Here is a 110,281-nt window from a genome sequence, read left to right as displayed (position 1 = left end):
CATAACTGCCCTCCACACCGTATAATGCACCCCATAACTGCCTCCACACAGTATAATGTCCCCATAACTGCCCTCCATACAGTATAATGCCCCCATAACTGCCTCTACACAGTATAATTCCCCCCATAACTGCATCCACACAGTATAATGACCCCATAACTGCCCCCACACAGTATAATCCCCCCATAACTGCCCCCACACAGTATAATGCCCCCATAACTGCCCTCCACACCGTATAATGCACCCCATAACTGCCTCCACACAGTATAATGTCCCCATAACTGCCCTCCATACAGTATAATGCCCCCATAACTGCCCCCACACAGTATAATGCTCCCATAACTGCCCCCACACAGTATAATGCTCCCATAACTGCCCCCACACAGTATAATACCCCCATAACTGTCCTCCACACAGTATAATGACCCCATAACTGCCTCCACACTGTATAAATTCCCCCATAGCTGCCCCCACACTGTATAATGCCCCCATAACTGCCTCCACACAGTATAATGCCTCCATAACTGCTCTCCACACAGTATAATCCCCCCATAACTGCCCCCACACAGTATAATACCCCCATAACTGCCCTCCACTCAGTATAATGCCCCTATAACTGCCCTCCACACAGTATAATGCCCCCATAACTGCCTCCACACAGTATAATGCCCCCATAACGGCCCTCCACACAGTATAATGCCCCCATAACTGCCCCCACACAGTATAATGCCCCATTACTGCCCCCCCCACAGTATAATGCCCCCATAACTGCCCCCACACAGTATAATGCCCCATAACTGCCCTCCACACAGTATAATGCCCCCATAACTGCCTCCACACAGTATAATGCCCCCATAACTGCCTCCACACAGTATATTCCCCCCATAACTGTCCTCCACACAGTATAATGCCCGCATAACTGCCTCCACACAGTATAATGCCCCCATAACTGCCTCCACACAGTATAATGCCCCCATAACTGTCCTCCATACAGTATAATGCCCCCATAACTGCCTCCACACAGTATAATGCCCCCATAACTGCCCTCCACACAGTATAATGCCCCCATAACTGCCCTCCACACAGTATAATGCCCCCATAACTGCCTCCACACAGTATAATGCCCCCATAACTGCCTCCACACAGTATAATGCCCCCATAACTGCCTCCACACAGTATAATGCCCCCATAACTGCCTCCACACAGTATAATGCCCCCATAACTGCCCCCACACAGTATAATGCCCCCATAACTGCCTCCACACAGTATAATGCCCCCATAACTGCCCCACACTGTATAATGCCCCCATAACTGTCCTCCACACAGTATAATGCCCCATAACTGCCCTCCACACAGTATAATGCCCCCATAACTGCCTCCACACAGTATAATGCCCCCATAACTGCCTCCACACAGTATAATGCCCCTATAACTGCCTCCACACAGTATAATGCCCCCATAACTGCCCTCCACACAGTATAATGCCCCATAACTGCCCTCCACACAGTATAATACCCCCATAACTGCCCCACACAGTATAATGCCCCCATAACTGCCCCCACACAGTATAATGCCCCCATAACTGCCCCCACACAGTATAATGCCCCCCATAGGTGCCCCCACACAGTATAATGCCCCCATAACTGTCCTCCACACAGTATAATGACCCATAACTGCCCTCTACACAGTATAATGACCCATAACTGCCCTCCACACAGTATAATGCCCCCATAACTGCCCCCACACAGTATAATGCCCCCATAACTGTCCTCCACACAGTATAATGTCCCCATAACTGCCCCCATACAGTATTAATCCCCCATAACTGCCCCCATACAGTATTAATCCCCCATAACTGCCCCCATACAGTATAATGCCCCCATAACTGCCCCCATACAGTATAATGCCCCCATAACTTCCCACACACAGTATAATGCCCCTATAACTGTCCTCCACACAGTATAATGTCCCCATAACTGCCCCCACACAGTATAATGCCCCTATAACTGCTCCCACACAGTATAATGCCCCCATAACTGCCCTCCCCACAGTATAATGACCCATAACTGCCCCCACACAGTATAATGCTCCATAACTGCCCCCACACAGTATAATGCCCCATAACTGCCCCCACACAGTATAATGCCCCATAACTGCCCCCACACAGTATAATGCCCCATAACTGCCCCCACACAGTATAATGCCCCATAACTGCCTCCAAACAGTATAATGCCCCATAACTGCCTCCACACAGTATAATGCCCCCATAGCTGCCTCCACACAGTATAATGCCCCCATAACTGCCCTCCACACAGTATAATGTCCCCATAACTGTCCTCCACACAGTATAATGCCCCCATAACTGCCCTCCACACAGTATAATGCCCCCATAACTGCCCTCCACACAGTATAATGCCCCCATAACTGCCCTCCACACAGTATAATGCCCCCATAACTGTCCTCCACACAGTATAATGCCCCCATAACTGCCCCCACACAGTATAATGCCCCCATAACTGCCCCCACACAGTATAATGCCCCCATAACTGCCCCCACACAGTATAATGCCCCCATAACTGCCTCCACACAGTATAATGCCCCCATAACTGCCCCCACACAGTATAATGCCCCCATAACTGCCCTCCACACAGTATAATTCCCCCATAACTGCCCCCACACTGCATAATGCCCCATAACTGCCCCCACAATGCATAATGCCGCATAACTGCCCCCACACTGCATAATGCCCCATAACTGCCCCCACACAGTATAATACCCCCATAACTGCCCTCCACACAGTATAATGCCCCCATAACTGCCCCCACACAGTATAATGCCCCCATAACTGTCCCCACACAGTATAATGCCCCATAACTGCCCTCCACACAGTATGATGCCCCCATAACTGCCCTCCACACAGTATAATGCCCCCATAACTGCCCTCCACACAGTATAATGCCCCCATAACTGCCCCCACACAGTATAATGCCCCCATAGCTGCCTCTACATCGTATAATGCCCCCATAACTGCTCTCCACACAGTATAAAGTCCCCCATAGCTGCCACCACGCTGTGTAATGCCTCCACAGCTGACCCCAATAGTGCCTGATAAAAAAAATATATATACATACTCGCCTAACCCCGTTCCAATGACGAGTGGAGGAGATCCCTCGGCTTCTCTGGTCTGTGCGGCTCGGTGCAGACAGGCGCGATGACGTCACTGCCTCGTGTCCAGCGGTACATAGTGATCGGTAGAGCAGGGACCTCACAGCTCCCTGCTCTACCATTTGATTCAGCTGTATCTGCGTCCTGAAGATGCAGATACAGTGTAAACCGGGGAAAAAATTATTGATAAAACCAAAATTTGCAAGATGACGTAGATTAATTCCGCTGAATTTCATTTTCGATTAATTGCCCAGCCCTAGGTCAGGGTGTGAGAAGTAAAAACATGACATTGGTCTGAACCGTTTTTCATTGCGAGCAGGGTACGCTAACAGATGGGGGATTCCACCTCCGGGATCCCCACCGATAATGGGACTGGATATCAGGAGCTCATTCTGCAGAATCGAATTAGGTTGATGTTTTTTACGTGGATTTGGGCCTTGTTGTTGGCTTGATGTACATTGTACTCACGTGGTAGCGCCAAGAGTTAAAATTCAAAAATGATAACCTAATAAAGTTGTGAAGGAGTTCTGCTGTTTCGGAGGAGTAATTTTATTTATGTTCTTTTACTTTGAGCTCCAGATACTAAACTGAAGAGAGGAAATCCTCTGTAATACAATGCGGGACAGAAGTGACAGGCTGCGAAGTGCTTTAATTTTTGCCGCCAAGCTTAGACAGCTACTGACTGGAGAGGTGAGTCTTGTGGGAAATCTTTTGGGGAGAAGGAGGAAAGTACTTTTAAAGGGGTTGTCCTGGCACGGGGCAGTTTTTCATACTGATGATAGGTCATCAGTATATGATCGGTGAGGTCCGACCCCGATCAGTTGCTCCGGATGTCCGTACCAGCAGCAGATGGCTCCGGTTACAGTATAGTGGCCATGCTTCCAAGTGAATAGGAGCGGAGTTGAAGCACGGCTGCTATGCAGTGTACAGAGCCATCTGCTTTCGACACCCGCCACTGTATAACATCCGGAACAGCTGATCGGTGCAGGTGTCAGGTCCGTATTTCACACCGAATAACCACCTCTGTAAATTGAAAGCTGAAGGCATGCCTGGAAAGAAGTACACCACACAGAGTAATGTTGGTAGACATTCCCTCCCTCAGCCAGGACTGAAACTCTTTATTCAGAACAAAGAAACACAGAAAGAGACACATGCCTCCTCCCCAGAGATGTGGGAGTGCCCAAGCCCCCACCGGTTTCACAGCTGTAAGTACGCAGACTCACTCTTCTTGCATTCCAGGGGGCGGTGTCTTCCATAGGTGTGTCCGACATGAACAAAGAACTTATTATATATCAGTATATTACACAAAGAACTGAAATGTATATACATATGTGTGAGGATAATATTTTTCAAACAATATACATAGTAATGATCCCTGACAGTCCCCTCTAAAAATATTATTACTCTATCCCTGAGTCTTGCCTATGAACCTACCACTGACAACTCGAACCAGGCGGGTAGGGGTTTTGGATTTCTTCATCAGCTTGAGACGAGCTACTCCTTATAAGTAACCCCCCTTTGTACCTGGACTTCCAAGGTTTCGGAGTGGTCCTAACTGTCCCTATTCTCCTCTGGATACAGGATGGTTGTCTTGATATAATCTACAAACCGCTGCTGGTTGTAATATATATATATAATTAATCCGGTCTACATTTTTATTAACAGTAATAATTGTCGCACTGTCACTTACTGTTCTAATGAGACTTTACCTCTGCAGATATGACAGGTCATGGGCAGCACAGTGACCTTCACCTCACACCTTCACATAAAACTCCTCAGATTGTAATTTGCAGCACCGTGGCATATTTACACACATTATAATTATAAACCTCAGACATTATAAACAATAGGGCCTCAACTAATAACATAATGCTATCACCCATCTCATGCTATCACCCTCAGGTTTCGGGTCCCATAACTTCATCGCCAGTCCTGTACACCATCGTCCCCTTCTTCTCCTGTCTTCTGCTCTTCACTGACTGTCACCCTCAGGGTAACCCACACAATTGTGGAGACAGACTACGTTGGTGTCCAGTGGGGGAGTTATTATTACCCCCTCCTAGCCACTTACTTATCAAAACACTTGATCCTGCTGACGGATTCACTCAGGTCTTTGGTCTTTACTTTGATCTTTGCTGATGTCATCAGGACTTGGTTTGGTCCTTCTCATCTGTCCGACACCGTCTCCTTTAGTTTACGTCACCGGGCTGTACATAGCACCTCATGCTGTGAGCCTGGAGTGAGATCCCACATAGGCGGATTAGTGGAGTTGTATTGTGACTATCACAAACCCTCCGCATCTGTACTCTTCCTCTGGCAAGTTACTTGTCTGGGCGGCTGCTTAGAATTGTGACACTGCCGTCAGTTCATGATAAACGTGTTGTACTGGCTCCGGCTGCGCCTGCCGCATCTCAGTGATGGAGTTCATCGTGTTAAAAGTCTTTTAGTTCATATTTACTGGCACTTGCTGGGGACCCCCAACCCTTGTCAATTGTTAAAATAAATACTAATCTCGTGATAACATCATCCGCATACATTATAAACGTTGTTCTAAGTACATACAATAATGTCAGGCCCTTAAATGACATCAAACACCTTTATATATATATATATATATATATATATGGAAAAACTTCTCTGTTACAATGGACAGTGCACCTAGAATATGTTTGATTACTGGGTACATTTCATTTGCACTTGGTGATACTCTTTCAGCAGGATTTGTACCATGATCTCAGCTGATTGCCTAGAACATCTCCACCTCACAGAAATATACACAGATTCCACATGTTTATCTGACAAGCGTCTTAAACCAATTTTTCTTACTCTAATCTGGTTCGTTCTACCTGGGAAGGCCTCTCAAGGTCTGTTCTCTTCGTGGGAGGTGGGTATGATAAGGTTGGCACCGGTCTGCCAGGACTGTTCTGTAGGCAAATCAAACAGCTCTAACAGAATTTAGCAGCAACATCTGTAAAGCCTGGGACATACCAATTAGATCTTACCACGTCGATCCTTGCAGTCTTGGGGCATATGTGAGGTCATACACCATCAATACAAGTGCTATCAAGAATGCATTGGGCACTACTGGTTTACCTTCCTTTATCCGTCCACACTCTGTTAGAATCTGGTTCTCACGCCTCCGCTCCCAGTTGGACTCTTCCTGTGAAGAACAAGCTTTTCATAGCCTAATCAGTAATTGATCTTAATCAGATAATTAACTTGAAGAAAAACATTAACAATGACAGATTTATTTTAAACGTTCACACTGGTCAGTAACTAAAACTTACAAACTGATTCTTCTTCTTTATATATATCTATACATACACATATACACTGCACAGAATTCTCTGCTCTAAATTTCCCTTTCACAATAATAACAACAAAAATAAACAAATAAAAATGTTTTCGAATGGGAATATTCCGCTTCTGTACCTTTTATCTGACGCCTCCAATAGTCCAATGCTAAGGCTGGTCTAGAACTTTACATAAAACTTAACCTCAGTATTTAATATTCCCACAACCCTTCTTAAATACAGTTATTAAACAAACTAACTTTGGGACAACGTCTAGAGAACTGCTAATATCTTATCATTGTACAAACATCAGTTCAATACTTGGGATAACATTGTTCCCCTGTCACTTACACACAACGTCTGCAGTGGGGAAGATACCGGCCGGGCTTCAGGCCCCCCCTGAGAACAGATCTACACACACGAGCACATTGTCATACACTTCTACCTCGGGTAGTTGTATGTTCTGCAGTCGCTGGGACGGATAATCTGGCCGGGCTGCACTTTTCACAGGTACCTTTGCTGTTTTACCTATGTCATGCCGTGCGCACATCATGCCGGCTGCTACAAACCTAGTGGTGGCATTATTGTATCCAGGGACAAGCCAATTTACTGACACCTGGCCGCACATACTCTTGTTGTCAGGTCTGTCTTCTCTCGCTCTCTCAATTGGCTTACCCGATGATCCAATAAAGTTCCTACTACCAATGGGCCCATAATTGTGGGGGATGCCAAAAGCGTACCTAGAGTCAGTGTAAATGTCGGCCGTCTTACCTTTCGTCAGGTTACAAGTCTCAGCGAGCACCTCCAGCTCCGCTCCTTGAGATGAACAAGAAGGTGAGAGTGGTTTCTGGGTAATTTACCTGGTGCCTCGTATCCTGTCTTGTACATACTGTATAATAAAATCTCTTTATTACAAATTTACATTAAAAACCCATGTCACATATAGATAGAACATCTCAAAGGGGTGGCGTCTTCATTCTCTAAAATAAAACCAAATGTTATACACTTCTCCACACTCATCTGATAATCCAGAACACTTTGAGAATCTCACTTTTATCAGGTTCTGCAAATACTTGATTAATACAAAAACAAATAAAAAATTCCTAAAAACTTTACATCAAATTAACAATGTCCAGACAATTTTTGTTTTGCCTTCTCCCCCATCTAAATCCATAAAGACTCGTGTGGGTGACGTCACCTCTGCCTCTTGTGTAAATTTGCTGGAGGGGGATGGTCTCTTACACAATACCTCATATTGGGTGGAGACTACAGCACAGCTTACCCAGTGCCATATTTATTGTTCTGGAAGGATCTACACAGAAAAACCTCAAAATGTAGGTTACTCTCATACAGATTTAATCTGGATTACTCATTGGGGTCTCATACACATTTTTAGATCTCCTGAAACCAAATTAATTAACACAAAACAAGCCAAAATTTTACCTGATCAGTCCCTTCACCATTCCCCCCTTTGTGGACTCTGCGAAAGTAATGTAGCAGAGTTCAAAACTACATCTCAACATAACAAAGTCGGGCACTAGTTTAACCCCCTGTAATGTACAACAGCCTGGAACAAAAATGACTTTTTCCTGACAAAAATATATCTTTACAATGACATAACTCATGTGTGAAATCAAAAACAAAACAATTGTAGTTAGTTATTCAATAAAACAGAAAATATTATCTCTGATAACATTAATTACTGCAAACCAATAAACTGTATATAAAAATAGGGAACGGTGGGGGCACATACATTTTCAAAACCCCGTGTCTCACAGTATCTGTAGTTTAATACATCTGAATTAACCTCTTAACGCCGAAGGACGGATATATCCGTCCTCTGCAGCTGCTAGTTCGCGCAGGAGGACGGATATATCCGTCCTGTGATGGCGCGGGTACTGTCACTGTACCCATGCGATCAGCGGCAGGAGCACGGCTGTTATACACAGCCTGGATCCTTCTGCAACTGCCGGAATCGAAGCGCGCTCCGATTCCGGCAGTTTAACCCATTAAATGCCACTGTCAATAGTGACAGCGGCATCTAATGTGTTTGACAGAGGGAGGGAGCTCCCTCTGTCACCCGATCGGCGCCCCCGCAAACAAACCGCGGGTCGCCGTCGGGTTTCCATGACAGCCGGGGGTCTAACAAAGACCCCCAGGTCTGTCTTCCGCAACTGCCTGTTAGGGGATGCCGGAGGCATGACCTAACAGGTTGCCTGTCAGTTTTACACTGACAGGCAATAATGCTTTGGTATACTAAGTATACCAAAGCATTATATATGCGATCGGCACATCGCATAGTGAAGTCCCCTGGTGGGACTAAAAAAAAATATGTCAATCAGTTAAATAAAGTTTGTGATAAAAATAAAAATTACAGTGAAAATCAAATAAAACTACTTTTTTTGCCCAAAAAGTGGTTTTATTTAGTAAAAGTGTCAAAACAAATCACACATACACATATATGGTATCCCCGCATTGGCCTGCAAAAATCAAGCCCACATACGGCCACATTGATGGAAAAATAAAAACGTTACGGCTCTTGGAATGCGGCGATGCAAAAACAAGTAATATTTTTCTAAAAGGCTTTTTATTGTGCAAACGTAGAAAAAACATATAAAACCCTTACATATTTGGTATCCCCGTAATCGTGCCAACCCATAGAATAAAGTTAACATGTTATTTACGCTGCATAGTAAACGGCGTCAATTTATAACGTGAAAATCAATGCTGGAATAGCTGCTTATTTTCAATACTCTCCTAAAATAAAGTTAATAAAAGTTAATCAATATATTATAAGCATCTAAAAATGGTACAATTACAAAATACAACTCGTCCCGCAAAAAACAAGCCCTTATACGGCTATGTCGACGGAATAAAAAAAAAATTATGACTCTTGGAATGCGACCGTGAAAAAACAAAAAATAATCCTTGGTCATTAACGTGCAAAATGGCCCGGTCATTAAGGGGTTAACATCAAAACACATGAAATCTGATCACATCATAACACATAAATATCGTAACTTTTATAAACAACAGCGCATGCGCAAAGATAAGAAATTTATTTAGGTTTGTAGACATTACTGATATATATATATCTAGCAGTGCATATTGAAATCCTTTGTCTCATCAGCCCTGCAGACTGCACCCAGTCAGCCCCCCCTCCTCCTCCCAAACACAGCATACTACAGGGGGGAGGGAGGGGGGTCACACACTCACAGCGTCTAGTCTCACAATCTTAACACTTTCAATGCCGGCAAAACAACGTACGTATCTGCGATCATTCATCACACCATTGTATAGGAATTATCTACGTTCAAATCATCAAACACATAATCTGTAACAGTCCAATCTGTCGGCCACCATCTCTATATTATGATGACGTGTTGTTTCATCAGTGAACAGCGTCCTGCACACTAGAATGGAACTTCTGTAAATAGAAAAGACACTACAAATGACAAAATTAACAAGGCGATTATTTCATACTGATTTGGTTGGGCCGGGCGTGGCCACATCAGGGGCGGGGGGGCAGCCTCTCCCATTGGAAACACAGTGCGCAGCTGTGAGGGGGGGGGGGTTCCCACCCACAATGAGGACACACTCAACATGAGGTACGGACGCCATTACCGGGCGTCGGCTGGTCCTGTGTTTTCTAATAAATACAATACCTTTCTTATTCCTAACTAACTCTTCTGAAAATCCCTCTAAAGCACTTTACATCAACTTACTACCTTCCAACTTCACTTTGTTCTCCAGAATACCTTTTGCCCAATCTCCGGCTTGCAGCCGCCCTCCTCTATGGATTCCACACACTTCCATCAATTTCTTCATTTTACTCACATACTGCTTCCCTTCTCTTCGCTTCACTAAATCATACGAATAGGACTGTCCGGAAACGGACGATCCTGGAGATTTGAATATGGACCGCAAACTATCCATTCTAACAGTCTATATTATACACGTATTATACACGTAATTTATATAACAATTTTCGATCTGCAACTCTTGGTCTGGCTGGAAATATTACAATTTCACAGTCTGCAACGCTAAGTCTCGCCGAAATACTATAATCTCTAGTCTGCAATGTATTTATTACATCTCGCTAGGATATACAAATCTTTATTTAGACTCTCTGGCCTCGCTGGAAATATTAAAATTTGCAGTCTGCAGCTCTCCGGTCTGTTATATAATCTTTAGCTAGTCCCTAATTATCCAGAGGATGGTTAGTCGGGCGCGACTAAGGTCTCACAGGTTTTCGACCTCACAGCGGAAAATATCACCTCTGTCGCCTGAGATAATCCAGGAAATCAACAAAAGGGTTCTACAGATCGCCACAAGACTGTCCACTAACACAGATAAGACGAAGATTTATAAAATCAATTTGCTTACCGTGTTATTGCGGAGGTGATCAAATTCCTTCAGTGGGCAACTTTGAGTCCTCTGTTTCACCCTGTGATTGTCGATTGTCCGGATTTTGATATTTCCTCGAGTGAGGCCCCACGTTCGGGCGCCAAATGTCAGGTCCGTATTTCACACCGAATAACCACCTCTGTAAATTGAAAGCTGAAGGCATGCCTGGAAAGAAGTACACCACACAGAGTAATGTTGGTAGACATTCCCTCCCTCAGCCAGGAGGAAGACTGAAACTCTTTATTCAGAACAAAGAAACACAGAAAGAGACACATGCCTCCTCCCCAGAGATGTGGGAGTGCCCAAGCCCCCACCGGTTTCACAGCTGTAAGTACTCAGACTCACTCTTCTTGCATTCCAGGGGGCGGTGTCTTCCATAGGTGTGTCCGACATGAACAAAGAACTTATTATATATCAGTATATTACACAAAGAACTGAAATGTATATACATATGTGTGAGGATAATATTTTTCAAACAATATACATAGTAATGATCCCTGACACAGGGTCCAGGTGTCGGACCCCTACATCATACAGTATGAAAAAACACCCCGTGCCCGGACAACCCCTTTAACATGAGTGCCCCGATTTAATCTGCTATTGTTCCTAGTGTCGTCATGGAAAAACTTCCTTGTAGGTGCAGTGATTCTGTATATGGGGAGTGCTAAAGAGTAAATTCACCAGAAAAATCTCACTCATTTCCATTTAAGTCATTCGTTTCAAAATTAGGTGCTCTACTTCAATTCTTGGGTAAAGCTAAAACTGGCTTTGGAGCGGCAAAATGCTGGGACTCCCCAAAAATTTCCAGGACAACCATTTTCCATTTAACAGGTGCCTGGTCGGGCGGGGGCTTCCAAAGTCGGCTGGTTTTGGCTAGGTGACTGCCCCAACACAGACTAATTTTCCTGGAATTTTTTTTGCCCTTTATACACCCAAATCAATAGGCCTCCATGTGATGTAGGGACACCAATGCTGCTCCATGCAGTGGCCTTTTTCTCTGGTTGATAGAATCGGGACCTTGTCAGGGGACCCCCTCGATTGCTTTCATCTGCCCATATAGGGCATGTAGAAATGGTTTGTCATTTTTAGTAGTGAAATTGTGGAGATAACTCATCCAAAAGTTATTCTTGAACTGTTCGACCCCGGCCAAGCCTAGTTTGTTTGTTTTTGCAAAATTAGGGTTATGTTCTCTTGAAGATCTTTGGGGACTCAGGAGGATGCAGCTGGATTACAGGACCAGCAACAGTAAGAAGGACTCATAACTCCACTCCATCATCGATACAAGAGAAAAAGATTGATCAGACGATCCTAGACCTCACCAGAGAGATCAATCATCTGCTGACTGGAGAGGTGAGCGCTGCTTGCACATTCCACTATAACACTTCGAGCGGGCTTGATGACGAATATATCATTGTGTATCAGGTTCCTATAAGATATGAGGACATCACCGTCTGTTTCTCCTCGGAGGAGTGGGAGTATATAGGAGGACACAGGGATCGGTACAAGGACATCATGATGGAGAATACCATTCTTCTTAACTCTATAGGTAAGAACCTTATGATATGAGGTATCAAAAAGCCCATCCATACAGGGCGCTCCCTTGTGTCAGATGTATACAGCATCACCCACCTTCACGCTCTGCTGTATCCTCGGCTTCATTAATAGAAACGCGGAGACCTTAAAGAAGACCTCTAGTGATAACACAACTTTCCATGTCTGCACCACCCACCTGACTGTATATACGTCTTTTATGTATACTCTACTTACTTTTTGGACTGCTGCCTTGAAGGTGCTTTATAAGGGACTCCATCTTTATTCCTGGATTTCCCCAGCTTTCTCTTCCTCTCTGCTTTGCTATCAATCCCATGACCAGCTAAAGACCATACCATGTCTGCATTCTGGGGGGGATTCCTATATCCTCCTAAATATGCTGAGAAACCAGAGGTATACAGACAGGGAGGCTGCACTATATTCTTCTACACCTATGTGACCTGCACCTGTCTAAGTATCACTGGTGGCTGATGATAGAAGTTTCTGTCCCCCCCACCTGTGCTGAAGCCTGTGATGGGTGACACATAGATCTCCATAGACCCAAGTAGAGAAAGTAGTCACCGAGCCGGATTCACACTGCTGCTAAGCAACCGTCCCGGTCTGATATATAGAGATAAATAACAGGGGAGAGACTGACACATGGAATACCAGAATGGAGCACATGGGAAAGGTCAGTTTTGGCCGGAGTGTCCCTTTAAAGGGGTTTTCCGAGTCATTAAAAAAATTGGCCAGGGGTAGGAGGGATGCCAAAAAAAAAAAAGAGCCATCGCTCAATTCACGAATCCCCGTCGTTCCAGCGCCACCGCTTCCGTTCCTCCTCGCTGCTGTGTATTGAATAGCTTCAGCAATGATGTAATTGTATGCCCACATGATCGCTATAGCCAATCACAGGTCTCAGTGGGTATACGGGAACGTTATCGCTGCAGCTATGTCAATACACATCGGCGGGGAGGAACGGTGCGGCGACAGGGATCTGTGGGGTCAGTAATGGCTCTTTTTTTATTATTTTTTTTGCATCTCTTCTGCATTGGCCAATGTTTTAACTAACTCGGAGAAACCCTTTAATTCAGCAATAGAAATTGATATTGTCATTTCTTGTGGTAAGGCGACCAGAATATTAAAATCTTCCATAATACAACATTGGAGAAGATAAGAGACTTAAAGACCAGGGATCGAGACGGGAATCACATATTGCATCTCACCGAAGAAATTATTCACCTGCTTACTGAAGAGGTGAGGGATTCTGGGAACTATGGATGAATCTTTTGACATTTAATTTGTAGCATGAGTTTGACGCTGTACGCACCTGTAGGACAGATGTATACGAATATCTTGTTAGGGAGATTATAGAGTTATGATGTCACGTCTGTCCGTTGCAGTACTACTTGCCACCACTGGAGGCAGCAAACACCATAGACACATAAACCTGTTCTGAAAGGATAAAATAAAAAAGCCTTCAATTCATTGTACCCACATTTTAATCCCTTAATGGCACAGCCAATTTTTCAGTTTTTCAGTTTCGTTTTTTCCTCCCCGCATTCCAAAAGCCATAACTTTTTATTTTTCCGTGGCCGTATGAGAGCTTGTTTTTTGCGGTTGAGTTGTAGTTTTTCATGACTCCATTTAATGTACCATATAACGTACTGGGGAACTAAGAAAAGTTCTTTGTGGGGTGAAATGGGCAAAAAACAGCAATTCCGGCCTTTGTTTTTTTGGTTTCGTTTTTATGGCGTTCATCGTGCGGTTGAAACAACATTTTAACTTTATTCTACGGGTTGATACGATGACAGCGATACCAAATTGATATCGTTTTTTTTGCGTTTTACTACTTTTACGATTAAAAAACGAATTGTTAAAGAAAAAAATTTGCTTTCTTTCGCCATATTCTGAGAGCCGGAACTTTTTTTATTTTTTCGTCGAGGGCTTATTTTTTGCGGGACGAGCTGTAGGTTTTATTGGTACCATTTTAGGCTACATCTGACTTTTTTGATCACTTTCTATTTGATATTTTTTGCGAGATAAACTGACCAAAAACAGCAATTCTGATGTTTTAAATTTATTTAATTTTTTTTAAATGTTCACCGTGCGGATTATATATTGTTATGTTGTAATAGTTCAGACTTTTATAGACACAGCGATACCAGTTATCTTTAATTTTTATATTTTTTAACATTACTTTAGAGAAAAAATGTAAAACTTTTTTTAGTTTTACTTTTAGTATTTATTTTTGGACATGAATTTTTTTTTTAACTGTATTTAACTTTTATATTAGTCTCCCTAGGGGACTTGAACCAGCGAGCGTTGGAGCGCTTGCACTATATACTGCAATGTTAATGTATTGCAGTATATCGCTCCAATTACTATTAAGGCTTCGTTCACATCTGCGTCAAGACTCCATTCATGGGTTCCGTCTGAGCTTTCCGTCCGGGGGAACCGATGAACGGGATCCAAAGTGAAACAAACGGAAACCGTATTGATTTCAATGGTGACGGATCCGAAGCCAATGGTTTCCGTTTGTCACCGTTGTGTAAGGGTTCGGTCGTTTTGACGGAATAAATAGCGCAGTCGACTACGGCAAAACTACGGAATCCTTACACGGTGAGAAATGGAAACCCATTGCTCCGGATCCGTCCTCATTGAAACCTATGGTTTCCGTTTGGATCCTGTTCATGGGTTCCCCTGACAAAAAGGTCCGACAGAACCCATGAACGGAGTCCTGACGCAGATGTGAACGCAGCCTAAACCGTGCTTCTGGCAGGACTAAATAGGAGCACAAAGATTGCAGATCTGGGAGCCTTCCTTAGGCCCCCAGGCTGCCATGACAACCATCGGCACTCCGCGATCTTGTCTCGGGGAGGCCGATAGGCTGTTGGATGGGTCCACAGCCTCTTTCTAATGCCACAGTCGCTTGTTGACAGTGGCATCTAAGTGGATAAACAGGTGGAATAAAAGTGATCTTTGATTCAGCCCCTTGCAGTGAGGTGTCGGCTGTATTCCACAGCCGACACCCGCTGAGTATGGAGTGAGCTCAACCTGTGAGCACGCTCCATACTTCTCTTTAATGCTTGTCACGTACATGGATTGCTTTGAACGAGTTTAAGTACATAGTTCTATAAAAGTAAGTGATTAAGATTTTTTTTATAGTATTATATATTATATTGTATAGAAATATATACTAATATGGAATCATGGTAATCACACCACACCCAGTGGTACGGATCAAGTGTTAGGAGGATTGATCACGGAACCTTCACCCCCATCGCTGATACATGAGTGGAAGAACGATGAGAAGATCCTGGACCTCACCAACAAGATCGTTCATCTGCTGACGGGGGAGGTGAGCCGGGGGCTGGGATATCGGGACATTATAGAGGGACACCCGGGGAGGTGTCTGGGTGATGACTGTATCATTGTGTGTCAGGTTCCTGTAAGACATGAGGACATCACCGTCTGCTTCTCCATGGAGGAGTGGGAGTATATAGAAGGACACAGGGATCTCTACAAGGACGTCATGATGGAGGACCACCGGGACCGCACACCACCGGGTAAGAGGAATCTGTACAAGGACGTGATGATGGACAATGGAATAGTTCAGTCTTACGGTAAGTGAACACTAATATTTGAGGCCGATAGAATTTCAGAATGACCGATCTGGTCCAAGTACCGGAGGACGGGTGGTAAACCGTTATGGCAGAGTGGGCACAAATTTGCGATCATAGTTCTTGAGGGCTAGGGCACCAATAAAATAGAACCCCCATACCAGTCATAATAAAAAAAATACCTTGAAGGCGGTTCTGTCTCTGGGCGGAAGACTAACGACTGTGGTGCAGTGGCGGGACAAGCGCAGCCAGTGAAGTTGTGCGCTCAGTGACGCCAGCTCAGCGCATCCTCTGACGTCCCAGCCGGGCTCAGGAAAAGTCTCACGCGCTATTTTAGACATGAATGCCACTTTTTCGCCGCCTGTTTAATAAGAATTTTATATTCCCCCACTGTCTTATGGAAATATGAGAGCGTGGTGGTTATTGCCGCTACCTTGCTCCTCCGGGCCGATATGTTTGATTTTCTTCACCAACCTGCAAGAAGTTGATGGGAGATTCTACAATACAAAATGGGGTGCTAGTTCTTTTCTCTTAGAAAAGCTGAGATGACCTATTCATGAAGACATTTTATGCTTTTTTTTTTGTTAGAGACACACTCTAGTTTTCTTGTCTCATCCGGTGAAAAAAAATGCATCCTGTCGTCTTCTGGGTCGCAAAATGTCTGCAGAACGAGGTTAAATTTTAATGTAATCAAGATATTTGATTAAAGGAAATCCCCATAAAAACAGGGAGTGACCAGAATGTTACCCAAAAAAGAGGAACAGATGCCAAAGGCAATATCATAATATCGATATATATATATATATATATATATATATATATGTCACGCAAGTCATCAACCCATCAAGGAATAAAGACAAAATGTCATACTAATAATATATAGATATGTTCCCACCCAGATACATAAGGCATGTGCCACAGGTAAAGCACTAGGTACACCCACCGCACACGACGTTCGTTTCGACAACGACTTTATTTGGGGTACCATGTGCTTGCCAAAGCAGTTGACTACACAAATGCAACATCAAATACTTTTGTAGGCACCAACTGCAGTACATTACAACTAATATACCCCATGGTCAGTGTAGATTATGGTGTGCTGATGAGAGTGATGCCTCAGGTCGAGAATAATCTTGTACTAATTCTCACATCCTGTAATGGGGGGGGGGGTTGATATCTCGTTTACATACTCATACCTATATACTTCTTATCTACAGATAATTCATCTCTAAAATTCATAGGAGAAAATCCATTTGAATGTCCTAAACTTGGCAAAGATTCCTCCGAGAGCTCCGGTCTCCTGGCACACAACCCACCACCACACCGAGAGGTGAAGTCCACAAAATCTTTTCATAATCAGCCAAATAGCAGAAAACATGAGAAAAGCCAAAAAGAACAGACAGTAGGTCCTTGCTGTATATGTGGAAAACCACTTCAAGGAACTGCTGCCTCTAGTGGAAGCAAAAAGTTCTGCGGAAAATGTCTATCAGACAAGAGAAGTAATGAAACAAAGAGGCAATTCTCTTGTTTGGAGTGTGGTAGTACTTTTTCTAATAAGGGCAGTCTTGAAGTTCATCTAAGGGTACACACTTTGTCAAAAATCTTCCCATGTTCAGAATGTAAAAATGTTTTCACGAACAACACCAGCCTTGAGACTCATATGAGAGTCCACACTGGAGAGAAGCCCTACACGTGTTCAGAATGTGGCAAATGTTTTCGTAATACTGGAAACCTTCAGGCCCATTACAGATTTCACACCGGTGAGAGACCCTTCCCTTGCACGGAGTGTAACAAGACCTTTCGGTATAAGTCGCACCTCGTTGCCCATCTAAGATATCACACGGGGCAAACCCTGCCGTGTTCCGAGTGTGGAAAATGCTTTGTCTACCAGTCACATCTTGTGAAACATCTCCGAATTCACACAGGGGAGAAACCATATAAATGTTTGGAATGTGGGAAAAGTTTTCATCGAACTTCACAGCTCAGCCAACATGCCATGATCCACACAGGAGAGTCACCGTTTAAGTGTGACGGATGTGACAAGTGTTTTCGGTTCCCCTCTGACCTTTTTAGACATCAGAAGATTCATACTGGTGAGAAGTCATTTTCTTGTTCTGAATGTGGTAAAGGTTTTACACGCAGAACAAGCCTCGCCCAACATCAGATGATCCATACGGGGGAGAAGCCATACTCCTGTCCAGAATGTGGAAAACCTTTTATGACGTATAACTACATGCTCAGGCATCTGAGGACACATAATCGGAAGGTTTAGATGATCGGCAGATTAGTAACAGACTTGTCCAAAAATGAAAGCCAAGAACCGCAGTCCAATCAGATTACAGCTATTTCTATTCCAGGACACAGAATGAAATTGGTCATATTGGCTGCTTAGCCATGACCACTGTTCGTCTGCACTCGATTTTATAAACCATTGTTCTTTGCACTGTGCGTAGTTCTTTAATAAGTTGAGCTTTTTATTATGTTTTCAACCATCAAATACGAACATCAGTAGTTGTTAATAAATCTCTATCATCTGTGGGATGGTCTGAAAAGTCCATCTATGTGCCTAGATACTATAGAGACCCCTTAAAAACATTGGTAAGTATGGAAGTTTCCCATTGCAGATTTCAGTGAGGGAGGGCTCCTGCTGCAACCAGTTGCCTTACAGGAAGATACGGGTATAATCCTATGTTGTTGTTTTTTTTTTATGTGGATCCGTGTGTCCGTTCCGCAAATTAATTAACAGGTCCTATTTTTTATCTGTAGTTGTGGTCCGTCTCACCCATTCTAGTGTCTGGGTCTGCAAAAAAAGAAGCCACTAGAATCCGTGTTTAGCAAAACGAAAATAAGACGACTTCTAGTTTTTATTGGTATCATTTTGTAAGGCAGAAGGAACAGAAAACTGTAATACTAGCATTGTTTTTTCACCGTGCGAGTTAAATACTGCAATCGTTTTATAGTTTTGGGTCATTACGATCGCGGCAATAACAATTATTTGTAGCTTTTTTTTTTTTTTCATAATAAAGCATTTTAGGGAAAAAGTGAGTTTTTAATTTATTATAAACTTTATTAAACTATTTATTTTTAGACCCACTATGGGACTTCACTATGCGATCGCTTTTATAATACACTGCAATATTTCTGTATTATACCTGTCAGTGTAAAACTGCCTCTGGCAGGACCTAATGGGCATACACTGATGGCAGACCTGAGGGCCTTTGTTAGGCCCCTGGCTGCCATGGAAATCAGGGGCTCCCGCTGTCACCCCATTGGTGCGATCGCAGGGGTGCCGATAGGGTGACAGAGGGTGCTCCCTCCCTCTGAAACCACCTAGATGCCGCGGTCACTAATGACCACGGCATCTAAGTGGTTAAACAGCCAGGATCTGAGGTAATCTGATCCCGGCCGTTAGAGCAGGAGCCTGCCTGTCTTCAAACAGCCCGACACCCGTTCGGGCTTATGACACAGTGGTGTGAAAAGGTGTTGCTGTGGCATAAGTACCCTTAATGACCACCGTGGGAAGGCGTATGGGCAGTCATTAACCCTTTCCCACTTTGGCCACTTTTGACCTTCCTGACAGAGCCTCATTTTTCAAATCTGACATGGGTCACTTTATGTGGTAATAACTTCAGAATACTTTCACCTATCCAAGCAATTCTGAGAGTGTTTTCTCGTAACACATTGGACTTTATGTTACTGTTAAAATTTGCTCGGTACAGTTAGTGTTTAATTGTGAAAAACACCCAAATTTTGTGAAAAATTGCAAAAATGAACGTTTTTCTAAATGTAAATGTATCTGCTTGTAAGACAGGCAGTTATACCACACAAAATAGTCGCTAATTAACATCCCCCATATGTCTACATTAGATTGGCATCATTTTTTGAACATCCTTTTATTTTTCTAGGACGTTACAAGGCTTAGAACTTTAGCAGCAATTTCTCACATTTTCAAGAAAATTCCAAAAGGCTATTTTTTACAGGGGCCAGTTCAGTTGTGAAGTGACTTTTAGGGCCTTATATATTATAAACTCCCAATAAGTCACCCCATTTTAAAAACTGCACCCCTCAAAGTATTCAAAACAGCATTTAGAAAGCTTCTTAACCCTTTAGACTTTTCACAGGAATTAAACCAAAGTAGAGGTGAAGTTTACAAATGTTTTTTTTTTTTTCAGAAGTTAATTTTTAATCCATTTTTTTTGTAACACAGAAGGTTTTACCAGAGAAATGCAACTCAATATTTATTGCCCAGGTTCTGCAGTTTTTAGAAATATCCCACATGTGGCCGTAGTGTCCTAATGGACTGAAACACCGGCCTCAGAAGCAAAGGAGCACCTAGAGGATTTTGGGGCCTCCTTGTTATTAGGATATATTTTAGGCACCATGTCAGGGTTGAAGGGCTCTTGCGGTGCCAAAACAGTGGAAATCCCCCCACAAGTGACCCCATTTGGGAAACTGCACCCCTCACGGAAATGATCTAGGTGTATAGTGAGCATTTTGACCCCGCAGGTTTTTTGCAGAAATTATTGGAAGTAGGCTGTGAAAATGAAAATCCACATTCTTTCAAAGAAAATGTAGGCTTAGCTTAATTTTTTCTAATTTCCACAAGGACTAAAGGAGAAAAAGCATTGCCACATTTGTAAACCAATTTCTCCCGAGTAAAACAATACCCCACATCTAATAAACGGCTGTTTGGACACACGGCAGGGCTTAGAAGGGGAAGAGCACCATTTGGCTTATGGTCCTCAAATTTATCAGGAATGGTCGCGGCGGCAATGCCGCATTTGCAAACCCCCTGAAGGACCAAAACAGAGAAAACACCCAAAAAGTGACTCCATGTAGGAAACTACACCCCTTGAGGAATTCATCTATGGGTGTAGTGAGCATTTTGACCCCACAGGTGTTTCATCGATTTTATTAGAAATGGGCTGTGAAAATAAAAACAATCCTTTTTCTTCAATAAGACGTCGATTTAGCTCACAATTTTTCATTTTCTCAACAAATAAAGGAAAAAAAGAACCCCAACTTTTGTAAAGCAACTTCTCTGGAGTACAGAAATACCCCATATGTGGTCATAAACTGCTGTTTGGGCACATGGCAAGGCTCAGAAGAGAAGGAGCGCCATTTGGTTTTTGGAGCACAGATTGCTGGATTGGTTTCTTGACACCATGTCGCTTCTGCAAAGCCTCTAAGGTAGCGGTACAGAGAAAACTACCCAAAAGGGACTCCATTTGGGATATTACTTGAGGAATTAATCTAGGGGTGTAGTGAGCATTTTGATCCCACAGGTGTTTCATAGATTTTATTTGAATTGGGCAGTAAAAATAAAAATTACTTTTTTTTCCAATAAGACGTAGCTTTTCATTTTCTCAAAAAATAAAGGAGAAAAGGCACCCCAACATTTCTAAAGCAATTTCTCCCGAGTACGGTAATACCCCATATGTGGTCAAAAACTGCTTTTTGGGCACACAGCGGGCTCAGAAGGGAAGGAGAGCCATTTCGCTTTTGGAGTGCAGATTTTGCTGGATTGGTTTCTGGGCACTGTCGCATTTGCAAAGCGCCTGTGAAACCAAAACAGCGGAAACCCGCCAGAAGTGACCCCATTTTGGAAACTACACCCCTCAAGGTGTTCACCTAGGGGTGTTGCGAGCATTTTAACCCCGCAGGTGTTTTGCAGAAATTAATGTGCACTCGATATTGCAGAGTGAAAATTGTAGTTTTTCTATAGATATTCCAATATGTGGTGACCAGCTTGTGCCACCATAACAAGACAGATCTCTAATTATTATGCTGTGTTTCCCGGTTTTAGAATCACCCTGAAAAGGATTTGCCAGACACAGGTTCTGTGTCGACGCCTGTGGGCAATCAGTCTGCACCTGCTCCTATGTCTTTGAGACTGACTCCATCTTCCACCACTCAGGATGGCAGGCTTAGGAGTGGGAGAGCCTATCACAGCCGGGCCAGACGGAGCTAGTTCCCGCCCACTGTCTATACCTGCCTTTCCTGTTCCTCCTTTGCCTGTGATTCTTCTATGCTTGTTTCCTGGCTTGCTGCTGCTGCTTGTACTACTGATCCTCTGCTTGTTATTGACCTTGGCTTTCTGACCACTCTCCTGCTCAGCGTTTTGTACCTCGCTCACTCCTGGTTTGACTCGGCTCGTTCACCACTCTTGTTGCTCACGGTGTCTCCGTGGGCAGCTGCCCCGTTTCCCTAGCTTCTGTGTACCCCTGTCTGTTTTGTCTGTCTTGCACTTACTGAGCGTAGGGACCGTCGCTTAGGACGGGTCGTTGCAAGTAGGCAGGGACTGAGTGGCGGGTAGATTAGGGCTCACCTGTCTGTCTCCCTACCTTGTCATTACATAATCACTGGCCCATATACCTAGTCTACCCTGGTCCCTGACACATCTATGGACCCCCTTGAGACCCTGGCTCAGCAGATTCTGGGCCTCTCCCTACAGGTCCAGGCCCTGGCTCAGAGGGACAATCTGCGTGATGCTTCCCTGGTAGTGCCCCCCACCTCACCTCTTGAACCCCACCTCAAATTGCCTGACCGGTTCTTAGGGGACCGGAAGACTTTTTTCTCCTTTCGGGAGAGTTGTAGACTCTATTTTCGCTTAAAGCCCCACTCCTCATGTTCTGAGAGCCAGCAGGTGGGTATAATTATGTCCCGGCTCCAGGACGGGCCCCAAGAATGGGCCTTCTCCTTGGCTCCTGACGCCCCTGAACTTTCCTCCGTTGATCTTTTCTTTTCTGCTCTCGAGCTCATTTATGATGAGACTGACAAGACTGCCTTTGCCGAGAGTCAGCTGGTGACCTTACGTCAGGGTAAGAGACCCGTTGAGTAGTACTGTTCTGACTTTAGGAAGTGGTGTGTAGCTTCTCGGTGGAATGACCCTGCCTTGAGGTGCCAGTTTAGATTGGGTCTGTCGAACGCCCTGAGAGACCTGCTAGTTAGCTATCCCTCTGCTGACTCCCTAGATCAGGTTATGCCTTTAGCGGTACGACTTGACCGACGTCTCAGGGAACGACGACTTGAACGTTTTTGTGCCTTCTCCTCTTACTCCCCCATGATGGCTCCCGAGGTTCCGTTGCTTCATTCTTCCACGGAAAACTCGGATGAACCTATGCAACTCGGGGCCTCCGTGTCCCCCCAACAACGTAGAGAGTTCCGCAGGAAGAATGGTCTCTGCTTCTACTGTGGGGATGACAAGCATCAAGTGAACAACTGTCCTGGGCGTAAGAATAAGCATTTGGAGCAGTGCTCTGTACTGGTGATGCAGGGATTATCGTCCGATTTGGTTTTAGGCCTTCCCTGGTTGCAGATGCATAATCCCACGTTTAACTGGAATACTGGGGATCTTACCAAATGGGGTAATGAATGCATGACGTCATGTTTTTCTGTTAATTTTATCTCTCTCCCTGAGGTGGTGAACACTCTACCTGAGTTTATTCAGGACTTCGCTGATGTTTTTTCTAAAAAGGCCTCCAAAGTGTTACCTCCTCATAGAGAATTCGATTGCGCAATCGATTTGGTACCAGGAGCTAAGCTCCCTAAGGGTAGGATATTTAATCTCTCTTGTCCCGAACGTGAAGCCATGAGAGAGTATATCTAGGAATGCCTGGCCAAGGGTTACATTCGCCCCTCTACTTCTCTGGTAGGTGCTGGCTTCTTCTTCGTAGGGAAGAAGGATGGTGGTCTTAGGCCGTGCATCGACTACCGGAACTTGAATAAGGTCACTGTAAGGAACAAGTATCCCCTTCCTTTGATTCCTGATCTCTTCAATCAGGTTCAGGGGGCCCAATGGTTCTCTAAGTTTGATCTACGGGGGGGCTTATAACCTTATCCGCATCAAAGAGGGGGATGAGTGGAAGACTGCGTTTAACACGCCCGAAGGTCATTTCGAATACCTCGTCATGCCCTTTGGGTTGTGTAATGCTCCCGCTGTCTTCCAGAATTTAATAAATGAGATTTTAAGAGACTACCTGGGGGCATTTCTTGTAGTGTACCTTGATGACATACTTGTGTTTTCCAAGGATTGGTCCTCCCACATTGAGCATGTCAGGAAGGTGCTCCAGGCCCTTCGGGAAAACAAACTTTGCTAAAACCGAAAAATGTGTGTTTGGGGTGCAGGAGATACCATTTTTGGGTCAAATCCTCACTCCTCATGAATTCCGCATGGACCCTGCCAAGGTTCAGGCTGTGGCTGAATGGGTCCAACCTGCCTCCCTGAAGGCGTTACAGTCCTTCCTGTGGTTTGCTAATTATTACAGGAGATTTATTGCTAACTTCTCGGTCATCGCTAAGCCTCTTACGGATCTTACTCGCAAAGGTGCTGACCTCCTCCACTGGCCTCCAGAGGCGGTCCAGGCTTTTGAGGTCCTTAAGAAGTGCTTTATCTCGGCCCCTGTGCTGATTCAGCCTAACCAAATGGAGCCATTCATCGTGGAGGTTGACGCCTCCGAGGTGGGAGTGGGTGCTGTCTTGTCCCAGGGTACCAGGTCCCTCACCCATCTCTGTCCCTGTGCCTACTTCTCCAGGAAGTTCTCGCCCACTGAGAGTAACTATGATATTGGCAACCGCGAACTCTTAGCCATTAAATGGGCATTTGAAGAGTGGCGCCACTTCCTGGAGGGGGCTAGGCACCAGGTAACGGTCCTTACCGACCACAAGAATCTGGTTTTCTTAGAATCTGCCCGGAGGCAAAACCGTTATTTTTTAATAGATTTAACTTTTTGGTCACCTATAGGGCTGGGTCTAAAAATATTAAGGCTGATGCACTGTTGCGTAGCTTCATGGCCAGCCCTCCTTCGGAGGAAGATCCTGCATGTGTGTTGCCTCCAGGTATAATCATTTCCTCTGTTGATTCTGACTTCGTCTCCGAAATTGCGGCTGATCAAGGTTCAGCTCCCGGGAACCTTCCTGAGAAAAAGCTGTTTGTTCCCCTCCAATTCTGGCTAAGAGTACTCAGGGAAAATCATGACTCTGCACTATCTGGCCATCCAGGCATCCTGGGTACCAAGCATCTCATTGCCAGAAACTATTGGTGGCCTGGGTTGCTTAAAGACGTTAAGGCCTACGTCGCCGCTTGTGAAATTTGTGCTAGGTCCAAGACTCCCAGGTCCCGACCAGCGGGCTTACTATGTTCTTTGCCCATTCCCCAGAGACCTTGGACCCATATCTCCATGGATTTTATCACCGATTTGCCTCCATCTCAAGGCAAGTCGGTGGTGTGGGTTGTAGTAGACCGTTTCAGTAAGATGTGCCACTTTGTGCCCCTCAAGAAACTACCCAATGCTAAGACGTTAGCTACCTTGTTTGTCAAACACATCCTGCGTCTCCATGGGGTTCCTGTCAATATTGTTTCTGACAGAGGGGTACAATTTGTTTCATTGTTTTGGAGAGCCTTCTGTAAAAAGTTGGAGATTGATCTGTCCTTCTCCTCGGCCTTCCATCCTGAAACTAATGGCCAAACTGAGAGGACTAATCAGTCTCTAGAACAATATTTAATGAGTTTTATCTCTGACTGTCAATATGATTGGGTCTCCTTCATTCCCCTCGCCGAATTTTCCCTTAATAACCGGGTCAGTAACTCGTCAGAGGTCTCCCCCTTTTTCTGTAATTTTGGGTTTAATCCACGGTTCTCCTCCGTTTCACCTGGTAGTTCCACCACCCCGAGGTAGATGTCGTTCATCAGGAACTGTGCACAGTCTGGGCCTAGAGGCGTCCCAGAGCATACAAAAGACTCAGGCAGATAGAAGACGTTCTGCTAACCCCTTGTTTGTGGTCGGGGATCTGGTGTGGCTATCTTCTAAAAATTTGCGCCTTAAAGTCCCGTCCAAAAAATTTGCTCCCCGATATATAGGGCCATACAAGGTAACTGAAGTCCTTAACCCTGTCTCGTTCCGACTGGAGTTACCCCCGTCTTCGTCTTTTCGAGTACACGACGTGTTTCATGCCTCCCTCCTTAAACGCTGCTCCCCGTCCTTGGCTCCCTCGAGGAAACCTCCGGTCCCTGTTCTCACCCCTGAAGGGGTAAAATTCGAGGTGGCCAAGATTGTGGACAGCAGGATGGTCCAAGGCTCCCTCCAGTACCTGGTCCATTGGAGATACGGGCCTGAGGAGAGGACTTGGGTACCCGCCCGGGATGTTCACGCTGGGGTATTGCTCAGGAGGTTCCATCTTCGCTTCCCCAATAAGCCAGGTCCACCCAGAAAGGGTCCAGTGGCCCGTCTTAAAAGGAGGGGTACTGTAAAGGATCTGCCAGACACAGCTTCTGTGTCGACGCCCGTGGGTAATCAGTCTGCACCTGCTCCTAAGTCTGAGAGAGTGACACAATCTTCTACCAGTCAGGCTGGGAGGCTGAGGAGTGGGAGAGCCTATCACAGCCTGGCCAGACGGAGCTAGCTCTCGCCCTCTGTCTATTTATACCTTCATTTCCTGCTTCTCCTTTGCCTGTGATTCTTTTCTGTTTCCTGGCTCTGCTGCTCCTGCTATGATTATTGACCTTGCTTCATTTTTGACCCTGGCTTTACTGACTACGCTCCTGCTCTGCGATTTGTACCTCGTGCACTCCTGGTTTGACTCGGCTCGTTCACTACTCTTGTTGCTCACTGTGTTGCCGTGGGCAACTGCCCCATTTCCCTTAGCTTCTGTGTACCCTTGTCTGTTTGTCTGTCGTGCACTTATTGAGCGTAGGGACCGTCGCCCAGTTGTACGCCGTCGCCTAGGACGGGCCGTTGCAAGTAGGCAGGGACTGAGTGGCGGGTAGATTAGGGCTCACCTGTCTGTCTCCCTACCCCGTCATTACACTCAGAATGGCGAAGGCACGTGTCGCGTCTGTGTCGGCCCTATCAATAGAAGCAGGCCGACTTGAGAAGTTCCGTGGGATCAAGGGTGAGTCCTTTCTTGCCACCACGTCAGGGATGCTCAGAAGGAGAAGTTTGCAGGGTAGGATTATTTGAGCCGATTTAGGTTTCAGTGCAGAGGAGCTCAGCAGCTACATGACCAGGCCACGTCCCCGCCACCCTCTTTCTAACGGCTTAGATGCCGTGGTCGCTATTGAGGAGGTGAAGGGTCATGTGATGCTACTTGTCCGTGGTAATCTGCGTTTGCGCTCGTTTCCCGGGCTTTCAGGACGTGCGCAGATTAAATAATGGAGACTCCGTCAGCCTCTTGTCAGAAACGTCTGCGCTCATTACAATGTGGATACGGGGGGGATGTGGCCGTACCGAATCAGTGTGCTGATGTTATATTATGTTATGCCTCCCATCTGTCCCGGACCCAGTGGCTCAGTCAAGGATTCTGGGCAGTGTCCCGCTGTCCCGGGCGGCTGGTAGTATGGCCCGGTGGCAACTGCATCTTCCGGACGCAGATACAGTTGAATCCACTGGTGAGCCGTTAACTCCCTGCTCCACCATTTACTGTGCAAAGCCGTCTGTGCCAACCCACACAGAGCACAGCCTGGAGGAGCAACAGAGGGATCTCCTCCACAAAGTAGGAACAAAGTATTTTTTTATATTAAGCAATCTGAAGGCATACTGAGTGTAGGGGCAGCTATGGGGGCACTATACTGGGTATGAGGGGGCAGCTATCGGGGCATTATACTGTGTGGGGGGTACTATGGAGGCATTATACTGTGTGGAGGCAGCTATGGAAGCACTATACTGTGTGGGGGCAGCTAGGGGAGCATTATACTGTGTGGGGGCATTATACTGTGCGGGGGCAGCTGTGGGGGCATTATACTGTGTGGGGGCAGCTATGGAGACATTATACCATGTGGAGACCACTATGGGACATTATACTGTGTGGGGGCATTATACTGTGTGGGGGTATTATACCATGTGAAGACCACTATGGGGCATTATACTATGCGGGGGCGGCAATAGGGGCATTATACTGTGTGGCGGGCAGTTATGGGGGCATTAAACTGTGGGGGCAGCAATGGGGGCATTATACTGTTTGGGGACACTATGGGAGCAGTATACTGTGTGGAGGCAGCTATGGGGTCATTATACTGTGTGGAGGGCAGTTATGGGGGCATTATACTGTGTGAGGGGCACTATGGGAGCAGTATACTGTGTGGAGGGCAGTTATGGGGGCATTATACTGTTTAGAGGCAGCTATGGGGGCATTATACTGTGTAGAGGCAGCTATGGGGTCATTATACTGTGTGGACAGTTATGGGGGCATTATACTGTGTGGAGCCAGTTATAGGGGCATTATACTGTGTGGAGGGCAGTTATGGGGGCATTATACTGTGTGGGGTCAGTTATGGGGCATTATACTGTGTGGAGGGCAGTTATAGGGGCATTATACTGTGTGGAGGGCAGTTATGGGGACATTATACTGTGTGGAGGCAGTTATGGGCTCATTATACTGTGTGGAGGCAGTTATGGGGCATTATACTGTGTGGAGGCAGTTATGGGGGCATTATACTGTGTGGAGGCAGCTATGGGGGCATTATACTGTGTGGAGGGCAGTTATGGGGGCATTATACTGTGTGGAGGACAGTTATGGGGGCATTATACTGTGTGGAGGGCAGTTATGGGGCATTTATACTGTGTGGAGGGCAGTTATGGGGGCATTATACTGTGTGGGGACAGATATGGGGGCATTATACTGTGTGGAGGGCAGTTATGGGGGCATTATACTGTGTGGAGGGCAGTTATGAGGGCATTATACTGTGTGGAGGGCAGTTATGGGGGCATTATACTGTGTGGGGGCAGTTATGGGGCATTATACTGTGTGGACAGTTATGGGGGCATTATACTGTGTGGAGCCAGTTATAGGGGCATTATACTGTGTGGAGGGCAGTTATGGGGGCATTATACTGTGTGGAGGCAGTTATGGGGCATTATACTGTGTGGAGGGCAGTTATAGGGGCATTATACTGTGTGGGGGCAGTTATGGGGGCATTATACTGTGTGGAGGGCAGTTATGGGGGCATTATACTGTGTGGAGGGCAGTTATGGGGGCATTATACTGTGTGGAGGGCAGTTATAGGGCATTATACTGTGTGGAGGGCAGTTATAGGGCATTATACTGTGTGGAGGGCAGTTATAGGGCATTATACTGTGTGGAGGCAGTTATGGGGGCATTATACTGTGTGGAGGGCAGTTATGGGGGCATTATACTGTGTGGAGGGCAGTTATGGGGGCATTATACTGTGTGGAGGGCAGTTATGGGGACATTATACTGTGTGGAGGCAGTTATGGGCTCATTATACTGTGTGGAGGCAGTTATGGGGGCATTATACTGTGTGGGGGCAGTTATGGGGGGATTATACTGTGTGGAGGGCAGTTATGGGGGCATTATACTGTGTGGAGGACAGTTATGGGGGCATTATACTGTGTGGAGGACAACTATGGGGGATTATATTGTGTGGAGGGCAGTTATGGGGGCATTATACTGTGTGGGAGGCAGTTATGGGGGCATTATACTGTGTGGATGCAGTTATGGGGGCATTATACTGTGTGGAGGGCAGTTATGGGGGCATTATACTGTGTGGAGGCAGCTATGGGGGCATTATACTGTGTGGAGGCAGTTATGGGGGCATTATACTGTGTGGAGGCAGTTATGGGGGCATTATACTGTGTGGAGGACAGTTATGGGGGCATTATACTGTGTGGAGGGCAGTTATGGGGGCATTATACTGTGTGGAGGGCAGTTATAGGGCATTATACTGTGTGGAGGCAGTTATGGGGGCATTATACTGTGTGGAGGGCAGTTATGGGGGCATTATACTGTGTGGAGGGCAGTTATGGGGGCATTATACTGTGTGGAGGGCAGTTATGGGGACATTATACTGGGTGGAGGCAGTTATGGGCTCATTATACTGTGTGGAGGCAGTTATGGGGGCATTATACTGTGTGGGGGCATTATACTGTGTGGAGGCAGTTATGGGGGCATTATACTGTGTGGGGGCATTATACTGTGTGGAGGGCAGTTATGGGGCATTTATACTGTGTGGAGGGCAGTTATGGGGGCATTATACTGTGTGGGGACAGATATGGGGGCATTATACTGTGTGGAGGGCAGTTATGGGGGCATTATACTGTGTGGAGGGCAGTTATGGGGGCATTATACTGTTTGGGGGCACTATAGGGGCATTATACTGTGTGAGGGGCACTATGGGAGCATTATACTGTGTGGGGGCAGATATGGAGACATTATACTATGTGGAGACCACTATGGGGGCATTATACTCTGCGGGGGCACTATGGGGGAATTATACTTTGCGGGGGCATTATGGGGGAATTATACTTTGCGGGGGCATTATACTCTGCGGGGGCACTAGGGGGGAATTATACTTTGCGGGGGCATTATGGGGGAATTATACTTTGCGGGGGCATTATGGGGGAATTATACTTTGCGGGGGCATTATGGGGGCATTGCAGTGAGGAGGATCTAGGGATTCAGGAATGCTGTTCGTGGGGGTCCAGCGATCAGAAAATGATCACCTATCCTGTGCATAGTTGATCATTCAGGGAATACCCCTTTAGATCTGTTGCCCTCTCCCCCAGTAGAGACGCTGCATCTTCCTCCATTTTTATTCATAGATTTTTCTTTTTTAAATGATTCCAGCAAGCCATAAAATAAACGCATGCCGCTCGCTGCCCCCGCTACACCGAACAGTCGCCCTTGTTCCCTGGTCAATCATGGCCGCCACTAACTTTTACATGACGTCATATTAAGCATCCCGGTTTCCCAGGTAACCACCCGAACGGTGAACAGTGCGCAGTGCGCTCCTTGTGTGGTCCCTCGCGCATGCGCAGTGCTCTCCGCGTCTTTCGGGGTCTTCTCCGCTCCCGGGTGGCGGGGATGTGATAGTGGAGACTGGGAGCAGGTCCTGGCTGTAGACCGGCAGGTATGTGCGGGTGTGGAGGCCGCCCAGTGTTACATGGGACTGATGAGAGGCTGGGAGACCCTGTCAATACAATAAGAGCAGCGATGTGCGGGGCCTACACCTATGTAATATATACCGTACCTGTATCTATAGCCGCGCACTGCATGCCGGGAGCAGAGAAACGACATCATTCTCTTTTTGTTTACTTTTTGTCTTTTATTATTTTTAATGTCTTTTTTACTTGTTTGTTTTTTTTTATATAGTTTTATATTTTCACCCATGTAGATTGTTTTTGATGGTTTTTTATTTTTATTGTATTTTTTTCTGTATTCACCAATGTGTTTATTATTTTTAGCGTATCGTTTTTTATATTCACCAATGTGTCAATTTTGTTTCACTTTTTAGATTTTTATTACCTTTTTTTTATATATTCACCAATGTATTAATTTTTATTTTTTTCACTTTATTTGATTTTTATTGTAGTTTATTATATTCACCAATGTATTTATTGTTAAAAAAAATTCTTTTTTTTAACCATTATTTTTCTGTATTCACCAATATATCAATATCTTATTTTTTCATATTTTTTTACATTTTTATTGTATCTTTTTTTCTATATTCACTAATGTATTCATTTATTTTTAAAATTGTATTATATATTTTTTTTATATCCACCAATGTATTATTTTTATATATATATTATATGTGGGATTACGATCGATACTAGTGTTATCAGTAAGGTTTGTGAGGATGTTTTTCCCTTTTTTTTTATTGTATTCCCATAAGGTCAAAATAGCTTTCGGGGACACTTAAATTTTTCCGTAATCTAATTTTTACATTCCCTCTGTAAATGGCATTGCCCTTTATCCCAATCAGAGCTGATCGGGGTAAAAGAACATCCAGATCTTGCCATGGCGATCATGTGATTGCTGATCTATTTGGGTCCCCTGACCCTCGTATGCTAATGCAACAAAACTGTCCAAGTAGCCTGGTCTGCGACAAGAAGTTGTAACTATAGTCCGCCATTTTGGTGGCTATGGGGAACGATCTTTGGTCACTCAGTCTTACAATGCAGTAATGTGCACTTTGATTGTTGACAAGGTTTTTCCATAGTCATTATTTGTCACCTATCCACAGGATCGGTGATAAATATCTGATCGTTGGGGGTCAGACCGCTGGGACCTCCACTTATTACGAGAACAGGCTTACCTTGCCGATCCTGGGGGACCCGTTCAGCGCGTGCTCGGCCACCGCTCCATTCATTTCTATGGGGCTGCCGAGCACCATCTTCTGCAGCCCCATAGAATTGAATGCAGCGGCGGCCGAGTGTGCCATTCATATGGGACGCTTGTAAGCAGAATAATGAATCGACAGACCCCTAAACTAATTCACACCACAGACCAGATCCATAGATTAATTCAGACCCCAGATCAGACCCCTATAGATTAAATCAGAATTTAGAACAGACCTCAAAACCCAAAATTAATTTAGACCCTATATTTATTCAGACCCCAGACCAGGAAACTAAATTCATTCATACCCCTAGACTAGACCCCAAAATTAAGACCACCGACCATACCCCTTAATTCATTTAGACACCAGACCAGACCCCTAATCTAATTCAGACTCCTAGACCCCTAAATTAATTCAGATCCCAGACCCCTAAATTAATTCAGACTCCAGACCATCCTCTAAAATTAGTTCAGAACCCAGATGCCAAAATTAATTTAGATCCCGTACCAGACCCCAAAAATGAGTTCAGAACCCAGACCTCAAAATTAATTCTGACCCCAAAGCAGACCCCTCCATTAGTTCAGACCGTATTTCCTAAAGTCCACGGTTCCTATAGGTGCTGTATGTACAATACTCCGATAAGTAGAAGCTCAGTTGTTGGTATCTGAATGAAGAGCTCCCCGGCCGGTGGAGGGTCTCCTGGTATAAGCAGTCGGCATAGCAACATGTACTGAATGATATCACTCTGGTAACTCTGGAGCTCTTCATTCAGTACATGTCAGTATGCTGACTGCTTATACCAGGAGACCCTCCACCGGCCGGGGAGCTCTTCATTCAGTACATGTCAGTACACCGACTGCTTATACCAGGAGACCCTCCACCGGCCGGGGAGCTCTTCATTCAGTACATGTCAGTATGCCGACTTCTTATACCAGGAGACCCTCCACCGGCCGGGGAGCTCTTCATTCAGTACATGTCAGTATGCCGACTGCTTATACCAGGAGACCCTCCACCGGCCGGGGAGCTCTTCATTCAGTACATGTCAGTATGCCGACTGCTTATACCAGGAGACCCTCCACCGGCCGGGGAGCTCTTCATTCAGTACATGTCAGTATGCCGACTGCTTATACCAGGAGACCCTCCACCGGCCGGGGAGCTCTTCATTCAGTACATGTCAGTATGCCGACTGCTTATACCAGGAGACCCTCCACCGGCCGGGGAGCTCTTCATTCAGTACATGTCAGTATGCCGACTGCTTATACCAGGAGACCCTCCACCGGCCGGGGAGCTCTTCATTCAGTACATGTCAGTATGCCGACTGCTTATACCAGGAGACCCTCCACCGGCCGGGGAGCTCTTCATTCAGTACATGTCAGTATGCCGACTGCTTATACCAGGAGACCCTCCACCGGCCGGGGAGCTCTTCATTCAGTACATGTCAGTACACCGACTACTTATACCAGGAGACGCTCCACCGGCCAGGGAGCTCTTCATTCAGTATATGTCAGTACGCCGACTGCTTATACCAGGAGACCCTCCACCGGCCGGGGAGCTCTTCATTCAGTACGTCAGTATGCCGACTGCTTATACCAGGAGACCCTCCACCGGCCGGGGAGCTCTTCATTCAGTACATGTCAGTATGCCGACTGCTTATACCAGGAGACCCTCCACCGGCCGGGGAGCTCTTCATTCAGTACATGTCAGTATGCCGACTGCTTATACCAGAAGACCCTCCACCGGCCGGGGAGCTCTTCATTCAGTACATGTCAGTACACCGACTGCTTATACCAGGAGACGCTCCACCGGCCAGGGAGCTCTTCATTCAGTACATGTCAGTACGCCGACTGCTTATACCAGGAGACCCTCCACCGGCCGGGGAGCTCTTCATTCAGTACGTCAGTATGCCGACTGCTTATACCAGGAGACCCTCCACCGGCTGGGGAGCTCTTCATTCAGTACATGTCAGTATGCCGACTGCTTATACCAGGAGACCCTCCACCGGCCGGGGAGCTCTTCATTCAGTACATGTCAGTATGCCGACTGCTTATACCAGGAGACCCTCCACCGGCCGGGGAGCTCTTCATTCAGTACATGTCAGTATGCCGACTGCTTATACCAGGAGACCCTCCACCGGCCGGGGAGCTCTTCATTCAGTACATGTCAGTATGCCGACTGCTTATACCAGGAGACCCTCCACCGGCCAGGGAGCTCTTCATTCAGTACATGTCAGTACGCCGACTGCTTATACCAGGAGACCCTCCACCGGCCGGGGAGCTCTTCATTCAGTACATGTCAGTATGCCGACTGCTTATACCAGGAGACCCTCCACCGGCCGGGGAGCTCTTCATTCAGTACATGTCAGTATGCCGACTGCTTATACCAGAAGACCCTCCACCGGCCGGGGAGCTCTTCATTCAGTACATGTCAGTACACCGACTGCTTATACCAGGAGACGCTCCACCGGCCGGGGAGCTCTTCATTCAGTACATGTCAGTACGCCGACTGCTTATACCAGGAGACCCTCCACCGGCCGGGGAGCTCTTCATTCAGTACGTCAGTATGCCGACTGCTTATACCAGGAGACCCTCCACCGGCCGGGGAGCTCTTCATTCAGTACATGTCAGTACACCGACTGCTTATACCAGGAGACCCTCCACCGGCCGGGGAGCTCTTCATTCAGTACATGTCAGTACACCGACTGCTTATACCAGGAGACGCTCCACCGGCCAGGGAGCTCTTCATTCAGTACATGTCAGTACGCCGACTGCTTATACCAGGAGACCCTCCACCGGCCGGGGAGCTCTTCATTCAGTACATGTCAGTATGCCGACTGCTTATACCAGGAGACCCTCCACCGGCCGGGGAGCTCTTCATTCAGTACATGTCAGTACACCGACTGCTTATACCAGAAGACCCTCCACCGGCCGGGGAGCTCTTCATTCAGTACATGTCAGTACACCGACTGCTTATACCAGGAGACCCTCCACCGGCCGGGGAGCTCTTCATTCAGTACATGTCAGTACACCGACTGCTTATACCAGGAGACCCTCCACCGGCCGGGGAGCTCTTCATTCAGTACATGTCAGTACGCCGACTGCTTATACCAGGAGACCCTCCACCGGCCGGGGAGCTCTTCATTCAGTACATGTCAGTATGCCGACTGCTTATACCAGGAGACCCTCCACCGGCCGGGGAGCTCTTCATTCAGTACATGTCAGTATGCCGACTGCTTATACCAGGAGACCCTCCACCGGCCGGGGAGCTCTTCATTCAGTACATGTCAGTATGCCGACTGCTTATACCAGGAGACCCTCCACCGGCCGGGGAGCTCTTCATTCAGTACATGTCAGTATGCCGACTGCTTATACCAGGAGACCCTCCACCGGCCGGGGAGCTCTTCATTCAGTACATGTCAGTATGCCGACTGCTTATACCAGGAGACCCTCCACCGGCCGGGGAGCTCTTCATTCAGTACATGTCAGTATGCCGACTGCTTATACCAGGAGACCCTCCACCGGCCAGGGAGCTCTTCATTCAGTACATGTCAGTATGCCGACTGCTTATACCAGGAGACCCTCCACCGGCCGGGGAGCTCTTCATTCAGTACATGTCAGTATGCCGACTGCTTATACCAGGAGACCCTCCACCGGCCGGGGAGCTCTTCATTCAGTACATGTCAGTATGCCGACTGCTTATACCAGAAGACCCTCCACCGGCCGGGGAGCTCTTCATTCAGTACATGTCAGTACACCGACTGCTTATACCAGGAGACGCTCCACCGGCCAGGGAGCTCTTCATTCAGTACATGTCAGTACGCCGACTGCTTATACCAGGAGACCCTCCACCGGCCGGGGAGCTCTTCATTCAGTACGTCAGTATGCCGACTGCTTATACCAGGAGACCCTCCACCGGCTGGGGAGCTCTTCATTCAGTACATGTCAGTATGCCGACTGCTTATACCAGGAGACCCTCCACCGGCCGGGGAGCTCTTCATTCAGTACATGTCAGTATGCCGACTGCTTATACCAGGAGACCCTCCACCGGCCGGGGAGCTCTTCATTCAGTACATGTCAGTATGCCGACTGCTTATACCAGGAGACCCTCCACCGGCCGGGGAGCTCTTCATTCAGTACATGTCAGTATGCCGACTGCTTATACCAGGAGACCCTCCACCGGCCGGGGAGCTCTTCATTCAGTACATGTCAGTACACCGACTGCTTATACCAGGAGACGCTCCACCGGCCAGGGAGCTCTTCATTCAGTATATGTCAGTACGCCGACTGCTTATACCAGGAGACCCTCCACCGGCCGGGGAGCTCTTCATTCAGTACGTCAGTATGCCGACTGCTTATACCAGGAGACACTCCACCGGCCGGGGAGCTCTTCATTCAGTACATGTCAGTATGCCGACTACTTATACCAGGAGACCCTCCACCGGCCGGGGAGCTGTTCATTCAGTACATGTCAGTATGCCGACTGCTTATACCAGAAGACCCTCCACCGGCCGGGGAGCTCTTCATTCAGTACATGTCAGTACACCGACTGCTTATACCAGGAGACGCTCCACCGGCCAGGGAACTCTTCATTCAGTACATGTCAGTACGCCGACTGCTTATACCAGGAGACCCTCCACCGGCCGGGGAGCTCTTCATTTAGTACGTCAGTATGCCGACTGCTTATACCAGGAGACCCTCCACCGGCCGGGGAGCTCTTCATTCAGTACATGTCTGCTTATACCAGGAGACCCTCTACCGGCCGGGGAGCTATTACATAGTTACATAGTTAGTACGGCTGAAAAAAGACACATGTCCATCAAGTTCAACCAAGGGAAGGGAAGGGAAGGAAAAATTTCTACACATAGGAGCTAATATTTTTTTGTTCTAGGAAATTATCTAACCCTTTTTTAAAGCCATCTACTGTCCCTGCTGTGACCAGCTCCTGCGGTAGACTATTCCATAAATTCACAGTTCTTACTGTAAAGAAGCCTTGTCGCCTCTGCAGCTTGAACCTTTTTTTCTCCAGACGGAGGGAGTGCCCCCTTGTTTTTTGAGGGGGTTTTACAAGGAACAGGATTTCACCATATTTTTTGTATGTGCCATTAATATATTTATATAAGTTAATCATGTCCCCCCTTAGTCGTCTTTTTTCAAGGCTAAATAGGTTTAATTCTTTCAATCTTTCCTCATAACTTAAATTCTCCATGCCCCTTATTAGCTTTGTTGCTCTTCTTTGTATTTTTTCCAACTCCAGGGCATCCTTTCTATGAACTGGAGCCCAGAACTGGACTGCATATTCTAGATGAGGCCTCACTAATGCTTTGTAAAGTGGTAATATTACATCCCTGTCCCGCGAGTCCATGCCTCTTTTAATACACGACAATATCCTGCTGGCCTTTGAAGCAGCTGACTGACACTGCATGCTGTTATTGAGTTTATGATTTACAAGTACACCCAGATCCTTCTCAACAAGTGAATCCGCCAGTGTAGCTCCCCCTAGGACATATGATGCATGCAGGTTGTTGGTACCCAGATGCATAACTTTACATTTATCTACATTAAACTTCATCTGCCAAGTGGACGCCCAAACACTTAGTTTGTTTAAATCTGCCTGTAATTCATGAACATCTTCCATAGTCTGAACTATATTACATAGCTTGGTGTCATCTGCAAAAATAGAAATCGTGCTATTAATCCCATCCTCTATATCATTAATAAATAAGTTGAATAATAGGGGTCCCAGCACTGAACCCTGGGGTACACCACTTATAACCGGTGACCATTCAGAGAAGGAATCATTGACCACAACTCTCTGGATACGGTCCTTGAGCCAATTCTCAATCCAATTACAAACTATATTTTCTAAACCTATAGTCCTTAATTTACCCATTAGGCGTCTATGGGGGACAGTGTCAAATGCCTTTGCAAAGTCCAAAAACACTAAATCCACAGCGGCCCCTCTGTCTAGGCTTCTGCTCACCTCTTCATAAAAACAGATTAGGTTGGTTTGACAACTTCTGTCCTTAGTAAAACCGTGCTGGCTGTCACTTATAATGCTATTTATTGTCACATAATCCTGTATATAGTCCCTCAATAGCCCCTCAAACATTTTCCCCACGATGGATGTTAAGCTTACTGGTCTATAATTACCCGGGGAAGACCTAGAGCCCTTTTTGAAAATAGGCACCACATTTGCCCTGCGCCAGTCCCTTGGCACTATACCAGTCACTAGTGATTCTCTGAATATTATGAAAAGGGGGACAGAAATAACTGAACTAAGCTCTTTAAGAATTCTAGGGTGTAACCCATCTGGTCCCGGGGCCTTGTGCACATTTATTTTATTTAATTTAGCTTGGACCATCTCTACATTCATCCAATACAGTATATCAACTGATATATTAACAGCACTGGCACCGGCTACATCAGCTGCTCTTTCTTCAGTTGTATATACAGAGCTAAAGAACCCATTTAGTAACTCTGCCTTCTCTTGATCCCCTGTGATCAACTCCCCATTACCATTATCTAGGGGTCCTACATGTTCAGACCTGGGCTTTTTTGCATTTATATGCTTGAAGAATTTTTTGGGATTTGTTTTACTATCCTTGGCCACCTGCCTTTCATTTTGTATTTTTGCTAATTTTATTACATTTTTACAGATTTTATTAAGCTCTTTATATATTACAAAGGCTGCAGCTGTACCCTCAGATTTGTATTTTTTAAATGCCCTTTTTTTGTCATGTATTGCCCCTTTCACAGAAGGTGTAAGCCATGTGGGGTTTAATTTGAGTCGTTTATACTTGTTACCTGTAGGAATAAATTTTGCACTATAATAACTCAAAGTAGATTTGAAAATCTCCCATTTATCATTTGTTCCATTATTTGACATTAGTTCTTCCCAGTCCATATCCTGAATTGCAGCCCTCATCCTGGGGAAATTGGCTTTCTTAAAATTAAATGTTTTTGCCCTCCCAGCCTGCGTTTGTTTTTTACATGTCAGTATGCCGACTGCTTATACCAGGAGACCCTCCACCGGCCGGGGAGCTCTTCATTCAGTACATGTCAGTATGCCGACTGCTTATACCAGGAGACCCTCCTATGGCCGGTGAGCTCTTCATTCAGTCACCGACAACCGAGCTTCTACTTATCGGGGTATTGTACACTCAGCACCTATAGGAACCGTAGACTTTAGGAAATGCCAGACCGGCGTCTACACATAATGCTAATAGTCTGTACTCAGAGGTGATAATAGGGCAAATAGTTTATACTTGTAAATCTACTCTCTGGTCGGCAGATTAGCGTTGTTCTATTGTGCAGCTTTTATTGAGCACCTCAGACTGTAAGGAAGTAGCGCAGGTGTTTATATTTTATTCAGACCTCAGACCAAACCGCAGAATTAATTTAGACCCCAGACTAGACCCCTAATTTAATTTAGACCCCAGACTAGACCCCTAAACTGATTCAGACTCCTAAATTAATTTAGACACTGAGACCAGACATTTAATTTAATTCAGACCCCAGATCCTAGACCAGGCCCTCAGATTAATTCAGACCCCAGACCAGATTTCTAAATTAATTCAGACCCCATACCATGTTAGTTCACAACCCAGGCGCCAAAATTAATTCAAACCCGAGAGGAGACACATAAATGAATTCAGACAGATACCTTAATTTAGACCCTAGACCTGACCCCTAAATTAATTTAGACCCCATACCACACCCATAAATTTGGACCCCAGACTAGACCCCTAAATTCATTCAGACCCCAGACCAGACCCCTAAATTAATTCAGACCCCTGACCCCTATATTTATGCTGTACGCAGACCAAACAAAAAAAATGAAAAAGTAAATGTATATATTTATGTCGCTCACAACGTCCTCGCGTGCCGTGCGGTGGTAATTCCGCCACTGACCTCGGCAGATCTGCGGTTATAGATGCACCGTAGGCGGACAGTGTCTCCCCCAAAGCATCTATGACGGCAGGTCTGTGCGGTCCAGACTCTGGTCCCAATCACTGCAGAGTCCCGGTTAGAAAAGACTCTGTAAACCTGACAAACACCAGGGATGATCATGTACACACATACAACCGCTCATTCTGAAAGGTCACCGGTAACGTTAGATACGCTGTCAGACTAATGGCCCCCTACCCTTCCATATACACTATGCCGATTTCAGGTCTGCTCCTACCCAGTGCCCGCGAGATAATGCCCCAGCTAGAGAGTGTCCATTCATACAGTGCCGCAGCCAGAATGTACCCTTAGGCCGAATTCAGACGACTGTAGTATACGTCCGTGTGACGGCCTTTAAAACAACGGACGCATTTATTTCAATGGGGCCTTCACACGGCCGTTGTTTCAACGAACCGTGTTAAGGGTCCATTGAAAAATAGAACATTTTCTATTTTCATCCGTTTTCACGGATCCCTCTATAGATTCAAGTCTATGGGGATCTGTGAAAACGGGACCCGCACAGGTGCAGCTCGGACATGAAAAACGGCCATTTGGAGTTTGCGCTCGTTCATGTGAATCTGGCCTTAAAGAGTGCCCTAACCAGAGACTGCCCCTGTATACAATGATCCAAGCTCTAATACTCATGTCTTCCTCTTATTCTCGTGCCATTTAGGAGGAAGTGATCAGTGATCGGCCAGGTAGCAACTGCTCACAGGTCACTTCCTACTCCTGCGGAAGCCTGCGGCTCAGTGACTTGTGAGATTGCTGGTGGAAATGATTTGAATCTACATCTTGGGGACGGTTAAAATAATGGAAAGAAGTGGCCATAGGACACGCATCCCTTTCCACAATCGAGGCAGCTGTGTCCTAGACAACTGCCTATATGGCCTGCGCCTTATCCCGACTGTAATATGCTAACCAACGATACACCAGGGATGGTATTATTTACCAGACACAAGGCCTAATTCTATTCTGGGATGAGTCTTAATATATCTGTATAGCGGTCAGAATTTTTCTGATACAGAGATCTCGACCCCGGCGTAGGAAGAAAATTAAGATTCAGGCTGTCTACAGCTGCCACTAGGTGGCAGCTCTTGCATACTCTTAGATAGCGTAGGTTTCCCCTACAATTTATGACAATTTTTGGCATGTATTATAGTAAATTTCTGACCACGCCCCTTCTGTTAAGCCACACCCATTTTGAAAAAGTAACTTGTAGAGAGCGTTAGAGCGCCGCATGAGGCGGGACATAGGTGCGTGTCCCAAAGCTGGTAACCGCATCTATCAGACATTTATGGCATATTAAATGTCTGTCATAATACGACCCGTTTAACCCCTTCCTTGGGGGGGGTATAGAGCGGGCTTATGGCCTGAGCCCGCTTCATAAGTTGAGTGTGTCGGCTGTATGAAACAGAGGAAGGGCTTGATAGAAACCTGTAACAATCACGATATACTGCAATATTTAGTATTGTAGTACATGGTGCAAGCAATCCAACGATCGCTGGTTCAAGTCCCCAAGGGGGGACTTATAGGAAAAGTAAAATAGAATTAAATTAAAATATTAAAAGTAAAAAAAACTAAAGCCTTTCCCCCACAAGCAGTGTCATTTTTTAAAAAAATAATTAACATAACTTGTATTGTTGCATCTGTAAAAGTCCAAACTATTACAATATAACATTATTTAACCTGCACAGTGAAAATTGCACGCCGTAAAAAAAAAAAAATTAAAATTAAAACCGCCAAAATTGCTGATTTTCGGTCACCTTATCGCCCAGAAAAAAATAGAATAGTGATCAAAAAGCCTCATGTACCCCAAAACGGTAATAGAAACTACAGCTCACCCCGTAAAAAATAAGTCCTCACACCGCTCAATCGATGGAAAAATAAAAGTTCCTCTTCACCAACTTCATGAAACCATGTCTTTATGGACCTTGCTTTGTGTACATGGGCACAATCGTGCTGGAACAGGAAAGGGCCTTCCCCAAACTGTTGTCACAATCTCGAAAGCTACAATTGTCTTAAAGGGGTTTCCCCACGAAGGACATTTATCACCTCTCCGCGGGATAGGTGATAAATGTATGATCACTGGGGGCCCCACCAATCTCTAGAACGGGGTCCTGACCCCTATACCACCTCACTGTCATGATCACAGTAAGGAGGATTTTGAAGTAATCTGTTGTCGCACATGTGCGCTGCCGCTCCATTTAATGTCTATGGGGCCAACGGAGACAGCCAATTACAGCGTTGGTTTCCACAATTCCCATAGACTTTGAATGGAGCGGCAGCGGAGAATCTGGGGCAAGGTTTCCACAAGAGAGTGGGCAATGGAAGCTTCAATTGTCTACCTGCTACAATGAAGAAAGGAGAAGGTCGTGAAGACTCGCACACGTGATTGGTATAGCAGTGGAAGCTTCTTCCAGTCTTATTGTCTCGCTGAAGAAAAAGAGCACTTAAAGTGTTTCGTCTTTCCACTACTCTAGGCTCTCCTCTTTACCAATGCTTAAAAGCCTACAAAGAGTTCTCCAGAAACGGGAGGTAAATTGGACTCCCATGTGCGAAACTTTTTAACCCTGTAGGCCGAAGGTTTACTGAAGTAACAAATGTGTAAGAGCAGTGACAGATAGGACCCTCCATTACAGCAAAGTGTGCCATTTGGAAAAAGTGGTCTACTACCACCCAAATAAGAGTAGAACGAACTAGCAGACTCGGGCATGGTCCGTTATAAAGTCCATAGAAACATGCGTGTAAGGCATTTCTGGGATAGTCAACAGATGGTACTGGAGCGGTTGAAGATCAAAGGTTTACTTGAGGGGATCTGATTAATCCGAACTGGTGCAACGGAGATGATACAGGCAGGATCACATATTATGGCTCGGTGACACATTGTCGTCTCTCCTGCTCATTGTCGAATGGGCAAGAGAGCGTGTCTGCTGTAACGTTTTTTTGGGCCGATCTATAACCAAATCGAATGTAGAAAACATTCCGTGTCTGTGCTCGGCTGTAGATATAGCCGATTCTTGTAATCCGTGGATATGGTATATTTACCACTTTCGAGCAGATGCCTCCATTCTTTCAGAGTCCCCCGATTGTCAGTGGCTCTTCAATAGTGTAGTTACATTCAGCTGAGATTTCTTTTTTTTTTTTTTTTGGGGAAGACACAGGAGTGAAGTTTGCCATTGGGGCCAGCTTAAAAAAGAACAGCACGATCCCGATGGATGAAGCATCCACTTACACATGAAACGGAGCAGTGGGATCTGTTTTTTGGAGGATTGAAGCGGAGGAGAAAGCCGACTCCAAGGACTGAAATACCTTATTTGGCTTCTGAGGACCACATTTTTTTGATTAGCCCCTTTTTTGGTGAGAGTAGAAATAGGAGTCATCAGAACAGAAAAGTGAGGGGATAAACTGGTAGGAATAGTGAACAAACCTCTAAAAAACTTGAATCTACTGTCAAACTGTAGGGCTGGGGCCAGTTTAAGAGCACTGACATCTTAGGGTCCCCCCCCCCCAAAGACCTTAAGCAGAGATCAAATATCCCAAAAAGGGTAGCACAGGATTTTCTATTTTGGCTCGCTGTCTATCCATCATTTCAACAGAATCTGGACATGCTGGTGGTGAGATCTTTCACAAAATACTTAGTGACCCAAGGGCATAGGGTTTTCTTGACCTGTAAACTTGTTGAGACCCGATAGTCTAAGGGAGTAATCTTTTTTTTCCTGACTAAAAAGAAACCAACACAATTACTATTTTAATGTATTGGGAGGGACATGGCCATTGTCTACGAAAGGGATCGAGGGTAAACATTACCTTGTGATAGTCTCGCCAAGAATGAGTTTTGTAGTGTAATCATAGGGTGAGTGGGGTGGAAGAGTTTCTGCTTCTTTCTTTATTCTGCAAAGCTTGTACATTTATCAGGCAGACCTGGGACGAAAGAGAAGTGCCCACTGGTTGAGTCGGTATGACCGGACGCAGACACTTCTGTTGGCATAGAGCACTTGACCTGGTTATGTCACCAGTCGATGGTAGGAGAATGCTGTCTCAGCCAATGCAATAGCCTACTAGATAGAGTTCACAGGCTTCGGAATGACGAAAATCTGTTCCTTGTGCAGAGCTCCTATCCATATCATCAAAGCCTCTACGGAAAAATGGATAGAACCCACATAGATTTTCTCCATAGATAGAAGAGACGACCAGAGGTTTGGCCAATGGGACCTGTAGAATTTTGCGTTTGGTGATTGTGGCTTGATCAATATGGTTTCCAGCAGCACTGGAGTCCAAAAAGGTCAATGTATAAAGGGTAACTTAACGGCTGGTTTCTGGGAGACTCCTGTTCCAATTAACGCAAAGGGCCTACTGTGTGCCAAGAAAACATTTGCCACATCCTAAAACCACCATTGCCACCAGCTAGAGCCATTGAATCTAAGAAGAATGAATCTATCGATTTACGTAGTTTACCCCCAATTTATGACCCCACCATGCAGCAAAAATTGAGATTCATCAGACCAGGCAACATTTCTTTTTTTTTTTAATTCTTTTATTTGTCATTTTGTTATTTTATATCACAAATCGTACAAATAATATACACAACATAGTGCGAAAATGGCAGTGAAAAACATGCAACAGAACACAGGTCAGTTATCAGCCTCACATCAACACATGAGGTCACCTGAGAGTACCATGTCGCTGAAAACACTTATTTAAGGAAATTCCGATATGCACCCTGAACCCGCAGCCGTGCATGGTGTGTCCTAAGTGTGCATAAGAGCATTAAAGAGAGAAACAGAGACAGAGAGAAGGAGAGGCTAATTAGTAAGGAAAGAAAGAAGAGAAAAATGGGGAGGGAGCTGACCTGACATTCCGGATCTAGACAGGAATTCACGAGGCTATGATGATTTTATATTCCTCGGTCGTTTGGAAACGAATCCATTCACGCCATGTTTTTAGGAAAGAGGCATGAGTCCCCTTCATTGATGCCGTGAGGTCCACCATTCTCATGATTTCCTGGATCTTGCCGAACCACATGCCCACCGTCGGAGGACAGGACTGTCTCCACAGTGCAGGAACACATGCCCTAGCCGCGTTTACCAGGTGTCGAACTACCGAACATCTATACAAGGGCAGTGGGACCTCACACAAATGAAGCAGGAAGAGGCCCGGGGATCTCGGGAGAAGGTAATCCATAAACTTTGAGGAAATGCGCCACACCTCGGACCAGAACCCAGTGGGCAGTCCCAGAAAATATGCAGGATTGTACCCACATGGTCCCCACATCTCCAGCATGCAATCTGGAAGGCACCCTGTACCAACGGGACAATATCTTAAACCCTGCCTCTTGGAATCTACTGGCCATGGAGGACTTATGCGTCATGGTGAACAGGCGGTCTTGTTGTTCAGGTGTAAATGTTTCGCCCAAATCCCTCTCCCAGCTGAGCAAGTACGGAGGTGGCGGCAGATTGGAGGGCGAGATCAAAAACTCATAGATTCTGGATAAAGCATGTCGGGTCGTGCCTGTACACAGGAGTTCAAACGCGGAGCAGTCTCGTAGTTGCTCTCCAGGATGTTCTAGGGACACCAGGAAATGTCGCAACTGGGTAACCTGCCATGTCGAGAAAGGGACAGGGTCCAACAGGGCTTGTATTTGATCGCTCTTCATCCACCTCCGCTCCTGCTGAAATTGTAGGGCCTGCCCCTTACCCGCCCGCAACCATACTTGAAATGGACCACTATCCAGTCCCGGTGGAAAGGCAGGGTTGCCCAAGATCGGGAATAGCAGGGAGGGGGACGGCGATATCTCTGCCCGAGTAAACACCCGCGCTGCGACTGCCAGAGTGGGGTTGATTGTCGGGAACATGTCTCCCCAACCACGGCAGAGCCTGCAATGGGATAGACATAAACGCCTGTTCCATAGACACCCATTCTTTCATCCCGCCGTGCCGGAACCAGTCTAAGATTCGTGTCAAGTGGGAGGCGTGATGATAGGAGACAAAGTCCGGTAGACCAATGCCCCCTCCCCCTTTACACGAAAGTGCAAAGATCGGGCGATACGTGCTGGTTTCCCTGCCCATATGAATTTGTGCACCAGGGACAGCAGGGACTGAAAGAACGGGCGTGGGATATGGATCGGTAGGGCCTGTAGGAGATACAGAATCCGTGGCAAGATGTTCATTTTAAAAATTGCACACCTACCGAACCAGGTAAAAGTGCCCGACGTCCAAGAGTCCAGGTCCGCCTTTATACGTTGAAGAAGCAACGGGAAGTTCACCGCATAAAGGCGAGAAAGATCACCAGGAAGTCGGACTCCCAGGTATTTAAGCGAGTCTCTTGCCCACTTGAAAGAAAAGGACTCCGACAAGTCAGCGACCAAAGTCTGTGGTAACGAAATATTAAGGGCCTCTGACTTCTGGTAGTTTATTTTGAAATTGGATAATCTCGAGTATCTACTCAGCTCCGCCATCAGGTCAGGCAAGGAAATTCTAGGGGCTGTGAGGAAGAACAGCAGGTCATCCGCGTAAGCGGCAACCTTATGGGATCTGCCTCCCAGGTCCACGCCTGTAATGTCCGGGTTGGAGCCGACGTGACACAACATGGGCTCCAGGCATAAGATAAAGATCAGAGGCGATAGGAGGCAGCCTTGGCGTGTGCCGTTAGTAATCGTAAAGGAGGATGAGAGGTGCCCATTGACCTTGACCTGAGCTGACGGGGAGGAGTAGAGACCAGAGATCCATGACATCATATGAGTCCCTATTCCTATATGTCGTAGGGTGGCCAACATAAAGTCCCAACTGACCCTGTCGAAGGCCTTTTCCGCGTCCGTTGACAAAAAACAAGTGGGGAGTGACATGACTGCCGCCTGGTACATTAAATGAATTGCCCGTGTGGTGTTATCTCTCGCTTCCCGTAAGGGCATGAAACCCACTTGGTCAGTATGTATCACGGTTTGAAGGAGCGGAGACAACCGATATGCCAGAATCTTCGCAAAGAGTTTCAAATCTACGTCCAGTAGGGAAATAGGACGGTAACTCTGGCATAGGGATGGGTCCTTCCTCGGGTATGACCGTAATATGAGCCCTCAGCGTGTCCCTGGGAATGGAACCCCCTTCGGTGAGTGAACTAAAGGCCCAGATGAAGTGGGGTGCGAGCACTTCTGAATAGGTTTTATAGTACGGCAGAGACAGGCCATCCGGTAACGGGGCCTTCCCCGTAGGGGAGTCTTTCAGTGCCCATGACCACTCCTCTGGGGAGATGGGGGCCTCTAAGGTCGCAAGATCGTCAAGTGGGATGGATTTCATCCCAGAGGATCGAAGGTACTCCTCGATCCTCTCTAGATGGCTACCGCCGTCCTGTGAGGAGGGTGCCTTTGGGAGATTGTAGAGAGAGTGGTAATAGGCACGGAAGGTCTCAGAGATGTCATGTGGAAGTTGCAGTAGTTTATTATGGGTACCTATGATGTGCGGGACGTATGTACGCGACCTTGTTTTCCGGAGGGCGCGGGCCAAGGTCCTACTGGGTTTATTACTGAATAAATTCATAAAAGTGTCTTCTACATTTGACTAGGGTGGCCTTCGCCTTGGCCAGACAGTGAGCGCACCTGCTCCCTCAATTGTCCCAATTCTGCCCCTAATAACCGGTCCTGTGATACTTTATGGGACTGTTCCAGTCGGTGGATGCGTGACAGTAGGTCTCTGAGATGTGCCGTTCGCTCCTTTTTGAGTTTGGCTCCCAGTCGTATAAGGGAACCGCGCACCACACATTTATGCGCCTCCCATATACAGAACGGGCCCATCCCTGGTGTGTAATTTCTATCAAAGTATTCCACCAGGTCACGACGTACTTCAAAGACCACTGACGTATCCTGTAGGAGCGACTCATTCAGTCGCCACTGCCAGGAGGGAGGATGGGCCAATGGGCGCGCTAGGGTGATGGTAATAAGGGCATGTTCAGATATCGTTATGTCATCTATTGAGGATGATGTAAGGCTAGGGAGATGTGCGTGGCACAGGAAAAAATAGTCCAACCTAGAATAGGAGTTGTGAGGCGCCGAGTAGTACGTGTAGTCTTTGACTGAAGGATGCATAATTCGCCACGCGTCAACAAGTTGATGGTTGTGCAGCATTCGCCGTATACGACGATGTGCTGCCCTGGGTAGGGAGGAGTGCCCTCGTGATGTGTCTAAAACGGGGTCTAGGGTGACATTTAAACCCCCCCCATGACTAAGGTACCTTCCAGAAAGCCATCCAGAGCCCTCAAAACTCTGTCCAGGTAGGCCACCTGACCAGAGTTAGGGAGATAGTATGAGGCCAGTGTGTACAGTGCATTATCCAACTTACCCTTTACAAAAAGGTACCGTCCCGCCTCATCTGCGCAGGTGTCCACGTGTTCCCAGTGTAGGGAACGAGAGACCAGGATGGAGACTCCCTTGGTCTTGGAGTCGGGGGACGCACTATGATACCCTGCGGTAAGCTTCGGGATGCTATCTGCCTGGAAGTGGGTTTCCTGTAGAAAGGCCACGTGTGCTTTTCGTTTCCACAGGAAACGGAGAATGGAGGACCTCTTTTCCGGAACATTCAGACCCTGTGCATTTAGGGAGACAACGGTAATGTACATGGCAGCGGAAATTTCAGGAGTGGACAGGGGGAAGGGAAGGGAAAGGCAAGGAAGAAAAAGAGAGAGAAAAGAAAAAGAACGGATATATTTAGAGCAAGCTCTCTAAAGTTGGAGTACTATACCTCTCCACTACTCAACGCGAGCTGTGCCGCCCGCAGAAAACCTTCAAACACGACATAGCTACACGGAACCCTATTAGGGAACGAGGAAAGACCAGAGTGTAGTGACAGCGCGACAACAGTTAAAATGTCAACTAGAAAATTCAATTAACCAAAGTGCTTGAGAGCCCCGGACTCACCCTATTAACAGTTAACATTCCTAGTATTCACCTTCCCCTACGTGATAACACAGGTTAGGCAAGTGAAACAGTTAAAGCAGGTGAACTAGATAAAACCTCCCCCAACAGGTGTGGACCTGCCCGCCCCCTCGACCCACAGTGATACCACCCACTATAAGTCAGTTCCAGCAATGTGTTCCTGACAGTCCTCCAGGAACCCTATGGGAAAAAGAGAGAAGGAAAATGCAAAATGTAGTACAGGAAAATGTCTACAATAAAGGCGTCTGTGGACATTCAGTCCCTCCGCGGCGATCGTTGTCCAGGGGGATGGAGGTCATCGGGCCCCGGCCCTCGGTCTCTGCGTGGAGGTCGACGTTCCATGGCTCGGAGGTCGGATGGCTCTGCTCCAGGTCGGATTGGCTGACGGGACCCAAAATCCGGGTACGGGCCGCCTCTGGGAGCAAATGGTGTCGGCGGTTCGGTCCAGTCTGGTAACCGCACCGGCGTGGTCTCCAAGAATCTGAATGCTTCCTCCAGATCGTCAGGAGAGCGGACAGCAAAAGACATTCCCTGCTTGCGAAGGATGATGTGGAAAGGGTGTCCCCACCTGTATGTTGCGCCTGCTGCCCTTGTTGCTTCCAATAACGGGCGGACAGTTCTGCGCATGGAGAGTGTCAGTCTGGATACATCTGGCAGGACGGTGATATCGGCGCCATTGTATGGGACAGCCCCTTTTTCCCAGGCTCTGCGGGCAATCTCCTCTTTTTGCTTGTAGAAATGCACTCTACAGATAACATCCCTGGGTCGATTGCCGTCTCTATTCCTGGGACCTGCCAGTCTGTGAACTCTGTCCATCTCTATGGGCATATCTCTCGGGCGCTCCAGGAGCTTGTTGAAAATGTGGGTCACAGCATCGTAAAGTCCATCGGGGGGTACAGACTCGGACAAACCCCTCAGTTTCAAGTTGTTCCGCCTTCCCCTGTTCTCGACATCATCTAAGTGTAGGGAGAGGTCTCGGATTTGCGTAGCTTGGGTAGCCAAGGACTGGGAGAGGACCGATATGTCCAGGGAGTCGACGGAGTGCTGGCGTTCTAGGGTGTCCACTCTCACGGCTAGGGCACGTACCTCCTGGGTGACCTCACCTATGGCCCTGTCGTGTTTTTCCTCCAGTCGTGCGAGGCGGAGGTCTAAATCCGTTTTAGTGGGCAGTACCTTGACCATCTCCCAGAGTTCTGCCAATGTCCGTTCCATGGAAAGCGGGGGGCCCAAGGACAGGCCGGTGTGGTGGTCTCCTGTGTTCACTGACGGGGTGGGGGAGAGGGTCTCCCGGAAGATAACCGGTAACCCCTGGCTCTGCTGACTGCTTGGCACGGGTAGAGGCCGCTGGTGGTAGTGGTGTCTCCAGTGTCCCGCATGTAGGCGCCATGTCAGGGGCCCCAGGACTGGTAACGAGCTGGTGGTGGCTATACAGGAGGGGTGTGATCTCTGTCTGGGCCGGTGGAGGGGGCCCTGTGCTTCCTGCCCCACACTGACCTCTGTCTGCCGGCTGCATCTCTCCTTCAGGTCCTGCGGTGCCGGCGCCGGGCTGTAGCTGGCCGGAGTGAGAGGAAGGCGGGGTGTGTCCCTGCTGCGACACGGGAGGCTGGCTGCGGCCTGTTGGAGGGGACGAGGAGGCCTGTTGCGGGGTGCCTTCTGGCGCGGATCGGAGGAACCGGGCGATATTGGAGGTGTCCGGGGGGTACCGACGGTGCTTCGCCCTGGTCATATTCGTTCCGGCGGCTGTTTTGTGAGCCCTGTCGGGCGATATTTGGCGGGGTGAGTCCGGAGCTGCATTTGCACGCGTCCTCACACCGCCATGCCTAAGCCACGCCCCCCCAGGCAACATTTCTTAATCTTCAGCGGTCCAGTGGAAATTTATGGCCTCTGTAGCCTCAGGTTGCTATACTTGGAACGCGGTATTGTCTGTATGGTCTTCAATATGCATTCACATAGGCTCTTCTACATACTACTGTTAGAACACATAGGTGTGGTCATCATTTTTGGAGTTATTGTTCCGTGGACTGTCATGGCCATTCTCCTCTAGCCAGATTAGTAGTTTTTCCTACTCAAACCACCATTCTGGCACCAACAATTATTCCGTAGGCAAAGTCACCCAGATCACATTGTTCCCTATTCTGTACAGCGACTGTACCTCTTGACTATATCTGCCTGCCCATATCCATTGAGTTGCTCTCACAAGACTGGATAGATATTTGTTATTTGCATAAACCAGTTAGAATATAGCAGGACCTAATACAGTGGCCATTGAGTGTAAATATCGGTGGATCCTATATATTAGAAGCTATTTCTAGAAGATGCACTTTTAGAAGTTTTAGCTATTAGGTTGGGTGCTCCTATAGGTCGATTCCACATCACGGATGGAAGATCCACTTTTCTATACATCTTGAAAGCTCGGATTTTGGTGAAAGGGAAAGGAAATGTTATTGAATGCCTGGCCCTTCTGCCGTGTTCAGATCCTCCTTTTGATCACATTACACGTGAGAGCAGATATCTCGTACGGGATGTTCAATGGGTCTTAAAGGGGTTTTCCACTTTTAAAAAAACGATTTACTGAAACATAATAAATAGCTATTAAACAACCTTTCTAATATACTTTTCGAAAGATGTCTTGATTTATTCTAATCGCAACTTTGGTCACGTGACGCCGCCCCCATCGGAATTCAGGACTTCCGATGGCGTCCCAATCGTTCAGCGCTCTTCTGAACTTCCGGACATGTCCTCTTCTGGCCGGCGTGTCATCAGTGACGTTCGTTCAGTGGGTTGTCCCAGTCGACAAGGCATCAAGCTTGCGCACGCGTGGTTCAAAGAATCTCTCTTTGACCAATGCATGCTCTGTAATTATCATCTATTGCGCCTGCGCAGCCCCAGTGATGTAGTGAGAGCAGTAAAATGGCGACGGGGAGGAGGGAGCGTGTAATAGAGGATGTAGTGGGCGTGTTTGCCTGGCCTTGCTCACGGCACATGGCATGCTGGGGGAGAAGAGGTGCATGCTGGGAGCGGACCGGAACATAGCACTGAAGAAACGGAGGGATGTAAATAAACTGCAGGATGACAACATACAAGCTTTACCGGCCAAAACTAAAAAGAAAATGGAAAAAAAAAAGGTATTCAAAGGGGTTTATTTATCGTCAAAAAAGCGCCAGCATAAAATAATTAATAAAAATTAGATCTTGGAAAATCCCTTTAAAGGAGTTGTCCACTACCGGACAACTGATGACCTATCCATCGGTTAGGACATCGGTATATGATCTGTGGGGGTACGACACCCGAGCTCCGCACCGACCAATTCCTCTGGCTGTCTGCAGGAACCGGATGTCATTTCACAGTATGCAATGTACGGAGCCGGAAGCAGATGGCTCCGTACATTGCATAGCGGCCATACTGCAGCTCTGCTCCTATTCACTTGAGGCACCAGACCAGCTAATCGGTGCAGGGTCCGGGTGTCGGACCCCCACAGATCATCATACTGATGACCTATCCGGTGGATAGGTCATCAGTTTTCCGGTAGTGGAAAACCTCTTTAACTGGACCAGATTACAGAACTTCTATCAGAAGGACATGAAGAAGTAAGCTTGAATGACTCACCAGTAAGACATCGAATTAAAAAATAATGTAACTATACCAGTTGGTTATCTCTAGTCTTCTGACATTCTAGCTGAGACATTCAATGTAGAGAGCAGTTCTCGAATGCAGGATATATTGGTTTTTTTTTTTGTCCGTTTAGTTATATTGCTTACACTAAGATATAACTTAGAGCTTTTCCTCCTACAGTAGAATGGACGCAGCAGAAGAGCCGCTTCTTGGACCTCAGACATTGAGAATGTATCTCTGTAACTGGAGAAACAAAATGTAATGGTCACGCATAGTGAAGATGGAAAGCATGGATACAGCGGAGAAGTCCGTAAACTGCACCTCCAGTGTATATCATCTGAACGGAGAGGTACGTGAGAATGGACTCCACCAGAACCATATAACTTTGGAAGGGTTGCTGTCCAAAAATACAAATCACAGCTTTGCCTTCTTAGAACGAATGATAACAAGTCCGAATTTTGGGCAAATAAAAAAAACAAAGCATTTACTACTGAACGAAGGACCGATGGTAACGTGCAAATGTTTCCTTTAGGAGGCAGTATTAACATCCTAATACAGGAACGCTTACAAAATTTAGTTGTACAAAAATTTTTTTTTTTTCAAAAACAGATTTTTTAAAATATTTTTGTAAAGGTTCCTTAGATCACGCCTCATATAATTCTTTTACTATATCAAAATAAGTATCATGGTGCCGCCTAAAGACAGCACTATGTATGTAATAGATGAACTACAATATATGACTAGCATTGCTATTTTATGATCCAGCGTTACGTCAGGTCCGATCTATTCCAATTTTTAATTCCGTTTTTTTCAGGCTTGCTATAGATCCGTGACTTCTATAAAGTCTGGTTTGGGAAAAAAGAAACCGGATACCCAAACATTTCGGTCACTAAGGCAAAAAATATATCTTGTGAGTCCTCCTAAAGGGGTATTCTCATCACAGACATTTATTGCATATTCATAGGATATCCCGTCAATGTGTAATAGATGCGTGTCTTCTGGGACCCGCACCTATCTATCGGGAGCTACGGAAATAGTGAAGCTCGCTGTTTCCGGAACTCCAATTCACTTCTGGAAATGTAGCAAAATGCGCTTGGCTGTTTTCTGGAAAGCCCTGCCAGTGGTCGGTGCCCAGCAGCAGAAGGTAGGACGGGGGTCAGGAGGCCCCATTCTAGAGATAGGTGCGGGTCCCAGGAGGTGGCACCTGCATCTATCGGACATTTATAGCTTATCCTGTAGATATGCCAAAAATTTCCGAGATGGGAAACCCCTTTAAATGAGTAAAAACCCTTATTTGAATTGTGTTGGGAATGCTGACATGTATAAAGGTAATCTTTTTGACCTTATTGGTCATCCTGGCCTTTGACGAGTTCCTTTAGTTGGCCACATACCGTTTGATAGGCGACAGAATGAACATCCCATTATGGTGTACATAGTACATTTGGACAATCGGCGCACACTAGACATTTCGCCCAGCTAACTTTTTGGTAAAGACTTCTGATCACACTAGCCAGACAGCGGTGTAAAGGTAGCTCCCCGGACTTGGTGTCTAAAGCAGCCCAAAAGATCCATCTGCTACATAAGAAGATATCATTATTATAAATGGCACTTGGTAAGTGGTGGGCCCCGGAGCTTCAAGTTTGGCCTCTGTAGACAGATAATAGCTGTGTTTTTTTACTCATGTACTTAATAATCATCTTAATTTTGTGAGGTTTATAATCGGAAAAGTTACATTTTTAAGCCCTGGAATCAGGCCAATTTAATTAATCCGTGTTGAAAGTTAAAAATAGATTTTTGAACTTTTTATGTTCCATCATCATTTTTCGGGGATGTTCACATCTCAGTTGGAGGCTCCGTTAGGGGCCTCCATCGCAGATCCGTTAGAAATTACCAGAATCGATAGCTCAGCATTCTGCACTATTGTTTCCAGTAAAACGAAGGACAACCTGACGGAACCCATTAAAGTCACTGTGTTCCGTCAGCCTCCGGTGATGTCAGCGTTGCAACGTAACCGTTGCATCCTACATGCCCTTGTTGTGCTCCTCTGACTGAGCAGAATAACGGACTGTCCGGACGCAGATGTGAACAGGGCCTAAGCTTTCCTTGATGTTGTTTAATTCTATGTACTTGTATCGTCATTATATTATTTTCACTGTGCCCATTGAACGACCTCAACCTATGCAGAAGATGATAATAATAATAATAATATCTGGAGCTCTACAGGCTTTTAGCTGCATTCATAGAAAATTTATGTTATAATTAATTGGCTCTTGACCATTGTTATGCTGCGGCCGTGCCCATCTTGGTGCATCGGTGAAATTGTGATTTGGAGCAACACTAGAGAAAGTAGACCCTTAACCCCGGGTAAGTATGATTTTCTTAAACACTGGTGTAAAAAGGTGCTGCCAAAACGTCTGTCACATACCAAATTGCCCCCACTGTTGGGCCAGAGTATGCCTCCAAAGCAGTTCCCACAATTTATGCCAGCCACAAAGCAATGGACATGGTAATTACAGCAATGCTCAAAATTGAGGTCACTATAGAGCAGTGTGGGCCACATATTAATTCCCAAAGCAAAAGTGCCCCTACTGTAGTGCTAGTTTTGAAGAATCTATATAAAACTGTCGGGCAATTACAACGCCAACAGCCTTCATTGTCACCATGTCCACTTGCCATCCCCGGTTGAAGCTACTGCAAGACAGTTTTGGGGCCTCCTCAATTAACATGCAGATTCAGAGGAAAGTCTGACTGTGGGTAAAGAACCTTCATGAAAGACTTATTATTTTTCAGGAGGCGTCTACTTTCGACGAAATTGCGATTTACTTCTCCAAGGAGGAGTGGGACTGTTTAAATAACGAAGAAAAAGACCTCTATAGGGAGGTGATGATGGAGAACTATCAGACCCTACTTTCTCTAGGTAAGACGATACTTTTCAGATCATCCAGTCTGACTTATCTTGGTAGATTTAACCATGCCTTCCTCTGATTTCCTTATGTATCATGTCCTGTCGAGTTTTTTTCTTTATAAACGAAATAAAAAAACACCAGGCAAGTGATGTTCCTTTTTGTTGTTGAGTGTTGTAGGACCTTCCATAACTTCTTGTTAAACTCTATATTTAGTTATTTTCCATATACTGTCCTATAAGTTGTGTCTGTGTAACCTTATTGTCTCTCAAAACACGATTACGGAGAGATGATCGAGAGCTTAACAAGAAAACTCCTAGTAATCACATACGAATGCAATTTGCTTGCCTGTTGTAATCTGGTCAATGAAATAGGATGGTCGATTTTTCATTAGTAAAGGTCATAGTCCTCCATTCAATCTTATTACAACAGGGTTGATTGAACTTAATTAATTACCCCCCTTATGTTCGTATAAATTAAGCTATCAAAAAATATGTTTGGGGAAAATTGGAAATTTTCATTCCTTTGGTTTCCAATATTGAGTACCTCTACCACTACTGTCATCTACAAGAAGAGACTTTAATAGAAGACTTGGACGTGTATCTGTCTCCAGGAAAAGTTCTATGTTTAGTGATGGCACGGTCATTATGGGTATTTTGAAGAGGTATAAAATCCTTTTTCTCATTATGGCACCAAGGAGGACTTCTTCATGGAAGGGGAAGCATTACACAGCAGCTATTGAAATCGGTGGGTGTCCATTTAATGTACATATGCCAGTGGTCCTCCAGGCGGAAATCGAGGAACCACCTTTATCACATCCATAGGGATTATGGAAGTGGGTTTTCAATAACGGCTAAGAAGGTTTCTTCTATCAAAACAAAAAGTTGATACCTAAAATGTTTGTCTACTCCAAACTGGAATAAGCGATGCAGTTTTTGGTAGTTCTAGCTTCTTGGCCAGTAGACTTCAGTGGCTGCACCCTTTTCCACAAATATCTTAACTGGCTAACTCATCCGTCTTGATTTTTTTCCCCGGTTTAGGTGAATAAAGTGTATTTCCAAAAATTCTCACATTGGTTTAATTCTAATAGCACGAGCAGCAGCCATCGGGTGTGACTGAAATGGTGATGTGTATGATGAGGGTGGCGTGGTACTTCATATGTCAAAATTTCAATAAATATATATTTGATCATATCTTGTTTTTTTTTTCTTTAGTGTAATGCTTGTTATATATGTAGTCTAGTGTGTGAGTAACTATAGATTATAAGAATGATACTGATCACCAAGTGATAAATCGTTCAAAGATCAAGACGGATATATATAATATCTGGGAATTCAACAAGACAAAAAGTTCACTGAAATAAACTTTCCATTGAAGTAGATCAGATTTTAGAAAATTCCTGTTCACATTATCTGGCAAAATAATCTCGGGTATTATAACTCGTGATATTGCCTTTTTTCACCGATTGACTGCACTGGAGAGAAGCGCAACCTCCTAAATACAGGTCCCGTAGAAGCTTCTTCTTTTGAAAATGCTTAAATATTGACCACTTTTTAGCTGGAAAGGTACCGTTGCGACATCCCGGTGGTGATGTAACTGTTGTGGCGGCTGCAATGTCCCGGTTATGATATGATGGTTCAAAGTGCTAGTACAATTTGGCCAAACTAAAGTACTACCATCTCCTTTGAAATACATTTTTTCCTGAGCTGAAATAGGTTCCACCTTCTTCTTGTGGGAGGAAGGTGCCGTATATACAGTGGTAAAAACAGGATTGGATCCGGTCATGAGAAAACAGAACTTTTAATAAAAAAAGCTTTTCCTGCTTTCCCTTATTTTATTCAGTCCCGTTTTTGGTGGTAAATATGCAGTTCCCACACCGATCAGCTGCTCCAGCTGTCTTCGGGTATCGGAAGTTATGTAGTGGCCGGTGCCGGAAGCAGATGGCTCCGTACACTGCATAGCGGCCGTGCTGCAGAACTTCAACTCTGTTTCTTTTCACTTGAATACTGCACCACGGCCGCTATACTGTGACCGGATCCATCTGCTTCCGGCACTACATAACATCCGGTGCCCAGAGGCAGTCGGAAAACAGCTGATCGGTGTGGGGTTTGGGTGTTGGAGCCCCACCGATCATATACTGATGACCTATCTTCTGGATAGGTCATGAGTATGAAAAACCACCCTGTGCCCTTTAAGAAACTTTAGGCCTGCTGCATCTAAACTCTCTCAGAGGCGTTGTTGTTAAAGCAAATGTCCGGGCAAAAAATAAAAATTAAGCTTTTGGACAGTTGCACAGAGTTCTACATTTCACCAAAGTTTGAATTGCCTGAATGGCGCCATTCTGGAGAGGCTTCACTGTCCCAAATAAAAACCTGTACAATAAAATTATAGTGTCCGTTAAGGTGAATGGCCTAAAAAAAGATTAATAAAAAAGATGCGCAATCGCTTTCTATTATAAAAAAAATAAAAACCGTAAACATTAACTTTTACTGTAAGTACCCCAAAATGATGCCTAAAAATGACACAACTTGTTACGCAAATCACAAGACTTTGAGCCGTACACTTCTCGCTTGGCTTTCCGAGAAATGCCGATCACAGACTAAGCGCTCACATGAATGCTTCTGCCACTTCGTTTTAGTGACAGGGGGGTTCTCAGTGCTCAGACCCCCAACGATCAAAATTTCCGACATGTCACTATAACATGTCAAAAGTTTAGTTTCACGTTAAAGGTGTTGTCCGCTTTGACCAATCTCTACTTGTCAGAAGGATTTCTTGACAATAACTTGATCACAAAGTGTCCCCCTTCTGGGACCCCCGGGGATCAGCTGTAATCTCCCGGGAAACCGGTCAGTAAGTGTTGAATTTCCCTGCAGCGCCATTACAGGGGAAATGAAGCATTACATAGTTCCCATTGAGATCAATAGATTGTCTGTGTAATACAGGAAAAAACAGGTCCTCCAGAGCGAGAGACGCTCTTCCTTACCACTCTCCTCCTTGGCCAACAACTGAGGACCCTGAACAGAGGACCCCCCCCCCCCCTCTATTAACTCAGAATACCCCAATAGGGTTTATGAAATGGGATTTCTAAACTGGACAACCCCTTCAACTACTACAAGCAATATGAAAACCTCAAAATCACAATGCAAGAGTTTTCTCAAAACAAGGGCAGGGGATAAGAGTTGTCCCCAGCAACCAGTCAGATTCCAGCTCTACTGTTTTTGAAGGCCCTTTGGAATACCTTATTGGTTACTATGGGCAACTCCTATTTTTCCCGTGTACTTGTTTTGGTAAAAGGGGCTTTGGTGGCCTATCCTCAGTATCCAGCGAGAGCCATGTACACTTCATTGATTTACATTGTCGTACATATATATTTGGCTGAGCTTGGTACTGCGGCTCAGTCCCCTTCACTTAAACAAGCCCCTGTCCTTGTAAACGATGACAAGGACACGCCAGGGGTCTTAGAAGTTAGACCCCCCACTGAACAAATATTAATAGCCTATCCTAAGTAGAGGGCATTAAAATAAACCCCTTTAACCTTGCCCAGTAGTTCTTGGGTTCTCCTTAATATTCAGTACAGTCTGTTAAGGACCTAAGTGTTGGGCAATAGTACTTGGGATCTAATAATAAAACCATACGTATTAAGCCCTGTTCACACAGCGGACTGTTTGCGGCGGAAAATTTGGCGCCACAAAATTCTGCCTCCCATGTATTTCAATGGGAGCCAGAAGCTTATTTTCACCACCAGCTGATTTTTTGAAGCTAGTGGGAAAAAGAAGCGTCTTCTCGATCTTCGGGCGGATTCTGCCCAAACCGCTTATTGAAGTCCATGGGAAGAAGAATCTTCCTGCCAACGGCAGGAATAACTCAGAGCGCGGGATCCGCCTAGCAAAATCCATTGTGTGAATTGACCCATACCTTGGAAGGAAAATAATGCTTTATTGTAGTAAAATACATGAGGTGGCACTTTAAGAAGCATCGGGCATCGCTAGGCAACAATGACGCTCCGCGCCACAAGGATTCTAGATCATTTAAAGGCTCTCAGTTTCCAAACTACAGAGTTCTAGGTTGAATTGCACAGCTCCAGTTCCTTGCTTTACACCACGTACGATTAGATATATTGCATGTTAGGACAAAGGCAGAATTAAATGGGCATTCCCATGTTCGACATTTATGGCATATCCACCTATCTTGAGTAATGGGGCAGCGAGGACTCGGTGAAAAGGCGGTCGGAATTATAGAAACCGCTCGGCTGTTTCTGTTATCTCACCCACCTTGCCACTAATTCGCCGCCTGGATTCGGTGGCCAGCAGCTGCCTCACCAAACAGGATGTGGTGGACCCCCGTTACTGAGATAGGTGTGTCCCGGAGTTGGGACCCGTATCTATCAGACATTTGCGGGTATGCCATAAAGTTCTAAGATGGAAATAACCGGTTTAGTGTTAACTAAGTCTGGTTCATATGAAGGCTCTATTTATGTATAAAACATTTTTATATAAAGGACCAGGGCATTGTGCTCATCTTATGTGGAAAGACCGGCTATACGTAGATATGTCAGTCAACAAAGGATCAGACAGGTTTACACTAGGGCTGGGCGATTAATCGATTCAATTGATTAATTGGCCATTTTAGGTGTGCACGATTCTGGTTTTGGACAAAATTGGGAAATCAATATAAGTCCCGTCCTTCATCAGGGTAGAGAGAAAAGGCTGCACAGTTTGCGCGTCTTCCTCACTCAATACAGTACGGAGTCTGCCTGTGTCCTGATTTATTTCAGGCAGTACAACAGAAAGCAGGAGACCAGCGGAGGCTGTGTTCAATGTCAGCAACGCAGACAACGAGCAGGAGTCCCTGTCCGTGCTGTTGATGTAACATGCAGCGGACAATGTTCTCTGTAGTACTGCTGGTACTACAGCCCTGGGACCCGCATCTATCGCAAGATTAAGGTTCCCCGACCCTGCTTGGTCAGGCGGACGCTAGCCACTGCATCCGGGTGGATTCTGTTTGGAGAGGTCGTCCGAGTTTATGGAAACAGATTCTCTCTTTTTTTACGCGGTTTCTGTAAGTTTCATGTAAGTGAATGGCTGTTTACAGTTAGCTACACGGTTTCCGTAACTCCTGTTCACTTCTATGGGAGTTACGGAGACAGCACAGCGAGCTACGCTGTTTCCATAAGCCTGGAAACCTCTCCACACAGTCTCCATCTCCTCACCAAGCTGGGCCGGGAACCCGTCTTCTTGAGATAGGTGCGGGTCCCAGAGCTGGGGCATAAATGTGTAAGATAGGACATGACACATAAATACCCAATTTAAAGAGTGAGGTGATGTGTGTGTGCAACTGTGTATGTACATATATAGTGTTCCCTTAAAAAAATCACCAATAGTGTCCCAACAACGCTAGCATTGCCCCCCTAAACAAGCCAGCAGTGTGCCCCATGGAAAGAGACAGTGGGGTGCCCCCATATAAGATGCCAGCAGCGTGCCTCTATATAAAGCACTAGCAGCAGGGGACCATATAAAGCACAAGCAGCATCTCCCTCACATAAAGCGCCAGCGCCGTGTCTTCTCTAATGCGCCCATGTAAAATCTGTATGTATTTAGAAAATACTTAACTGACTCGTGAATCGGCCATAAGGCTAACATTTTTAGATTTTATTTTTAGGCCATATCACCCAACCCTAGATTACACCAATACAGATTGGATCATTGGCAGGAATCGGTACATCTTTAATCTAACGTGCATGGCCAGCTTAAGCGGTGGCTCAAGGCGATATTAGGGGAGGCTATTCTACCTCTACGGTACACACGCCAGACGTAGTGCAGTGTGGCAACATATCCTAGGCATATGCAGCAAACACTGGAGTCAAGCCGTAAGTATAAAATATCTGAGTCCGGGTTGGTATTAATAGCAGCATGCAGAGAACCTTCCTACACAAGTACTGTCTAAGCTGGGAGAAGCTCCGACCACCAGGTCATTTTTGTAAAGCTCCACAGGGCAGCACCCAATAAACTGCCCACAGTGATGGCTCACCTTCTCAAAGGTGCTCCTCATCCGCAGACAATGGTAGCCTTGTTTCTTCAGAAGCTTTGTTAAAAAAGCTATTGCTTGGCGGAGGGTTTTTGTCGGCATGCTTCCCACTTTGGATTACTCTCATAGCAAAAATCTGTAGCAACAAAAGCATCTAAAGGAGATCCAGTCTACGGTTAACTTTCTGCCTTCCTTCCATCCAGAATCTTATAAACGTCTCTAATCAAATGCACCACATGGAGGATTCGCTCTCTACAAAGATTTCTTCCAGATTTTGAGGACCTGGAGACTTTTGGACGTAATGCCAATTTCCATTTTAGAGGCAGTCACAGGACTGGGCTGAAGGTTGGAAAGCTCTTAATGCCAAACTGATAGCAATCTTTATTCAAATCTGCAACATCTTTGTAGACCTGGCAGTGGCGTAGCCAATGGCTCATGGGCCCAAGTGCAACTTCTCTTCAGGGCCACTCTCGGTGGCTTGTCTGTAACTTTCATCTGCATCGCTGGGTCTCTTAAGTAACTCTCCGATGCAGCACTAGCAGCCAGGGGCCTTAAAAGATCAGGGGCACGGCAGGCTTAGATACAGCACCTCAGCTCTATAGCTGTAAATAATGCAGTCACCAACTAATGGTCACATACCAGTTCTACACAGTGTAAAGTAAATACATTTACATCTAGTGACTTACAGGTGACGTCTTCTCTGCCCCCTTTTGTGTCGCTCAAAGTAATAATGCCCCTTTTTCCTCGCAGAAATTGCGCCCCTCCTGCACGGTGTGCAGTAGGTTGTGAATTCTGAATCCAACTCCTGTCTCCTCCACCAGAGAGGAGGAGACGGGAGGAAGATTACGGATGCTGTGCACAGAAGGGAGAGCATAAAAGTAGTAAGGGTATAGTCGGCACTTGTGTGGTAAGGGGGGGGGGGCTGTGTGCCTTCTTGCTTAGGGGGATTCTTTTGATTTTCGTTCAGATTGTCCACCTAATGTGTTCAGTAGTGATCACAGATAGGCAGCGGGGATGCTCAGGTCAGGATAGCAAAGTGTCAATACCAGGTAGGCGATCAGGGACATTCAGTATTCCCAGGGAATTATATAATGTGTAGTCAGAAGGAGATGTAAAGATCAGGGAGTATAACAGGGAAGGTACCGGGTGTAAATCAGAAAGGCAAGACATGTGTGAAGGTCAGAACGTAACCGGAATCTGGTAACCCGAAACAATGGCTCTTAAGGGGTCAAGTATCACTAAATTGAGGTTCAGGTCTGAAGGGGCAATTCTGTTTTAAATGGGTCTGTCTGAAGTGACATCATTGAACCACGCAGATTGCCATGGCGAACTGACACAGCCAAGCACAGAGATAAGGAAGTCGCAAGAGAGCTGTGCTGGATAGTGGAGAGGTAAGCAGCACCAGGAAGGCGCCAGTAGGGAGCAGAAGAGCGACGCTGGACCAAGGAGAGGTAACTAACAATCATTTCTCCATACATAGACAAATAACAGAAAAAAACAGCAAAGCGCACAATAGTGCATGAAACGGTATATAAATTGTGTGTGTACTGGGTTCAAGTTATGCTGACCTTGTGCGCTTATGCTGGGAGCATAACATCCAGTAGAGCAAAATCCAAGATACCTCGTGGGTATAGTGGTATTTGGTTCGGTTGCAGCCTGAGACCCGATTTTGAGCGCTTGGCAAGAAGCCTCAAAGCTGAAATGGAAAAGATAGGAGAAAAGACCAGGTATTTCTCTGGCGCTGCCGATCGGAGTGTCATCCGCGATGAGAGAGGTCCATTCGTCTCATAGATGAAGACAAGGTAAGTGAATTAACCCCTTAAGGACACGGCCAATTTTGGCCTTGAGGACAGAGCAATTTTTTTACATTTCCCGACGCTCATAACTCTTTTATTTTTTGTACAACGTAGTTTTATGAGACTTTGTTTGTTGCGGGACGAGTTGTACTTTATGTAGGTACCATTTTTTGGTACAAATACATTATCGTTTAATTTCTATAAATTTTTATTTTGGCGAAAATGCAGAAAAAAAGCAGTTTCGCAGCAGTTTTAATATTTATTTTTTTACACCATACACCGATCATCATAAATAATGTTATACATTTGTTGTACAGGTTCTTACGGTCGTGGCGATACCGAATATGTCTATATTGTTTCATGTTTTGGGACTTATATTTTAAAAAGTTTATTTATTATAAAAAAATGTGTGTTTGTGTATTTTTTTTACTTTTTATTTATCATAATTTTTTTTTTACATTCATTTACCTTTTTTTTTAAACCCATAAAGGCATTTATCATTTTGATTCTTATTTTGTAACTGTAATGTACTGGCATAGATCTATATACTGATTGTACACCGGACTGTTGTTAGGACAGACCTCCGTATGCCCTAACAGCAGGAAATATGGTCAGACAGCCCTGTTGTCCTTCAATGGACCCTGGGCTGTCTGGCCATACGAGTTATGGGCTTTGATCGCGTCACAGTTATCTTCTGTGACGCGATCAAATTTCAGTCCCCTCTCCTTGAACGCCGCGATCAGCTTTCATTGCGGCGTTCAAAGGGTTAACGGCGGAGAGAAGATGTTTCTCTCCTCTCCGCTGTCAGAGCAGGGCCATAGCTGTGTATTACAGCCGTTGCCCCGCTCTCGATCGCGCGCAGAGACGGCTGTCAAACAGGACGAGAATGCTCGTCCTAATGCGCCAAGTACTCGCCACTCAGGACGAGCATAGTCGTCCTGTGTCGGCAACCAGTTAAAAGGGTTTATTTGTAAAAAGTACACGGAACAACAGCAGACTGTTTCGAAACAGTCTGCTGTTGTTCCGTGTACTTTTTACAAATAAACCCTTTTAATTCACTTACCTTGTCTTCATCTATGAGACGAATGGACCTCTCTCATCGCGGATGACACTCCGATCGGCAGCGCCAGAGAAATACCCGTCCTTTTCTCCTATCTTTTCCATTTCTCCATACATGACAACATATTATACTCTAGGATTAATCACCGTCTGTATTCTGTGAAGATCAACATCAAAATTCGGTCAATGAAATATGTTTTTTGGAAGAAAGACGTTTCAGACATCAATATAGTTGGTGAAGGCAGATACTAAGTCAGCATCTATAAAAAAAAAGTCGAGATCTTGATTTACTGACGAATGGCATTGAGTGTTATAAGTAATCTAGAAACGAATGCTGGGTAATTGATCGGGAAAGGTTGGACTTGATGGGCCAGGGTCTTTTTTTCAACCTAGGTAACTATGTATATTTTATCATGACTAAGCAGGAAAAACGTAAGCCAAGAATCATTGGATAACTTATGTGTTCTAGGTTTGGATCACATGAAGCCTCCTGTTGTATCAGTTATTGAGCGAGGCGAGGAACCATATTTGATGGGCTCTCCGCAGTCACTGGAGAAAACGCTTCCAGAATATTCTTGTATAAGTAAGTGATTACGCAATAAAATAAGGTACATGATTGAAGACCATTTACAAGGTAAATGTTGGGTGGGGGGGATTTGAGGGATTTCATTTAATTCCATAAAGGTTTTATTAACCCCTTCCTGTAAAATTACTTACATTTATGTCACAGGAAGGGTGTCGCCACATCCATATACATGGTGGTGATCGATGTACCTGCACAATCATACGCTGGAGCCGTTTTTATTACTGGGGTAGACGGTTTTGTGTTTTGACAAATGCCCCCAGGGCTGTACAGTAATAATACCTGTCAGGACATGTGACGTTATATTTTTTTATTCCATAACCATAGAAGCCAGGTCTCGCCACTACTGGGCATGTCCACCATGTGTGCCAAATGACACCGGGGGCAATGCTACTGTACCTCTATATTAGGATTTCAATTAGAGATACTCGGTGGCCACCCTTGGTAGTAGTGTCTCAGCAGTGGTGCCTGAGTTCCTAAGTTAGGGGTCTACCAAAATCCACTCATTGCTATAACCCTAAATGTAAACTGTTGTAGGGAGACTGGAGTAAAGGTGGGCTAGAACGCTCCAAATAAACGGATTGTTACAGCAAGTATGCTCAAATTGAATAGAAGTGGTAGAAGTAGTATTAGGGTATGTTCACACAGGGCGGATACGCTGCATAAAAGTACACAGCGTATCCACCCTGGACGGTGCAGGGAATTCCGGTCATGAAAAAAAGCACCAAATTGTGCGAAAAAAAAAAAAAGCTTATACTAACCTTACCCATGGCAACGCGTCCCTCTGACGTCCTGCAGCCGACCTACTGGGACTACGTTTCATCCCGTGTGATTGGCTGCAGCAGTCAAATGGGATGAAACATCCCTGGAGGCCGGCCTGGACACAGGAGCAGAGAGATCTGGGTAAGTATGATATTTCTTTTTTTCTGAGTTGCGATTTTTGCGGCGGAATCGCAGCTTTACCGCCACAAAAAAAACGCAACATCTGCTATTTCTTGCAGCTTTTACATCCCCATTGAATTTAACGGGGGAAAACACGCAACAGAAAAGCAGCGATTCCACAACATAAATTGACATGCTGCGGAATAATTAAAAAAAGCACCGCAGGTCAATTTAAGAACGTATTTTTTTTTGGGCGCTTTTTTATGCAGAGTGTGGATGAGATTTGTTCAAATCTCATCCACTTATGCTGTGGATTTTCCGCAACTAAATCCATTGCGGAAAATCCATAGTATTTACGCTACGTGTGAACCCGTCCCTAAACTGAAGGACTAATAAAAAATATGGGTTAAGCAAAAGGCTTCCTGTGACGGACGGGGCTATATTTCTCCCTAAATTCATTCAATGTGAATATTCATTTAAAGTTTAGTTTCTCTAAATCCTAAGTATTCATATACTGGTTGTTTGTAGATCTATAGCCAATACAACTAATATCTGTATACACATTGGTGAGTCCTTCACCGCTTCTAGAGTCCTAGGTTCTAATGTTCCACATTAAATCACACCACCACCTAAAAATGTAAGGCGGAGTAAGAAGTAATAATTCCAAAATAGCGATGTCTACAGATGGGTGTCTTTGTTTTGGCTGATAACAGGAGTCAAACTTTTTGAAAAGGTCAGATATTGACTTTCAAAAATAGTTCTAATACGTGTAAAGGATCTGCCAGGCACTTCTGTGTATACGCCCATGGGTAATCAGTCTGCACCTGGTTCTATGTCTCTGAGACTGACTCCATCTTCCACCACTCAGGATGGCAGGCTTAGGAGTGGGAGAGCCTATCGCAGCCTGGCCAGACGGAGCTAGTTCCGCCCTCTGTCTATTTATACCTGCCTTTCCTGTTCCTCCTTTGCTTGTGATTCTTCTCTTGTGGTTTCCTCGCCTTGCTGTAACTCCTAGCTATTTGACCTTGCTTCATACTGACCCCGGCTTTCTGACTACTCTCCTGCTCTGCGTTTGGTACCTCGTACATTCCTGGTTTGACTCGGCTCGTTCACCTCTCTTGTTGCTCACGGTGTTGCCGTGGGCAACTGCCCCATTTCCCTTTGCTTGTGTCCCTTTGTCCGTTTGTCTGTCGTGCACCTACTGAGCGTAGGGACCGTCGCCCAGTTGTACCCCGTCGCCTAGGGCGGGTCGTTGCAAGTAGGCAGGGACTGAGTGGTGGGTAGATTAGGGCTCACTGTCTGTTTCCCTACCCCCCTGTCATTACAATACGTTTGCAGGATCTTCAAGTCTTCTGATATTTTAAAGTTTAGCTAAACCTTTGAGAAACTTCTGACATGTCATAGTGACATGTCAAAAGTTTGTATTGGTGGGGGTCCGAGCACTGAGCCCCCCACCAATCGCTAGAATGAAGCAGCTGAAGCCCTCGTGTGAGCGCTCGGCCATTTCGTGTCTGTTCGTCTTTTTACGGAAAGCCGATGTATCGGAGTACGGGCTCATAGACTTTCTATTGAGTCCGTACACGATACATTTATTTCCGGAAAAAGCCAAACAGACATGAAGTGGCCGAGCGCTCACACAAGCACTTCAGCTGCTTCGTTCTAGCGATTGGTGGGGGTCTCCGTGCTCAGACCCCCACCAATTCAAACTTCTGACATGTCACTATGACATGTCAGAAGTTTGTTAAACTTTTAGCTGCACTGTAATATATTAACATTTTACAATTGGTACAATATTCAATATTTCTCTTATCTCTTCGGCAGGTGAGTCCATCAATGAGACCATTCCTAAGAGATATTCCCCTCCAATGGATTGGGTAACAGAAGCTTCCATTATCACTCAAGATAATACTCCCAGGATTACAAGAAGCAAGGCATCAATTGTTCCTATCCGAATAAAGTCGGAGGAACAAAATGGATTCCATTCTTTACATATGCCTCCAAATCAGTTGAGTCCATGGACCGAATGTTCTACAACTCATTACAACCAAAGAAACGACCTAGAAGATAAACCCCTTAACTTGACCATAATGAGTAGGAACCTTGTTAAACACGAGAACCTCTTTCATAAAACTAAAGTATTTTCTTGTTTTGACGCTGGTAAGACGTTGACTTACGAATCTGAACTACTCGAACACGAGGGAATTCGCAAAAAACACAAACAATTTGTATGTCCGGTGTGTGGAAGCCTCTTCACCTCTAAGCTAGGTTTCATAAAACATCAGCGAGCCCACCAAGGCAAAAGCAACTTTTCTTGTGCCGAATGTGAAAAATCCTTTGCAAGTGCCTCAGATCTCATCGTTCATAGGAAAACGCACACAGACAAAAAACCGTATGTATGTTCCGAATGTGGAAAGTGTTTTATTTCTAGCCTTTACCTTAATAGACACATGAGAATTCATGAAATTGATAAGCCATTCCCATGCTCAGACTGCGGAAAATGTTTTAGCAGCGCCGGAAACCGTTTAGTGCACCAGAGGATCCATACTGGTGAGAAACCATTTGTGTGTTCTCACTGCGGCAAGTGCTTCACCCAGAAAGCCAGTTACTTTGCACATCAACGAATTCACACAGGGGAGAAGCCATTTGTGTGCTTTCATTGCGGCAAACGGTTTACCCAGAAAGCAAGCTGCATTGTTCACCAGAGGATCCACACGGGAGAGAAACCCTTTGTTTGTTTTGAGTGTGGCAAGTGTTTTAGCTCCAAGGTATATCTGATGAGACACTGCATGATTCACACGGGGGAGAAGCCCTACGCCTGTTCTCAGTGCGGTAAATGTTTCACTCAAAAAGCAAGTTACCTGGCACATCATAGGATCCACACGGGCGAAAAACCCTTTATCTGCACTCACTGTGGTAAATGTTTTTCCCAGAAGGCAAGTTGTATTGTGCACCAGCGTATACACACGGGGGAAAAACCGTTTCAATGTTCCGACTGCGGGAAGTGTTTCAGCTCCAAAATATATTTAGTCCGACACAGAATGGTCCACACGGGCGAAAAACCCTTTGCTTGTCTTAAGTGTGGAAAGTGTTTTAGTCAGAAAGCCAGTTATAATGCCCATCAAAGGATCCATACTAAAGAGAAACCCTTTAAATGCCTGGATTGTTGCAAATGCTTTACCCAGAAGGCAAGTTATATTACCCATAAGCGGGTTCACACTGGAGAAAAGCCATTTGTGTGCCCCCTCTGTGGTAAGTGCTTCACGCAGAAAGCCAGTTACCTTACACATCAAAGAATTCATACCGGGGAGAAGCCATTTATGTGCAGGATGTGTGGAAAATGTTTTACGCAAAAGGCGAGTTATCTGGCGCATGAGCGCATCCATACAGGGGAGAAACCATTTGTCTGCTCGCAGTGTGGAAAATGTTTTGCTCAAAAGGCAAGTTGCATCGTCCACCAGAGAATTCACACGGGTGAGAAACCGTTTGTCTGTTCCCAGTGCGGCAAGTGTTTTGCCCAGAAAGCCAGCTGCATTGTTCACCAGAGGATACACACAGGCGAGAAACCCTTTGAGTGTTTGGAGTGTGGGAAGTGCTTTAGTTCTAAAATCTATCTTGTCCGGCATCAGCTAATCCACAGAGGAGAAAAGCCGTTTCAATGTAACGAGTGTGGCAAACGATTTACCCAGAAAGCGAGTTACGTGGCTCATGTGCGAATCCATGCAGATGAGAAACCATATAAGTGCGAAGACTGCGGCAAATGTTTTGTCCAGAAAGCAAACTATGTTGCACACCAGAGAATCCACACCGGCGAAAAGCCATTTGTGTGTAATGAATGCGGTAAATGTTTTTCACAAAAAGCCAGTTATATTACCCACCAGAGAATCCACACGGGGGAGAAACCATTTGTATGTGCTCAGTGTGGTAAGTGCTTCTCCCAAAAAGCCAGCTACCTCGCCCATGAAAGGATTCACACAGGGGAGAAACCGTTTATGTGCACTCAGTGTGGGAAGTGTTTTACACAGAAGGCGAGCTGTGTGGTGCATCAAAGGATCCATACCGGTGAGAAGCCCTTTGAGTGTTTGTCTTGTGGGAAGTGTTTTAGACTAAAGAAGAGCTTTGATGAGCATCAGAGAACGCACACGGGAGAGAAACCATTTCCTTGTTCGGACTGTGGCAAGTGCTTTACTAATGCGGCAAACCGTATCATACATCAAAGAATTCATACGGGGGAAAAGCCCTACGCCTGCGCTGTATGTGGTAAATGTTTTTCTCAAAAATCTAGCTACGTCTCACATCAGAGAACTCACACCGGGGAGAAACCATTTGTTTGTTCTCAATGTGGAAAATGCTTCACCAGTGCCTCAAACCTCATCGTCCATCGTCGTATCCACACAGACCAGAAGCCGTTTCTCTGCACTGAATGTGGGAAGTGTTTTACATCCAAAATTTACCTAGTCCGACACCAGATTATCCACACGGGGCAGAAGCCTTTTGAGTGTTCTGATTGCGGCAAGCGGTTTACGCAAAAAGCAGGTTATGTGGCACATCAGAGGATCCACACAGGAGAGAAACCGTTTGTGTGCACTCATTGTGGGAAATGTTTTACCCAGAAGGCCAGTTGTATTGTGCATCAGCGGATTCACACGGGGGAGAAACCATTTGAGTGCTGTCAGTGTGGCAAGCTGTTTAGTTCTAAGGTCTATCTGGCGCGGCACCAGCTGATTCACACGGACGTTAAACCCTTTAAGTGTTTAGAATGTGGCAAGTGTTTTACCCAGAAAGCCAGTTATAATGCACATCGAAGAATTCACACGGACGAGAAACCTTTTAAATGCCCCGACTGCGGAAAGTGCTTCACCCAGAAGGCCAGTTTTGTGGCGCATAAGAGAGTTCATACAGGCGAAAAACCATTTGTGTGTACTCACTGTGGCAAACGTTTTACTCAAAAGGCAAGCTGTGTTGTACACCAGCGAATTCACACTGGTGAGAAACCATTTGGCTGTTCCGAATGTGGAAAAAGTTTTAGTGCTAAAGTCTACTTGGCAAGACATCAGTTAATTCATGCAGAGGAAAAGCCCTTTAAGTGCTCTGAATGTGGAAAATGCTTCACCCAGAAAGCAACATATGTCACACATCAGAAACTTCATGTAGACGAGAAGCCTTTTATATGTTCAGAGTGCGGGATGTGCTTCACCCAGAAAGACAGTTACGTCGCACATCAGAGAGTCCATATAGACGGCAAACCTTTTGCATGTACTTGATTACTGCATGGATAAGGCATATAACCTCAGTGTACGTTTTCTTGTTCTTTTTGCCGATAGTTACCACATATGTCACCTTTTGTAGTAGAACACAGAGAAAATATAGAGGAGGAGAAAAGAACTTCTACCGTAGGCGTTGTTACTCTTGAGTGTTGAAGTATCTTGTGTTTATTTCTTTCAAATAAATTCAACTTTCAGCAATATAGCCTGAGCCAATATGCCTTTCATTTTTCATCCCTAGTATTTTACAGTTTTCGTCTACATGATATTACCGATTGACACCGAACTCCGACATAGTGGAACCTCTCTGCATAAATGGCACTTGCCAACCAGGCCACGGAATCTAAGAAACCCTCCCGTTCTTCATCCATAATCCCCTTGAGGAGGAATTCATTTTCTCAATTTGATCCCCAAGTCAAGGTTTGTAGTAGTCACCGTATGGGAGCAGAACGTCAGGCAGATATGAGTGGACGCATAGATCAGGATAGCCATGTGTCGATAGAAGGAAGACACAGTCCAAGTGAGCCAGAAATATTTGGGATGATCAAGTTGCAATAAATAGAATGGAGACAAGGGCAACAATAGGGAGTATGATAGCAAAGTACCAGACGTAGATCCGAAGCGGCGTAGTCAGGAAATAATATACACAGGATACTGCACCAAGACAGGAATGCTAACCTGAGGTTCAGGCAAGGTTTGGAGGTCTACTACCCTTAAATATGCCACTTTAGGTGACGTTATCAGGCCGCGCTGCTTGCCATGTCGCTGGAGCGCAGCAGCACCAGGAAGTAGAGAGGTGGGTAATCTTGACTAACTTTAGTCACATCTAGAGCCACGTTCAAAATAATGCTGATTGCCAATTCGCTCTCCAACAAGAAGGCCTCGACTCTCACTGCCACCCTCTGCTTGTTCAGAGTCTGCACAAACCATACTCCGATGTAGATCTAGTGTGCATAACAGGCTTATACTAAAAACGCTAGCTCTTTTGTACATTATTGCAGATTATATAGTACTCTACCCACTAAGGTGCAAAAACTGCACCACTGAAGTTCCCTGTGGTAACAGATTTGTTTAGTTTGAGTTCAGAATGGGTTCAGTTCAGTTTACTGATGAAAACCAGTACTTATGCAGTAAGGACGAGACTTCTAGAAGGTAATCCGTGTCCATACGTCATATGAAAGGGCATCTTCTATAGAACATTAGGGTAGTCCGTACCACACAATTGATACGGTTAAAAGAATTTGTGCGTGAGCCCTACATGTGAGGTTTCTAACTTTGTACTATTTTCTTTTAAAATCACATCAAGTCCTACATGTAAAAATCCACTAGTTTTACGGTTGGGACCAGTAAGGACATGGCCTCGTACAATATATCTGTGTGTTTTTGAACATACTTTGATGTGCAGACACTGAAACAGCAGAGGGTAGCAGAAACATACAACTGTAAAGCAAGAAGAATTATGAATTCTGTGAGATAACGGAAACATAAGACATGATATAATTGACAATCAGTACGATAAAGGTAAGGGTTTGAGTAGGACACAGATTTGTAAGGCTCAGTCTTCATGAAAAAATGCTTCACTAATCCTACTTCTATAGGTGCGTGGGCCATGTAAATGAGCGCCGATCAACGAGATAGCTCGTTGATCGGCGCTCGTTTGCTCCGTTCACAAGGAGCTATGTATGGGGACTCGCGATCATTACTACGATTGCTCGTCCCCGTACATTTCTATTATGTTGGTAGCACGTCTACAATCAGCTGATGAACGAGCGTTTGTCCGTTCACCGTGTGATCGTTGCCCTGTTAGTGCGCGCTCCCGACGTTGCTAGCTAATCTAGTTCTAGCAGCATCGGGAATAGACGCATTAGAACGATGGGCTCAACCTGGCATGGTAAGCCTGGTTTTGACGACACCCCAGTCTTCCCTTTCATATTGTTTTCTCCCCACCCTAATTTATGTTGTACAGTTGCCACACATTGTATCAGACAATGTGTAAGAGACACAGGCACCTGTAGAAAGTCCCGCAGACACCACGGTAGATAGTCCCACCCTGACCCTGTAGATACCGCAAAACACAGAGCTGCTAATAGATAGTGCCACTACCCCACACGTAGATATCGCCCCACACACCCCATCCTGTCGCCCACGCGACACCAGCCCCACCCCTCCCTCTAGCTAGCTCCATTGGTGCTTCCCCTAGGAGTGGAGATCCCCGCCAGAGCATTGGCAATGTTATGGCTGGAGATTCCACTACACTACTGGATCCAGGTCTAGTGCGCCTGAGCTGGAGCCGACCGCTAATATGCAGGTGGCCGGCCCGGCATCTAATGCGCATGCGCGTATGAGCACGTTCATGCTAACACTGCCATCCCCTAAGGAAGGATAGGAAATCATTGCGCAAGCGCGGCCACCGATTTAGGAAAACTGGTGGCCGGATCCCTATACAACGAGCAATCAACAAAGAGGGACTGTGTAATGACGGGGTAGGGAGACAGACAGGTGAGCCCTAATCTACCCGCCACCCAGTCCCTGCCTACTTGCACGGCCCGTCCTAGGCGACGGTCCCTACACTCAATATGTGCATGACAGACAAACAGACAAGGGTACACAGAATCAAACCAGGAGTGTACGAGGTACCAAATGCAGAGCAGGAGAGTAGTGAACGAGCCGAGTCAAACAAGGAGTGTACGAGGTACCAATCGCAGAGCAGGAGAGTAGTAAGTAAAGCCAGGGTCAAAATGAAGCAAGGTCAATAATGATAGCAGGAGCAGCAGAGCCAGGAAACGGGAAAGAATCACAGGCAGAGACAAGCAGGAAATGAAGGTATAAATAGACAGAGGGCGGGAGCTAGAACCGTCTGGCCAGGCTGTGATAGGCTCTCCCACTCCTGAGCCTACCAGCCTGAGTGGTAGCAGATCGTGTCACTCTATCAGACCTAGGAGCAGATGCAGACTGATTAACCACGGGCGTCGACACAGAAGCTGTGTCTGGCAGATCCTTTACAGACTGACAGCGACATGGAGCACGGATATGAAGAAAACTACATCATTTTGATAAAGAAAGGTAATTAAAAATTATCAACTTTAACAGGTTGAGATTAATAGCTACATGTATGAAGATGGGAATAACCCTTTAATGGTGTGTGTCATTTGAATAAGGGGAAAGGTGAAGGTTCAAAGATGGCGGACTAGATTTATGAAGGGGATGAGTGATAACAAACGGTAGGAACAATCGGACTTGTAAAACTAAGAAGAGGACTCTTTAGGGTCAGTTCACAATTTTCTGGCGCTGATTTCGACGTAGAAACTGTGTCGGAATCAGACCCAAAAAACTACAGAAATCGCCCCCCATTGATTTCAATGGTAGGCAGACGTTTTTTTTCCTAGGCGACATATGGCTGCTCGCAGGGAAAAAAAGTGGCATGTTCTTTTTTACCTCTGACCTTCCATTGAAATCAATGGGAGGCAGAAAAAATCTGCAGCGCTTTTTTCTGAGTGTTTTTTGTGGCATTTTTTTGCCCACGGTACCTGCATTAGCTTCAATGGGCATGCGGGCGAAAAATGCTGCGCAAAATACACGAAAAATAAAGCGCAGGCAATTCAAAATCTACTTCGAAATTCCTGATAGAATTCTGAGGCACATTTTTTTTGTCTGCACAAAATTCAGTGTGAACACAACCTTAGAAGGGTTGTCCAGGATTAAAAAAAAACATGGCTGTTGTCTCTTAGACCACCACCACACCTGACCACAGGTTGTCTGCGATACTTCAGCTCAGTCCTATGCACTTCAATGGAGCTGAGCTGCAATATCAGACACAACCCATGGACAGGTGTGGTGCCGTTTCTGGAAAAAAAGCAGCCATGTTTTTCGAATTCTGGACAACCCATTTTGAGATATATGAATATATATAAGGTCAATACAAAGAACAAGCACGCAAACTATTCATTCAGAGAGCTGTGAAAAACATCATTTACATGAGGAGGAAAGGAGGTTCTCTACATACCGAACCATAAAGGAAAGGGTTTTCTGCAGATAGAGTAGTCAAACCTACAAGAATGCAAAGGAAGGGTTAATCAGATGTCGGGAAGATAGCATAGCTTACGTTTATAGCAACTTTAAAGTTACACTTCGGCCTCATTCACACTTGTTTATTTTGCATCAGTATTTGTAAGTCAAAGACAAAATAGAAAAAATGTTGGTCCACTTACCGGGTACTTTGTGGACACCACGCTTGAAATCCAATACGGTTCTCCGGACAAGGACTCTGCGCCGGTAGCGGGCAGATCAAATGGAAGAAAATAGAGAGGATAACGTCCAGCACTCGATCCAATATAAAACCAAAAAGTTTATTTCATCTGATCAAAACAAGTAAAAAAAAAAAATCCTAGGAAGGACTTTTACGCGTTTCAAACTTGAGGTTCTTCGTCATAGCTAATCATGGAGTAGAACCGCCAATGAATAAATAAAGTCATACTGAATCCTTTGCTACAAAACGACATATTAATCTGGTCAGCTGCCCCAGCTCCCCAACATGCGTACCGCAGATTAAACTGTATTTTCAATTTGACAGGTTTCCGTTTTAGAGCCAGTTAATTTTACGCCGGGCAGTCCTTAGACCCGCGCCAATGTATATTTACAAGCGATCAAGCAGCCGAATGTCAGGGACCCTGGAGAGCGCTCGGTTGTTTTAGTCAGCCCCAGAGATAATGAATAGAGGATCAGGGCACATGCTCGTCCTCCAATCCATTGCGATCGTGCAGTGAGGGGGAATGTGGGGATCAGGACCCCCGTTCTAATGATCGTAGGGGTCCCAGCGTTTAGACATTTATCACTTATTCTGTGCAGCTTCCTCTCCCGGCCAGCCGAGCTGAAGCATTGACACCCTCCTATAGCCAGCGCCCTTCTGATACGGGAACACCACACTAGGCACACCAGTGCTGCCGCTTCTGGAGTCAGCACGCCAAGGCCCGATCAGCCATGAGGAGCGGCCTGAGTCATGTGGCATCAAGGCACCTCTACAGGCCATTAACAGGGAGACCCACCACTCACCAACGCAGGTCAGTGCCTTTAACTCTACCTCCTCTCTGGCTAACAAACCCTCTAAAGAAAAGAGGGCACCCTGGAAATGTAACCGGTTCAGGACTGTCCACTGTATATTTAGGGTAATACTAAAGGTCATGAAAAATTGTGTGTATAAAAATGATAAAAGAAACAAGCATTGTTCACACTAAAAAAAAAAAAACATTGCAAAAATCACATCACTAGCCCAGCAAGTAAAAAAGTGATAAAAATGGCCAAACCGTGTCTGGTCCTGAGCCGGTTAAAGGGCCAGTACCACAAGTCTAAGGCCCCACTAGCTGGTAAGATCTTCCTGGTGATAACTTTTGGGCTACCTCCTTGTTAGTTTGCTAAGGATCCGTGGGTCCCATCATCGGACTCCAATATATAATTTTGAGGACTCTGATACAGTCCGTCCCCCCCCCCCCCCCCATCGAGTCTTCAAGTTTTGGAGAGATTATATGTTGCAACTACCTATAAAAAGTGAATTTAGGGCACTTGTTAATGAGGTTGAAGAGACATCCTACTCTGAAATTACAGCAGTTAGACGAGATTTACAAAATTTGGCCACACGGGTAGGTACCCTAGAGGAGGACCATGGCGCCACTAGAAACCATGATGCTTGCCTCCAGTCCACTATTGCCACGCAATCTGCCTCCCTATGTGACATGCAACACCATATTGAGGATTTGGATAGATGAGGGTGGAGAAACAATATAAGGGTTTGTGACTTGCCCGAGGCTACAAGAGAAGAGGACTTGCTTTTAACCCTTGAGGCTATCTTCAATTTGATCCTGGTTGCCCCTGCTACGCACAAAATTAAACTTGAAAGGGCCCACGGAGCTCTGAAACCCAAGAGCCTCCCCTCAACCGAGAGATGCTAAATTCTGCATCCATGACTACCGCCTTAAGACCTTATTCAAACTAGCGTATTTCATGTCTTTCACGGAGTGTGTGTCTGTTGCGTGACACGCACCGCATTTCCTATTCTGGTCTGTTTTTGCCGACCTCGTCGCTCTCGAGGTTCAATGGGCCAAGCTCGTCGCCCACTGAAGTCAATGGGTGCGTGAAAACGGCGGACAGCGCACTAACGACATCCGTGCGCTGTCCGTGTTTCACGCATCAGTTGCTAAAGAAATCCAGTAGAACGTAGAGATGGAAATAGCACTCCTTGTAGTTCCCTGGATTCTATGATTCTAACAGATGCCACATGGAAACCACAGTGACACCATAGTCATATGCGCGAAACACGGCACGTTTTTTATGCACAGAAATCATACGCGCTCGTGTGAATGATGCCTAAGGAGGATATATTGGCGAAAGCAAGAAACTTTCAGAACTGAGTCTGTTAGAGCCCGAGGGATTTCTCCTAGTTGGAGATTTGCCCTCAGCTGAAGTTTCTCAGTAGACAACTAGTTTGAAGCTCCAGATTATCCTTGTCTGGGTATAGACATATTTTGTTACTTAATGCAGTTGTCACGACGGGTGTTTGGACCCACTGGGCCGTAGCGGTATAGCAGCTGGCCAAACAGGGTTCAAAGAATGTCTATAGTTCGTATAAAGGTACCTGTTGCTATTCTGACAGTAGCAATGGTTTAGGCTCGGATGGAACTCTGGCAGTAGGCAGACAACTGGTGCGGTGAAACACAGGGGGTGTAGTAGACGACACAACACGACTCCAACACTACAGCACAATAACACAGTAGCACGGGAAACAGGATACAGGTAGCACGAACGGGAACACTGGGAACTGGAAAACACTCAAGGGACCATTTGCAAAGACTAACAGGGGTATACAACACAACGCTCAGGCAATGCAGGAAGGGGCAGAGCCCTTCTTATAGTCCAGGGTGATTTAGGCTAATTGGAACATTATTCCCTATGGGATTCTGCAGAACGGGACGGAAGTGAGCGCTGGCGTCTCCTGAGGAGGAGATGGGGGCAAGCACTCGCAGATCCATGGCTGCGGCGTCGGGGGGGGGGGGGTGAGTAATCCCGATTGTCCGCGGCCATGGGTGTTACAGCAGTTATCTCTTGTGTGTTCTTTTTGTCCATCCCGTCCCTCTTGAGTTCTCCTTCTCCCTGCCCACATACTGAAATTTGTCGCCACATTCGAACGAATAAATGACAATTGCAGTTGAGAAAGCTCTTAATTGCGAAAGTTTCGTCCGTCACATTAGAGCGAAAGTTTTTGTGGCCATGACTAATCATCCTATAACACAGACATTTTTTTCTGTGAACGATAGTTGCCATAGACCATGGAATAAACCCAATGGAATCTAGAACGAACAAGCATCGTTCCGATATTAAGAATGCCATTTGGAATCATAGTGTTTCGAGACACTTTAGGCCTCATGCATGGCCCGTGATTATGGCACGGACGACCACGGAGTGTCATCCGTGGGCCGTCCGCAAACCACGGACCGTGCACAAATTGATTTCAATGAGCCCAGACCGCGAATGCGTACCGTATAACGACTTGTCCTATAATTTTGCGGTCCTGGTTCCCGGCCAATGCACGCACCGTGTAAACCACAGTCGTGTGCATGGGCTCATAGAAATGAATAGGTCCGCAATTCAACCGCATTTTTGTGGATGAGTTGCGGACGCAAAAACACGTTCGTGTGCATGAGGCCTTAAACATGGCGGGGATCATAGAATATTAAGGCTCACTATAGTTAGGTTTCGTTCACATATCCGTTAGGGCTCTATTCTGACGTTCCGTCGGAGGTTTACGTCAGAATAGACCCCTGACTGACACAAACGGAAACCATTCCGTTTCCGTTTCCATCACCGGATCCGGTCCCCATGGTTTCCATTAGTCTCAGTTGTGCAAGGGTTCTGTCGTTTTGACGGAACCAATAGGGTAGTCAACAACTATAATCCGCCAAAAAAATTGCAACATCTGCTATTTGTTACGAGTTTTACCTTCCCCTTGAATTTAATGGGGAAAATCTGCAACAAAACTGCGGTGCGGTTTTTAATCCACAGCATTTTATAAAGATTTTCTGTGTCATTTTTATGCAGCGCGTGGATGAGTTTTGTGCAAATCTCATCCACTTTGTTGCCACTATATTACACTGTGGATTTTGCAGCAATGAAATCCATTGCGGAAAGACCGCAGCGTCTACGCTACGTGTGGACATACCCGAACAGACTTGCTTCCATGGTCTTGGTGACTGGATGTTCTTACGGTGGTGGGGAGAGATCACTTCCGTAACCCCTTCCCGACATTTGTCGTAAGTATACGTCATGGAAAGCCAGTGCTTCCCGCAAAATGTCGTATACTTACAACAAATGGATGGCACTGGCTCAGAAGCTGAGTCGGTGCCATCATGCCAGGATGTCAGCTGCATCTTACAGTTGACACCCTGCTGTAATCCCCGCCATTAACCCCTTAAATGCAGCGGTCAAATGCGATCTCTGCATTTAAGGGGTTTGCATATCGACACCCCAGCAATGAAATCGCCGGGGTGTCGGTGGCTACAATGGCAACCGGAGGCCTAATAGTGGCCTCCCGGTCTGCCTAATATAAAAACTTTTAGCCCCTGCCCGGAGGAGGTATGTTACAGCTGACATCCAATCCACCTGTAACGGCAGGAACCAGAGCTAGCTCCGATCCCTGATATTAACCCCCTTAGATGCAGCGATCGAAAGCGGTCACTGCACCTTTGTGGCTGTCAGAGGATCGGCAGCTCTGCCCTGCAATCGCACGACTGCCGACTGCTACTATGGCAACAGGAGAACTAACAATGGCCTCCTGCTCTGCCATTACAGAAGCCGATTAGGCCTCGCGTGGAGCCGAAGCCTAATCAGCTTGCTGTCAGTGAATGACTGACTGACAGATCTAATACATTGCACTACTCAAACAAATCTACTACCAAGTAAAATCTACACTCCAAAAGTCAAATGACGCTCCCACCCTTCTGAGCGTGCCCAAACAACAGTTTACTTCCACACATACGGCAACGCCATACCCGGGAGAACCCTTTTAACAGTAAGTTAAGTTCTTAAGACTTAACAATTTTTGGGGTGTGTGTCTCCAGTGGCATAAGCTGGGCACTACATATTTGCCACTGAATTGGCATATCTGGGGAAAAATTGAAATTTTTACTTTGCACCATCCGCAGCGCATTCATTTATGGAAAAGACCTGTGCAGTGAAAATGCTCACTACACCCCTTAATAAATGCCTTGAGGGGTATAGTTTCCAAAATGGGGATCACTTCTCAGCAGTTTCTTTTATTACTTCACATCTGAGCCCTGCAATTGTGAACCAATACCGTGTAAATCATCAAATCCGACCTCAATTTCACATGGTACTCTTTCACTCCTGAGCCCGGTCAAGTTTCCAGGCAAAAGATTAGTGCCCCATATAGGGTGTGTAATGACAAGATAGGGAGACAGACAGGTGAGCCCTAATCTACCCGCCACTCAGTCCCTGCCTACTTGCAACGACCAGTCCTAAGCGACGGGGTACAAATGGGCGACGGTCCCTACGCTCAGTAAGTGCAAGACAGACAAGGGTACACAGAAGCTAGGGAAACGGGGCAGCTGCCCACGGAGAAACCGTGAGCAACAAGAGTGGTGAACGAGCCGAGTCAAACCAGGAGTGAGCGAGGTACAAAACGCTGAGCAGGAGAGTGGTCAGAAAGCCAAGGTCAATAACAAGCAGGGGATGAGTAGCACAAGCAGAAGCAGCAAGCCAGGAAACAAGCATAGAAGAATCACAGGCAAAGGAGGAACAGGAACGGCAGGTATAAATAGACAGTGGGCGGGAACTAGCTCCGTCTGGCCAGGCTGTGATAGGCTCTCCCACTCCTAAGCCTGCCATCCTGAGTGGTGGAAAATGGAGTCAGTCTCACAGACATAGGAGCAGGTGCAGACTGATTGCCCACGGGTGTCGACACAGAACCTGTGTCTGGCAAATCCTTTACAGTACCCCCCCTTTTATGAGGGGCCACCGGACTCTTTCTAGGTGGACCTGGTTTATTGGGGAAACAAAGGTGGAACCTCCTGAGCAATACCCCCGCGTGAACATCCCGGGCAGGTACCCAAGTCCTCTCCTCAGGCCCGTATCCTCTCCAATGGACCAGGTACTGGAGGGAGCCTTGGACCATCCTGCTGTCCACAATCTTGGCCACATCGAATTCTACCCCCTCAGGGGTGAGAACAGGGACCGGAGGTTTCATCGAGGGAGCCAAGGACGGGGAGCAGCGTTTAAGGAGGGAGGCATGAAAGACGTTGTGCACTCGAAAAGACGGGGGCAACTCCAGTCTTCTATCTGCCTGAGTCTTTTGTATGCTCTGGGACGCCTCTAGATTCTTCTGAACCTGGGCCCAGACTGTGCACAGTTCCTGATGAACAACATCAACCTCGGGATTGTTGGAACTACCAGGTGAAACGGAGGAGAACCGTGGATTAAACCCAAAATTACAGAAAAAGGGGGAGACCCCTGACGAGTTACTGACCCGGTTATTAAGGGAAAATTCGGCGAGGGGAATGAATGAGACCCAATCAAGTTGACAGTCAGAGATAAAACACCTTAAATATTGTTCTAGAGACTGATTAGTCCTCTCCGTTTGGCCATTCGTTTCAGGATGGAAAGCCGAGGAGAAGGACAGATCAGTCTCCAACTTTTTACAGAAGGCTCTCCAAAACAATGAAACAAATTGTACCCCTCTGTCAGAAACAATATTGACAGGAACCCCATGGAGACGCAGGATGTGTTTGATAAACAAGGTAGCTAACGTCTTAGCATTGGGTAGTTTCTTGAGGGGCACAAAATGGCACATCTTACTGAAGCGGTCTACTACAACCCACACCACCGACTTGCCTTGAGATGGAGGCAAATCGGTGATAAAATCCATGGAGATATGGGTCCAAGGTCTCTGGGGAATGGGCAAAGAACATAGTAAGCCCGCTGGTCGGGACCTGGGAGTCTTGGACCTAGCACAAACCTCAATCAATCAATAGAGGAAATGATTACACCTGGAGGCAAAACACAAGCAGGATCCTCCTCCGAAGGAGGGCTGGCCATGAAGCTACGCGACAGTGCGTCAGCCTTAATATTTTTAGACCCAGCCCTATAGGTGACCAAAAAGTTGAATCTGGTAAAAAATAACGCCCATCGAGCTTGTCTCGGATTTAGCCTCCGGGCAGATTCTAAGAAAACCAGATTCTTGTGGTCGGTAAGGACCGTTACCTGGTGCCCAGCCCCCTCCAGGAAATGGCACCACTCTTCAAATGCCCATTTAATGGCTAAGAGTTTGCAGTTGCCAATATCATAGTTACTCTCAGTGGGCGAAAACTTCCTGGAGAAGTAGGCACAGGGACGGAGATGGGTGAGGGACCTGGTACCCTGGGACAAGACAGCACCCACTCCCACCTCGGAGGCGTCAACCTCCACGATGAATGGCTCCATTTGGTTGGGCTGAACCAGCACTGCGGCCGAGATAAAGCACTTCTTAAGGACCTCAAAAGCTTGGACAGCCTCAGGAGGCCAGTGGAGGAGATCAGCACCTTTGCGAGTGAGATCCGTAAGGGGCTTAGCGATGAACGAGAAGTTAGCAATAAATCTCCTGTAATAATTAGCGAATCCCAGGAAGCACTGTAACGCCTTCAGGGAGGCAGGTTGGACCCATTCCGCCACAGCCTGGACCTTGGCGGGGTCCATGCAGAATTCATGAGGAGTGAGGATTTGACCAAAAAATGGTATCACTTGCACCCCAAACACACATTTTTCGGTCTTAGCAAACAGTTTGTTTTCCCGAAGGACCTGGAGCACCTTCCTGACATGCTCAATGTGGGAGGACCAGTACTTGGAAAACACAAGTATGTCATCAAGGTACACTACAAGAAATACCCCCAGATAGTCTCTTAAAATCTCATTTATGAAATTCTGGAAGACCGCGGGAGCATTACACAACCCAAAGGGCACGACGAGGTATTCGAAATGACCTTCGGGCGTGTTAAACGCAGTCTTCCACTCATCCCCCTCTTTGATGCGGATAAGGTTATAAGCCCCCCGTAGATCAAACTTAGAGAACCATTGGGCCCCCTCAACCTGATTGAAGAGATCAGGAATCAAAGGAAGGGGGTACTGGTTCCTTATAGTGACCTTATTCAAGTTCCGGTAGTCGATGCACGGCCTAAGACCACCATCCTTCTTCCCTACGAAGAAGAAGCCAGCACCTACCGGAGAAGTAGAGGGGCGAATGTAACCCTTGGCCAGACATTCCTGGATATACTCTCTCATGGCTTCACGTTCGGGACAAGAGAGATTGAATATCCTACCCTTAGGGAGCTTAGCTCCTGGTACCAAATCGATTGCGCAATCGAATTCTCTATGAGGAGGTAACACTTTGGAGGCCTTTTTAGAAAAAACATCAGCGAAGTCCTGAATAAACTCAGGTAGAGTGTTCACCACCTCAGGGAGAGAGATAAAATTAACAGAAAAACATGACGTCATGCATTCATTACCCCATTTGGTAAGATCCCCAGTATTCCAGTTAAACGTGGGATTATGCATCTGCAACCAGGGAAGGCCTAAAACCAAATCGGACGATAATCCCTGCATCACCAGTACAGAGCACTGCTCCAAATGCATGGAGCCAACAAGGAGTTCAAAAACTGTGTATGCTGTGTAAAATAACCATTAGCAAGAGGAGTGGAGTCGATACCCACTACCGGGACAGGTTTAGGCAAGTCAATCAATGGCATAGCTAGAGACATAGTAAATTCCACAGACATAATATTAGCAGAAGACCCTGAATCCACGAAGGCACTGCCGGTGGCAGACCTACCCTCAATAGAGACCTGAAAGGGAAGCAAGATCTTATTAGGTTTAATATTTACGGCACATACCTGTGCTCCCAAGTGACCTCCTCGATGATCAATTAGGCGCGGAAGTTCTTCCGGCTGCTTATTCTTACGCCTAGGACAGTTGTTCACTTGATGCTTGTCATCCCCACAGTAGAAGCAGAGACCATTCTTCCTGCGGAGCCCTCTACGTTGTTGGGGAGACACGGAGGCCCCGAGTTGCATTGGTTCTTCCGAGTTTTCCATGGAAGAATGAAGCAACGGAACCTCGGGAGCCATCATGGGGGAGCCAGAGGAGAAAGCACAAAAACGTTCAAGTCGTCGTTCCCTGAGACGTCGGTCAAGTCGTACCGCTAAAGCCATAACCTGATCTAGAGAGTCAGAAGAGGGATAGCTAACTAACAGGTCTTTCAGGGCGTTCGACAGACCCAATCTAAACTTGCACCTCAAGGCAGGGTCATTCCACCGAGAAGCTACACACCACTTCCTAAAGTCAGAACAGTACTCCTCGACGGGTCTCTTACCCTGACGTAAGGTCACCAGCTGACTCTCGGCAAAGGCAGTCTTGTCAGTCTCGTTATATATGAGCCCGAGAGCAGAAAAAAAAAAGATCAACAGAGGAAAGTTCAGGGGCGTCAGGAGCCAAGGAGAAGGCCCATTCTTGGGGCCCGTCCTGGAGCCGGGACATAATTATACCCTCTCGCTGGCTCTCAGAACCTGAGGAGTGGGGTCTTAATCGGAAATAGAGCCTACAACTCTCCCGAAAGAAGAAAAAAGTCTTCCGGTCCCCTGAGAACCGGTCAGGCAACTTGAGGTTGGGTTCTAGAGGTGAGGTGGGGGGCACTACCAGGGTAGCATCATGCTGGTTGCCCTTCTGAGCCAGGGCTTGGACCTGTAGGGAGACGCCCTGCATTTGCTGAGCCAGGGTCTCAAGGGGGTCCATAGTTGTGTCAGGGACCAGGGTAGAAAAGGTATATGGGCCTGTGATTATGTAATGACGGGGTAGGGAGACAGACAGGTGAGCCCTAATCTACCCACCACTCAATCCCTGCCTACTTGCAACGGCCCATCCTAGGTGACGGCGTACAACTGGGCGACGGTCCCTACGCTCAATAAGTGCACGTCAGACAAACAGACAAGGGTACACAGAAGCTAAGGAAAATGGGGCAGTTGCCCACGGCAACACAGTGAGCAACAAGAGTAGTGAACGAGCCGAGTCAAACCAGGAGTGCACGAGGTACAAATCGCAGAGCAGGAGCATAGTCAGTAAAGTCAGGGTCAAAAATGAAGCAAGGTCAATAATCATAGCAGGAGCAGCAGAGCCAGGAAACAGAAAAGAATCACAGGCAAAGGAGGAGCAGGAAATACAGGTATAAATAGACAGAGGGTGGGAGCTAGCTCCGTCTGGCCAGGATGTGATAGGCTCTCCCACTCCCCAGCCTCCCAGCCTGACTGGTAGAAGATCGTGTCACTCTCTCAGACTTAGGAGCAGGTGCAGACTGATTACCCACGGGCGTCGACACAGAAGCTGTGTCTGGCAGATCCTTTACACTGAGAATCCATCCTGCAGATGACCTCCTCTGGTGTCGGGCGCTTCTTTGAGGTGAGAGATTCATTTACCCTGCGTGGGTGTCCAGTGTCATCTCCTGTGCGAACCGCGTGACACTTACCTCGGCTGTCGTCTGGGCCCTCTCTCCTCCCGCTTCAGAGGCAACAATGAAGAAACTACCGAACTCTTTGAGACTTATTTCAAACGGACTTGAGACAAGTTATGGGGGAATTATGATCTGACATTCAGTCCGTGGCCTCAAGCACAGACCATGTTGAACATAAGATGAAGGAATTTGCAAAATCTCACAATTGATGCAAATTCTACTTTAGAGGAGGAGGTTCTACGGCTCTCTAATAAAGTATTGGATTTTGAAACTGTTCCCATAGGAAAAATGTTCGTATTAGAGGAATTCCTCAGATGGTTTCTCCGGATCTCTTCTCTCAATACCTCACTGATCTGATGGCTATAGTCTTACCTCATAAATCTACTCTGGATCTCATGATTGACAGGATCCACCGGATCCCAAAACCCTGTCATATTGCCTCGCAGTTCCCTAGGGATACGATTGCTCTCATCCTCTTCTATGGGGTAAAAGATGGATTCCTCAGAGCATTAAAATCCGCTCCCGATCTGCCGGAACGCTTCAAAGATATTTCTCTATTCCCTGATCTGTCTGCAGTGATTATGATGAGACGCAAAGGATTTGCTCCGTTTACTAAAATCTTGCGTGACGAAGGCGTTGGGGGTCCCCGATGAAGCTCCTTATCTCCAAGAATGGGACTCAACACGTCTGCATTTCTCCAGACATGGCAAAAGACCTCCTGCATTCCTGGGGCCTCATTTCTACTCCTCCGAGTCCCCACCGCGCTGTTGCATCCCGCCCGGAATTCATTACGCCTCTATGGTCGGGTAAAGTCAGCAGAATGAGAGGAAGGAACAATGACTGATGAACAATCCTTGTCATCTGCAGGTTTATCTACGAAGCTTCTAGCCATCCGCATGAGTGTAAGGCTATGTTCACGCGCTTAATAAAAACCGTCTGAAAATACCGAGCTGTTTTCGAGGGATCCCGCTCTTTTAACCCGTTAAATGCCGTGGTCAATAGCGACGGCAGCATTTAATTTGTTCGAAAAAGGGGGCGACCCCCTCAAACAGCTCATCACGCCCCACGCAATGCAATTGCGGGGTGGCAATGGTTGCTATGGCTGCCTGGGGGCCTAATGAAGGCCCCCAGGTCCACCATCTTTGTGCTCCTACTAAGCCCTGCCTCCGGCCTTTCAGAAAGACGATATACTGCCATACATTGTACATAGTATTGCAGTATATCGTGCAAGTGATCCAGCGATCGCTGGTTGAAGTCCCAGAAGGGAACTAATAAAAAAAAAAGTAAAAATTTTTATGTACAAAAAGCAATTACAAATTTAAAAAAAAAAACCTTTTCCCATTTCCCCCCTAGAGCATAGTAAAAGAATAACTAAATAAATAAAAATAATTGGTATCGCCTCATCCGTAAAAGTCTATTACAATATATCATTATTTAACCCGCACGGTGAACGCCGTAAAAAAACGACATTGTAAACGCCAGAATCACTATTTTTTGGTCACCTCATCTCCCGCAAAAAATGTAATAAAAAGTGATCAAACCGTCGCATGTACCCCAAAATGGTATTACTAAAAACTACAGCTTATTCCGCAAAATACAGGGTGGGCCATTTATATGTATACACCTAAATAAAATGGGAATGGTTGGTGATATTAACTTCCTGTTTGTGGCCTGTATATGGGAGGGGGGAAACTTTTCTTGCTGGGTGTTGACCATGGCGGCCATTTTGAAGTTGGCCATTTTGTATCCAACTTTAGTTTTTTCAATGGGAAGAGGGTCATGTGACACATCAAACTTATCGAGAATTTCACAAGAAAAACAATGGTTTGCTTGGTTTTAACGTTACTTTATTCTTTCATGAGTTATTTACAAGTTTATGACCACTTATAAAATGTGTTCAAAGTGCTGCCCATTGTGTTGGATTGTCAATGCAACCCTCTTCTCCCACTCTTCACACACTGATAGCAACACCGCAGAAGAAATGCCTCCTGATCTGACCCCCTTAGACTTTTATCTTTGGGGTCATCTGTAGGCAATTGTCTATGCTGTGAAGATACGAGATGTGCAGCAACTGAAACTACGGATACTGGAAGCCTGTGCTAGCATTTCTTCTGCGGTGTTGCTATCAGTGTGTGAAGTGTGGGACAAGAGGGTTGCATTGACAATCCAACACAATGGGCAGCACTTTGAACACATTTTATAAGTGGTCAGAAACTTGTAAATAACTCATGAAAGAATAAAGTAACGTTAAAACAAAGCACACCATTGTTTTTCTTGTGAAATTCTCGATAAGTTTGATGTGTCACATGACCCTCTTCCCATTGAAAAAACTAAAGTTGGATACAAAATGGCCGACTTCAAAATGGCCGCCATGGTCAACACCCAGCTTGACAAGTTTCCCCCCTCCCATATACTAATGTGCCACAAACAGGAAGTTAATATCACCAACCATTCCCATTTATTTAGGTGTATCCATATAAATGGCCCACCCTGTATAATCCCTCATACCACTTAATCGACGGAAAAATAAAAAAGTTCTGGCTCTCGGAATATGGCGACACAAAATAAATGTAATATTTTACACTTAGGATTTTCCTTGTAAAAGTGGTGAAATATAGAAAAAACGATATATATTTGGTATCGCCGTAATTGTCTTGACCCATAGAATAAATTTAACATGTTGTTTTAATTGCACAGTGAATTACGTAAAAACGAAGCGCAAAAAACAATGGCGGAATCGCTGTTTTTTTCATTTTCTACCCCACAAATAATTTTTGACCCGTTTCCTAGTACATTATATGGCACAATAAATGGCGCTACGAAACACTGCAACTCGTCCCGCAAAAATCAAGCCCTTATATATCGACAAAAAAATTTATGTCTTTTGGAAGGTGGGGAGGAAAAAACAAGAAAGTTCCCAGTGTGGTATTATTCAGTAACAGTATGGGGTATTATTCAGTCACTATGTGGTTATGGTGTGGAGGTATTATTCAGTAACAGTATGGGGGTATAAATTCAGTCACTATGTGGTAATGGTGTGGGGGTATTATTCAGTAACAGTATGGGGGTATTACTCAGTCACTATGTGGTTATGGTGTGGAGGTATTATTCAGTAACAGTATGGGGGTATTATTCAGTCACTATATGGTTATGGTGTGGCGGTATTATTCAGTAACAGTATGGGGTATTATTCAGTCACTATGTGGTTATGATGTGGAGGTATTATTCAGTAACAGTATGGTGGTATTATTCAGTCACTATGTGGTAATGGTGTGGCAGTATTATTCAGTATCAGTATGGGGGTATTATTCAGTCAGTATGTGGTTATGGTGTGGTGGTATTATTCAGTAACAGTATGAGGGTATTATTCAGTAACAGTATGGGGTATTATTCAGTCACTATGTGGTTATGATGAGGCGGTATTATTCAGTAACAGTATGGGGGTATTATTCAGTAACAGTACGGGGTATTATTCGTCCCGCAAAAATCAAGCCCTTATATATCGACAAAAAAATTTATGTCTTTTGGAAGGTGGGGAGGAAAAAACAAGAAAGTTCCCAGTGTGGTATTATTCAGTAACAGTATGGGGTATTATTCAGTCACTATGTGGTTATCGTGTGGAGGTATTATTCAGTAACAGTATGGTGGTATTATTCAGTCACTATGTGGTAATGGTGTGGCAGTATTATTCAGTATCAGTATGGGGGTATTATTCAGTCAGTATGTGGTTATGGTGTGGTGGTATTATTCAGTAACAGTATGAGGGTATTATTCAGTAACAGTATGGGGTATTATTCAGTCACTATGTGGTTATGGTGTGGAGGTATTATTCAGTAACAGTATGGTGGTATTATTCAGTCACTATGTGGTTATGGTGTGGTGGTATTATTCAGTAACAGTATGGGGGTATTATTCAGTCACTATGTGGTTATGGTGTGGAGGTATTATTCAGTAACAGTATGGTGGTATTATTCAGTCACTATGTGGTAATGGTGTGGCAGTATTATTCAGTATCAGTATGGGGGTATTATTCAGTCAGTATGTGGTTATGGTGTGGTGGTATTATTCAGTAACAGTATGAGGGTATTATTCGGTCACTATGTGGTTATGGTGTGGAGGTATTATTCAGTAACAGTATGGTGTATTATTCAGTCACTATGTGGTTATGGTGTGGGGGTATTATTCAGTAACAGTATGGGGGTATTATTCAGTCACTATGTGGTTATGGTGTGGAGGTATTATTCAGTAACAGTATGGGGTATTATTCAGTCACTATGTGGTTATGGTGTGGAGGTATTATTCAGTAACAGTATGGTGTATTATTCAGTAATAGTATGGGGGTATTATTTAGTCACTATGAAGTTAAGGTGTGGCGGTATTATTCAGTAACAGTATGGGGGTATTATTCAGTCACTATGTGGTTATGGTGTGGAGGTATTATTCAGTAACAGTATGGGGGTATTATTCAGTCACTATGTGGTAATGGTGTGGCAGTATTATTCAGTAACAGTATGGGGTATTATTCAGTCAGTATGTGGTTATGGTGTGGCGGTATTATTCAGTAACAGTATGGGGGTATTATTCAGTAACAGTATGGGGGTATTATTCAGTAACAGTATGGGGGTATTATTCAGTCACTATGTAGTTATGGTGTGGAGGTATTATTCAGTAACAGTATGGGGGTATTATTCAGTCACTATGTGGTAATGGTGTGGGGGTATTATTCAGTAACAGTATGGGGGTATTACTCAGTCACTATGTGGTTATGGTGTGGAGGTATTATTCAGTAACAGTATGGGGGTATTATTCAGTCACTATATGGTTATGGTGTGGCGGTATTATTCAGTAACAGTATGGGGTATTATTCAGTCACTATGTGGTTATGATGTGGAGGTATTATTCAGTAACAGTATGGTGGTATTATTCAGTCACTATGTGGTAATGGTGTGGCAGTATTATTCAGTATCAGTATGGGGGTATTATTCAGTCAGTATGTGGTTATGGTGTGGTGGTATTATTCAGTAACAGTATGAGGGTATTATTCAGTAACAGTATGGGGTATTATTCAGTCACTATGTGGTTATGGTGTGGAGGTATTATTCAGTAACAGTATGGTGGTATTATTCAGTCACTATGTGGTTATGGTGTGGTGGTATTATTCAGTAACAGTATGGGGGTATTATTCAGTCACTATGTGGTTATGGTGTGGAGGTATTATTCAGTAACAGTATGGTGGTATTATTCAGTCACTATGTGGTAATGGTGTGGCAGTATTATTCAGTATCAGTATGGGGGTATTATTCAGTCAGTATGTGGTTATGGTGTGGTGGTATTATTCAGTAACAGTATGAGGGTATTATTCGGTCACTATGTGGTTATGGTGTGGAGGTATTATTCAGTAACAGTATGGGGGTATTATTCAGTCACTATGTGGTTATGGTGTGGAGGTATTCAGTAACAGTATGGGGTATTATTCAGTCACTATGTGGTAATGGTGTGGCAGTATTATTCAGTATCAGTATGGGGGTATTATTCAGTCAGTATGTGGTTATGGTGTGGTGGTATTATTCAGTAACAGTATGGGGGTATTATTCAGTCACTATGTGGTTATGGTGTGGCGGTATTACTCAGTAACAGTATGGGGGTATTATTCAGTCACTATGTGGTTATGGTGTGGTGGCATTATTCAGTAACAGTATGGGGGTATTATTCAGTCACTATGTGGTTATGGTGTGGAGGTATTATTCAGTAACAGTATGGGGTATTATTCAGTCACTATGTGGTAATGGTGTGGCAGTATTATTCAGTATCAGTATGGGGGTATTATTCAGTCAGTATGTGGTTATGGTGTGGTGGTATTATTCAGTAACAGTATGAGGGTATTATTCGGTCACTATGTGGTTATGGTGTGGAGGTATTATTCAGTAACAGTATGGGGGTATTATTCAGTCACTATGTGGTTATGGTGTGGAGGTATTATTCAGTTACAGTATGGGGGTATTATTCAGTCACTATATGGTTATGGTGTGGAGGTATTATTCAGTAACAGTATGGGGTATTATTCAGTCACTATGTGGTTATGGTGTGGCGGTATTATTCAGTATCAGTATGGGGGTATTATTCAGTCAGTATGTGGTTATGGTGTGGTGGTATTATTCAGTAACAGTATGAGGGTATTATTCGGTCACTATGTGGTTATGGTGTGGAGGTATTATTCAGTAACAGTATGGGGGTATTATTCAGTCACTATGTGGTTATGGTGTGGAGGTATTATTCAGTAACAGTATGGGGGTATTATTCAGTCACTGTGGTTATGGTGTGGCGGTATTATTCAGTAACAGTATGGGGGTATTATTCAGTCACTATGTGGTTATGATGTGGCGGTATTATTCAGTAACAGTATGGGGGTATTATTCAGTCACTATGTGGTTATGGTGTGGCGGTATTATTCAGTAACAGTATGAGGGTATTATTCGGTCACTATGTGGTTATGGTGTGGAGGTATTATTCAGTAACAGTATGGGGGTATTATTCAGTCACTATGTGGTTATGGTGTGACGGTATTATTCAGTAACAGTATGGGGGTATTATTCAGTCACTATGTGGTTATGGTGTGGAGGTATTATTCAGTAACAGTATGGGGGTATTATTCAGTCACTATGTGGTTATGGTGTGGAGGTATTATTCAGTAACAGTATGGGGGTATTATTCAGTCACTGTGGTTATGGTGTGGCGGTATTATTCAGTAACAGTATGGGGGTATTATTCAGTCACTATGTGGTTATGATGTGGCGGTATTATTCAGTAACAGTATGGGGGTATTATTCAGTCACTATGTGGTTATGGTGTGGCGGTATTATTCAGTAACAGTATGAGGGTATTATTCGGTCACTATGTGGTTATGGTGTGGAGGTATTATTCAGTAACAGTATGGGGGTATTATTCAGTCACTATGTGGTTATGGTGTGGAGGTATTATTCAGTAACAGTATGGGGGTATTATTCAGTCACTATGTGGTTATGGTGTGGAGGTATTATTCAGTAACAGTATGGGGGTATTATTCAGTCACTATGTGGTTATGGTGTGGTGGTATTATTCAGTAACAGTATGGGGTATTATTCAGTCACTATGTGGTTATGGTGTGGCGGTATTATTCAGTAACAGAATAGGGGTATTATTCAGTCACTATGCGGTTATGGTGTGGCGGTATTATTCAGTAACAGTATGGGGGTATTATTCAGTCACTATGTGGTAATGCTGTGGTGGTATTATTCAGTAACAGTATGGGGGTATTATTCAGTCACTATGTGGTTATGATGTGGCGGTATTATTCAGTAACTGTATGGGGGTATTATTCAGTCACTATGTGGTTATGGTGTGGAGGTATTATTCAGTAACAGTATGGGGTATTATTCAGTCACTATGTGGTTATGGTGTGGAGGTATTATTCAGTAACAGTATGGGGTATTATTCAGTCACTATGTGGTTATGGTGTGGTGGTATTATTCAGTAACAGTATGAGGGTATTATTCAGTCACTATGTGGTTATGGTGTGACGGTATTATTCAGTAACAGTATGGGGGTATTATTCGGTCACTATGTGGTTATGGTGTGGAGGTATTATTCAGTAACAGCATGGGGTATTATTCAGTCACTATGTGGTTATGGTGTGGTGGTATTATTCAGTAACAGTATGAGGGTATTATTCAGTCACTATGTGGTTATGGTGAGGCGGTATTATTCAGTAACAGCATGGGGCTATTATTCAGTCACTATGTGGTTATGGTGTGGGGGTATTATTCAGTAACAGTATGGGGGTATTATTCAGTCACTATGTGGTTATGGTGAGGCGGTATTATTCAGTAACAGTATGGGGGTATTATTCAGTAAGAGTATGGGGTATTATTCAGTCACTATGTGGTTATGATGAGGCGGTATTATTCAGTAACAGTATGGGGGTATTATTCAGTAACAGTACGGGGTATTATTCAGTCACTATGTGGTTATGGTGTGGAGGTATTATTCAGTAACAGTATGGGGGTATTATTCAGTCACTATGTGGTTATGGTGTGGTGGTATTATTCAGTAACAGTATGGGTGTATTATTCAGTCACTATGTGGTTATGGTGTGGCAGTATTATTCAGTAACAGTATGGGGTATTATTCAGTCACTATGTGGTTATGGTGTGGAGGTATTATTCAGTAACAGTATGGGGGTATTATTCAGTCACTATGTGGTTATGGTGTGGTGGTATTTTTCAGTAACAGTATGGGGGTATTATTCAGTCACTATGTGGTTATGGTGTGGAGGTATTATTCAGTAACAGTATGGGGGTATTATTCAGTCACTATGTGGTTATGGTGTGGTGGTATTATTCAGTAACAGTATGGTGGTATTATTCGGTCACTATGTGGTTATGGTGTGGAGGTATTATTCAGTAACAGTATGGGGGTATTATTCAGTCACTATGTGGTTATGGTGTGGAGGTATTATTCAGTAACAGTATGGGGGTATTATTCAGTCACTATGTGGTTATGGTGTGGAGGTATTATTCAGTAACAGTATGGGGCTATTATTCAGTCACTATGTGGTAATGGTGTGGAGGTATTATTCAGTAACAGCATGAGGGTATTATTCAGTCACTATGTGGTTATGATGTGGAGGTATTATTCAGTAACAGTATGGGGGTATTATTCAGTAACAGTATGGGGGTATTATTCAGTAACATATATGGTGTATATATTGTGGAATGATTTAATAGCTATATGTATATAGATCACTTTTTGTATGAGAGGGGGAACATTTGCTTTGGGGCTAGTAACACTTCTGGACACACTAGAAATCAGTAATGCCATTCTCTCTACACCACCTTCTGAACTGTCTGCATTACTGATACATTAATTCAGTATTTGGGGCACCACTTTTAATTTTGCCCAGGGCCACACTTTGTCTAAAACCGACACTGGTGACATAAAATTACATGTAGGAAAGATGTGTGACAGGACATTATATATAGGAAATCTGGGTGACAGGACATTACATATAGGAAATCTGGGTGACAGTACATTATATATAGGAAAGCTGGGTGACAGGACATTATATATAGGAAATCTGGGTGACAGGACATTACATATAGGAAATCTGGGTGACAGTACATTATATATAGGAAAGCTGGGTGACAGGACATTATATATAGGAAAGCTGGGTGACAGGATATTATATATAGGAAAGCTGGGTGACAGGAAATTATATATAGGAAAGCTGGGTGACATGACATTACATACAGGAAAGCTGGGTGACAGGACATTATATACAGGAAAGCTGGGTGACAGGACATTATATACAGGAAAGCTGGGTGACAGGACATTATATATTGGATAGCTGGGTGACAGGACATTATATATAGGAAAGCTGGGTGACATGACACTATATATAGGAAAGCTGGGTGACAGGACATTACATATAGGAAAGCTGGGTGACAGGACATTATATATAGGAAAGCTGGGTGACAGGATATTATATACAGTAAAGCTGGGTGACAGGACAATACATATAGGAAAGCTGGGTGACATGACATTATATATAGGAAAGCTGGGTGACATGACATTATATATAAGAAAGCTGGGTGACAGGACATTATATACAGGAAAGCTGGGTGACAGGACATTATATATAGGAAAGCTGGGTGACAGGAAATTATATATAGGAAAGCTGGGTGACAGGACATTATATATAAGAAAGCTGGGTGAAAGGAAATTATATATAGGAAAGCTGGGTGACAGGACATTATATATAGGAAAGCTGGGTGACATGACATTACATATAGGAAAGCTGGTGACAGGACATTATATATAGTAAAGCTGGGTGACATGGAATTATATATGGGAAAGCTGGATGACAGGACATTATATATAGGAAAGCTGGGTGACAGGACATTATATATAGGAAAGCTGGGTGACAGGACGTTATATATACGAAAGCTGGGTGATAGGACATTATATATAGTAAAGCTGGGTGACAGGGCATTATATATAGGAAAGCTGGGTGACAGGACATGATATATAGGAAAGCTGGGTGACATGACATTATATATAAGAAAGCTGGGTGACAGGACATTATATACAGGAAAGCTGGGTGACAGGACATTATATATAGAAAAGCTGGGTGACAGGACATTATATATAGGAAAGCTGGGTGACAGGACATTACATATAGGAAAGCTTGGTGACAGGACATTATATATAGGAAAGCTGGATGACAGGACATTATATATAGGAAAGCTGGGTGACAGGACATTACATATAGGAAAGCTTGGTGACAGGACATTATATATAGGAAAGCTGGGTAACAGGACGTTATATACAGGAAAGCTGGGTGACAGGACATTATATATAGGAAAGCTGGGTGACAGGACATTATATATAGGAAAGCTGGGTGACATGACATTACATATAGGAAAGCTGGTGACAGGACATTATATATAGTAAAGCTGGGTGACATGGAATTATATATGGGAAAGCTGGATGACAGGACATTATATATAGGAAAGCTGGGTGACAGGACATTATATATAGGAAAGCTGGGTGACAGGACGTTATATATAGGAAAGCTGGGTGACAGGGCATTATATATAGGAAAGCTGGGTGACAGGACATGATATATAGGAAAGCTGGGTGACAGGGCATTATATATAGGAAAGCTGGGTGACAGGACATTATATATAGGAAAGCTGGGTGACATGACATTACATATAGGAAAGCTGGTGACAGGACATTATATATAGTAAAGCTGGGTGACATGGAATTATATATGGGAAAGCTGGATGACAGGACATTATATATAGGAAAGCTGGGTGACAGCACATTACATATAGGAAAGCTGGGTGACAGGACATTATATATAGGAAAGCTGGGTGACAGGACATTATATATAGGAAAGCTGGGTGACAGGACATTATATATAGGAAAGCTGGGTGACAGGGCATTATATATAGGAAAGCTGGGTGACAGGACATGATATATAGGAAAGCTGGGTGACATGACATTATATATAAGAAAGCTGGGTGACAGGACATTATATACAGGAAAGCTGGGTGACAGGACATTATATATAGAAAAGCTGGGTGACAGGACATTATATATAGGAAAGCTGGGTGACAGGACATTACATATAGGAAAGCTTGGTGACAGGACATTATATATAGGAAAGCTGGATGACAGGACATTATATATAGGAAAGCTGGGTGACAGGACATTACATATAGGAAAGCTTGGTGACAGGACATTATATATAGGAAAGCTGGGTGACAGGACGTTATATATAGGAAAGCTGGGTGACAGGACATTATATATAGGAAAGCTGGGTGACAGGACATTATATATAAGAAAGCTGGGTGATTTTGCTGGATTGTTGTTCGGGCGCTAGGTCACGTTTGTTAGGCTGGATTCACACGAGCATGTTCGGTCCGTAATGGACGGAACGTATTTCGGCCGCAAGTCCCGGACCGAACACACTGCAGGGAGCCGGGTTCCTAGCATCATAGTTATGTACGACGCTAGGAGTCCCTGCCTCGCTGCGGGACAATTGTCCCGTACTGTAATCATGTTTTCAGTACGGGACAGTAGTTCCACGGAGAGGCAGGGACTCCTAGCGTCGTACATAACTATGATGCTAGGAGCCCGGCTCCCTGCAATGTGTTCGGTCCGGTACTTGCGGCCGAAATACGTTCCGTCATTTACGGACTGAACATGTTGAATCCAGCCTTACCGTGTAAATCCTCCAGAAGTGACCCCCTTTTTGGAAACTACGCTCCTCAGTGCATTTTTAACCCATTTTGTCTTTTTGTTTTTGTGTGGACGCGGCTGTGGGTTTGTTTTTTGCGCGGCGAGCTGCAGTTTTTATTGGTAACATTTTGGCGTATATGCGACTTCTTGATCAATTTTTATTGCATTTTTTGTAAGACGTGGCGATTCTAGGCTTGTTTATATAAAAACATTCCGCCATTCACTGTGTGGGAAACATAATGTGATAGATTTATAGTTCGGGTGGTTACAGACAGGGCGATACCAAATATGTTTATTTTTTAAATGTTTCATTTTTTTCTATAATAAAAGTTTTATTTTGGTAAAAAAAAGGCAATTTTGTTTTTTAACTTGAACATTTTCTTTTTGTACATTTTTATAAACTTTTTGTTTTTAGTCCCACTAGGGGGTGCTTTTCTAATACGTGTTACACTGTCAGCAAGCCTACTTGGCAGACCAGGAGGCCATTGTTTGGCCTCCGCTTGCCATAGCAACCTTCGGCACCCATGCAGGGTGCCGATCGGCTACAAACCATCGAGATGCCGCAGTCGCTATTGACCTGCGGGTGGTCAGAGCTAGTTTCGGCTGTAAGGCCTCATGCACACGACCTATTTTCGCAGCCGAATTTTATCCACATTTTTGCGGATGAATTGCGGACCCATTCTTTTCTATGGCCCCATTTACACGACCGTGGTTTAGACGGATCGGTGCGGGGGCCGCAAAAACTCAAAACGTTATTTTACAGACCAGATTTGCGGACTCACCAATTGAATTGTGGATCCTTGAGTCCGGATGACCAAGGGTTTTTTATTGTGGTCCAATGGACCACAAAACCAATACGGTCGTGTGCATGAGGCCTAACTCTTTCAATGCCTTACATGCCTCCTCCCCCACACATGTGCCTCCATTACAGGGTCCTACCTGGGCTAGACTCCCCCCCAAACTACAAGCCCCCATCCGCATCACACATTAACCCTGACAGCACCAGAATCTCACAGCACATTAACCCCTTCAACCAACCACCTACAACATACAGTATGTTCTACCAGTCTCCCCCGTTTAGGACATTGTACACCCCGCAAACAGCCTCAATCTGCCACAAAGAACATAGTTCCGGTGGTTGGAACGCACAACCCGGATGTGTGCGATGGAACGCACAACGCGGATGTGTGCGATGGAACGCACAACGCGGATGTGTGCGATGGAACGCACAACCCGGATGTGTGCGATGGAACGCACAACCCGGATGTGTGCGATGGAACGCACAACCCGGATGTGTGCGCTGGAACGCACAACCCGATGTGCGCTGGAACGCACAACCCCGATTTGCGCTGGAACGCACAACCCTTATCTTCGCCGGAAGTCCTGACGAACGTGCCACCCGGATACAGAGTGAAACGTAGAGACATACGTCAGGTGGAACGCACAGACCGGAAATAAAGTGTCAGGAAAGGGTGGAAGACGTCAAGTGGCGGAAATAAAACAAACTGGAAGATGCGGCTGCTGTGAGTAAGTGCTGCCGTGCCTGTGACGCATTTTCAGTGCTGAAGAGATGTGGGTGCGGTGCAGTGTGTATGCCCTTTAAATGCACATAATAATAACAACTTTGTTTGGGTTATTTTGCTGGTCTATGTGCTGCCACCAACACTGATATTGCCACCTCAATGATTGCCCAATGTCTGCTCACATTCCACTTTTTTGTTAGTTTTAAAACTCGTGCATGCTAGCAGACCTCCCAACCGTCCCGCATTCTGCAGGACAGTCCCGGATTCCAGGTGGTGTCCCGGGCGGCCAGTGGTATGTCCCGCTGTCAAACTAATTCTGAAGCACGGAACCATTAGCTCCCTGCTTCAGAATTAGTTCATAGAAGAGGAGCCGAGGACACCCCGGGCAGAGCGCTACTTTAAGCTCTGTGCTCGGGGAAGCCCTTGACATTACTGTCCATATAGGGAGAGTGATGTCAGGGGCTCCTCTTGAATTGGAATCCCCGGCCAGAGTTGGCAACGGGGATTCCGCTCAAGGAGTAGCCACTGATGCTGCTGTCCATATATGGACAGTGACATCAGGGCTTCCCTCTAGGAGCGGAATCCCCGGACTATGGTCTGGCTGGGGATTCCGCTCCTAGCGGGAGTCCCAATGGCGCTATCTACAGGGGGGGGAAGGGCTCTGTAAGAATTACCAGGGAGCGGGGCTGTGTGGCGCTACCTGGGAGGGATCCCAATGTCGCTATCTACAGGGGACACTGTGGTGCTATGTAAGTGGACACTATCTACATGGGCACTGTCACTAGGGGCAGCTAAGAGGGCATTATACTGTATGGGGGAACTTACATATAGTTACATAATTTATACGGCTGAAAAAAGACACATGTCCATCAAGTTCAACCAAGGGACGGGAAAACTTGTTTTGGCATTATACTGTATGGTGACCACTAGAGGGTATTTTACTGTGTCGGGGGCACTATGGGAGAATGATATTGAGTGGGCTGAATCGGGTGTGTATAAGGCGTGGCTTAAAAGGAAAAAAAAGTTGTCCCTCTTTGTGATACTTTGAAAGTTGGGAGGTATGCATGCTAGTATTCCCTGTTGTCAGCCAATTTTGGAAGAGGCTAACTGGAGATTTCTTCAATGGTATGAGTGACAGACAACTCCCCTCCCCCATGAAATCTACTTTATGTTCCATGAATGCGGTGCGGAGGACCTCCAGCACACCTCCAAACTTTCAAGTACCTCAAAGGGGGACAATCGATGCGTCACAGCAATTTTTTTTCCTTCTAAGCCACTCGTCTAATCTCACCCAGTCCCCGCCCATACACACCCAGTCCCCGCCCATACACACCCAGTCCCCGCCCATACACACCCAGTCCCCGCCCATACACACCCAGTCCCCGCCCATACACACCCAGTCCCCGCCCATACACACCCAGTCCCCGCCCATACACACCCAGTCCCCGCCCATACACACCCAGTCCCCGCCCATACACACCCAGTCCCCGCCCATACACACCCAGTCCCCGCCCATACACACCCAGTCCACGCCCATACACACCCAGTCCAGCCCACACAGTATCCCTCTCCCATAGTGCCTCCCACACAGTCTAATACCAAATAGCTGCCCCCACACAGTATAATGCCCCCATAACTGTCCTCCACACAGTATAATGCCCCCATAACTGTCCTCCACACAGTATAATGCCCCCATAACTGCCTCCACATAGTATAATCCCCCATAACTGCCCCCACACAGTATAATGCCCCATAACTGCCCCCACACAGTATAATGCTCCCATAACTGTCCTCCACACAGTATAATGCCCCCATAACTGCCCTCCACACAGTATAATGCCCCCATAACTGCCTCCACACAGTATAATGCCCCCATAACTGCCTCCACACAGTATAATGCCCCCATAACTGCCTCCACACAGTATAATGCCCCCATAACTGCCTCCACACAGTATAATGCCCCATAACTGCCTCCACACAGTATAATGCCCCCATAACTCCCTCCACACAGTATAATGCCCCCATAACTGCCTCCACATAGTATAATGCCCCATAACTGCCCCCACACAGTATAATGCCCCATAACTGCCCCCACACAGTATAATGCCCCATAACTGCCCCCACACAGTATAATGCCCCATAACTGCCTCCACACAGTATAATGCCCCATAACTGCCTCCACACAGTATAATGCCCCATAACTGCCTCCACACAGTATAATGCCCCATAACTGCCGCCACACAGTATAATGCCCCATAACTGCCTCCACACAGTATAATGCCCCATAACTGCCTCCACACAGTATAATGCCCCCATAACTGCCTCCACACCGTATAATGCCCACATAACTGCCTCCACACCGTATAATGCCCCCATAACTGCCTCCACACCGTATAATGCCCCCATAACTGCCCCCACACAGTATAATGCCCCCATAACTGCCTCCATACAGTATAATGCCCCCATAACTGCCCTCCACACAGTATAATGCCCCCATAACTGCCTCCATACAGTATAATGCCCCCATAACTGCCTCCACACAGTATAATGCCCCATAACTGCCCCCACACAGTATAGTGCCCCATAACTGCCCCCACACAGTATAGTGCCCCATAACTGCCTCCACACAGTATAATACCCCCATAACTGCACCCACATAGTATAATGCCCCCATAACTGCCCTCCACACAGTATAATGCCCCATAACTGTCCTCCACACAGTATAATGTCCCCATAACTGCCCTCACACAGTATAATCCCCCATAACTGTCCTCCACACAGTATAATGCCCCCATAACTGCCTCCACACAGTATAATGCCCCATAACTGCCCCCACACAGTATAATGCCCCATAACTGCCTCCACACAGTATAATGCCCCCATAACTGCCTCCACACAGTATAATGCCCCCATAACTGCCTCCACACAGTATAATGCCCCCATAACTGCCTCCACACAGTATAATGCCCCCATAACTGCCTCCACACAGTATAATGCCCCCATAACTGCCCTCCACACAGTATAATGCCCCATAACTGCCCCCACACAGTATAATGCCCCATAACTGCCTCCACACAGTATAATACCCCCATAACTGCACCCACACAGTATAATGCCCCCATAACTGCCCTCCACACAGTATAATGCCCCATAACTGCCCTCACACAGTATAATGTCCCCATAACTGCCCTCACACAGTATAATGCCCCCATAACTGTCCTCCACACCGTATAATGCCCCATAACTGCCCCCACACTGTATAATGCCCCCATAACTGCCCTCACACAGTATAATGCCCCCATAACTGCCCTCACACAGTATAATGCCCCCATAACTGCCCTCACACAGTATAATGCCCCCATAACTGCCCTCACACAGTATAATGCCCCCATAACTGTTCTCCACACAGTATAATGCCCCCATAACTGCCTCCACACAGTATAATGCCCCCATAACTGCCTCCACACAGTATAATGCCCCCACACAGTATAATGCCCCATAACTGCCCTCCACACAGTATAATGCCCCCATAACTGCCCTCCACACAGTATAATGCCCCCATAACTGCCTCCACACAGTATAATGCCCCCATAACTGCCTCCATACAGTATAATGCCCCCATAACTGCCCTCCACACAGTATAATGCCCCATAACTGCCTCCACACAGTATAATGCCCCATAACTGCCTCCACACAGTATAATGCCCCCATAACTGCCTCCACACAGTATAATGCCCCATAACTGCCCCCACACAGTATAATGCCCCATAACTGCCTCCACACAGTATAATGCCCCCATAACTGCCTCCACACAGTATAATGCCCCCATAACTGCCTCCACACAGTATAATGCCCCCATAACTGCCCTCCACACAGTATAATGCCCCATAACTGCCCCCACACAGTATAATGCCCCATAACTGCCTCCACACAGTATAATACCCCCATAACTGCACCCACACAGTATAATGCCCCCATAACTGCCCTCCACACAGTATAATGCCCCATAACTGCCCTCACACAGTATAATGTCCCCATAACTGCCCTCACACAGTATAATGCCCCCATAACTGCCTCCACACAGTATAATGCCCCCATAACTGCCTCCACACAGTATAATGCCCCCATAACTGCCTCCACACAGTATAATGCCCCCATAACTGTCCTCCACACAGTATAATGCCCCATAACTGCCCCACACAGTATAATGCCCCCATAACTGCCCCCACACTGTATAATGCCCCCATAACTGCCCTCACACAGTATAATGCCCCCATAACTGCCCTCACACAGTATAATGCCCCCATAACTGCCCTCACACAGTATAATGCCCCCATAACTGTCCTCCACACAGTATAATGCCCCCATAACTGCCTCCACACAGTATAATGCCCCCATAACTGCCTCCACACAGTATAATGCCCCCATAACTGCCCCCACACAGTATAATGCCCCATAACTGCCCTCCACACAGTATAATGCCCCCATAACTGCCCTCCACACTGTATAATGCCCCCATAACTGCCTCCACACAGTATAATGCCCCCATAACTGCCTCCATACAGTATAATGCCCCCATAACTGCCCTCCACACAGTATAATGCCCCCATAACTGCCTCCATACAGTATAATGCCCCCATAACTGCCTCCACACAGTATAATGCCCCATAACTGCCCCCACACAGTATAATGCCCTATAACTGCCCCCACACAGTATAATGCCCCATAACTGCCTCCACACAGTATAATACCCCCATAACTGCACCCACACAGTATAATGCCCCCATAACTGCCCTCCACACAGTATAATGCCCCATAACTGTCCTCCACACAGTATAATGTCCCCATAACTGCCCTCACACAGTATAATGTCCCCATAACTGCCCTCACACAGTATAATGCCCCCATAGCTGCCTCCACACAGTATAATGCCCCCATAACTGTCCTCCACACAGTATAATGCCCCCATAACTGCCTCCACACAGTATAATGCCCCATAACTGCCCCCACACAGTATAATGCCCCATAACTGCCTCCACACAGTATAATGCCCCCATAACTGCCTCCACACAGTATAATGCCCCCATAACTGCCTCCACACAGTATAATGCCCCCATAACTGCCTCCACACAGTATAATGCGCCCATAACTGCCTCCACACAGTATAATGCCCCCATAACTGCCTCCACACAGTATAATGCCCCCATAACTGCCTCCACACAGTATAATGCCCCCATAACTGCCTCCACACAGTATAATGCCCCCATAACTGCCCTCCACACAGTATAATGCCCCATAACTGCCCCCACACAGTATAATGCCCCATAACTGCCTCCACACAGTATAATGCCCCATAACTGCACCCACACAGTATAATGCCCCCATAACTGCCCTCCACACAGTATAATGCCCCATAACTGTCCTCCACACAGTATAATGTCCCCATAGCTGCCCTCACACAGTATAATGCCCCCATAACTGCCTCCACACAGTATAATGCCCCCATAACTGTCCTCCACACAGTATAATGCCCCATAACTGCCCCACACAGTATAATGCCCCCATAACTGCCCCCACACTGTATAATGCCCCCATAACTGCCTCCACACAGTATAATGCCCCCATAACTGCCCCACACAGTATAATGCCCCCATAACTGCCCTCCACACAGTATAATGCTCCCATAGTGCCCCCACACAGTATAATGCCCCCATAACTGTCCTCCACACAGTATAATGCCCCCATAACTGCCCCCACACAGTATAATGCCCCATAACTGCCTCCACACAGTATAATGCCCCCATAACTGCCTCCACACAGTATAATGCCCCCATAACTTCCCTCACACAGTATAATGCCCCCATAACTGCCCCCACACAGTATAATGCCCCCATAACTGCCTCCACACAGTATAATGCCCCCATAACTGCCTCCACACAGTATAATGCCTCCATAACTGCCTCCACATAGTATAATGCCCCCATAACTGCCTCCACACTGTATAATGCCCCCATAACTGCCTCCACACAGTATAATGCCTCCATAACTGCCCCCACACAGTATAATGCCCTCATAACTGCCCCCACACAGTATAATGCCCCTATAACTGCCCTCCACACAGTATAATGCCCCCATAACTGCCTCCACACAGTATAATGCCCCCATAACTGCCCTCCACACAGTATAATGTCCCCATAACTGTCCTCCACACAGTATAATGCCCCATAACTGCCCCCACACAGTATAATGCCCCCATAACTGCCCTCCACGCAGGATAATGCCCCCATAACTGCCCTCCACACAGTATAATGCTCCCATAGTGCCCCCACACAGTATAATGCCCCCATAACTGTCCTCCACACAGTATAATGCCCCCATAACTGCCCCCACAAAGTATAATGCCCCATAACTGCCCCCACACAGTATAATGTCCCCATAACTGCCCTCCACACAGTATAATGTCCCCATAACTGCCTCCACACAGTATAATGTCCCCATAACTGCCTCCACACAGTATAATGCCCCCATAACTGCCCTCCACACAGTATAATGCCCCCATAACTGTCCTCCACACAGTATAATGCCCCATAACTGCCCCCACACAGTATAATGCCCCCATAACTGCCCTCCACACAGTATAATGCCCCCATAACTGCCCCCACACAGTATAATGCCCCCATAACTGCCTCCACACAGTATAATGCCCCCATAACTGCCTCCACACAGTATAATGCCCCCATAACTGTCCTCCACACAGTATAATGCCCCCATAACCGCCTCCACACAGTATAATCCCCCCATAACTGCCTCCACACAGTATAATCCCCCCCATAACTGCCCCCACACAGTATAATGCCCCCATAACTGCCCCCACACAGTATAATGCCCCCATAACTGCCCTCCACACAGTATAATCCCCCATAACTGCCCTCCACACCGTATAATGCCCCATAGCTGCCCTCCACACAGTATAATGCCCCCATAACTGCCCTCCACACAGTATAATGCCCCCATAACTGCCCTCCACACAGTATAATGCCCCCATAACTGTCCTCCACACAGTATAATGCACCCCATAACTGCCCCTACACAGTATAATGCCCCCATAACTGCCTCCACACAGTATAATGCCCCCATAACTGTCCTCCACACAGTATAATGCCCCCATAACCGCCTCCACACAGTATAATCCCCCCATAACTGCCTCCACACAGTATAATGCCCCCACACAGTATAATGCCCCCATAACTGCCCTCCACACAGTATAATCCCCCATAACTGCCCTCCACACCGTATAATGCCCCATAGCTGCCCTCCACACAGTATAATGCCCCCATAACTGCCCTCCACACAGTATAATGCCCCCATAACTGCCTCCACACAGTATAATGCCCCCATAACTGCCCTCCACACAGTATAATGCCCCCATAACTGCCCCCACACAGTATAATGTCCCCCCTCCACACAGTATAATGCCCCCATAACTGTCCTCCACACAGTATAATGCACCCCATAACTGACCCCACACAGTATAATGCCCCCATAACTGCCTCCACACAGTATAATGCCCCCATAACTGTCCTCCATACAGTATAATGCCCCCATAACCGCCTCCACACAGTATAATCCCCCCATAACTGCCTCCACACAGTATAATCCCCCCATAACTGCCCCCACACAGTATAATGCCCCCATAACTGCCACCACACAGTATAATGCCCCCATAACTGCCCTCCACACAGTATAATCCCCCATAACTGCCCTCCACACCGTATAATGCCCCATAGCTGCCCTCCACACAGTATAATGCCCCCATAACTGCCCTCCACACAGTATAATGCCCCCATAACTGCCTCCACACAGTATAATGCCCCCATAACTGCCCTCCACACAGTATAATGCCCCCATAACTGTCTCCACACAGTATAATGCCCCCATAACTGCCTCCACACAGTATAATGCCCCCATAACTGCCCTCCACACAGTATAATGCCTCCATAACTGCCTCCACACAGTATAATGCCCCCATAACTGCCCCCACACAGTATAATGACCCCATAACTGCCCTCCACACAGTATAATGCCCCCATAACTGCCTCCACACAGTATAATGCCCCCATAACTGCCCTCCACACAGTATAATGTCCCCATAACTTCCCTCCACACAGTATAATGTCCCCATAACTTCCCTCCACACAGTATAATGCCCCCATAACTGCCTCCACACAGTATAATGCCCCCATAACTGTCCTCCACACAGTATAATGCCCCCATAACTGCCAATATACAGTATAATGTCCCCATAACTTCCCTCCACACAGTATAATGCCCCGATAACTGTCCTCCACACAGTATAATGCCCCCATAACTGCCACTATACAGTATAATGACCCCATAGCTGCTCCCACACAGTATAATGCCCCCAATATCTGCCCTCCACACAGTATAATGCCCCATAGCTGCCCCCACACAGTATAATGCCCCCATAACTGCCTCCACACAGTATAATGCCCCCATAACTGTCCTCCACACAGTATAATGCCCCCATAACTGTCCTCCACACAGTATAATGCCCCCATAACTGCCCTCCACACAGTATAATGCCCCCATAACTGTCCTCCACACAGTATAATGCCCCATAACTGCCCCCACACAGTATAATGCCCCCATAACTGCCCTCCACACAGTATAATGCCCCCATAACTGTCCTCCACACAGTATAATGCACCCCATAACTGCCCCCACACAGTATAATGCTCCCATAACTGCCCTCCACACAGTATAATGCCCCCATAACTGCCTCCACACAGTATAATGCCCCCATAACTGCCTCCACACAGTATAATGCCCCCATAACTGCCTCCACACAGTATAATGCCCCCATAACTGCCCTCCACAGTATAATGCCCCCATAACTGCCCTCCACACAGTATAATGTCCCCATAACTGCCCTCCACACAGTATAATGCCCCCATAACTGCCCTCCACACAGTATAATGCCCCCATAACTGTCCTCCACACAGTATACTGCCCCCTTAGCTGCCCCCACACAGTATAATGCCCCATAACTGCCCTCCACACAGTATAATGCCCCCATAACTGCCCTCCACACAGTATAATGCCCCCATAACTGCCCTCCACACAGTATAATGCCCCCATAACTGTCCTCCACACAGTATAATGCCCCCATAACTGTCCTCCACACAGTATAATGCCCCCATAACTGTCCTCCGCACAGTATAATGCCCCCATAACTGTCCTCCGCACAGTATAATGCCCCCATAACTGCCCTCCGCACAGTATAATGCCCCCATAACTGCCCTCCACACAGTATAATGCCCCCATAACTGCCCTCCACACAGTATAATGCCCCCATAACTGCCCCCACACAGTATAATGCCCCCATAACTGCCCCCACACAGTATAATGCCCCCATAACTGCCTCCACACAGTATAATGCCCCCATAACTGCCTCCACACAGTATAATGCCCCCATAACTGCCTCCACACAGTATAATGCCCCCATAACTGCCTCCACACAGTATAATGCCCCCATAACTGCCTCCACACAGTATAATGCCCCCATAACTGCCTCCACACAGTATAATGCCCCCATAACTGCCTCCACACAGTATAATGCCCCCATAACTGCCTCCACACAGTATAACCCCCCATAACTGCCTCCACACAGTATAATGCCCCCATAACTGCCTCCACACAGTATAATGCCCCCATAACTGCCTCCACACAGTATAACCCCCCATAACTGCCTCCACACAGTATAATGCCCCCATAACTGCCCTCCACACAGTATAATGCCCCCATAACTGCCCTCCACACAGTATAATGCCCCCATAACTGCCCTCCACACAGTATAATGCCCCCATAACTGCCCTCCACACAGTATAATCCCCCATAACTGCCCTCCACACAGTATAATACCCCCATAACTGTCCTCCACACAGTATAATGCCCCCATAACTGTCCTCCACACAGTATAATGCCCCCATAACTGCCCTCCACACAGTATAATGCCCCCATAACTGCCCTCGACACAGTATAATGTCCCCATAACTGCCCTCCACACAGTATAATGCCCCCATAACTGCCTCCACACAGTATAATGCCCCCATAACTGCCCTCCACACAGTATAATGCCCCCATAACTGCCCTCCACACAGTATAATGCCCCCATAACTGCGCTTCACACAGTATAATCCCCCATAACTGCCCTCCACACAGTATAATGCCCCCATAACTGCCCTCCACACAGTATAATGCCCCATAACTGCCCTCCACACAGTATAATGCCCCCATAACTGCCCCCACACAGTATAATGCCCCCATAACTGCCCTCCACACAGTATAATACCCCCATAACTGCCCTCCACACAGTATAATGCCCCCATAACTGCCCCCACACAGTATAATGCCCCCATAACTGCCCCCACACAGTATAATGCCCCCATAACTGCCCTCCACACAGTATAATGCCCCATAACTGCCCTCCACACAGTATAATGCCCCCATAACTGCCCTCCACACAGTATAATGCCCCCATAACTGCCCTCCACACAGTATAATGCCCCCATAACTGCCCTCCACACAGTATAATGCCCCCATAACTGCCCTCCACACAGTATAATGCCCCCATAACTGCCCCCACACAGTATAATGCCCCATAACTGCCCTCCACACAGTATAATGCCCCCATAACTGCCCTCCACACTGTATAATGCCCCCATAACTGCCTCCACACAGTATAATGCCCCCATAACTGCCTCCATACAGTATAATGCCCCCATAACTGCCCTCCACACAGTATAATGCCCCCATAACTGCCTCCATACAGTATAATGCCCCCATAACTGCCTCCACACAGTATAATGCCCCATAACTGCCCCCACACAGTATAATGCCCTATAACTGCCCCCACACAGTATAATGCCCCATAACTGCCTCCACACAGTATAATACCCCCATAACTGCACCCACACAGTATAATGCCCCCATAACTGCCCTCCACACAGTATAATGCCCCATAACTGTCCTCCACACAGTATAATGTCCCCATAACTGCCCTCACACAGTATAATGTCCCCATAACTGCCCTCACACAGTATAATGCCCCCATAGCTGCCTCCACACAGTATAATGCCCCCATAACTGTCCTCCACACAGTATAATGCCCCCATAACTGCCTCCACACAGTATAATGCCCCATAACTGCCCCCACACAGTATAATGCCCCATAACTGCCTCCACACAGTATAATGCCCCCATAACTGCCTCCACACAGTATAATGCCCCCATAACTGCCTCCACACAGTATAATGCCCCCATAACTGCCTCCACACAGTATAATGCC

The 110,281-nt window shown here is 45.9% G+C and overlaps 2 protein-coding genes across 3 annotated transcripts; both read left to right on the top strand.

The window, feature by feature from the left end:
• Positions 1 to 3,741: 3,741 nt before the first annotated feature.
• LOC142711556 (uncharacterized) lies at positions 3,742 to 19,041 on the top strand. Of its 2 annotated transcripts, none has more exons than XM_075848581.1 (7): positions 3,742 to 3,855; positions 12,045 to 12,215; positions 12,288 to 12,411; positions 13,522 to 13,649; positions 15,583 to 15,753; positions 15,838 to 15,961; positions 17,233 to 19,041. In XM_075848581.1, the coding sequence occupies exons 1-7, from the start codon at positions 3,781 to 3,783 to the stop codon at positions 18,285 to 18,287; spliced, it is 1,848 nt and encodes a 615-aa protein (XP_075704696.1). In that variant the 5' UTR covers positions 3,742 to 3,780; the 3' UTR covers positions 18,288 to 19,041. The 2 variants fall into 2 exon arrangements, with proteins under 2 accessions (XP_075704696.1, XP_075704695.1); XM_075848580.1 differs by having other exon boundaries at positions 15,838 to 16,018; positions 17,233 to 19,040.
• An 11,731-nt stretch (positions 19,042 to 30,772) lies between these two features.
• LOC142711555 (uncharacterized) lies at positions 30,773 to 71,278 on the top strand. Its single transcript, XM_075848579.1, has 5 exons — positions 30,773 to 30,878; positions 52,746 to 52,914; positions 55,356 to 55,482; positions 64,817 to 64,930; positions 67,634 to 71,278. The coding sequence occupies exons 2-5, from the start codon at positions 52,846 to 52,848 to the stop codon at positions 71,071 to 71,073; spliced, it is 3,750 nt and encodes a 1,249-aa protein (XP_075704694.1). The 5' UTR covers positions 30,773 to 30,878; positions 52,746 to 52,845; the 3' UTR covers positions 71,074 to 71,278.
• Positions 71,279 to 110,281: the final 39,003 nt, after the last annotated feature.

Source organism: Rhinoderma darwinii, unplaced genomic scaffold (genome assembly GCF_050947455.1).
Source record: "Rhinoderma darwinii isolate aRhiDar2 unplaced genomic scaffold, aRhiDar2.hap1 Scaffold_4288, whole genome shotgun sequence".
Lineage (NCBI taxonomy): Eukaryota > Metazoa > Chordata > Amphibia > Anura > Rhinodermatidae > Rhinoderma > Rhinoderma darwinii.
The sequence above is the reverse complement of the archived record's forward strand: the minus strand, read 5'-3'. Positions and strand labels throughout refer to the sequence as shown.

Bases quoted from the DNA above. Each gene is read 5' to 3' on its own strand.
- LOC142711556 (XM_075848580.1), top strand. From the start codon at position 3,781: ATGCGGGACAGAAGTGACAGGCTGCGAAGTGCTTTAATTTTTGCCGCC. The intron at 12,216-12,287 runs GTGAGCGCTGCT...ATTGTGTATCAG, and splicing joins ATCATCTGCTGACTGGAGAG to GTTCCTATAAGATATGAGGA. The intron at 13,650-15,582 runs GTGAGGGATTCT...TATATTGTATAG, and splicing joins TTCACCTGCTTACTGAAGAG to AAATATATACTAATATGGAA.
- LOC142711555 (XM_075848579.1), top strand. From the start codon at position 52,846: ATGGAAAGCATGGATACAGCGGAGAAGTCCGTAAACTGCACCTCCAGT. The intron at 55,483-64,816 runs GTAAGACGATAC...TATGTGTTCTAG, and splicing joins TCAGACCCTACTTTCTCTAG to GTTTGGATCACATGAAGCCT. The intron at 64,931-67,633 runs GTAAGTGATTAC...TCTCTTCGGCAG, and splicing joins TCCAGAATATTCTTGTATAA to GTGAGTCCATCAATGAGACC.